The 144,179-nt window shown below is 41.8% G+C and overlaps 11 protein-coding genes across 11 annotated transcripts in view; 5 read left to right on the forward strand and 6 right to left on the reverse strand.

Annotated features, from left to right (window-relative positions):
• Positions 1-13,889: 13,889 nt before the first annotated feature.
• Positions 13,890-57,311, reverse strand: LOC119658695. The gene is made up of 11 exons (XM_038066283.1): positions 56,856-57,311; positions 54,416-56,793; positions 36,618-37,995; positions 36,276-36,559; positions 35,085-35,688; positions 29,550-29,738; positions 29,254-29,448; positions 21,459-21,542; positions 14,414-14,465; positions 14,238-14,347; positions 13,890-14,170 (listed from the first exon to the last, which is right to left on the reverse strand). Exons 1-11 carry the CDS (start codon positions 57,150-57,152, stop codon positions 14,012-14,014), a joined length of 5,730 nt encoding a protein of 1,909 aa, XP_037922211.1. The 5' UTR covers positions 57,153-57,311; the 3' UTR covers positions 13,890-14,011.
• A 230-nt stretch (positions 57,312-57,541) lies between these two features.
• Positions 57,542-65,725, forward strand: LOC119658698 (pre-rRNA-processing protein TSR2 homolog). The gene is made up of 3 exons (XM_038066288.1): positions 57,542-57,760; positions 65,182-65,320; positions 65,386-65,725. Exons 1-3 carry the CDS (start codon positions 57,659-57,661, stop codon positions 65,682-65,684), a joined length of 540 nt encoding a protein of 179 aa, XP_037922216.1. The 5' UTR covers positions 57,542-57,658; the 3' UTR covers positions 65,685-65,725.
• A 4,177-nt stretch (positions 65,726-69,902) lies between these two features.
• Positions 69,903-77,289, forward strand: LOC119660406 (zinc finger protein DZIP1L). Its single transcript, XM_038068942.1, has 4 exons — positions 69,903-70,079; positions 70,135-71,647; positions 76,268-76,427; positions 76,495-77,289. The coding sequence occupies exons 1-4, from the start codon at positions 69,980-69,982 to the stop codon at positions 77,140-77,142; spliced, it is 2,421 nt and encodes an 806-aa protein (XP_037924870.1). The 5' UTR covers positions 69,903-69,979; the 3' UTR covers positions 77,143-77,289.
• LOC119660407 (DNA replication complex GINS protein SLD5) lies at positions 77,140-78,041 on the reverse strand. The gene is made up of 3 exons (XM_038068943.1): positions 77,905-78,041; positions 77,402-77,855; positions 77,140-77,340 (listed from the first exon to the last, which is right to left on the reverse strand). Exons 1-3 carry the CDS (start codon positions 77,971-77,973, stop codon positions 77,219-77,221), a joined length of 645 nt encoding a protein of 214 aa, XP_037924871.1. The 5' UTR covers positions 77,974-78,041; the 3' UTR covers positions 77,140-77,218.
• A 9,202-nt stretch (positions 78,042-87,243) lies between these two features.
• On the forward strand, positions 87,244-88,903 carry LOC119658668 (rhodopsin-like). Its single transcript, XM_038066221.1, has 3 exons — positions 87,244-88,160; positions 88,221-88,498; positions 88,621-88,903. The coding sequence occupies exons 1-3, from the start codon at positions 87,450-87,452 to the stop codon at positions 88,751-88,753; spliced, it is 1,122 nt and encodes a 373-aa protein (XP_037922149.1). The 5' UTR covers positions 87,244-87,449; the 3' UTR covers positions 88,754-88,903.
• A 6,160-nt stretch (positions 88,904-95,063) lies between these two features.
• LOC119658631 (opsin Rh1-like) lies at positions 95,064-96,955 on the forward strand. Its single transcript, XM_038066145.1, has 5 exons — positions 95,064-95,279; positions 95,340-95,409; positions 95,595-96,085; positions 96,141-96,288; positions 96,348-96,955. Exons 1-5 carry the CDS (start codon positions 95,272-95,274, stop codon positions 96,747-96,749), a joined length of 1,119 nt encoding a protein of 372 aa, XP_037922073.1. The 5' UTR covers positions 95,064-95,271; the 3' UTR covers positions 96,750-96,955.
• Positions 96,956-109,750: 12,795 nt separating this feature from the next.
• On the reverse strand, positions 109,751-111,279 carry LOC119658840 (opsin-1-like). Its single transcript, XM_038066585.1, has 2 exons — positions 111,136-111,279; positions 109,751-111,058 (listed from the first exon to the last, which is right to left on the reverse strand). Exon 2 carries the CDS (start codon positions 111,017-111,019, stop codon positions 109,910-109,912), a length of 1,110 nt encoding a protein of 369 aa, XP_037922513.1. The 5' UTR covers positions 111,020-111,058; positions 111,136-111,279; the 3' UTR covers positions 109,751-109,909.
• Positions 111,280-115,114: 3,835 nt separating this feature from the next.
• On the reverse strand, positions 115,115-116,660 carry LOC119658714 (opsin-1-like). The gene is made up of 2 exons (XM_038066333.1): positions 116,503-116,660; positions 115,115-116,442 (listed from the first exon to the last, which is right to left on the reverse strand). The coding sequence occupies exon 2, from the start codon at positions 116,371-116,373 to the stop codon at positions 115,264-115,266; it is 1,110 nt and encodes a 369-aa protein (XP_037922261.1). The 5' UTR covers positions 116,374-116,442; positions 116,503-116,660; the 3' UTR covers positions 115,115-115,263.
• A 5,330-nt stretch (positions 116,661-121,990) lies between these two features.
• Positions 121,991-128,172, reverse strand: LOC119660120 (COMM domain-containing protein 2). The gene is made up of 6 exons (XM_038068514.1): positions 128,061-128,172; positions 123,277-123,363; positions 123,116-123,193; positions 122,963-123,045; positions 122,461-122,631; positions 121,991-122,344 (listed from the first exon to the last, which is right to left on the reverse strand). The coding sequence occupies exons 2-6, from the start codon at positions 123,338-123,340 to the stop codon at positions 122,084-122,086; spliced, it is 657 nt and encodes a 218-aa protein (XP_037924442.1). The 5' UTR covers positions 123,341-123,363; positions 128,061-128,172; the 3' UTR covers positions 121,991-122,083.
• A 40-nt stretch (positions 128,173-128,212) lies between these two features.
• LOC119660119 lies at positions 128,213-133,494 on the forward strand. Its single transcript, XM_038068513.1, has 3 exons — positions 128,213-128,410; positions 132,780-133,204; positions 133,268-133,494. The coding sequence occupies exons 1-3, from the start codon at positions 128,322-128,324 to the stop codon at positions 133,444-133,446; spliced, it is 693 nt and encodes a 230-aa protein (XP_037924441.1). The 5' UTR covers positions 128,213-128,321; the 3' UTR covers positions 133,447-133,494.
• Positions 133,495-138,631: 5,137 nt separating this feature from the next.
• Positions 138,632-144,179, reverse strand: part of LOC119660000 (cullin-5) — a 9,560-nt gene continuing 4,012 nt past the window's right edge. Inside the window, exons 5-8 of the mRNA XM_038068378.1 lie at positions 140,237-140,594; positions 139,968-140,143; positions 139,758-139,907; positions 138,632-139,684 (exon numbers count right to left, since the gene is read on the reverse strand). Of these exons, the coding sequence (XP_037924306.1) occupies positions 139,547-139,684; positions 139,758-139,907; positions 139,968-140,143; positions 140,237-140,594 (822 nt within the window). The 3' untranslated portion in view covers positions 138,632-139,546. The remainder of the gene's footprint in view (positions 139,685-139,757; positions 139,908-139,967; positions 140,144-140,236; positions 140,595-144,179) is intronic.

Here is a 144,179-nt window from a genome sequence, read left to right on the forward strand (position 1 = left end):
TCTGTACTATTGATTACGTGGCAAAGTTCCTTCTTCACGACCCTTCGCGCACTAAGTCACCCGCCCTAACATAAAGTAATTCCTTCATAATTTGGCAATTTCAATTGCGCACTAACATACAAAGGACGTTCTGTGACGAGGTCCCCTTTTTGGCGCTGAAGCATCACAAACTGCTATCATAAGGCTCATGCTCATCTGTCTACTAGTGATTTAGTGACGCCTATTTTATTTGTGTCCAGGTATTGTGGTTCATTTACCCCTTTACCGCCCGATGTCAGAACATTGAGGAAGCTGTTTACTACTTTGAAGAAAATGCCCTGTCATCACTAGCTGAATCAAGATCGTTCCAAGAAGTCTATTGCAAACGCTATGTCGGCAATAGTATACTCATAGCCATAGTGTCAAAGTATAAGAATGATACCGATATGTAAGATGATGGGTCCCATCGTAGTGGCTACCTCTAGGACACGCATTCCACGAAATTGGTTGAACGATGCCCCACTCGAGAGCACTAACACTGAATTCTTCTTCAACTAGCATTTTCCTTTCGTATTTGGAATCGCATTTTTCAATGCGCAGAGTTTCTCTCCGAAAAAATATCCGGTGTTTCATAAACGTCAAAAAAGTTACCCCTGAACAACGAACGCAGACTGCATCATGTCCCCAGTCTTGATCCCCATTGGTCAGTTTTCCATATCTTAAACCCGCGCACCACTAGATATATCGAAATACCACAATTGTGGACCTACATCCCGATACTGCTCAGTGAGGAACTGTAAGTCAGGTCTTCGGTTCGTGAGCAATCAAGAGGAATGAGAAAGTTAGTGTTGTTTTATTTGGAGAGGCTCTCAGAGAAAAAAATTCAATTCTGGGATGTTCACTTTTTCCTAAAAAAAAATCTGGGAAACAAAGACGTAGACAAAAAAAGTTCTACCACGCGCATGGAACCAGAAAACTTAAGCAACAGAAGTTTCGATCGATAGAGAAAAATCCACAACCAATGGCATCCTCGACCTCATTTCCCTTCCAGTATCATCTGATTTTCAGGCGTATTGAGGGATATCCCAAACTCAAAAAACAATATAGATTACGAATGGAGAGAAATCCACGGCCGATGTCAACCTCGACCTCATTTCTGATTCTCAACTGAGACCTATTGGACTTCGTTCACTTGGTCGCTGTTTTAAACAAAATGGGTTCCGGTAAAAGACCAAAAATGACGTGCAGGGTCTGTTATAATGCGTAAGAAACCCAAATCTCCAAAACCACCACAAATCCATGAGCCTAGAGACATGCAAGCGCGTGTGGACGGAGCTTCACTTAGATGCAGACGAACCTATACGGTTCGCTACCTTTTTCACTTAGATGTACACGCTGCACAAGCTCTGTCCTTGAGGTTGACCATAGATAACCAGGCTGATTATTCTGGACTTGCCAACATCGAGAATACTGCACCTCATCAGAACGGAGAAACCGATCTATTCCTTTCAGTCTTGAAATACGAAGCCCCTTAACCGAACGGTCACAATGCGGAAACTGCTCCTTTACTAGCATCAAAAAGAGAGAAAACAGAGAAGTCAGTGTCGCCTTTCTCATTGATAACATACTCCAACGATATTCAATCGTCTGGAAAGCAATCTGCATCAATGATTAACTTCTGGTACATTCAACATAGAGAATACGTTAAAGGCAAGTCTCCTTCCCACCATTATCCGCTCTTTCCCCTTCTAGATAGACACTCCCTACCTCACAACTCGCCGTCAGGCTTTCTGTCTCATTCCACTCCGATTGCCCCTTACACACTGACCCCTCCTCCAAATGGCGGCTAAGACCCAAAATCCACAGCTCACCTTCACCCCTACAGTCTTTCATTTCTAAGGTTTTTTGATGGAAGCTGAGTCCTACGTAGTTCTCCTCCCTCTGAAATACCATCTCTGACTGGACGCACTGTCGAACAGGCGCAAAGCAGACAGGGGTAAACGGGTAAACGGATGGATGACTACTCATGATTTTGACTTTGTACTGGAGAAAACCGAAGTAGTCATCTTGACCAGAAAAAGAATCCCGACCCTGCGTCCCATATCGATTGGTCAGTTGACTATAAAGTCAAAACCAGCGTTTAAATACCTTGGTTTAATGCTCGACTCGTAGATGAGCTTCTTCTTGAGTCGGCTAATGGCAAATGTTCGGCATCCTACGTCTAACAGGCGACGTCTCCTGATGAGTTCAACACAGTCTGTCCTGCTCTACGGCGCAGAGGTATGGGCTGACGCTCTTGACAAGGAAGTTGCCCATTACATTCGGTTCTTTCTCGTTGCTAAGAAGATAGAGCTCGACCGGTGGAGGAGCCGGATGGCAGGGAGTTCCTTGAACTTACAGTTCCTTTCTTCGTCTCCCCTCCCGTTGATGAAAGGAATTCCCTGATTTGAAGGCTCCGCAAGGCGGAAGAGTTCGGGAACTAGCCCGAAGTAATGTGCCAAACGGTTCCAGGCTAGCTCTCTGACGATGGAGAGGTGTTTAGTTGGTAGTTCGACGACGTACCGAACCGGGAGTCCAACCCTCTATGCATTCACCTGCCCTACTACAAAAAAACACAAGTCAAAAGAGAGAGACTGACAAGACAAGCAAGCAGCTTATACAAACCGACCAGTATATTACAATTTTTAAAATATTCGAGGTAAGACAATAAGAAAGGATCTCCCCCTAGATTGTCGAAGCAGCTCTTATTTCCTCCCACGAGTTCTGTATGGAACACCTGTCCTTTCTCTTAAATAGTTTTGACCCTGTTATAACTTTCATTGTATAAAACTCTTGAAAAATCATTATCCAATCTAGTATCCTTTGACGCACTTCTAGAGAGATGAGCATTCTCGACTTCCCTGCTGCATTTGAAAATTCCAAGAAGGCAATTAGATGCAAGGGTAGGTAGGTAGGTAGGTAGGTATCAGTGGCCGCTCCGAGGAGCCCAATTAGCGCTTTGGTGAGCCGTTTTGATGCCACAAACTCCTAAGACCGTGACTGTTGTTATGGAAGCAGGGAAGCAGAGTCCAGCCGGCTCGAATCTTCAGAGCCAGCCCGTAGCATTCCCGAAGGAAAGCAGCTCTCCCACCCTGCAGCTAGAAATCTCTCTGAGGTCCCCAAAGAATGGTTTACCCAGTGTCCGCAGCCTGACTCTAGCCAGAGCTGGACAATCGCAGAGAAAGTGCATGAGGGTTTCCCCTCCTTCTCCGCAGCTTCGGCAATGCGAGTTGTAGGGTATGCCGAGCCTAGCAGCATGGTCCCCTATGGGCCAGTGCCCCGTGCAGACCGCCGTAATCTTGAATGCATTTGCTGGCACAGGAGCTATGGGGGCAATGGGCCAGATGCAAGGGACTCATCTGAAGTCAGTTTTGCCACGGAGACCCACCTGGGATTACCTGGTACCGTGGGAACCGGGGTAACCATTTAGGCTTCGAAAAAAATCTTTGGGAAATACGCTCCCTACGCTATTATTTGCGGTTAGCTCATACCACGAGGGGGGTTTCTTGTCAAAATGCACTTTAACACTTACAGGCATACGTCGCAAACTCAATTCTTGTCCAACTATAACCATAGGTTTATATTGACGTTAAACCCCCGAACATTCGTCCATTTAAGGGTGTGCAAACTCACTTTTAACCACTTTCATGTGTGAAATTAAACATGATTGACAAAAGTCAACATGGGGATGATCTTTTAACGAGTCAGAACCATTAAAGTCATCCAATTGATGTATCCTTTAACACTTCTTGCTTTAAGCGAGGAACACTTAAGTTAAAATATTTGAAATTGTCTCCGAGCTTAAAATGTTGCTCTTTTATTTCGCTTCCCAATTCCGTCTTCCTTCGCAAAATTAAACACATTTTTGTAATTAAATCTACTCCCTCGCCCACTCCATTATAACGTGCGCCTCCGCTGACTTGAGTTACAAGCAAATAGCTTTCCTACAAATCATCAAGTTAAATACGAATACCTTCCATTCCGACAATGTAGTCTCCCTCCCCAAAAAGCAGCTACGTTGAAATTTATCAGAGGCTCCCATCTAATTTAGAATATGGTCCCAAATATTTATTCAACTTTGCCGCAAGGAGTTTAGCTGCGTTTTGTTATTATCTCAGGAGCGGAATCAAAGGTATTCCCGTTCATATTCGTATCTGAGATCTTCAAATCAGCAGGGAATAAAATATGACTATTTGATTTTGCCAGAAAGTTTCACCAGAGTAGCACGAGTTCAGGGTGAGTTCAGGACTTTTTTTCATCGCATTCCCATTGCTGTTGTGAGCGGGAAATACAGTGGAGCGGAGAGATTTTTGTATAATGGTATCCCTTTGGGGAGGAAATTAGGATTTAGTACACAACAAAAAATAGTTTGAAAATTAGGACAAATTTATTTTTCGTCCCCAATAATTCTTGATATCAGCAGCATCAGGACCATATTGTAATGAACATAGGTAGTTCGGGATGGTCTTTTGACTACCCCAAAACGTTCTACTGTCGTCAGTTTTAAGCAGAAAAGAACCTTAGATACGAGTGAAATTAGCCTGGCACGATCAAAAGTGGTCTTCAATGCTCAAAAAATGAGCCACAATTTTCAAAATAACATCCAAAATAGATAATATCTAATATCTCAATCTCAGGCCCTAATACAAATCTAAGCATCCTTAACTGTATCCACCATACCCAGGAGCCAAATAAACATCAAAAGGGATAAGCAACATGAAAAATTAAACGTGACAGCACAATCTAATTTACAGCGAATTCAATTAACAGTTTGTCTGCCAGTTGCAAGGCCATTTTTAGATTTTCCCCCATTCCAGATATTTAATACTTGATAAAGGTGAAAATACGAGCAAATAAAATAACTTAAAGTGAAATCTTCATGTTATCTTGAAATTTTTAGGCTACTGCCGCCAGGTGGTAATGCTACTTCAAAATTCAGCAGAAGACAACATAAGGTTTTGGTTCATGAAGAATTTGAAAGTTAGGTGCTCGCCTTTTAAAGGATATCTTTCCATGAATCCTTAGTAAGGCTAACAAATAACTTCGGTTTAAAAAAAAAAGTGGAGCGACATTATCCGGCCGACTTGTCTGTTACGCGTGAACAGTCCGCAATTAATCGCTGATCAGAACGTGTGTGGGACCCGCCTGGCCTGTCAGGGTGAACTGTACAATAATCGGGTGCTCTGCAGTTGCTAAAAGGTAGAAGCGGAGCAACCCTGTTGACCAAATGAAGACCAAGTAACTGAGGAATCTTCACTTGGTGATCCCAGAAAGGCTAAGTACAGCCTTTGACTTACTGGTGGTTGTGCAATGAGCGAATGCTCCAAGGGTTAATTAGGACGATCAGACCCGAATTTATACGAGGACGCATCGGAAGTGGCTTCGGCCACGAAACCGAAGTTGTCTGGTACCATTGGAATCGGGATAGCCCTCTTTCAACCCGGTTATTAGTGGGAGCTTCATGGGAGTTGTGGTTACATCCAAACGGATAAAATACCTTCAGACCTCAAACGTGGTAGATAAGTTTTGCATCCACCAGTATGAATCAATGAGCCACACACTCAGTATAGACCGACACCGTTGTTATATAAACTGACACCGGCTCTGATTGTGATCGCAAAATCAATCCGTGTTTTAAGACCATGCGGTTAGGTGAAAACTACGGATAATCACGTTAAACCACCAAACCACCAATGTCAACCAGCGGCCGGTGATTAATTAAAAAACATTACCACCATCCGACTGGCCTGAAAAGGTAGTCGTGAGAAAGAGGCTTTTAAAGGGAGTACTCCACTCCCGAGAACACCCGGGGCAAAAATACACAAAAATACTTCACAGAATGGACATTGGTCAACTCAAAGTAGGGTGACTACACCTGATCAGGAGATGTCGCAGAAAATAGTCCTGGAGCGATTTATAAGAAGCTTGAAAATCCTAGGATCTCCCCCAAAGCCAATGTCGATGAAAGATGGAAATCAGGGATGGCGGGCGTGACGCGCTCAAACTCCGATACAGAACATAATGATATTAGAAATGTATACCCCATCACAGAGGAGCTTCCATGGCGTCACAAATTTTCCGATGGTCCTATGAAGGAGATTAACGGTCGACTTCTCCTCCACGATGATGCAGAACTGAAGAGGTGGAAAGAATACTTCACCGTGATTCTTAACCGCATCACATCCCGAGAGGTTCCTCCTCTTGTAGATAGATGATTTGATGACTAGTCACCATAACATGCGGATACGGACTGTTCCTCCAAGCAAAAGAGATTTCGGCCATCAATGCACTCAAACGGAATAAAGTCACTGGATTTGACGGTCTCCCCGCAGTGTTATTTATCGCTGCACCTGCAGTTACGAAAGATCTACTGCTTCCACGTACAGAAATCTTGGGAATCCGAGAAAGTGGAAAAAGGGGATGATCGTCAAGATCCCCAAGAAGGGGACCCGTTTTAAGTGTGACAACTGGGTGGGTATCTGCGTGCTCCCTATCATCGCAAAGATAATTGCTAAAATAATCCTTCAATGCTACAAAGAACATTTTCAAAACTTGATCGACAAAGAACAAGTTGGTTTCCACTCGGGATCCTCTTGATTGACTACGTCAACACCCTACGGATCATTTTGGAACAGTGCGCGGAGTTTCTAGTTTTCAATAGCGCGAGTAGGGAGTATATCTGGAGTGCTCCACGCAGGAAACTAACTATTAACAGAGCGACATATGATGACGTGAAACGTCACCCGCATTGCGCAACCGGCAATGGAGATGACCCAAGGGCGCTGGGCATAGAACAGTAGAGGACGAGTGCGAGCGCCTCGGGAAGTCGTGGGGGGAGCTGAAGGGCATTTCAGGTAACCGCGAGCGATATACCCACCAAGGGGGGCATTTCAGGTAACCGCGACGCGAAATACCCACCAAGGGGGTGAAGGGCAACCATATACATATATATTTCAAGAGAAGCACATAACAATTGAGCTAGTTAACGGGATCATCTCCATCAGCGGTGTTCAATGTGATATAAGCACAAGGCAAGACACGAAGGACTGATTTTCAGTATGAAAAAGACGCTTCCAATATAATCGCATCAAATTTCGAAATTTTTCTCTTAGTACGCAAATTCCAAGATTAAAAGTTAACGAATACACCTTGGATTGGAGTTCACCAGCTAATCACAAAGGCCTCAAAATTACAACGTGAGAGAAGATCTGATTCCAAACAGCAAAATAAAAGGGAAGACTAGCTCCCAACCCTACCACCTTTGCCAGAAACTTGCTTCAACAGCCTAGTGATAGCCTATTATTCCTGGAAAATAGATGGAAAACTGAAACAAAGCATCTTGTAGGGATAGCATAATTCTACTTTGGAAATAATTCACATATTCTACAACATTGGAGAGGAAGTTGTAAAGTAAATAAATTCATGGTTGCCAATGACGTTGATTGAAACCGCCACCGTCACTATCTTAAAATGGGTTTACTTCTGCAACAAAGAAAAAAATATCCACCATATTATCCCTGTCTCCACTGTCTCCAATTTTCAAACTTCTACGTAACAAACAGAAATTTAATTGAAACGTCCATTGAAGAAAGAGTTCTTCGTCATTATCCACTTTATCAAGGGCCTTCCATTAGCGTCTTCAGTAACAAGAACTACGAATGCAATTCGCTTCCAAGGTTTCCTACTATCTTTAGTTCTGACTAACTAACTAAAGTCATTGAGAACCGCCGTCAGTTAGAGGCTCACCACATAACGATGGGCTTACCATCATATAATTGAAACCCCTCCATATATATTATAATAGGCAAATACCTACATAATACCAACTCCAAGAACTAATTTCCTTCCACTTTTCACCAGTTTAATTAAAGCAGCTGGAAAGCCCTTCTAACTTTCACTCAATTGAATGTTTGATTATTATTCCTTAGGCGTTTGCTGGCCACTTCACCGGTAAAAAATGCAAAAGGAGCACAACGAAAAAAAAAATCAAGGAAATTAAGTAAAAATTATATTCTTTCAGATACTTTCCTAGGAAAAAGGCTTACCGAAGGAGAAGTATCTTTCAAATTTTCGCCTCGTCCATGGTCAGTGAACGCAAAAGAGAATTTATGTTTGCGATGATTTTTTTTCGGATTTTAATTAAAATCAGAGAATTTTGCAGTGTTTCTTCCCTTCGGAGTGAAGTAATAAGATTTTCTCTCTTTTTTAAGTATTCATTCGTGCGTTTTAGTTATGAGAGAATTTTAATTTTGTTTTTATGGAAAATATTAGAGTTTGCTAGGTGGGAAGATATGGAGTGATGGTGGAAGTTTTACGCCTCAAGTTTTTTGCTTCCATTGTCGGAAACTTATAGCTTGAAGTAGTGCTATTGCAAGACAGTATCTTTCCGATGCAATAATGATAATGAAGAATAAATTACAGAATACTTCCGCGAGCGCATCTTACGAAAATTTATAGAAGAAACTAATTAGTTACTGTTAAAAATATAAATCATACTATTTAGTTCGTTTCTCAAAAATTTTGCATCTATTGTGGATATCCTGCGATGTGAAACGACTATAGACGAATGTAGGATTAAAATGCGACCTTTCTTATTTCAGAAAACTAGGCATATATCTGAATGCCAGAGCAGCCTTAAATTGATGTTATCGTTGAAGTAGCTACGTAATACCTGCTTGATAGCAGAAACGCAAATAACCCTCCAGATGTCGCAGACAAGACGGGTGCCCTTTTACCGAAACGGCCATCCGTTCCTTCCATCCATTGAAAAAGACGGATGAGTGGAAGTAGCAATTCTGCGGAGACTACACGGGCTACACGGGAAAGTCACTCAGAAGGCCATCAAGGTCGACGAATTTTCCCCGTTTGAGTGGCCTTGAAGCGAAAGATAATTTCACTTCTGTTTACAGGAGCCGCATTTTAGGATGGCTTGATATATCATCCACAACAAATGTAGGTCCATCAAATGTTATAAGACTTAAAAACATGGTGAAGTGCTCGTCGAACCCCTTCAGCTGCTCACCGTCGTGGATGGGAAGCCTCTCATTAACGTCCTTCTTAGGACCATCGAAAAGGTTATGGACACCTGCAAAGCTCTTTCGTTCGGCATACATAAACGCAATGGTAAAATTCCTTTTGCCACGACATACGTCACGCTCCAGGTAGCGTACTTTTTTACAGAAACGAGACTCCAGTGCATCCAGTTGACCCCACTATAAGCCGTCAGGCTTTTAGTTCCTGACCTTCATCATTTACAATACCCAAAGATCACAGCCGTCAAATCAGAGACGTTGTTATGCTTCGGCAGCGAGCAAATTTGTAGATTGCTGATCCGCATCCTACAAGTGAACATGCACGAATGGCTAGCGCTGTTCGCTATGGAGGTAAAAACTAATCTAGTGCTAAACAACGAACAGTTTCGAAACAAGGACTCAGCTTCAACATTTATCCGGTACGGCTGGCTTCTGGGATTGGGATAGCACCCAGCTTCAAGTTTGGGCCCAAGGCCGAAGAGATGAAAAATGATATCCCTCGATATTAGGGATTTCATTTTTCAGCGTCTGAAATGAGACGATGGCGGATTTTCGACACAGACTAGGTGCTCTGGGGGGTGCTGCTTGCGGCACAGAATTGCGGATCATGGTTAGAGATATCTTTAATACTAGGACGCTTGAATTGGGCATGGTGTCCAGAATTGGAATTGGAATTGGTGTCCAGAATGAGGTTCCTTGTTTTAAACATCAAATCCACGCTAACGTTCCGGTGGCTGGAAAGTGAGCATTCTTGACGTAACTTTCAAGTCAAAATCACTGGTTTTGTCGGTGGAGGGGTGGCGAATTCTGAAAGACTTCTCGATAAGCAACATTAATACATCGCGTTCGAAACAGTCGACGTTATCTCTCGGCGTACACCAGGCCCATTGTCTACCTACGTGAAGAAGATCACGAAGATCAACTTTGGGAGATATCAAAACTCTCTTGGAACAACTAGACCTGTGCTGGAGAGTACTTCAGAAATTGGGGACTGCAGCTCACACTGTCGTAAACTCAGTGATGAATTAATGCCTTGCGACGCTTCCCTGCCCCAGAAGGCACCTAACTGCAGCAAGCCTTCTACGTATTTTCCACAATTCGTGGTAAGCTTCGTCGTGTGGCTCAGCGCTCAAACGACTGGAGGAGGCATGCATCATAACGACAGAGTACGAACTAGAGAACGAGGTGAATGGGGATCCATAGCGACTTATTTATAAACTGGTCACTTGAAACCTTGGGTCGCTGTAGAAATCATGTTCACTTATGTCACCAAGCCAGATAAACGATTCATCAACCTTAGCATTGAAATGATAATGTCCAAATGAAAGTCTGTGGAAACAAACGCCTCTACTATAAATTTCTCGACATAAAAAATGCTGGCCGACTGACAAATTTACAAGGATGCCAACTGGGAAGCAAAGAAAGCGATCGCTGTTACCCCAAGGTATCTTTACGGTAAACTGGATAGCCGACGCCATACATAGGAAATCAAATATTTCTGTTGCGTTCATGATAAGAACTTTGCTTATCGGTCGACGAGCCGCGACCGGTAGATGGCGACAATATTTCGAACAGATTTCCGCGCGAAGAATTTGTTCATCCTCTACTTCCGCAAGCAATACCGACACTTGGACCAATTTCATCTGTCAGACTGATAAGGGGAAGCGACATTACCTGATGACATTGCAGCTGACCCCTGGAAAGCGATGGGCTGGCACCCAACACTGGCTCAGTGACTTCTTTCATCAGGTTATTGAGGAGGGTAGAACACCATCTGACTGGCAAGAAAACAAAACCGTTCCAATATGGAAAAAGCAACGTATTCCGGCAGAGTGTTCGGTCGCTGTCGCATGAACATTTTTGCATGCATTCTGAACAATCGTATTCGCGGGTTCGTTCAAATAACCGTGAATTAAGTCAAGTTTGTCAAGAACTGCGGAACAACTAATTCAATACACGTTGCGGGGTTACTCATGGAGAAATACCGTGAGAAGCACCGCCCTCTTTACACTGCATTTCTGGATCCAGAAAAGGCATTTGACCGTGTGCCACACGAACTCATCTGGTATACTCTACGACAACACTCAGTGCCAAAAGAACTCGTTCGCTGGGTCCAACTGCTCTACCACAATCCGAAAAGTAAAATTCGAAGTGTGGCGGATGTATCAAAACCGCTTCGCGTCTCTGTTTGTGTTCATCAAGGAAGCGCCCTCTCACCACTCCTCTTTGTTCCATCCAAGCTTCGGACGATCTCTCGGCAAGCGGTATCAATACATTGCGTTCGAAATGGTTGGCGATGTCTCTCGGCGTACACCGATGTTCGTCCTGCGCATAGAACATCACGAAATTGTGAATATTGGAAAGCAGATTTGCGCTAGAAGATACTTCAAGAGTTGGGGCTGTAACTGACACTGTCGCAAACTCAGTTATGAACCTGTTCACTATGGCCTATAAAACTACTACGCCCGGTAAGGCACCCAGCCGTGGCAAGCCGGGGTAAATTGCGGAAGCGTGCAAGGAGTGTCATAAGCCCAACCGTTTCGCACAGCGTTCAGATAAATGAAAGAATTCGGATCAACTGAAAGAAGATTCCGCAGCGTCGGTTGGAACACCGACCATTCACCACAGCGGGAACTGCACGAAAAGCTGACCAGGAGTAGACTTGTCGAAACAATGCATCCTGCTGGGGAATTATCTCCAAGGCAATTTAGTTTAAGAACAGGGAGAGCCATAGTGAATGCTGTCGAAAAGATCGTGGATGCGGGTCATAGAGCTCGACGGTTAATGCCCCTTATAACGCTTAATGTGAGAAATGCTTTTGATTCCATACGATTCTTTACATGTACCAGACTATCTCTTGCGGATATTAAGGGATTATCTGACAGATCACTCCCTATTTTCTAGGAACTTAAAGGCCAGACGAGGGGCCAACGAAATACCTTGGATTGACAATCGAATGGAAGATGAGCTTTTTCGAACAAATAAAAGCAGTGGCGGACAAAGTTGCAGCGGAAGTTTCGGCTTTTAGTCGGCTAATGGCAAACATTGGGTGTGCTAGTTTCAACAGGAGATTACATCTCATGAATGCGACGCAGTCTTTTCTGCTCTCCGACGCTTAGATATCGGCTGATGCTCTTAGCAAGGACGTGTTTCGTATTTCGCCGCTTGCACAAGCGCAGAGACAAGGTTTCCAACAGGCGTCCGCCAACCTTATTATTGTATATAAGAGCCGGCTTTGATGATGATTCCGCGAGCATCCCAACTCGCTGAGCCACGTCCTTGCTAAAGAGCGCAAAACCGTATGTAAGCAAAAGGGGGATAATAGCTCGATGAACTCCAACACATACTGAATGACTGGCAACTCTCTTAGCAAAAAAAACTGGATTTCCCATAAAAGCCTGCCTACTGTAAAATTTTGAAAAATTCCTAGTCACTGCAAAGGTCTGCAAATCTGGAGACATAGCCAGGACAATGTCGAGGAAGCCATTATTTCAGCATTTCGTTTTCCCCAACTGTACTCCGTTTATCCATGGAAAATTCACGAAACTAAAATTCCTCATTCCCTCTCTGCGTATAGTTAAAAAATAAACTTTGCGAAATCCCATAATAAATAACTGCAAATAAAAAAATCTACATCCTGAGCCTGACAACAAATTCCAAAGAGACATCATCTTAAAACAAATAAAAAGAAAAGTGTATCAATCACGACTGCGACTCTATTATTCAAGGGAACCACAGACCGGACAAATGGATAGAAGTAACGCATTCACAGATGACACAGAACAGAAAGAGTTAATTAGAGAAACGATAGTCAGCAGATTTTTTTACTCGGACTTGTCAGCATTGCGTAGGAACTTTAGAATTCTTTTACTACTCTAATCAGGTTTGGCCCTTGGTAAATAGAACTCACGTGCATATCTCTAAACTCTCAATATTACCATGAATTGGTTTGACTGGATTACGTAACCCATTAACAAAAACTTTTGAATAACTTTTAATACAACCATTTATTCACACCCAATGAAATTACATTCAATGACCTTGGACTAGTATTTAAAATCCTCGAAAGTAATTCGTTACTGAGAGAAGACCTCGAGCCTTTTACACATAATCGAATGTTCCCGAAAGTCATTTAAATATTTCAATAGAATCAACTTTCAGAACTCCTTAACTTCCTAAAGAATTTATGTGTCCTTGCTTATTCTCTCGTCATTTGAAACGTGAATGCAGCAGATCGCTGTTTTGTAAGCCAAATACTAGAACTAAGTACGAATATCCTTGCCTTTATCCAGTCATGAAACATTCGTTGGGAATTAGGAAGAAAATATGCCATGATTCCGTTGCTTAGATACGTGGATGATTTAATATAAGTGAAAACGAAATTTCAGTCAAACGATGATCAGAATTTTGAAGATAACAAAAGTCGTTTCTGATACAAGGACGATGAATGTGACATCAAGTTTTTCGAATAAGAAATGAAAACACCGAATTCACCATTAATTTGTCCTTATTAGCTTAAAGTCTGAATCTAATTTAAACTTAAAACATTCTCCCTTAACGAGCCTAAACAGCGAAAGTTAATATCCCACTTTTCCGTCCTTCCGTACAACTCTCTGTTGTTTGCCTTCGAACCATTTTAGGAATCCAGTAATCCTTTTAGTTACTTGATTGAATAGCATGGCTCGTGCCATTTCAACCAATTTTCGTCCCTATAATGGCAGTTTCAATACCGCACTCTTAGATAATGAAATACAACAGCTAAAGTGAAAATGTGAGCGGTAAATTTGTCACCAATTCAAACGAAAAGCTAGTGCTGATCTTCAAGAAAAAAGGCAAATGCTAAATTCACAATATCCAATTATATATTTCCACCATATTATAATCGAATAAAGTCAAATAAAATTAATAAAAAAAAACTTCACAACACATTCTGCTAGTCCGTTTTCGCATCAACGCCCGCTTCAATTCTTTTTCACCCTTTCGATATATTTAGTCTTAGTAAGGGCACTCTGTCCCCCAGTCGGATCCATCATACGACTCCAATCTGTATGTCCAACAACAAACCCAATTGCGCGCATTTTATCCTGTTCACGTTTCTCTTCAATGTCAGCCCAACGAACCTTAAAGAAAAATTAAAGTCAAATCAAATTTGAAATCATGCAATTGCTAAAAACTATTGACACTTACTCGTTTCTTGTTATTCGAACTGGATGGTGGTGGTTCCCAACCGTCTATTTGTAAGTAATCTTCCAGAGTAGTGCTTCTATGGAACGGTTTACTCACACCATCCAGACGAGCTACAAGATAAAAGACAGGCATTATTTGTGTGACTAGGTGGATATCCATGATGATTAGTAACTTACCAAGTTTCAATTCAGCTGGATCTGAGTCCCATTTACTCCTAAAAAATCCACACTGAGAAGAAAAAGTAACATTTTTTATACACACATAACCGGTTAAAAACAGCAAACGTTTACGAATAACCAACCCAAACTGAGCAGTAAAAGTGTTTACAACGCCAAAAAAAAATGTTATGAACAAGCCAAAGCAGAATGATACGATGTAAAAAGTTAATAAAACTCTCTCTACTCTATAAATAATTAGATGTTGTAAAATAATTCACTCAAATTGTTAATCTAAATGGTTGCACTCAATCTACAAAACATTTGCGTTAGAAAAACGGCGTGTGCACGGTTATATCTGGATGTCCACCTCAAAACATAAGAGCGCAAGTGGATTTTACTTTCAATAGTCTGTTGTCCTCTCCATCCTTCACACCCTCAACCCATCTATATGAGCCACACTAAACCAAAAATAGAACTGAGTAAAGCTTACAAAAATGCAACACAAAGTGAAGGATGCTGGAAGGAAATAGTAGGAAGAAAACATTACATTTAAATTGTAACAACGTTAACGTGTTGATTTCCCATGACACGTCGCACACGCGGGCGTTCCAGATAATGCGAGTAAAAAACAAAACACCAAAATGGATTTAAATTAGACTAGTCCTTAAAAATCGACGGAGATGGTAGAGATGTGATTAACCATGCAGATCTGCAGTACCTAAGTACAGCTTTAAAAAACTGCACGTCGTTCTGATGTCTGGCTCAGGCAGATTTATCAGGTATTTAACGACTCTTGTCACACGCACAACACCTACCAAAATATCTTAAATCTACTGGCTCTAAATTTTACAGAGGAAAGAGCGTACGTATAACAGGATCAAGGGTACAAGCAAAAGAACCAGTGAACTCAATTCAAACTAGCCTAACTGAAACCACAAAGTAGTATAGATGAAGATCATGAACATTCAGTCACACGCTAAATCATATTCCTAAGTCCGCATCTTCTAGATGTCGGGCCGGACACAATGGAGAGCAACTTACTCCCACTCTTTATGATCTACGGATTCCTCTTGTTGGGTTTAACACCCAAAGTTCAAAAATCAAAAGAGAGACTAAGACGGCTATGGCTTCGTACCAGGGCAGAGGCAACTCATCAGACGAGCAGGCTAGAGCTGCTTTGGCCACGCTTCTCCAAGGGCAAGGTAAAGCAGCGTCTGAATAATTGCCTCTGGCCTGGTACGAAACGGTAGCCGTCTTCGTCCCTCTGTTCATATTTTTCTCTTCCAAACTGCTTAGTGGCTAGATAGCTTACGTCACAATTTATCTTCCCTAGCCAACCAACGGTTCCTGGTTAATTACAGTCCTCATTCTACAATCATTTCAGAAACCCAATTCCAAACAATGACAATGTACAATATAAAAAGGGTAAAGAGATTATAGACAATTAATAATTCGGCATTGCTACCGCATGTTTCCAAAATTATGTGTTCTCATTTTTAAGGTTTTGCGTAAATCAACCTTTCATACCTGAAGCGTTCAGCTTCCGGTTTCCCGGCTTATTTATCGTTATTTTACACACCATTTTAAGATGCCGTTCTATTTGCATTAGGTGATAAGCCTAGAGCAACGGAACAAGCACAAAGTGGAACATAAATATTCATGACGCAACAAAAACAAAAATTCAAACACGAAATGCAGTAATCAATAACATGCCGCTCAACCGCTTACAAGCCATCAGATGTACCCAAAATTTGTTGATTTCTCTCATGTCACGGGGTATATCGAGTGGGTTGGAGCTGTGTTGTGCAGCGTCAAAGTGAAACTGTCCATTTAAACTGTTTGTAAACATGAACAAACTGCCAAATCACTACATTGAGAAACAACCCCAAACGTGCACCGTTCCCGGATGTTTGGCGATCCCCTGCATGACTATATTCTTACGCCTACATGAGGTATGAGTGATGGAAAAACGGGCCCATAAAAAGCCTCATCAGAATAAATTACATTAACACGAGCGCAATTCAAATTTTCCTACCCACCAATGAGTCTTTTTTCAATGTGTTTATTGTGTTATAAAATTTCACTTAATGAGCCAGTAAAGTCTTCTTATAATAGTTAATGAAACTTTTAGATCCTTTCTGCGTAAAATCGCTCGCCCGTCACGTAATTATAGGCGAAAATTCTTTCAGAACACCTACAAAATCCTGTCCTTCTTTTTCGTGATGTTTCGCGTGAAGCCACCAAATCATTGACAGTTTTCACATTACAATAGCGTTGCATTCACTTACTAGCAAATGTCTTTGACTTTATATGTATTTAGCAGCCACTCTGCGGGATATTTTCGACCGATACGAAACAGTTTTTAGGGGTATCGAATTGATACACCTCGGGGTAAAGCCGGGATCTCCGAAATTCCTTACTAAGGCTGGCCTAAATCGGGTAGCGGTTATTGCACCGTTGATGATGATGACTATAGGGAAGGGTGTCGCTACACGCTCATATTTGAGCCACACATGCTCTGGTCACATATACTGTATAAGAAATGCATATGCTTCAGAATAAGCGTTATGTATGAACATTTGTATTTTGATAGAAAGATTAGAACTGCGAACCGCCAAGCATGCTGTGAGTTAATTACATTGTTGTATGTTGAGCTTAAGGGGGTCCATATACTTTTAAAAGAGAGGTGAACATTTTTTTTCATCGAATGTAGTCATGTGAGGTATCAAATAACAGGTTTCTGTTAGCTCCCTAAGAGATTTAATGTAGTTTATGTAGCATCGAATTGAATTTTGGACATGTACCCAAATATTCTTACATAAAAAAATCTGCTTCCGGTTTCCGACTCCTTTTTATTGCCACATCTGTCACTACATAGATCAAGGGCCAGAAGAGTGCAAAAAACCTCACACTCGCCATCAAGCGGAGCAAGAGGTATTGACTTAAGGAGTTCTGCTCGGAAGCGGATGTAAATCCATGGGGGAGCGTCCATAGAATTGTGATGGGACGACTCAGAGGCCGATCATCCCCGCTTGTTCAAAATAATCCAGGGACTATTCCCGTAAATCTTACGGCGATTCCTGCGGTAAGTATAAGCGAACTTTTGAAGAGTTGCAGCAGAATTGGCGACAACAAAGATCCGGAGCTGGACAGTATAGTGAACAGTCATTAAGCTCCCCGTGAAATTCAGACCGGACGCGTTCGTAGAGTTGTTTGGAGCGTCCATATTTGAGGGGATATTTCCAAAAGCATGGACCCATATGTATTCTAGCCATTATGGGGAAAATTTTAAAGTGGGTAATCTACAATAGGTTGCTCCCGCTTATAGAGGGTTTCATAAAGCCAGATCAATCATAGATACCGTTAAATTGGTTACAGGTTTGGCCGACAACACGATGCACGAAAAGGATAATTCAAGCAAAAACTCCGTAGTGATAATGCTGGACGTGAGAAATACGTTCCGTAGCCTACACAATGACGAAATCTATGAGCGATATCATGACCGTCCGGTTGTGGATAAAATCCGGCTCAATAGGTTACGGTGGGCGGGTCACTTAATCCGTATGGATGAAGATGATCCCACCCGGAGAGTCTATAAGGGCAATATCTATGGTAGAAAAAGAAGACGAGGCAGACCCTGCCTAAGATGGAGCGATGGCGTGGGCCAGGACGCCAGACAGCTTTTAGGGATATCGAATTGGTGGATCTCGGCGCAAAACCGGGATGTCTGGAGTTCCTTATTAAGGCAGGCCTAGACCGGATACCGGTTGTTGCGCCATTGATGATGATGAGAAATACGTTCAAATCATCCAATTGGAGGTTTATACGGAAATCCCTAGTAACGATTGGTGTTCCTACTTACCATACTGTAAAAAGAGGGCTCTTGTACATATAACATGAACCGATGACGATCCCCACTACTGTGAAACATTCATTGCACATTTACTTAATCTTTCAAATCCGGAGGAGGCCACCGTGACGTGTAATACCGATTATATAACGTTAGTTGTAATCACAAAACATCTAGAGGATGTTGAGTTATACTCATGCGAAACAATCAATGCTGTGAAATGAGAATATCCGCGATCGTTATAGGGTTGCTCCGATCGTGGAAAAATTGCGAGAGAGGTGTCTTCGATGGTATGGTCACACAATTCGCGCAAACGAGAATTCACTCGCCAGGATTGGTCTGAACATCGAAGTCGATGGTAAACGACCGAAAGACCGAAACAACGATGGCTTGGTACGCTGGATGGGAATTTAAAAGCCTCGAGATTGCATCCAGATCAGGCATTTGATAGAGCCAAATGGCGAAACCAATCACGACGAGCCGACCCCGCTTGTGAACGGGACAAAGGCTGAAATAAAAGAAGAAGAATGCTGTAAAGGCCTGGTTAGAGAGCACTGAAATAACACTTGCGGACGAGAAAACGGTAGCTGTTCCTTTCACCAAATGTCGAAGGCAAAATTGCGCCGGCATTAGAATAGACATCATCACTTCCAAGCCGGCCATCAAATACTTGAAACTAATGATAGACACAAAATTTAGTTTTAAACAACACGTACAGTATGCATGTGTGAAAGAATCCAAGTGAATATTTCCCTAGCAAGAATTATGCCAAACGTGAGAGGGATATCCTTGAAGGCTACTTATTGCCAGGGTTGTGAACTAGATCTTGCTTTATTCCACCCAATTTAGGAAAGGACATTTTGCATATCATGCAATGCTCATAAACTGAGTGCAGTCTATATGACAGCAATCTTTTGGATTGTATTCTGCCTTCAGAGACAGACAGACAGCATCATTCATCTCGGAAATGATGCGATTAACATCTCGGCAAATAGGATGACAATTATATACAATCTGAAGTCAATATCTCATTTATCGCAGAGGAACTCGCCCGAAGCGACCTATGGAAGTTAGAATCGAATAAAAATGTGTGACAAAAAACACAAGCAACGGATCAATGTGAAATTGAACTGAGTGCTATAAGTTGTTGAAAGGAGCTCATGGTGAGCATTCTTTATCTCGCGCGCGTATTCTCGAATGATATATACAGTTATCTCAAGGCCGAGAGAGTACAAAAACTGACCAACGTCTAGGTCGACTTATCTTTGTGTCAATTCCGCAAACAGTGACCAAAATTTATAAAATCGTGCGCGGAGATCGTCGTATGAGCATTCGGTTAATTACTGAGACTATAAACACCAATAAAGAAACTGCCAGAAAAATTAGACATGAAAAAAGTCTGTGCGATTTTAATCCCAAAAATTTTACCGACCAAAAGGTCGTCCGTCAACAAATCTGTTTAGATGTTCCTAAGAGGGCAGCGGAAGAGCCTGAATTGATAGAAAACATCATCACTTGCGATGAAACCTCGATATTCCAAAACGATGTTGCAACTAAGCAGCAATGCATGTACTGGAAAATTCCTGCATTGTCAGGAATGAAAAAAAAAAACAAGGATATCAGTTCCAGTTCGTGAAAAACGGCCGGAGTTATAGAAGAGCAAGTTGCACCAAGACAACGCACCTGCCGGTATTGTACCATCTGCGTTCAAAGGAAACCGATTCAAGTCGATGAACTCCGGCGAGCGGAGAAGCGACTTTACAGACGGAAAAAGGAAGCCTGGGAGAACCAACAGGTCTGTCAACTCGAAAAGTACAGGGAGCAACCGCACTAGGCACACAAGTTTTACCAACAAGTCAGCAGGATACCTCGATACTCATCCTGCCGAGACAAAGAGGGAAATCTGATTTCCGACAGGATGGGCATATTGGAGCGATGAGTTGAGTACTTTAATGAACTATTGGACAACCAGAATATCGACGAGTTGGAGGTCCCGCCAACTGAAAACGACGGACAAATATTGCCACCACCAAGTATAGAAGAAACAATCCGTGCAATTCATTGGCTTAAAAATAAGTCACCAGGAGCCGATGGAATTACAGCCGAATTGGTTAAATATGCAGGCAACCAATTACACGAAGTGGTTCATCAACTTGTGCTCAAGGTGAGGGACAGCGAATCGATGCCAAAATGATACATAAAAATTGAGATATCACACAGGGCAGCAATTATAGAGGTGTCACGTTGTTGAGTATCATCTATAAGATATTCTCCTCTATCTTGATAGGCCGGATAGCCCAATACAACCAGAACATCATTGGCCCATACCAAAGAGGCTTCACTCCAGAAAAATCAGCAACAGATCAGATTTTCTCTCTGCGGCAAGCGATGGAAAAACTGTTGGAATATAGACATCAGTCCCACCATCTTTTCATCGATTTTAAAGCCACCCAGCCAGGGTAAAACTATACACGGCCATGAGAGAATTCGGTATCCCGACGAAATTAGTAAGACTGACTAGGCTAACCCAGACCAATGCGCAAGGCCAGATAAAAGCAGCAGGATCACTCTCAAGACCATTCGACATGAACAACGGTCTACGGCAAGGGGATGCCTTTTTTAGAGCGAATACACTATATTTTTTATCCAAAGTGAATTTAATTTATATGAAACTAACACCTAAGTTGACTGATATCCGATACCTAGCCTGCAATACAGATCTCTTTGCCACCAGCGTGACTTAAACGCCCCCTCTTTTATTGCAACAGCCTAATTCTCTAATTACAAAGCCATCCGGACCTGTAGTAGATCCGTATCTATATATGATTATAAAAATCAAGCAAACATGCAAAATCTTTAATTCTAAGATGTGTTGTGAGATTTAATGAACTCTTGAACTTTAATTATTGTTAAGGCAAAGCACACATTATGAATTATTAGCAATAAATTATACATGTGTACACTTATATAACCAAATGTGATGAAATACGGAATATAGACATTTGTGAAGTATCCGTAACAAGCCAAGATAAAATCAAATTTATTCAAGCAATATTAGTAGCAGTAATTTACTTTTCACGATGAAATGATGTAGATATAACTTTATACAGGAAAAAACCAGCTACAGCTCAATAAAAATGCAAATTTACCAATAAAAATAAGCACATTCTCCACTTATCATATCAAGAAAAATATTCTAAAAAATTCACTCACCGTTTCTGTATCCTGAGTATCTTCATCTTTCACATCGTTGCTATCATCGTCATTATCATTATTCTTCGATTCAGTCTCTTCATCCTAAAATAAATCAAATAAAAGTATGGAAATTAATTCTTAAATGCAAATACTCAGTATTTAGATGCTTTTAAAATGAGAAGAAAAAAATCATATTGAAATATGCATTCTGAGAGCAATTATCGATGCGTATATCTCCTGTACCGACGTATTCGGTACCGGATTCATGTGAGTTGAAGTACAATTGAATAAACATGAAACGAAAGTTAATTGTTTCTCGGTAATAAATATGCAGAGAATAGAATAATTCTTATTTATTCAGTAATATTGACGGAGAACAGTAGTCTGCATAGAGTATCAGATGAACACTATTAAGTAATTGGTTTACCAATAAATATCGTCCGCAATCAACTGAAAGTTTTCACTGTTTGCGAGGATATATAATTAAATATGAAATTGAAGGGGATCAAATAAATGATAAAGAGTCTAGTCGTAGAGTTTCTATAAAAACTCCTTGAAAGGAGAAGACAATTATAAAATAATTGTAGCAGGTTTTTTAATGGGAGTAATTTATCAAACATTTTAAAGCTGTGAAACTTTGAGTTAAGAGTGACTGATTTGATTTATTATTACATTGAATTGAAAGTTGTTTGAGAAAGCCAAAACATACCACACCAAATTATCATTCAGAAATGATTCTTGGCATGAACACCTTAAGTACCTTAGTCCGTTTGATTCACACGGACGTGACAAACTGCCGAATACCTAAGAAAACATGCGGCAATTTAATGCCCTGACTGAATTCGAACCTTATTATTCAAATTATGATTTCCATCGAAGTAATCAAATCAGCCAAACAATAACAAACATTTATTTGCTAAGAAAAAAATTCAATACAATCCATTGATGATAAAGTTTTAATCGGCTGAGAGCAGGGAACGAACCTGGTAAATATATGACGTTTTATTTGGTTTGTCATGAGAACATACCTCTGTGTTAGTAGGCCACATTCATCCTATGGAAATGGGGAAGAAATTCAATACGGCTCGCCATTTGCTGATCGAGTCGTAGAACCACATATTTCCCACAGAAAAAAGCGCTGTCTCAATGATAAGCCTACAACAGCGAGAAAAGCACAATAACGAACAGAAACAATGGAAAACGAGATAATGAACAAAAGGCCAATGCTGAACTTCAATTCGTTAAGCATCATGACAACCATTACTTTCTACTTGCATGGACGCGACCTGTGTCTTATTAAAATATTAAATAAATTCAGCGAAAATTGTGGTTGTAAGGCTAGGGCTTTTCGAGGGGATATCTTTATGTGTTTTCAACCCCTCTAAAACCGCCTACAGCGCTAGATTAGCCGAGCCCGAACCGAAAATTATTGAAAGATACTGTGACTATTTGTGTAGATCAATATCCCAAGAAAGCTTCTGATCCATACAAATTAACACTTATTTGCGTTGAACCAAGTCACCTAAATTTACAACAATCAAAAAATAATGATAAAAAATAAATACACTGTGAATGACCGTCCATGAATCCGAATTTCAGACGTAATCTAATTTGGCAAACTTAGAGCGATGCGCAGATCGCAGTTTACCTCTCACGAAGGCAAAATTTGCGCTAATGACTCGCTGAAGATCGCAATTGCTAAATCTGCGTTATTCTGACTGGAATTGCACTCTTTGTACTCTTTGGGACGACATTAACGATTCGGCATTGAATACGTGCCAAAAGTTACTTCAGTCTTTCACAAGTTTTCTTAGCACCATAAAAAGCTGCATTTTTAGGAAACGTCCCTTTCAAATGCTGTTATTCACTTCTCTTCTTCTATGAAATGCTGATACTTAACACGTGCCCTGTTCACTGCGGAGTATAGTTCATCGATAATATATCTTCTCGTGCTTGACTGTGCTTCAATTTCATTATCATCAGACTTAATGCTATGCAAAAGATATGTTGAACCGGCAGGACATCACAAAGATGAACACAAATAAACATTATAAACCGAGGTATGAACCCGAGATAATGAAATCGAAAGGCTGACGATCAACCAAATTCGGCTAACCCAAACAAGCGAGATATGAAGATTAAATAATGTTTCAATTGATATGACATAACAGGATGCGCACAACTAGAAACCTTTTTTTAATAGGAAATAAATTAAAATGTTTAACTGAAACAATCCGTTACATGTAGGACCTGTCCTGAAAATAGTAGGATTGCTTTTTACTCGGACGAACTAGCAGACGGAGGACGATCTGTGCGCGCCGGGATCGATCGAGGGGGATATTGGGAACGCTGGGAAATCTCGGCAGCCTGCTTTCGGCCCCTGAAGAAAGCAAGTCACTTGTAATATGAACCCGTGTCGAAACTCCTCGTCACGGAGATGCTGATTACTTAAGCTTGCCTCAAACCCAAATTGTTGAGATCGTAACAGACAGCCATAAAAAAGTATTCGCACATACTGGTGTCGCGAAGTGTTGCCAGAGGAGCAAAAGGCTAACCAAAAAGCGATCTGCCAGGATCTTCTTCATCATATTATTGACAGCGCCAAAAATTTGTTCTATTCCCAAGAACAAAATCGACGTTCAAAACGAAACGCCACGATTCCAATTCTATTTCAAGCAGAAAAATCAGCACAGATGAAAAAGATAAATGGATCATTTCTGGTGGAAAGTTGGTCACATTGACTGCGAAAAAATCTACGGTGCACAGGTGGCAAGAAAACTAACAGCGCTGAATTTCTTGGTCAACAATCCGCGGACCGGCAGAAGCTAAAAGGTCATGTGATCGCTGTATCACCCAGCAAGCCATATTCCCGCAAAGGGCTTTATATTAGAGATTGGTGCCGACTAAAAGCATGGAGCGGATCCCTCGCTCCCTGAAGGCTTTGAAGTGTAATTATTCTGAATCACATTTTCTTTTTATGTATTGCAACATGCAATCATAAATGGCTGAATAGTAGCTATCCCGGCGGTCGGAACTCTGTTCTTTTTTTTCTCTTATCTTATTTTTCCCGTAACTTTTAAATCTTATTTTACTTCATTTTATTTTTCAATTTATTTTATTTTCGTTTTGTTCTTCATTTTAATCCTCAAATCGTTGGCTAATTTTCTAATATTTTTTCTTTGGTATTTAATTTATTTTATTTTGATTTTGTTGAATGCTATAAATCAACCTTAAGTGGAAGTTTTTTTCATATAATTTATGGATGTGATTATTTGAGGGCCTTTCGATTTCATCCAGATTAGGCCTATGACCAGGCAAACCGGTCAAGCTTCTAGACTGGACAAATACCGAGAAAGAAGAAAAAAGTCGTCATTATCCCCTAAATAAGGCATAACACTTGAAGCATACCCACACCCATCGTTGTCGGTTTCCTACGATGTGCTTCAACTCCATCCTCTGCTGCTCTACACCACGTGTTCCAAGGGCAACCCATTAGTCAACTACTCTGCCAAGAAACATGAATGAAATTGTAACATTTCCCTATAATGTGAACTATCCACTACCACTTCCGATTTCTCATCAATACATCTGCCGGCACCTAGCCTGGACTACTAATATCGGGATCAAAGAGTGCCAGAGTACATTCCGAGCTCCGTGAAGAGGACGTCCCACGTGTATTGCCGGAATTAATGTGAAATATAATAGCGGAATTAGCAGAGCAGTCCATTATGCAACTACAGAGTTTGAAAAGGGTACACATATTAAGGAAGATGTAGCGTTGTTGCAAAGAAGGGAGATTGAGAATGCGAAACTGGGAAGAATAGTCCACAACGGCAAGGTTCTTTTTGAAAAACAAGGTCCAGATGAATATTCGTTGCACAACTTCAAGAGCGCAACAGTCATAACTACGGAAGCGAAAGGAGTTGGAGAGTGTTAAGGAGAGCTGGATCGAAATAATGTTGGAAGCGGAACATTGGATAAAACCGGACATTTTCTAAACTCTATTCATGATGTCAACGAAGTGGGAATTGAAACGAAGTTTGTCGTCGAATATTACACCTAGGTCTTGGAAGGGGGTCAGTAGTGAAAGGGGTTGTCCACTAAGAGAATAGGAAAAGGATATTGGGGAGGGTTTAGGCGAATAGCACATCCAGTGGCATTTGCTGACATTCAGTGTCAGCTTGTTGACCGAACACCAACAGACCAGAGTATCAAGGTTGTACTGCAAGAGATCACAGTCAAACGGAGAAAGACAAATAATTTAAGGACGGCTGCGTAAAGCAAAGACATGCAGACAGGATCATTAATAAAAAATAGGAATAGTAAGGGGGAAATGTAGAGCCTTGGAGAACATCAGAGGAAAGAATAAGTAACCATTCAAAGAAACTGCATGAACGGTTCGAGAGAGCCATGAGATAAGTGAGGAAGAGAAGTTGAATAGAAAGAGTTTGAAGAGGAGAATATTATGGTAATCGGTATCAAAGGTTTTCAAGATGTTGATATAAATAGCATGTACCTCGTGTCGAGAATTAAGGCATATAACAAAGAAATTAGTAAAAACCGGAAGATTTGAAGCAGTAGACCGATGGTTCACGAAACCGAGCTCTCTTTCACTATGAGGTGACCGAACTGCGTGGTCATCCAGTCGTTAACGTAACTCTTGAGGATTTTGGAGCAAGAGGGGAGAAGAGAGATGAGATGGTAGTTCACAGTTAGAATATTCGCTTTTGAAGATTGTAGCATTCAGTTTTGTTGAAGATTATACACAAAGGGAAAGGAATGTATTTTTTACAGAAAGAGACGCAAGTATAGTTGGACTGAAGATAAACACAAACAAATCGAAGGTTATCAGTCTGACGGGTCATCATACTCTCCCCATATGCATTAATGAGCAGAGAATCGAAGACGTCAATTTACATATCTAGGTAGCGTCGTTTTTGCGACGGTGGCACCGAACTAGATGCCGCTCGATGTATGATATTAACGCCGCTAGACCCACTTTCGCTGCCTTGTCTAAAATTTGAAAATGCAATCATCTCAACATCAAGATCAAGTTGAGACTATTCTCTGCCAGTGTTCTTTCCGTGTTGCTATGGGAGTAGCACATGAAAAGTCACCCCCAATGTTGCGCGAAAGCTACAGGCTTTCATCAACAGCTGTCTACGTCGTATTATCGGAGTATGCTGGAAGTAGCGCATGAAAAATCACCCCCAATGTTGCGTGAAAGCTATAGGCTTTCATCAACACCTGTCTACGTCGTATTATCGGAGTATGCTGGCCTGATCGTTTATTTGTCTCATTTAAATCTTCTTTTTCTTCAACCTTTGTCCCAATCACAAGCGGAGTCGACTCGTCGTGATCGGTTTCGCCATTTGGTTCTATCAAATAGATAATCAAAATGCAATCGCGAAGTTTTCAAATCCCCATCCGGCGTATCAAGCCACCGTTGTGTCGACTGGCCTTTTGGTCGCTTACCATTGACTTCCATGTTCAGACCAATCTTAGCAAATGTATCCTCGTGGACGCAAATTATGTAGCCACACCATCGAAGTCGGCTCCCTCGCAATTTTTTCACGACCGGTGCTACGCCATATCCATCGTGGGTATCCTCATTTCGAATATGATCAAAACCAGTCTGAGGCAACATCTTCGTCTCCATTACTGCAGGAGGCCGAACTATAGTTTGTCTCATTTAAGCGGTTGCCCTTTTATTTCGAACTCGGTTGATGTTTGAATCATGGTGACGATCATCACCCTACTTCCAAATGCGCCAAACTTAACGCATGTATTTTTTGATGATAATTTATTAGAGGCAGAAGTAGCAAGAAGCTGATGCACCTCCATTTGCTTTCTCTTGTAAGGATCCAACAGAATTACAGAAATCAAAATAGTTCATAATCAAATTGAGAAGAATACAGGTACCCAGGGCGTTTTGGCTCATACTAGTCATTAACTGGAATAAGAAAACCAGTCAGTAGAGCGATACTTACACTACGTGAAATATTCACATGAAAAACATTCCTATCAATTCGACAAATTGAATAGAAGGCACGGATTTCAACCGTACAATATTTAATTAATTTAAAGTTGAAACGCAAAACTGTGATATTTATTGGTCGTCAGCTGAAAGGATCACTTGCAAATAGAGCCCACTTGAAAAAAAAGTATATATCATAATCTGTTATTCGATGATAAAAGAAATATCTTCATCCACAAAGCGGATGATAACATCGCCATCCAAAATTTCTTTTGCATTCAAAAGACCTTATTGTTTGGTGTGGATTCTCCTTAAGTAAGATCATCAGAACGTGGGGTTACAAATTAGCTATGATAAAAAAAAAGGAAGTGAATATACAAAGAATATGTTAACTCCATTTTCACACCAACTGAAGGAGATGGAGGGGAAGGGAAAAGGAGATATGGACGCTAGCGACATATGGACTCATTAGGATAGTGCTTCGGAGAAAAGTTGACAATGGTGAATGACTATTTGTTGTGATCTTTTTTGCGCCACGTTTAATATCTGACCTAAACGAAATCGAAAATACATAATTTGAACCAAATCAGAAATTCAGAGCGATTGATTGATGAAAAATTATCGCAAAATGTAACCTCTTGATCAAAGCCTACAAAAAAAATCACGGATATCAAATGAACGAAGAGAGCTGCGATGGTTAATGGCAATCACTAATATTGACTTGGCATATTTTTGTATATTAAAAAATTGGTACCTCTGAAAAGAAACATTACATAGCTAATATCCATGAGCGTTTTATTGTATATAATGAAATAGAACCAGCTCAATATTGAGCACCGTAGTATTCCCTAAAAATAGAACACGAGAGTAGTAAGCTTATTATTTAGCTCTCAAACAAAAAATACATAAAACATCAAATGACAGAAAAACCAAAATTTCACATGATGAAGTTAAATCATAGCTAAAGACTTAAGACAATCCGATACTAGTCCTGATGAAAGGTAGAACATTAGAAATATGTTTAATGATACAATACTCAATGCGTGTTATCCTCAAAGACCAAAACGGCACGATTGTAGCAGAACATTTGCCCGAAGATAGCCCAACTCAAAGAAGAAGGTCCTAAATGTTAACTGCAAGGCAGACATTTAAGTTCATAGATTTCAACTGAAAGGAAATACTTAACACTACCTAAACTAAAAAAAACTGCTGCATATCTAAAATGGGCACATAGACTAGAAACCAATTAAATTCCCCTAAATTATCCAATTTAAAGATGCCCATTTACCAAAAAACTCCACAGCTACATGATATCTCATGATATCACCTCTACAGATTAATTTTGAAATTCCTTCTCAAATTTACTGGGTCAACAGTGCAACTAATAAACCAGTCATTGAGCTCTCTCTCAATCACTGGAATTTCAATTAAAAATGTCAATTTAAATCTGAATCAAAGCTAACAGTATTTATCGTCTTTCTGTAATTGAAAAAAATATCAAAGTGTAACAAGATCTAGACATTCTTGACCTTAAAACGATTTTCAGCAAATCAAGTGTTTGCCTGTAAACATCAAAGTTTGCTTTTCCATCACAAAAAAGTATCCTTCAAAAAAACATCCACAAGTGTTTTGCCTTGAACGCTTGAACGTACATACCTTGTGCCTCACTTAAATCTTGATGACAAACCTTCCACAGACGCTTAACAGCATCAAAATTAATTACACCCAGAAGAAGAATCAAATTTCACTATCTCGGAAACGGGTCATGAACGATATCATGACACTCCTCTCTGTAAGTCCATAGGAATGTTACGAATAAGGATTCATTCTACTTACCATATCGGAAATATCTTCCATTTCAACTTCTGTTATAGCCGCACTCTGTAACAATGATGTTATGTCCAGCTTGATGAAATGATGTGGAGTCGGACTCCAATTTGCTATAATGTTCATAATATCTTGCTTGGATCGATTGTGTATGTTATTACTGAGACATGTCTCTAAATCGCATTTCAATTCGATAACATAGGGCTTAAGTGTCCAAGCACAGGGATATTATCATATGCAAAAGATTAAAAAGGAAAAATATTAATGAAAAAAAACTCCAAGTTATCAACTCAAATTATACTCACCATGAAATGCGAATATTTGGCCACGTTGTAGTATTCCATGAAACTTTGTAATGTATTGTTGATATTATCAACGATAATGAAATTAAAAAGACCACCCTCAATGGTCTTTTTGAATGATTTCAACAAATACTGATTATAAGTTTCCTCCATTTCTTTTTCGTATTCATAGGCCATTTCTTTTTTAGTGATCTGAGGTGAAAAATAAGGATATTAAAATATTTGCCAGGAAATTTATTCAATAGATTCCTTTGAAAATATTCGCTCGTGACAAAAAACAATTTCCCATAAGGTAGATTGAAGGCGATAACGATGGAAATTTTCAAGACAAAAATTATTCAATTATCCTGAAGGACATCAACGCTATTATAAGCTTTATTGTCGAATTTAGTCGAGCATAGCCTTCATAAATTGACAAATGTTGCATCCTATTAACCTCTTAGTAACCAAACTCTTCGGAAGTTTAACTCATTTCGCATGTCGCAATATACAGAGCAGAACATGGACATAGTGAAAGGACAAACTTCTCTCATCAACAAAAGATCTAGCTTCAAGAGCAACGACGCTCAAAATTGGTCGTCTGTACTGCTTTCGCGATCCCCACAAGGGAAAGGTAGACTACTAAAAATTTAGGCAGAAAAATGAAGTACAAACCTCCAAAAACCACCTCGTTCTTTTTAACAAATGCAGGTTCCATTCTGAAGGTAGTAATACTCTCTTTTCCCGGGCAAATCGGACGAACGAGAGACGATCGTACGTAGGATCAGTGGAGGGGGATTTTACTGGAAACCCTTTCGAAACCGCTCGTCAAAGAGAATCATGGAGTGTTTACTGGAGCTACAATACACAAATTTTGTGTAAACCTTCGTAAAACGGGCAAAGAGATACACGACATGATTAAGGAAGCCACCGGTGATGCTGACATGGGTAGATCGAGTGTTTTTGAGTGGCACAAGCTGTTTCGAGAGGATAGAGAAAGAGTGGAAGACGACGACCGCCCCGGCCGTCCTTCGACCAGCAAAACCGACGAAAATCTGTTGCAAGTGAAAAAATCACTGAACAGTATCGATAGGATGAGCAGCAGAATGATTGCTGATGACTTGTGCATCCCTCAAACCCAAATTTTTAAGGTCGTGACAGAAAACCTAGCCAAGAAAAAAGTGACGGCAAAGTTGGTGTCGCAAGTGTTGTCAGAAGAACTAAAAGTCAACCGACAAGGGATCTGCCAGGATCTTTTCATTATATAAATGAGGGTCGCAGCTTTTTGGATTCCGCCAGACTTTTTTCTACTTCCGAGATAGACGCAATTCAACAGGCCGTGACGAGAAAACTAAACAGTATTTCGGGCCAAACGGTCTTGGAGGTGTACGTTGGCAGCAAGATGAAAATGAGGAAGGGTGCGACTTTGAAAAATTTTAATCGTTTGTACTATTCTCGTGGATAAAATACAAAAAAGTGAGTCCTACTTCTTTCAGATCGGACCATGTATAAACCAATGTAAAGTGATTAAAAGTAGATACTCTTAGAATGGCTTTTATAATAATCGTTGGCGCAACAATCCATATTAGATCAGGGCCTTGAAGTGTGTTGGAACACTTCATTCAAGACCATAATGGCTTTTGACCTGGAAAAAAGAGAGAGGCAAAGCAGCAATAAAATCGTTACTGTCATCAAACACAACAGCATAGGAATGATTACTTCAATGAACACCTCCGCGATGGAAAAAAATGAAACTTATAAAAGGATACTGTGTGCATCGGGGATAAGAAAATCTACGTTTACAAGGAAAAAGGGATATTAGAATGGATTTGGATTGAATTTTTAGGCACCTCCAAAATTAAAATTGGCTTACTAAAAAGACAACAACCAAATGCGCTCCGAAAGAATAAATCAAAACAAACAAAAGGAACAAGCAGGTTTGTAGCTGCGATACACCCTTGATCTGAAATCCATAAACTGCAAGTAAATCTTGAATTCTTCCAGTCCATATTAAGTCGAAGGAATTATTAATGTTTTCTACCAAAAAATCTTGTATCTTTGACCATCGCCACCATATGCCTGTTGTTCCTAGTTCGACTACGATCAATATCTTGCATGAAGTCAACAAAAACGATATTATGAGACGCAAATAGTAAATATTTTCAGGACGTCAGCAGGTTTTCGAAAGAAAAACTCACAGCCCAGTGTGACAGAGGGATCTGTATAGTATACTAGATCTGAAATATCAGACCACTCGATTTTGAATGAGTTCCTGCATCAAAACAGGGCAATAATCGCAAAGGAGCATACTGCCGATCGTATTACCCCCTAGCATACCTCTACAATTTCAAAATGAGATAATCTACCACGCTTCCAGGCCTAAATTCAAATTGAACGGTTACGACCTATTTTCTCAACAACATAGTCCTCAGTTGAATATGCGATACCCAGCGACAAATTGTAAAAAAAAATGTGCAGTGTTCAACATCTTTCAAGCTAAAATGAGCTTTTAGAGTTAACCGCCATGATAGAAACCAAAATGCACTCCAAATGAACACTGAGGAATAAAATGTAAAACAAACAGCCCCGCAGAGGTAGAAGCAAACGTTGAGATATCCCATAAGAGACAAGTGGTCAGATGTATCAGGGGCGTGCCAACTGAAGGATGAGATCATTAATACGACCAGATTATAGAAAGAGAGCCCTGCCAGAGGTCAACCCTCGAATCAAACTCCGCAATAGACAAGTTAAATAACTTGCTCTGCGGCAAGTATTATTCTCTTGTATTTCTACAACAGACAATACTTCTCCTACATCGTCATGAGTATTTGAACTCGAACAATAAACAGCAGTACTTACAAGAGACGAAATATCATTCATGTATCTTTTGAGATGGGGAATAGATAGGACTTATAAACAGCCTAGACTGAAAGGCCTTGCAGGTATGGAAAGTATAGAAAAGTGCACGTTTCGTTGGCATCTTCCATAGTTCTGATAATTTCATTGAATTCCTCGTTCAAATTTGAGCTATTGATCAGAGGTGGCGAGGAGGTAGACGGAGCATTATCCCTGTTGGGTGAGTCAACACCAAAGAGAACTTCAAGATGATGGTACCTGGAAGTGGTGTATTCGCATTGACTCGCCGGTGCAATAGGCGAATACTCTGAGGCCTAGTAGACTGATCAGACCAGAGTCTTCACGGGACTCATCTGATCCGGCTCCGGCCACGAAGCCTCGCCGGAAGTTATCTGGTACCATGTGAGCTGCAATAGCCCTTCGAGGTTATATATCTGAGGAGAATTCCTAGGGGATGTATTCTTCGCTTTTTTATTTGCTGTTGGCCTTTCTGTGGGAATTTCATGCTGGCTATGTTTGCGCCCACATTCTTGATAGCTCAAGCAGGGAATTGCGCGGCGATACTCGATCACCGCGCTTTTTAGTTGCGGTAAAGACTTTAGGCAGGCCTCGGGTCGACTGTAAACTGGTACCGCTGGGGGACTCTGATTGTGGTCTCTAAACTAATCCGTGTCTGAAGAGGACCGTGAGGTTGAGCCGAAACGGTGGGTGCTCACGTAAATCCACCAGGACTGAACTGTACTTTTGAACTATAATTTGTAAAAGTTGCGAAGTAACTATTGTACAGTTGCTAAATTCAGGAATGAAGACGGTGGACATCATCCAAACCGCTGATTTATAAAAAAGCTAGAAACAAGCGTGCAAATCTTTACAAGAAGATTAAAGAAACTACGGTAGTCTGGCCGAGACAGGAGTCCGGCACTTTATGCATAAATGCATTTCACCTACCTACACAAAAAAATCACTTAAAACGAAAACGTTAAGATTTCCGATTCCTTGAAACCCCGAAACCCTGCTTTACGACCTGAACGTCGGAATCAACAGAAAGCTTATGTGATCAATTGGATTTTTTTATAAACTGACGAGTAGCTCGTAGACGCTCTGCACGAACATTCATCAATCGCAATGTAAATGCAAAGCCAATGACAATGGACGAAAACCATGAGCCATCTTGTATTTACGTCGTCAGATTCACTCTTCAAAAAACACTTCTCAACCGCCGCCCGCCGAGAAAATCCACCAAGAAGTAACTTATGCCTCGAAACAAGGCCCTGGCAATAAAAACCGAAAAATTAGAAGCACGAGATCAAACCAAATAAGCGGTGATGAAATGGCTAACGAGAATTAACAAACTGTTTGAACGATCTAGGAAGAATGGTCATCGATCGAGGAAGTATGATCATCGATCGAGGAAGAATGGTCATCGATTGAGGAAGAATGGTCATCGATCGAGGAAGAATGGTCATCGATCGACGAAGAATGGTCATCGATCGAGGAAGAATGGTCATCGATCGAGGAAGAATGGTCATCGATCGAGGAAGAATGGTCATCGATCGAGAAAGAAGGGTCATCGATCGAGGAAGAATGGTCATCGATCGAGGAAGAATGGTCATCGATCGAGGAAGAATGGTCATCGATCGAGGAAGAATGGTCATCGATCGAGGAGGAATGATTATAGATCGAAGAAAAATTATTATCGATCAAGGAAGAATGCTTATCTATCAAGAGCAATGTAATGCAAGAGAAACTGAGAAATGATGAATAATAAAAAGCTAAATTTAAAGAAGGTCGTACGAAAACTTTTGATAATAAGCGTCCAGGCGGCACAAGAGTTTTTGTTTGAGATATGAGGAATCCTAAGTCCACATCTACTTGATGTCGGACTGGACTAAATGGAAAGCAACTTACTCTCTTTTCTTATCCGCCTACCCCCGAAAAACTACTAACGGTTTCGTCCAGGACAAAGGTAACTCATTAGGCGCTGCCTCACCTCTTCCCTGCCTTAAGACCGTTAGACGCCTTCAACATTTTTGCGTACTTGAGTGCTAACCCTAAAAGAAGGGTCCGTGGACCAAAAAAAGCAAATCGACCGATGCAATGGCAAAATTTCATGAATGGTGATAGAAATTGATTCTCCGCCCGCCATATGGCTATTTTTATAACCAACTTTGAAAGAATGGCTCAGAGATAAGGAACTTAGGTTGAATATGAAAGCCATCACTGAAGTAATTTGAGCCTACAACACAGAAACAGCCCATAAAATCTCCCCTGCAAAAAAAAATAATTAAGGGTCGTATAGGTAAGTTTGCAGTGGTCAATATAATGAGCTCATGTTCTCTTGTCCTAATTTGACAGGCTAACTTTATATCGTGGGAAAGTAAACTGCAACTGATCAGATCCCACAAGTGCAAAACCATGCTTAGATAGTTCAAAAAGATAAATCCAATGACAAATAAAATTTTGGCTGGATTCTTAACATACCATATATACTTCTTCGATAGTTTCAGACAACAATCGCTTCCATCAAGAAAGTCACCCTCCACACTCAACAGAAGCGATCAATTCGATAGCTTCCCTTGAAACACGATAGTACCGAGGGGGAGGGAGGACTGGGTAAATAACGACTACATTTTACTCAAGTCAGTTCGGCACGAACGCATACTATTTCAAAGGAAAAACAAAACAATTAGAAAGATATCTTACCTTTCGTCCAGTCTTTGGGCATTTCTCCTCCTTATCCACTTCGGTCATGAAATAATCATCAATACTCAATATTCGCGGTGCTGATCCGCCCATTGAAACTTCCTTTTCTTTCATCAATTTTGCCACAAAAGTCTTACCACTACCTGGTGGACCGCGTAAAATTATAACAATCTTTTTCGGACGCGAATCACGACCAGGTTTCGCCAAAATTTCATCAATTGGAATAGTATTATTGTTTTGTGTCGTTGGTAGATTCAATAGAGGCGATAGAGTTTTCTCTGCAGTTTCAAGCACTGAATCAGAACTTTTTGAGAAACAAGGACCGACGAAATCACTATCCGATCGAGTGGATTTCACTCTATCCGAAGGAGAAGACCAACGAGTTGATTTTACACTATCCGACTTGAATCGTTCAGACGTTCCGGAGGAGCTATTGGTATTTTGACCGATGCGAATAAAAGGAGGAGGTGGCGGAACGGGCATTTGATCACTGCAAAAGGATATTGGCGTTCTGGATGCTTCAGGTGCCGTCATGTTCACGAAATTTCTGCTTGCATCACTGCGATTTGCTACGTATTGATTTGCATTCGCAGCAAAATCATTGCTAGAGTTTTTGTATACAAGTTAAAGTGTGAATTTCAATGAGATAAGTAATATAACAAAGCAAATTGTGTTTTATTGTATTTATTTAAATTTATTTATAACGAAGGTATAGTCTAATATGCTTTTACAAGAGGAAAAAATGTTTCACTAGAACAATTCTAGTAGCATAGTGCTATCTTATTCATTCATAAGTTAATCTTTTTTAAATAGAACGATTCATCAATATACTTTTGATGGAGATACATACAAAGACTATAATTATCGATTTTATGACCACAAAAATTCCAAATATCCATTGTGAATCGTGATTTTGTGAAAAAGTCATGAGGAAAAGTATTTCAAACAAAAAGGATCTTAATTCTATTCATTAGACTAAAGACTCCTGAACGTCCGCTTGCTCTCTACACCAAATCTGTTTTCAGCCCAATAGGCATTAACGATAATTCAAAGCCAAAATAAACACCCAAAACACTTCCGTATCTAATACTTTCAGAAACAAAAACAAAAATAACTTCCAGAAAAACGACATGAGAGAGCAATCTTTAATCCAGGAATATTATTCAATATTAATACATAAAAAAAACTTACTTTTCGCTAGAAATCGCATCGAAATTGTTTAGATCAGACAAACGATTCTCTTGGCGGCTATCATAACCGAAATTTTCATTAAATCTTTGGCCTTGATTGTTTATATTACAATCAAAATTGTTTTGTTGTTGATTCATATCGCTCCAGCGCGCAGATTGTTGGAATTGTTGAAAATCCTGATCGTTTGTCTGATTCCAAGGTGCAATGTCGTTATTACTGTTAAAATTAAAATCTTGCTGTTGTTCATGATCCGACAAATATGCATCATCATCTAGATCACCGGTCTAAAATCAAACTGTTGAGATCTACGTCCTATTTTCAAATTCTGTTACCGCGATTTACTTTATTATTATTGCGATTTCGTCTACGATTGCGATTTTTGCCGCCACCGCCTCCCTGAAAATTACCTTTTCCCCCATCATTATCTCCTCCCATTCCCATATTCCCGCCAAATCCGAAATTTCCACCCATCATTGGGCCACCGTTGTTACCACCGAAACCTTGATTTCCGCCGAAACCGAAATCATCACCAAAACCTTGATTTCCTCTAAAACCTTGATTACCACCGAAACCGTGATTTCTACCAAAGCCTTGATTGCCACCAAAACCTTGATTACCTCCAAAACCTTGATTACCACCGAAACCCTGATTTCCTCCGAAACCTTGATTTCCGCCATTGTTGAAACCGAAGCCCTGGTTTCCAGGTCCCCCAAGTTGGAATGGATTGCCACCACGATTATTATTGCGACCAAAATCATTTCGGCCACGATTGAAACCACCACCGCGATTATTATTATTGTTACCTCGACCGTCCTGACGACGGTTCCTGCCAAAACCTGATTTACCTCGGCGACCGGGTTTCTGTTCAGTCTCAAGTTCAATTTCTGCATCTTCGTCGTCCTCGTCGATTGCTTCGCCGTCAGCCTCGTCTTCATCTCCTGCTTCCTCCTCCTCATCGCCCAACTCTTCCTCACAATCATCAACTCCCTCCACACCTTCGGCATCCTCCTCCTCATCCTCCACAATTTCTGCTTCGTCATCGTCATCTTCTATTTCCTCCACCTCTTCCTCCTCATTTTTAGCTTCAGCTTTCTCTTCTTTTTTCGGCTCTGCCTTTTCGGTTTGCTTTTGCTCATCTTTCTTTACTGGTTGTGCTTGCTTCGCCTCAACAGCCTCCTTAGCCGGTTGATTTCGATCACCGCCTTTGTTTCCGCTGTCTGTATTAGTCTTATTTCCGGTCGATGAATGTCCATAATCGATCGTTTTCATAGGCATGAAATCATCCCGCCTGCCAGAAGGTCGATTGCCTCCATGACCATAATCAACAACTTTTGGCGCTGCAAAGTTCCTACCACGCCCTTCATCCCTGTTACTTCCAAGCGAGCGGTTTTGATAATCGATAACTTGTGCCGGCTTGAAATATTCCTCGTCTGCTGGAGCTTCTTGTTTGAATGGATTGCGACGCGTTCCGGGAGTTCCTTGCATATCATTGGGATTGCGATTGAATGGATTACCACCACCACTTCCGCCTCCACGGCGATCATCCTTGTCTCCAGCGAAAGGATTTTCACCCAAACGTGGTACGCTAGCAGGCGGCCCGCTCTCCTTGAATGGGTTGAATCGTTTACGTTCATCAGTGCCGCCACTACGTCCAGAATGTTCTGATCTACGATCGTTACTTTTGCTGCGATCACGATCTCGGGATCCTCCGCTACTATTCCTAAATAAATTGACGGGAAGAGAGAATTTATTGCATGTTCACGAGAAAATAGCTGACGTGGTGTGGTCAGATATCTGAAAAGAGACCTAAAGAAAATTTGGGAAGAAAACTAATATTTAATACAAAAAAAGATTCAAGCTATGTCCTTACCAGTTTTCTTTTTGGAACCATTTATTGATCTAAATCAAGAATTTATTTATTAAGAATATTTAATGCAATGCTTTAAAAATCGTTTAAGCAGAAATAAGCTGTTGGACTTAATATAGATAAACGGATAAATTATCCAGTTTGTAAGGAGTTTCTGTTCACAAAGAACGGCTGGAAGGGAGATGTGATTTCTTTTACAGAGTAGCAGACATGGAGGTTACACAGGTGGATCTCAGAACCAATATTGGGAGATCACAGACATTCGCTTACATATATTCCAGCATCCACAGAAGAGCAAATACTAAGCTCAATCCCGGGAGCTTGTCTGTTTTATGAACAGTCAGCTGAAGCAGATTTAGATAAAGAGCTCGTATCTTTAGCATATGGTAATCATTAATCCATTCGAAGGGAATCAAAAATGACTCAAACCTTCGAAACGTATTTCTTGCATAACAATTGGGCTCTTAACAAAATATTTCGGTTGAGGTATAAGGACGTTACGCAGAGTGAAAAGATTTTAGTCACAGTACATAGAGGAGCATAATAGATTTCATATCGTGATCAATTTTATAAATACGAAACATAGTACTGTTGCAATGTTATGGTCAAAGCTTGCTCTACCAAAGAATCATACAAAGGGAGCAAGCAATGACATTTATAAACATACCAACAAGATTAGATCGCCCTCCCCAATTTAAGGCGAAACTTTTCCTTATTGACATAAATATTACAATTCTGACAAAGCCCCTGACATGTCGCTTGTCACATCAAACAAGAACCGATGTATCTTTTTTGTATCGGCCAAAAAAAGTCGGTAATCCACTTAAACTAACTCAGGACACGCAGCAAGTAGAGATTATTAATCCTCGTTATTATCATTATACTGCACGAGAGCACATAACAATGTTGCTCTACAATTCAAACGACTCCATCAATTCTTACTTGTGATACATTATCGCAGTATACTTGCTTAGCCAGAACTCAACTGAACAACTTCAGGAGTATGCAGGCTACAATGAATGAGTCAATTTGAAAGCCAAAATCAAAACAACCGGGAGAAAACTGTTCGAATTAATCCAGATCAAATCATACTTAAAGAAAATTTAAGAGTCCGCTACCTTTCTCGTAACATCTTTCGACTCAACACCCACGTTTGCAAGATCATCCCCTTGCTATTCTCATAAGCGTCTTTGCAGAAAAGTTGCACCTAATTGTAACGGGGAAACACTTGTTTTTACACACAAAGTCAATCTGATGTAGCCTATTTATCTAAAGCTAAAGGGCTACACCACAGAAAGCTTAAAGTTAAAGTTCCACTTTCAAAAGAATGGTATCAGCAAACATCCAGGGATATAGAGATTCGTACATTTATTTCACAGACCCAACACGAGGTACTGCAAGAAAACACCAATACCAGGGCTTTTTCCAACTTCTCATTCTACAATATTCGGTTATTAGCCTGTGTTCTTAAGAAACTCCGTTCCATCTCCTCTCCATATTAGCCCCTACAAGGCTCCGTCAATTATAAATGTTTTTATTCTGCCTAATATAAGATTCGGAGAGCCCGGCAGCTTTTAACTAGTTTGATCTGAGACCTCGCATCCCCCTCCGGCGTTCGCGGCTGCTCGTAATTTTAATATCACTTAGTCGAGGATATCCTTCTCCTTTCCACCACGTATGAAACTCTCGCAAATAGCAGGTGCTCTGCGGCGAGGAAGACGGGCAGCAATCCTACCGGCCAAACCAAAAGCGAGTGGCCGAGAAGAAGTTCCATGTGGTGGCACCGAGAAACGGTATACTCACTTTGGCTTGCTAGCCGTGATGCAGTAGGTGAATGCTCCAAGGTTTATCTAAGCGATCAGACCCGGACCTAAACGAAGACTCATCTGAAGCTGAAGCCTTACCAGGAGTATACTGGTACAATAGGAACCGGGATATCCCTCCCAATTTACATGTCTCAGGATATTCCTGATAACTGAGCACTTGCAGCCCGGTTATTAGCGGTTGACCTCCTAATGGGAGTTTCATGGGGGTTGTGGTTGCGGTCAAGCGGACAAAGAGATCTTCGGGTCTCAAACGTGGAGTCGCGTTTCAACTTAGTTCGGTAGAGATTTAGATCCGTTGTTGCTTGTCACAACGGCGCTCTGATTGTTGTCACAAAATCAAACCGCGTCTTAAAGACAGTGGGGTTGAGTCAACGACAGATATTCGCGTAAAACCACTAAGCGCGTAAATCACAAGGATATACATTTGATAATCGATGAGGATAGTTTCAATGAAGACCATATTCAATGGGTTCACCATAAAGTAGGAGCTTCAACGTGGGATGAAATGTGTTTCAATACAATGAAGTAAAATTTTATCAACCGCAAAATATGTGAAAAATACTCGTTAATATTATGTTGATGCCAGCTTCCCCTTCACAACCTTCCTGGAAAACCCTACTTAGGGCCATCATTCCTGCATTCAGGAGTTGGTAGTTTGACAATGTATGCCTTAAAACTTGATTTTTTCTGGCAATACTGCTTCTAATTTAAAGTACGGAACATCGTTGGAAAAGTGATATTTCAGAGGCATTTCAAATCGGAAATGTCCATATAAGTTTTCAGTCAATTGAATGCCAAACAGCGACGCAGGTGTACAAGAAAACTTATGAACTTTACAGACAAAATGATCTACAAGTTACTTCAATAGCGAACTTTGATGTCGATCATAAGACGGTTTGGAAATGTTTGTTTATGACTCCATTTATATAGCCAGTGCGCACAGCGGAAAGTGTTCTGAGTTCTGCGCGTTCTTTGTAATATGGACTTCCGGCGCGGCCTGACCGCCAGTAGTGTGCAGGAAATCCATATTACAAAGAACGCAGAACTCCAAACGCCTGACCAAACTCTGTGCGTCGTCGCTAAAAAAAACTCAAGGAATGTGACATGATTTGAGTGCTAAAGGTCCCGCCTCTTCATCCACGCTGCAGTCAACTCCCCTTTAAAAAGTTGTGTCCCCTCAAAAAGTTTTTTATTTTATATTATCATGTTAAAGTTTGAATTTCCAAGAGGAAATGCAGGCGAGGAAGCTCTTTCCTTTCTAAATGCGTTAAAAAATTACGGCAATCAAAAGCCCTTCAAAAGTTATAGCGCCTCAAAATGGGACTAATTTCATGTCAAAACGTTTGAAAAGTCGCCTTAAATTTACACTGATTCAAATAGAGATATTTTGATATCACCATGGTAAATTCTGATTTGTTGAACCCACCCCCTTAAATGTTTGCGGCGCCCCGAAGAGGAGCTATTTTCGTATTGTTAATAAGCTCATTGGTGGGGTAATCATCGTTGCAACATGCAAAAGGGTTACAGAGGGAAGTCGTTCGGGAAGGATTAGACGGGCAATAGGCACCGCTGCAATTCTTTAAGGGAATTAGAAAGAAGAGAGCTTCTTCTTCCGTCTGCATTGCCTCGTTAAAATCTCCCCGCCACGAGTTTTCATCGGAGTTGAAGAGGAAGGACCTAACCCCTCTCCGGAGGGCGTGAGGAGTCTAAGGAGCCCATCAAGGCTGTTTATAAAAAAAAAATACCGTTGCTACCAACGTGCAACAAATCAAGTAATTGCCAAACATTGAGTGATTTTTCTTTCTCTATACACCGGTATATTGCCTCCAAGTTATCTTCCCCTACGAGCAATACAATTCCTGACTGCCTTTTATAGCAAGGAACATAAAATTAAATAGATTACATAGATCACACCTAGAATATCTATGTGGATGGCAAAAATATTCAAGGAAATCCACAATGAGCATTTAGCAAAAACTAAACATTCCAAAATGATAGAAACGAATCCTTATTCTAGCTTAGGACGACATAATTCAAGGGTGGTTTATGGCATGATAAAGTCAAAATAGATAAATTATTTGTAAAGTCAAAGCAAATAAGTTATATCATAAGTTAGATATATGTGAGAATAACATAACGAAATCACGGCAGATTTCCTATTTTTATATTTATATTTAAGGTACTTACCTTATTATGAAGTTTATTTTCAAGCCAATTGTAGGCGTCTCAATTATTTGAACGTGGTAAACAAAGTGTAACATAGATTGGCAAAGGATTGATTTAGCCATCTATAAATACATATAAAAGGCACAGAGCAGATATAATCAAGAAAAGCCTGCTTCTGCTCCCAGAGATGTAAACCAATCGATTGACCAGCGCTGATATGATCTAAAACCATTTTAAAGGAAAGTAGTAGCCTTTCCCTTGGTATAATCTTCAAATGAACCGAACCCAGATTTATTTGGAAGTCTTAACCAAAAATTTATCATGTAGTTTTTAACTGAGTTTCTGAGTTCTTGGTCATTCGAGACCTTTCCCAGAGAGGGGATGAAGATGATAGTTAAGACTCCAAAGGGTACAAGTCTTCAGTGTGATCGATCAATGGGGGAGGTCGCATCCTGGAGCACATTAAGGAACATCTTGAAAGCTCGACAAAGAGCAGGTTGTTTTCCAATCTGGATCTACCTACATTGACCACCTCAACACCCTGCAGATTATTTTGGAACAGTATGCAGAGTTTAGATCTCCGTTTCACTTACTCTTCATCGATTTCGAGAAGTCTCTCACTTTATCATGGACCTTGGGCAACTGCCTCTGCATTTGAAGAAATAGACAAGCAGAGTCATGCTGAAGATAAACACCAAAAAAAACCAAGCTCCTCAGACTGAACGAAGGCGTTGATTAATTTGTTTGCCTAGGAAACATCGTTTCCGCCGGCAGTGACGTCAAACTAAATGTCGCTCGGAGGAAATGCACTTATTGCAAAATCAAGATCAAGTTGACAAGGATCTGTGCTCATGTTCTTTCTTTGTCCTATTTATGGGAGTAGCACATAGAAAATAACCCCCACTGTTACTCGAAAGCTCGAAACAATCAACACCTATTTGCGACGTGTCATCGGGATATACTAACCTGAGACTATTTCGAACAAAGAACTTAGTTGGAGCACAGATCAGTTAGCACAGCCGTGAGCGACGTGATCAGAAATGGCAGTGAATAGATCACACCTTAGAAAGAGATGAAGATTCCATTGCTGATTACACTATGCAGTGGAACTCACTTTCCCAAGATGACCGACGAATGAGTCAACCCAAGAGCATTTGGCGCAAAACAGTACAAAAATATATGGTTTTCGAGAAGTCCTCGAAGGATTTGAAGCCCAACGATACGATAAACGACAAGATGCATTTCAATGGCGATTCGCGCGATTAAATGAATAAATGATTAAATTTTAGCGGAAAAGATATTTTTTCCATTATCCACGCGGGAATTTGACTGCAAGCTTCCCACGTCTAACAAAATATCAACTTCCATAATTATCTAGCTCTTTCTGTGCATTATTCGAAACAATTTCTGATATACAACAAATTGTAAATGTAAGAAACTGCAGACTGAGCATCTATTATCGCTTAAAGTCATGAAATAACTGAAAAGATGCAATCTTCCCAGTTGACAAAGGTTTTCAATGAGTCCTTATAATAATATGACATCGATCTCCTGATTAATTATTGATGAATTTGCCACAGTGGAGCTTGATTCATTACAGCAACAGTACTGTAGGTCCACCTGCCGCATTTGCATTTGCATTTACAGAGTCCTCACAAGATCTTACAAATGAAATATCTTAATTACGATAAATAAAAATTGGCAATTGACGGTATCGGCGCCCTGGAATTTTTAAGATTTCCCTTTTTGGACATTCATACTCCAAAACGCCGGAAAAGCCGCATCATCGGTGAAATGTTCTAAATCTTTGGTCCGGACCTTAGTAGAGATTTAATAGAATTTCGAAGCTGTCTAGGTTGAAAATATTAGAATATTTTCATGCACTGAAATCATCAATTTTATTTTACACTTTTCGGTATTGCGTTGAGTAGGGTTGAAGTGACAATTACAATTTGGCTGTCTCCCTACACTCTGTAGGCGGCTATCGAAATACTTTGTAGATGTCCAACTTCTGCGGCGACCAGAAGGGAGCGATTTTAATAGCGGCACGTATCTTGTTGACTAACGCACCCGTACAGTTGATTCGAACGATATTTGTCAAGCTCTTGACCAGAATACGAAACGACAATAAGTCACACATTCCAGCCGGTCACAAATTACCCCGCAGCTTGATGAGGTGACCTGACGTGATTCACCGTGACTTTTTCTGAAACAACGAAATGAATGCAACAGCGAACGTTCGCACGAAGGGCGATGTGGGGGAGTTTTGATAGCGCCCCTGGACTGCGATGCTTTGCCACACTAGTGACTGCAGCCTGTGTAAGAGTTCTTGAGGAATCCATGTAATTCAAAAAATTTTCATAGATTGATAGTCTTTTTATATTTTTCATCTGATGCTTATAAAAGAGTAACTTTCCCCCAACTAAATTTGTTTGTTCTGAACGTATATATTGTATATATTTCGATAGCGACATACCCCTTTCTTCAGTACAAAGCTACTACAACTCGCTTCCCAAATCTATCAAAAAGGCTAGTGCGGTATTCCCGAACATTGGGCGACTCCGAATGCCAAATCCTACGCTTCCAAGAATCAGATGTCAACCGAAAATCCACAAGGAAGGGGAGGGGATGCGAGAAATCATTGCCGATTCGAACTCATCGACGTTTAACATCACCAAGTGGTTGATCATTGAGGGGGGCCTGGCGCCCTTGGGACGACGAGCAGTAAATAATCAGTGGCTAACTCCCACGAACTAGTAAGAAGCTCCAACGCATTAAGAGGATGGATGAGGACGAGGTGATGGTATCGTTGGACATGAAAAGAGACAATTTTCGGACTCGAAAGATGGTGGAAGAGAAAAGTTTGAATTTATGCAAACCGTGCCAAACTCTGCATGAACTAAAACTATTTTACATTACAAAACCACTTCGGGATGGGGACCCTCTCCCACCGTTACTCACTGAAAGGTTCAGAAACGCAGAGAACGATACCAACATGTGACACCATACATTTCCCCAAAAAAATGGCAGCCTATAATTGCATCATTCACCGACTGATCACATATCCTCTCTCGAAATACGATTTCAAAAAGGAACGACATGACATTATTGATACCGCTGTTAAGAATGGGTATAATCCTTAGGCTATTGGGAAGTTTATCGTAAGGAAATTCAAGCAACACAATAGGCATACCCATACAACATTTTCGCAGCATAAGGAAGCCACCACGAGGCGGTATTCCTACCTATTCAACAACATCAGGAAGTGGATAAAAAAGGTTCAACTAGAAGTTGTAGATTGAAGTCGATCCACCTTGCAAAATTTACTGGGAAGCGTCAAGGATCCTTTAGCAGCGAAGGAAAAAAAACGATATCTACCGAATAACGTGCAGCGATTGCACTAAGATATATTATATATAGGACAGACTAAACAGTTGATAACGATTAGATTCAACGAACACATCAAAGAAACGACAAATAGTGTCCGGAAACAAAAGTCGTGCATAGGACCATCGGTTGCAGTACACATAGTCGAAGGTCACAATATTCAACGGGAAAATCTTGAGCCCTTACATCATGCAAACCGAACAACAACCACATGACGGTGGTTCGAAAAATTACGGTCAGGCGACGTAAACCTTCAAAGTGGGCCACGTGGACATCCAAGACCAACGATGGATAACGACGAGCTGCGTTTGCTAGTCGAATCCGACACACGTCAGTTTGTGAGAGACATTGCAGAGAAACTGGGCGTACACTATTCGACAGTTTCCCGGCACTTGCAACAACTTGGAAAGGTGAAAAGCTCAACAAATGGGTTTTGCAAGCCCTTACGGAGTAAAACATGGTGCTTCGAATGGGAATTTGCAGTTCTTTACTCTCCCGCAACAGAAGCGATCCCTTTTTGCATAGAATAGTGACATGTGATGAAAAGTGGATATTATACGACAATCGTCGCAGATCAGCACAATGGCTAGATGCTGATGAGTCACCGAAGTATATGCCGAAACCGAACCTCACCCCGAAGAAGGTAATGGTGACTGTTTGGTGGTCTACAGCTGGAGTTATACACTATTCTTTTTTGGCACCTGGAGAAACGATAAATACACAGAAATACTGTGCCAAACTCGAAAAAATGCACCAAAAATTGAGTATTCAACGGCCGAGATTAGTCAACAGAGGTGATGTGATACTCCTTCACGACAATGTACGACCTCATGAATCCAGAACAACGGTTCAAAAGTTGAACGAATTGCAGTATGAGACTCTGACTGATCCACCATATTCATCGGATCTTTCGGCAATCGACAACCACTTTTTTAAGCAGTTGGATCATTTTTTGGCGGAATAACAATTGAGGAATGAAGAGGTCATCAAGATTGCCTTCGACGAGTTTATCAACTCTTGAAAATTGGACTTCTCCGAAACTGGCATACATGCTCTTGCATCTCGCTGAGAAAAGTGTTTTGAATCGACTGGCACTTATTTTGATTAACTGAATTTTTATAAGCCTCACAGTCGTTTCAAATTTTAGTACCAAATCGGCCATTTCATGTGCAACAACCTAATATATCTAGAGTCATAGTAACTATTGAGCTCAAATTTCCGTAGTCATATTTATAGTCTAGATAAAATATTTTACAGAAAATTGACCCAAAAAAATGTTTGTCAAATATTTATGAACGAAAATTCATTTTTATCCTTAAATGCCTTTAAACGCTCTACGCTATTTATAATTCTGTACATAATTTTTCACTGTAAATCCATGATTTTTGGATTCAGATTGACTCTGGACAGATTGCAGGTACAATGGTCTATCAGAATACGTAAACCATTTATATTGACAAACCGTGCCTTTGTTTAGAAGTGTTTCTGTTCAGGAGCGAGAAGAATAGGATGGCCACACTTAATACTTACTTCAGTATATTTTATGGCGCAACTTGAGAAAGACGTAACTCGGAGAAGCCTAATATAACCTTTCCTTCGCCATTAATCATAGGCTCGAAAGCGATCAAACAATAAACGACGGCTTACGCAAATGTCTTCTTACAAATATCTTTTATCGAATACTTATGAATGTAAATCACTAAGCCCATTACAAATACAGTACAAAGGTTCCATCCGAGCTGGTTACTCAATTTCAGCTGCTTATTAGGTAAACTAGATTTTGACATACGTCCGGCCGTAATTTTTCATGAAATAATGTAATATTTTATACTAAATGAAAACTCTAATTCTTTCCTTTCATTTGTCTTTGAAAATGTTCTCATACGTTTCACTTTTCAGTTTTTTAGATATATAAGATGGAATGTCAAGTGGAACATAAATCGTAGGTTCGCAGTTTACTACTTTCCACTTTCAATCAATTTTTATCTTGAAGACAGGCCTCGCCATTGCAAACCTGTTAAGTTCGATGAAAATTTAGCGATGGTGATTTCTATAACTACGAATACATGCTGTTACAATGCAGCTTCCGAAAAAAAAACCAATGGGAATGGCTGTCCATTTACAACAACTATTTGAAGCCATTTCAAGGAAAAAGATCAATTCGCAAATGGGATGTTATCTTGCAACTCGATGGTGACAGGCTATACACAGCGCTCTCGTCAAAAAATCCTTTATCAGCACTAAGCGCCTCAGTGAGCGACATAACATTTAGAGAATCGACTAAACGCCAGTATTTTTCATTATGGACTTTAAAAGGCGTCTTTTAAAAAACGACCCACACACTACAGGTTTTCGCTATTCAAATTGATAATTGGTGTGGACTATTGGTGACGTCTGACGCTTGACGCTTGACATTCCGACGTGGGAATTCCTTTCAAAAATGATATTTTTCTTGAATTGAATGAAATCCGTCGGATTAAAAATGTCACTATCGCCATGTAAAGAATGATGATCGCAAGATAATAAATAGTCGTCTCTAGATGAAACCGTCCTCCACTAGGAGGTTCTAGATTGAAGCGCGAGAGGAGTAGCAAAATTCATGTAGCTCCGCCTAAGTCGACTGAGGAGAGTCAGAGCAGCTAAAAGTAGTTCCAGACAACCCCTATTTAAAAAGGGAGAAGCGAAGCAGCTGTAGCCCCACTAATTCAAACTATGGTTTTTAGTCGACTGAGGTGAAACTACAGATTTGTAGCTACTTCGATTGAACATAATCCAAGTCGAAAGATTGAATCCAGTTAATAGCCTAGTGGAGGACGGTTTAATCTAGAGACAACTATTTATTGTCTATCATACCACCATTTTTTATATGGCGCCCGTGACCATCTTTTGTTACATGGCGACCACAGAAAAGTAGCATCTGAAAAGTATACATACTTCCATTGCGGGAGTACCATAAAATGCGGATTCCATTTGGTGGGGCTATCAGGAAATATCAAACGCGAATACACGATAAACTCCAACTGCACACTTACGCAGTGTTCTGTGGTTGTGTTTAATACGTCGAAATTTTCACAAATGAAGAGCATTCGTGGACAATATTTTTTTTTTTCTTGTTTCCATTTGAAGAAAACTGCTTCTGAATCGCAGCGATTACTTCGAAAGATACAAGTTAAGCATGGCTTCCACATTTCCAAAGGGGTGATTTTGACGTTGCAAGTAAGCAACGCCTCATCTCGCAAAAAGGGACCAAGATATGAAATTCCACGCTTATGATGATTCAGAAGCACAAAAAAACTCGCAAAACAATTGAGCGTAAATTAATAAACACGTACGAAAGATTGAGAAAATTGAGAGGATCAGCAGATGCGTGCCATGTGAGTTAGTCGAAAGAAAGGTCGAGATCCGCAAAAGCACCTGTGAAAGTTAGCTTGAACGAATCAAACGAAACGTCGCATTAGATCGTTATTAGGGATGAAAAGTAGATTCTTTTTGAGAATTCCAGACAGAAAAAATCATGGACAGAAACAGGCCCGCCACTCACATCGACCGTAAGACTAAAACGATTTGACAGGAAGACCATAATGTGGTTTTGCTGGGGCCTGTTAAAACTCGGTGGAATGGTTTATACTACCCAACTGCAACAACAATTGAAAGATTTGAATCGCCCACTTCTTGAAAAACGGGCAGAAAATCAAGAAAGGCAACAAAGTTATTTTCTTTTATGACAATGTTCTATCATATACGAGAAAATTGGATCACGTTGGTAGCAGTCAACTGGAAAGTTCTACCCCATGCAGCTCACTTACCAGACTTGACTCCTTTGAATCGCATTCGCTGAGCAGCGCTTTAATTCGTAGAAAGATGTGGAAAGTTAATCAACGGAACACACTTTAAATAAATCTTCTTTTAGCAGAATACGTAACTTTGCAGAAAACAACTCTCATTTCATAGTTGTAGGCTTGTGATACAACTATCAGCTGGCATATTTTTCGCCCCATTCTGATCAAGTTTAAACGCTAGTTTTCTAAGCACAGGAACGAAATATCAGCCTCGGAGCCGATCCTGTAGTAGTTAAGAGGTAGGGGGGCTAGAACTGTTTGGGATTACAAAATTGTTAGAAAACAGCGGAATGGGACGAATGTAGAAAAAGTTGGATGTGTGCCTGACAGAGACAACAACTCTATCGTAGAGACTGTGCTCTAGGTGGGCTTCCTCTTGGCGGGGCATGGTAGCCTGTAGAATGTTTTTTCTTCTCGCGGAACCTTGCCTCCAGTTAGGGTTGTGCTCTATGTGGAGCAGAGTCAGAGGACTGGTTTAATGTTCTCTATATCTATCCAACATACTTCATCTAGATGAAACGGGTATTCAGGTGGTGAAAGATAGCTATGATTTTGGCCTGTGCCTTGCTAACAATGCGCTAATGCATATGCCCATGCTATCTTCCCACGAACGGACGATTTTCTCGACGCTACTCCATCTGTAATATGATGGGCGAATGGCCATAGTGGTCTTGTGGAACTCTGAAGCCTCACCGGAGGTTATCTAATAACATGGGAACCGGGATAGCCTTCCGGGAGCATATTTTCGAGAATTCCTGAGGAATATACTCTCGACCCGATTTAAGCAGAGCAGAAGTATCAGACAGGCTTCACACACACTGCTATGAATGGGAAGCTTCCACTCAGTATAAACCAGTACCGCAGAGCGCTGATTGGGCTGCACTTGAATGTTAGCTGCCTTAGTTTAACAACAGGCGAATATTGCATTTGGCATCACTGCCTGACCAACAAATCTCTTCTCTTCGGCATTACGGCTTCCGGCTTATTACGAGAGTTGCGGATATGTGGCTCTATCTGGTGCGCGAAATTATATCCCGTTTTAGATCATATTCGTTCCCTGTTTTGCTTCCTTTATCCATTTTTTAAAGAATTCCCCGTATCAAAGCATCCATTGACAGGGTAAGGTCAAACTACTTATTAAGATTGCCGAGTATCAGTGAGGTTGCCTTTGAATACAGCCAAATTCCTCCGACTACCGGCTGAACATCGTTAGCTTAACCCCCTCGATTGGATGCCCAATCCGTTTCAAAGGATTTCCTTCACACACACCCACCAGTGGAAGAATCGACCGCATACATAAGCAAATCATAAGCCTTTTATACCGAAGCCGTCAAGTTCAAATTTGTTTCTACGTATTCGAATTCCTGATCGATAATTTGGCGATCTCGTACAGGGGACTAGATGAGTTAGACTTATGGGACATTTGGTTTCAACCAGACAGTGCAACGGCGCACTCTTCAAGAGCATCGATGGCTACTTTGAGAGAACACTTCCCAGAGCGTCCACCTCAATTAGGGGCGGCCCGATCTTTCTATTTGGCTCCTTGTGATTTTTTTCTATGAGGTTTTCCGAAAGTCTGTGTTTATGTGAACAGTACAAGCACAATCTTGCAAGATTTGAAGACCAACATTCAGGAAGAAATTGCCAACATAACGCCTGTTAAGCTGGCAAGAGTTATAACAGACACCAGAAATCGGTTTACTAAGTGTATCGAAAATGGAGGACGTTGCCTAGCTCATTTGATCTTCAACACAGAACACAGAAATTGATTGTGCTCCATAGGTTGTCCGCATGCGGCCTTACCAGTAGCGAACATAATTTTCAATTCAAATAAATTTCAAGATTGGACAAGATATATTAATCAGACATGACTACTTCAGATTACCACTGGGTTCCGTCGAGAGCAGTTGGCGAAGTCATTGGCTGATGAACACTTCAAGAAAATTGATGAAATTCAACGCCTACCTTGCTCGACGCCGTCAATCACGATAAAATCCCCAAATTAGCTGAGATTCCGCCGATGAATATCACAAAAAATAATATCATAATAAAGTTTAAGTTTGGTAAACGTTGTACACTTAATATTAAAATTAAAATATTAAGGATAGCCGCGGAGCCAAAGATCCACTAAGTTCTAGAAGGGCAAATTGCCCAACCTTAAACCAAATGTAAGTTTAAACTCCAATTATTCAACCGAAAGCAAAGAAACAAATGAAAATTCGAAGATCCCAGCCAGATCATAATTACTTCACAATTAACTGGAGGCAATCCAAGCCCACGCAGCTATAGTTGCATTGCTCTTCCTTGCAGCCGCAAAGTATATATATATTAATCACTCGCTATATATCTTCACCATGGTTATCTAAGTGTAATCTCGCGGTGTTTCTAGCGACTAAATGATTTGAAATAATTAAGACTTGCCTTTTCTTGTCGCTAGTAATATTTATTAATCTTGCCAGAACCACTTGTTCTCTTCATCATCATGCTACAAAGTCAGACTTGAAAGGCAAATCTTAATTATTTCAAATATTGGGTCTACCGGAAAGTTCTGTCCGATAATGTCACTTCAAGTTTCAATCCGTATGCACAGGTCTCTCTTTATCATTGCATTTACCCACATGTGCTCTCCTAAATAAACTGAAACAAAGATGTCTCATGTCATGTCATAAGTGAGGCACGATCGTGAAGACAAAATTTGCATGATCGAGTCGTCATATGCACATCTCTGCTTGCTCGGTACAAAAATTAACCTTTCTTGGACCGGATGATAACTGGTGACGAAAAATGGATTGCATACGATACATCGTGAAGAAAAAAGGATATTCCAAGCCCGGACAGCCTTGCCCCTCCACTTCTAAGCCGAACTTGACCCAAAAGAAGGGAATGTTGTTCATAAGGTGGGGCATCCGAGCCCGAACAGCCTTGCCCCTCCACTTCTAAGCCGAACTTGACCCAGAAGATGGGAATGTTGGGTATATGGTGGGGCATCCATAAGTAACGATAGAAAGAAATTGGTTAGTTTATTTACAGGGGGAGCCGCAGCTCCGAGCACTCAGGCCATTGTTAGGCACATTGTACTATCCCCGTAGATCACAATCAGGCTTCCCGCCTAAGGCGTTCGCAAGCTTGTGCAGATTCTTCATTGAAGAAAACCTTGCCAAAGTGTCTTCGTCTGAGATCTGAGGAGACCGGGCAGCAGCATAAAAAGTGCACGGCCATCTCCTCCTCCTCACATTGACTGCCGAACGCACCGCCCAATCTTTTCTATATGGTAATTTAAGCAGCAGTGTCCCGTTAAGAGCCCTACTAGGATTTTCATGCCCCACATCTTAAGGGACAACATAAATGCCACTCTAATCACCCCAGGCTCTTCCACAAGGATTTTCGCCTTCCTCCACTCGGCTGCGTGAATCCTTGAAATTTCACCCTTCAGAGTAGACCTGACAGTGGATGGCCGGATTCCAAAAGCTGGTTCTGGCCCCACCATTGTGGATCCAGACCCTCGGCGAGCCAGTCTGTCAGCCGGCATCCATATCAGGAATGTTTAGATCAGCCGGCCAAGTTTCAGCAGCACCTGATGACAACTCCACACCAACTGGTTTGATATGTCGTTGCCGTTTAGTGCTGATAATGCCGGTAGACCTTACATTTCACCATGACATCTTTTCCAAAGCACCACAACTACAGTGATGACATCCCCTTGTGAGATTGGTGTGAGAGACACCGAGACACAGACCTTTGCCAAATGACTTTTAGTTTGGAGGAAAAAATGAAAATCGGAAAAAACAGACACCTCAACAGCAACATCAAGATGAGGTTGTTCCGCGCTAACTTTCTCTGCGCTGCCATCTGAAAGCAACACACGAAAAGTGACTTATATTACTTGAAAGCTCCAAGCTTTCGTTAATATCTGTCTCCGCTATATGATCGGGATACTCTCACCCGACACTATCTCGAACGAAAGTCGTGGGCGAGTGAATATTTTTTTTAGTATTTCGCTGAGTAATTTCCAAACATGTCCTAAGATTGTTCACCGCAAATTATTCAAGGGACACCTTGCACTGAAGATGGGAACAGGTTGTTCCTGGTATTTGCAAAATAAAAAATATTTTTCTAGCGACGCAAGCGATGTTTACAGTTACATTTAAGGATTTCAATCGTCCAACCATCCATCATAGGCTAGACCCACCAACAACCCATGTGGATCAAAGTTAATTGAAAATTTTCTATTCAAAATATTTTGCAGATTTAATTGCAAGATTGACTAAGGCTTCAGCGTTGCAGCACAATTGGCGAAATTAAAGATTGTGCGCTAAGTTCAAATGATATTGTAAAAGCTGTGCCGTGACCTAAATGTCGATGGGTCGAAAAAATTCAGATTAATTCTCTTTACTTTGTTAGGTCGGCACATGTAGTCATAAAGATTTGAATTCTGCCACCTGACACCGCGCAAAAAATGGCTTTGACGAGCAAAACTTGCTTTTTTATATGATTTGATTGCTCTTATGTCCTTGAATGCGTTTTACTTAGGATTTTTTCAACATAATAGTCCTAAGAAGACTATTCCTAAATACTCTCCAAAAACATCCCAAATTTTGCGAAAAGGGAGCAGAAATCACGCCAAAAACATCACACGAACTCTTTCCGTGGAGATCTAGCGAGAAAAAGTTACTTCTGCAAACTTTCATCCACATCACTAGAGGAATTACTCAAACATTTCTCATCGTAGAGCACAGCCAAGCTCAATACGACGGCTGCCGGCACTGGCTGCCTGCAGACTTTTCAGGATACCATCAACCATTATCAAACCAACAGCATATTTCCTTCCGATCTCACATACAATCAGCAACACAATTTCAAATGTTTCAATTCAATTACCAAAACAGCGCAATTGCGTCTCTCTGTTGAGCGCAACAACAAATCGCGCCACACAAATCAAACTCTCCAAATCTCAACGGAAGGAAAGGAAATCTCTTTTTTGCATCAAATAAACAATTTTTACCTCCAAATTTTCTTCCACCAACAAATTAAAAAAAAAAGGCATGACTCCCTTACCTGAACGGATTCGGTCGCATGTCCACATCATCTTGTCCTCCGCGTCTCGGCTGATCCGATCGACGATTCATTCCGCGACTGTTGCGATTGTTGTCGTCATCAAATCGATTTGCATTGAAATTGGCATCACTTCGATTGTCGGGATCCTTGAATGGATTGTTTGACACGTTGCCACCTTGCCGCTCGTCTAAATCCTGATTAGGGGCATCCTTTGGACCCCAACGGCTGGAACGATCGTTTGCTTGGTTGTCACCCAAATTTCCGCCTTGATTGAACTCATTTGCGCCCGCTTCATCGTTGCCACCCGCAGTTTTCGGTTCGCCCCAACGGCTAGCGCGATTGTGTGACCTTTGGTTGCCGCGATTGCCGCCATCAAAATGATCATTGTTATTACCACCGCCCGGGCCGAAATTCGGTTGATTTTGCCATGGGGCTTGATTGTTGCGGTTGTTTTGATTCCAGTTATTGTCGTTCGACTGATTGCCCCAGCGATTCATACGATTGTTGTTGTTGCCCCACTGCTGGTTCTGATTGAATCTATTCTCCATTTGGTTGTTATTCCCCCAAGGCGACATGCGATTCTGGTTTTGGAAATTGTTGCCCATGTTATTCTGTGGACTGTTATTGAAGTTTCCGAATTTGTTGCGATTTTGGAACTGATCCGACCCCTGCGTCCACGGCGACATTCCTTGCCGGTTGTCTTGAAAACCACCATTTCCACCCTGAAATCCTCCAGGCTCGCCCTGCCCTTGACTCGGAGCCGAATTGTTATTTTTACCGAGTGCAGCCGACAATAATGCAAGAATGTTTTGATTCGCTAATACTGAAGCAAGATTCTGTGGTAGACCAGGTGGACCTTGGTCGTCCGTGCCTTGATCCGAATTTTGTGTCGCATTCAAGGCTCCACCGACATTTGGTGAGTGGGATGGCGGTTCGAATGTCTGCGATAGTAAGGACGGGATTAGTGGCTTTTCCAGCTGCTGGAATTGTAATGGCGGCTGCAAAATCTGTCCGCCTCTGTTCTCGTCGTCGACAAGATTTATAACTTCAGTGACGTCCTCCTCAACAGCGGGTTTCTCGGCCTTGGATTCATCGAGTGAAGGGACCAGATCTAATCCAGGAATTCCCCCCTCAGACTTTGTCTTCAGGAATTCAATCACTCCGTCCTGAGATTGCGAGTCGTCCTGAGACGTGGGGACGTCGACAGTATCGTCATTGTCCAAGTCCATGTCCGGCTGATTTTCATCCTTCGTCTCGTCCTTTGAGGACTCTTTACTTGAGGCTGCACCAGGCTCAGACTTTTCTTCTTTCGCGCCTTCTTTCGGTGCTTGCGAGTCTTCCACGCCGACTAGCACGTCCAGCCCTGGGGGAGGCTGCAATGGCTGCGTGGCGCCTGGCTTTTGTTTCCTTATGCGCATTTGCTCCCTTCTCTCAAGGAGTTTCCGCCTGCAGTCTTCAAACTTCATCTCATACTCGCGGTAAGCCGTGCGATCGGGGTGGTTAGCGTTTTGCTTCTTCCATCGTTCGAACTCTTCTTCCCATTTCCGGAACTGCTCATCAAAGGCGCGCTCTTCTGGGGTCTTGCCATCCTCGGGATCGCCAATGTAGCTTTCAATCGGACGCTGCTGATTGCCTTGTTGCGGGCCAATCTGATTTTGATTCTGTTGCCAAGGATTCGCATTTCCGCGATTGTTGTTGCCTCGGTTGTCGTTGAATCGGCGGTCATTGTAGCTGTTTCTGTCGCCACCTCCGCCATAGTCGCGATCCCGGTCTTTATCGTTTCCGAAGCTTCTGCGATCGTTGTAATTATCGGAATAGCGTCCACGATCGCCTTGTCCTCCGCGACGTCCCTGGTCTTGGTCACGACCACCTCGGCCATAGTTTCCTCCTTGATTTCCTTGACCGCCACGGAAGTCCCGATTATTCCCTTGAAATTGGTTGTTCTGGTTGCCTTGCTGGTTGCCCTGGTTACGCTGCTGTTGCTGTCCTTGATTGTTTCCTCCCCAACCCGGCATGTTTGGCGGTGGCATATCCAACAGACTCGGGACTTTGCCTGGAGGTTGTTGAGCAAAATGTGAAGTTGGAGGCGGCTGGGAGTAGAACGGAGGCAGGGGCTTGTCATCCTCCTTCTCTGGGGGAGGAGGCGGCGGTGGGGGTTGCGAAACTAAACTGCTTAGAGTAGTGTTAACGGCATTTGAGTTGGGTTTGTCCGCTGGTGGAGGCGGCGGTGGAGCGTTATACGAAGGTACCGGCGGAACCGGAGTGGGTGCAGCAACCGGCGCAGGCGGAACTGGTGTCGGATATTGAGTCGCCGGTGGGGGAACGAAAGGCAAAGGCGGTGCCGCCGCTCCCAGTTTCGCCTGCATTTCACGTTGATACTAAAATGATAGAAAACTTAAACTTAAATTCCGCGTCAGAAACTTCCAAACAAAACAATTACCTGCTCGCCATATTGAGCATGCCATTGCGCGTATTGTTGGTGATATGTCTGCCATTGCTGCCAATTCTGCTGCATCGCGTATTGTTGTTCGGGCGACAAAGCGGCATATTGGGCGGCCGTGTAGGTTTGCGGAGCCGCCGTTGGCGGCGGATATGACATTGGGGTCGTAGCACCCGCCACGGGGGCTGCACCGACCGCGGGGACCGGAGTCGGAACGGGCGCCGGGCCCACGGACGGCGGTGGTACTGGTTGAGCAACCGCCGTCGCTGCATTTTGCGGCCAACTTGGCCAAGACATTTTACTTATTCCTTCGAACTGAGCACAAACAAAACAGATTACACTAAAGCGACAACTGTTTGTGGCTTGCAAATGCAAAATTTACGGAGTTAAACAACTAGCGAAATTCCAATCGATCACTTCACTCACTGACATTTGCAAATCTTTTCATTTTCGAAAGCTATCATGGCTGCCATATTTCTTCGTGTTATCAGTTTTCGAAAAAAACCTGGTTGGGCGGGAATTATTTGATTTAAAAAACACATTTACTTGATTTTATGTTATTAACACATTACATGACTCAATATTCATAGCACATGAATTAATAATTCCCAACTTAGTCAAAGCGTCTCCTAGAACTGAATCTCATATTACACCAAACATATATTCCAAGAAAGGTCTGGCAACTCTGTCCTATGCACGTGCTGCTATACTCAGAAACCATCAAATTGCTTCTGACAATTTAGTCTTCTCCTAAAAGGTTTAGTGTTTACAAGAAGTTAGTGATTGAAATAATAGTTTTAATTATGGAAGAAAAGTTTAAGACGATTGTGGAGAGGATTTTCAATAATTGGACCGGTCTGCGGTTGGCTGTCGAACATGGAATGGGAGGCCGGAACAGTCATAAGGTGATTAATTATTAGTACAAATGGGAATGGAATGATTATTTTGAGATTGCATTTGATTGTATGAAATATAGAGGAATATACGCGGAGCTACCTGTCTTGTCAACTAACAGCAAGTCACAATTGTTGTTTGGTATGTGGAGATCAGTTAAAAATTGCCGGTCCCAGTACATACCGTAAACAGAACTATCCAGTTCTGCCTGCGGTTTATACCGATAAACGGAACACATTCCTCTGATTAGCCAACGATTGTATGCCAGGAACACCTTACATACAGTATTATGCCAGTACATGTAATGAATCGGCGTTATGACAGTGCAGGCAAAAATGAGATGGCCCAACGTCTTTAATGCCGAACCACATATGCTGCACTTCATTCTAAGCTTTTTACTAGGTTGGGTGGCGACCACACAGTCCTGAATGATACACATGAGTCCCCCTCTCAGCAAAGAACTCCGCACACAGTCATCTGTTCGATAAATGACTGCCAAAGACAATTCACGGGCTTACCGTGCATTGCCTTCGACTTCCATTCATTGATCAACCCTTGGTCCGACTTCACCCCACTCAGAGGATTAAAAGCTCGAGCTAGATGCCATGGACCTACTCTTTGCTATAAAAATAAGCGTAATTCTGTGTCGCCACTTCAACTACGCACCCGCCTCCGATTTCACGAGGCAGGTTCATCCGCTCCACGGCAGAGTTTGGATGATGCATTCAGAATTTGGACGTAGTAGTCCATATCCGCCGCTGGACGTTTTCCAGATCGGTCTTCGTTCACGGCAATATTCCGAATGCATAAACCAGTGAAGGGGTAGCGGATACATTCAATGCGCTTATTTTATTCTTCCCAGAGGAATGCGATTTCAGTATCAGCTTTACACATCGCAGGAATTCGGACAGCAGTGCATCCTTCAGATCACCAAATCGAGCATGGGTTCCTTGCTGAATTCCTAGGTAATTGTAGAAGTCTTCTCGATCGGTCGGTATTCGTAGCAGATTTTTAAGGTGGTCGTCAGTACCAGCATGCAACTTGATGTCATCTAAGCACATCAAGTGTATCAGCTCGCACACGTAGGCCATACTTTATTGCGGAACCATGTCCTCTAGCATCATTCAGTAGCTATGAAAGCGGGTTCAGTGCCACGCAAAACCAAAGAGGACTCAGCGAATCCCCCTGGAAGATGCCCCTACGTATACAGACTCTGAGGTATTGGTACCCTCAGATGAATATACTGATAAAGTGGGGTGCCACTTTCCCATGACTGTCGCCAAAAACTAGTTTGGGATCAATGAGATACGAACGTGGGGAATGCTGTCAAAAGCCTTGGCATAATCGATATAGCAACTAAGAGGATTCTTTAGCTTCTAATTGGTCGTCCTACAACTACTGAGCCGATAATAAGTTACTCTTTGCAACCCCTTGACTCGGCAGCCCTTCTGTTCCTCGAACAGAATGTTATGGATCCTGAGGTGCGCATTGGTCTTCTACTAATAACGTACGTTATGAATTTGTTGATGGTTGGTAAGCAAATAATCGGTCTTGCGTCTGCCAAGTCCCGTACCATGTCCTTCTTAGGAACAAGTTAGGTAATCCCCGCAGTGAGGAACGGTAGAAATTCCTCCGGCCGACTCATGACCTGATTTATGTTATGTGCCAACCGACCATGTATACTGGTGAAATTTTTGTACCAGAAGTTCTACACCCGATCCAGACCTGGGTCCCTCGAGTTCTTCGAGCTGTTTACAGCTCGTCGGATCTCCTCTTCGGTAACATCCACAAAATTCATGCCCGTCAAAATGGCATGGCAGATCCACTCAGCATGCTGAGCGGGTAACCCCCAAAGTCCACCCCAATATTCTTTCGCTTCCGTTACCGAAAACTGTACTGTCTGAACGCTCTGTTGGGATCCTCGCGTACGCTGCGTTCTGCACACGTCTGGAGTAACTTTCGCCATACCGTCGCAACCGACTGCATACGACAGAAAGTTTCTGCTTTGGCATGTCCACAATTTCAACTATGGATGTCTTACTGGGGATGGCATAGTTCCGTTAAACCCTTTGCACTTTATCTCTTCGGTCACTCAAACCAATAACGCGAAAACGAATCTTCTGACCGTGCCATCTGACAACCGCAACTGCACGAGAATACACAAATGATTGCAGTTGCAGCAGCGATAATCAGCACACAGTCGAGATTTAATCTCATCATTGATTTGAGATAGAATTCTCAGAGTTATTGGAGATGCATAGAACCTGGGAACACTTGGTTTATGGAAAAGATCCATTTCCGACAATACTATACACGCTTTTTGGAATTCGTTCCAAACCTTAGCAAGTCTGCTGGACGATAAAGGAGAGTGATTCGACAAGTATTAAAAATTGTTGCCTGCAGTGCGGCGTGGCGTTATTGATTCCGCCACCTATACCCCCATCAACTCTTGGTCATCAGTTTCCGCGACGACACCGAGTCGAACACGCTCCCAGATCGTAGCCGGGATTGTATCGCTGCGAGTAATAAAGCTGTACTGGTCTGCGACTAGCTGCACAGTCACGTGCGCATATTGTGTGAAGCGATCGACGAATCTCTGGTGCAACAAGAGGCGGTAAGATGTACCTGCCCCGTCATTATTTCATACTGGGAACAGATGATAAAGAGGTTCATTTCCTCAGTCCCCTTCAGAAATAGTCAGCGCAGATTGTGTGGAAACAGCTGAAGCAAGCGGAACCATGCTCCTGGTCATCGTCGCGTCTAGACGTTGAACCGCCCTACGATTATCAGTTTCGACGCCATGCTGGCCCAGTGACCAAGTCAGTCGACTCCCGCCGGTTATCCATATCGGGCCTCAAATTTCTCTTTCTCCTCATTCGATGACTTTACATTTTATCACTAACTGCCAGGTGTGGTGATAGCTTCCTCAGTGAGTCATCTGCAAGCCTATAAAGTTCCTGCACTTTCCTCATCTACTCTCTGAGACGCTGCGGTGCCATTCAGACTGAAGGTATCACTCTTCCTTTCACAACCGGGCTTGAGACCAGCTACGGTGGAGTTATTTTCTACCTAAATCAAAGGGAATTATGAAGAGGAATAGGCGAGAGAAAAACATAGACGACTGTACGGTCTTAAAGAGTACTGGAATTTTGGGGACAGATTAACCAACTGAAAACTGTCTGTTTTGTTTTTGTTGTTTCCACGAGGTCTTGGGAAGCTAACAATGCAAAGAGCGAAGTCACAACAGTCCGGCTTACGATGACTCCCGATAGGAGCGGAAATGGCAAGTTGTTGCATATATTTGCTGAAGATAGCAGGAGATAAGGTATTGGAAGTGACATTATTGTCTCTAATGAGTGCCTAGAGGGACGGATTGAAAACATTAGCGTTCAGACCTTCTTCAGCAGTTAGTAGCGTTTTTTCTGAAAGAGGGCGGGGGCTCGTTTGCTAGGGCAAAGACGACATCGATTAAATCTTGTCGAAGTTCTTGGGCTTGAAAATTAAAGAAGAGGCGTAGCCCAGCAGCCGTCTAACAATCCCTCTAAATAATTTGGGGGACTCTCTCGGATAAAAACCTCAGCTGGCCTCTGTAGCAAAATTAATGACGCTGGCCGCTTTTTTGGCTTTGATAGCGATGAAGTCAATATGAGAGAAAGGCCGTTATAATTCTTCCCACAAAGGTGATGGATTTCTTATGTTCAAGGAGGACGTTATTAATTACAATCGTTGAGCCTGAAAGTGTATTAGAGCACTTCATTCAGTGAAATTTGAACCGTGACCTTCCGGTGAGGCAGCTCAGCGCTCTAAAGACTTAATCCACCCGGACACTGAATGAAGAAATACAAAGACAAAATTTTGCTATTTTGAGTGAAAAATAAGATTTTCACGAAAATCATCATTTACTATGCTACGGAATCGAGTTTTTCTCTTCTGAAATAAAACGAAAAAAAAGCTCGTAAAAACGAAAAATTTGTTGAAATTCGAAAGAGTCTTGATTACATGATACCTTTGAGATTCCAATAGAATCACCGAGGCCAGAAAGGCTGATAACCCTCAATGTCAACGAAAGAAAGATGATTTTGAAATGGGAATGTGATGGCTCTCAGCAAATGAAACAACGATTTGATGATAATGGCTGCCCTGATGGAAACTTTTCTTGAGTTCTCTTGCCGCGGTGGCCGTCAGACGAACATACAGAAAACAGACAAACAATGAGCCAATTTAAATAAGGTTTTGTTTTACATAAACCATCAGGGGACTGCCTGCCAGTTGGATCCCAGAGAGAAAATACTTTTCAGCACTTGCAAAACCTATCTATTAGAATTATCTACCGCAAACCATCTCTGCGAAAAGTACGGCCAATGTCCATTGTTTAGAATGCGGTAAGTTTCACCACACTTGTCCTACACTACAAAGAGGATAAAAATGCCAATACCACGAGTATGCGGCAAGCACCTGATGTGTTATTAACAACAGCATTAGTGAAGCAAGATATCGGATGAATTCGTAGAGCGATTGCATTTCTTGCTTTAATCCACCTTAGACAATAAGAGTCGTTAGTTTCCTCAAAAGCAAAAAATAAATTGAGCTGGATTAAATCAACACACCAGCGATTATATTGGGAATTTCCGGTCTACATGCAATTACTCTTCGTAATGTAGTCATCATAATGGTTATTCCTAAGCCAATCGGCATAATATCTAAATGTGGAGGCCTACGTTATGGATCCACCAGCGAGAATTTTACCCAATGCGGAATATAAAATCGGCAAGATTAAACAGACAAAAGTTAAGACTGGTCGATCCTACGTTCAACCTAGGAGCAAGGGTTGATTTAATTCTGGGCGCCGAAACAGAATCCTTTCTTAGCCCAGGAAACAAAGCTAACAGCGCCAGACAAGGTAAGTTCGTTAATCCGCGTAGTAGACGGAAGATACGCGGTGAATATACCTTTTAAAGGCTAAACATCGATGGTACCATTGGGAGATTTCAGACACTGGGCATTTGTCTACTTAAAACAATTGGAGAAACACTTGAAAAATGACTCTGAAATAAACAAGGCATATCATAAAGCAGTGTAAGGATACATAGAGTTGTGGTATATGAAACGAGCAGCCCCTTTCATTGCAGAGAATAGAGACGTTTTCTCCGTTCCGCATCATCCAATCATAATGCGGGAGAGCTTTTCAACAAAAGTGCGCCTAATTTTTTATACTTCTGCCAAGATAACAATCGTTGTAAGCCTTAATGACAAACAAAATGCTTCTTAATCTAGACAAAATTTGAACCCGCGTACGAACTAAAAACGCAAGCAGCACGATCATCATTCCATGAGGGAATGGAAAATTCTGCGTGGCGTTTATCTTGAAATTCTAGAATGATTTTTGCTTAGAAATGAACGATTCCTATATGTTGATTGTATTCAAATTAAGCGAGCATCAGGGACTGATTTTAAGGATTCTCTCCAACAAAATTTATCCTTTTAATTGTCGAATAAGAAGACTCCCATTGTGTCGGTCAGTCAAACCATCGCCCAGATCCAAAGCGTGAAGGACATAGTTCATCAGTTTGATGATTCTCTCAGACTAGTATTTTTTAATTGAAAAATATCAGGCTTAAACAATAGCGTATAGATTGAATTCTAAGTTTTGCATGCTTAGTGTTAAAATGGACTTTTTTAATAATATTTTTTGTTGAGGATGCTGGGAGTCCTAGGTCCGTACCGCAGCGTCTGATGAGTTGCCTCTGCCCTGGACGAAACCGTCTGTCAACTTTTTGTCTTTTTTTGTGGACTTTTTTATTCATGCGAATGCCATGTTACTAAGTTATTCGTGGCGAAATCAAGAAAGCTAACGTAATTCTAATCTGGGATTGCAGATTTGTTGCCTAATAGACTGGCGTTTGAAGTATGGCCCAGGTTCCCTTTTAAATTGTAGGAGTTCATCTTTGGTAGCATCGGCGAAGCGCTCCACTTATTCATACAATTGAGGGCCATTTTTACTTTTCCAGGGCCTAGAAAGGTGTACCATAAAGCCTTTTATACTACCCCATATTCTTCACTTTCAGCAACTCTTATATCATATTCAATCTCTTTTTACAATCCGGAGTTTTTTCAAAACTTTGATACATTTATTGCGCCGCCGTATCTCTCTAGGAGCAAACTTTCAGAAAGTTCCCTCCCATTGATTGTAAATGTTTAGAACCAGTATCAAGCAGAGTAGAAAGGATATCAAGAATTTAAGACAAATGTGGAGAAAGAGAGAATAGAAGAGAGAGCTTCCTCTATCACTTTAGGAAGTCAGTAAGCGGGCTCCTGAGAAAAATGTCGGCCTATGAATTCAATGGGCTATCAAAACTATCAAGACTTTTTGGAAACAGTAGTTAAAATCAAGAAGACAGAACAGACACACCCGTTGAGCAAAGCACACATTTCCGGGAGAGCTTCCCTCCATTGCCGCTCTGACAATAACTAGTGTTGGTTCCCAAGAGTGAGTATTCTTTTTGTGCGGAAATTGTTGAAGTTGGTATAATAGATTGCGGGTGAAGCTTTTGTACAATGCTAGTAAACCTCTCAAAGTTCTCTCGCTGTGTGCTGTGTTCCAATATTTTAGTTTGCCAGGCCTCCCAGGCTTTTCTGTACGTATTCGAAGTCTTTGAAATATTGCGGCGAATCCTGACTCTTATATTATTTTTCACAACGTAAGACGATTGTTCTCGATTTTAAACGATTCAAGGCCTATCCTCGATAGGCCGAGCCAGTATACCCTACATGGAAAGTACGAAACAACTATTAAAAAACCGAATTGCTGGACATATTAATCTCAAAAATGAGAACAAGACTGGATTAGCACAGCACTGCGTACATACTAACCACACACCGCGGTTCGTCGAGATCAAAATATTGGCCGGAGAAAACCAGTATAAGTGACGGATGGTCCTGGAAGCCTTCAACATATACTAAACCAAAAACATGGAGAGCAAAAAGCAGCTATGAAAGGTATCAGTGAAATCTACTACGTTATACTGAACAGTGTGGTATCAAGTAGGTATGGGAGCAGATAACCAGTTATTCATCCGCCTAATTGCCTTATTGGGCGACGGAAACCGACTAAATTACTTGCCTGCTAGAAGTGTTTACCTAGACGGCAAGGACGTAATTCATGCTAGTTATCCTGGAGACATCAGACGAAAAGTTGGTTTAAAAAAATTAAATTGAAAATAAAACAATTTTTGGTCAAAACTCCAGTTATTACTATTTTGTTAAGTCAACATCCGATATTCAATCCGCAGATGCTAAACTGTGAAATTAGGCGTATCTTTCCAAAATCCTGCAAAAACATAAATAATGTCTCTTCGAATATAGTGACTCTCTTTCTCCTCCTTGATTCAATCCTAGCCTGAAACTTACATATCCGCTCTTCTTACTTTTCCAGACTGCCATTGAAATAATGGACTACATGTACGAATATTGCATTCGTAATGCCAACCCCACACAATCCGAACTCCAGGAAGTTCTAGAAGACCTTATGGACCAAGAATTCAACACAGTCTGTGAGGACAATTCCATCTCCGGTAATTCAAATATGATCGCAAATAATACCTTTCAATATCTTAACATTCAATGTTTCTTTCTTCAGAGATCTGTCTTCATCTGCTCAAATTCGTTACCCTTTGTCAAGCGAACAAATCAGATGAAATCGAAGTTGAACTCAATAAACTACCAAATGTCACACCATGGCTAAGACCTGGTGTTCAAATCACTTATAAACGAGTGGAAGGCGATAGTTCAAGTTCAGAAGATGACGATGATGATGATGAAGACGAAGATATGGAGGTAGATGAAAGCCCCGCGACGACATCTAGAGCAAGCAAGCCAAAAGAAGAACAAGTTGATGCTGACCCCGGTTGGACGGTTGTAACGAAGAAGAGAAAATGAAGATTGTTTTTTATAATAAGAAATAAATGTTGTAATATTAACGTCTTGCATTTTTTATTGCGAATAAAATAAATAAGTTGAGAAGTCGTGAAAATGCGCCACTTCGATGGCCATATATTTTTTCCACAGACATTTTATTTACATTTATTATGCTAGCACCATTCCTGATACTGAGTGGTTTTTGATTGAGGCACTATGGAACATCGCTCACGAATAGTGTGGCCTAGATGAGCCTGAATAAGGCACACCCCATGACTTTACCAATGAACGTACCTTCCAAAAGACGTACACCAACCAATGGATGAGACTTGTGTGCGTTCTGATATTCCTCCACATTGGAAGGTTTGTACCATGAAAGATGGGACCATAGGCTTTTCAACGAGATCAACAAGCACAGGTGACGAATGATTTTTTTCGCACTAAAGCACGCGCCGATAGCTCGTCATAACAAACCTTGGAACACCTAACATACATAAAAGAGGCTTCACTGACTATTCCGCACGCATCGTCCAGGACTAGAATGTGAAGTTTACTGGACAAGGGATTTTTTTTGCTAGTAAAATGCTTTTTGTTCTGGGATGAAATCCATACACCTATTTTTCGGCCACAAGTCCACTGACTTAATGCTAGAATCCAATCTGAGAGCATCATAGGTTCAGAGGCTTCGAAACATGCCTTCCGGGCATATTTCCGAAGCCAAGTGTTTGCTACGGATCTCGGAAACCTGATCAGATATGCCGAAATCCTAAAAGATTTCGATGAATTTTATCGGGGGATCCAGCGGACCATGGAACGACAATTCATCAAAAATCGCGGTAACGAGAAAAAACTGCTGGAAATTTATAGTAGGACCAACTTCATTAAAGAGTCACGTGCGAACAGTGTAGTGAATATGGCTACGATTGAATTTAAGCGGGACATGTTCGTGGAATTGTTCAAAACAAGCTTCATAGAGAGCGTCATAGAAATACCAGGGGCTAGTGTTCTCATTTAAGGCTGGCAAAGATCTAGGTAGACCCATACATCTTTTCAGCACTGGAGAAACTGGGACCTGTAGTCAGACTACTGGTGTAGTCAAAACCAGGTTGTTCTCTATTTTAGTCAACTGAGATAATGATCCCTGAATCAAATATTTGAATCCACTGGAATTGTGAACTTCTGTTAGATTCAAAGAACATTTAATTAGATTTCACATCCTTACGCGTTTTTGGATATTTTTATCATTTTGATGAACAACTTTAGGTGATTTATTTTTTTAGGTTCTCTAGTCTAGATCGGTTTCACTTCATCCAGGTTGCACTGAAGCGGGAAACAATTTAAAAGCGCACTTTACTGTTAACGGAGATAACAAATCCGAGGCGCTTAAAACGCAGCTCCATGCATAAAACAAAATTATACGCCTGATAAAAGCGGTGCAAATTCACATGGATTTCTCCCGGACACTTTTTAGCACGGTTGACGAACAATTTTTCGTGCAAAGGATGAAAACTTGAAAGAATTGAGCTTGTTTCAGATAAATCATTTTCCTACGAGCCACCCTTTCCAGCGTAGGGAAAGGAAAGGAATCTTAAACAGCAAGGTCGGAGGAACACCGTCAATGGTGTAGAATTTCGTATTGTAATTCGCACAGAGACTCAGAATGATTGAACTGGTATACCATAGACCTCCGAAAATTCCGAAATAATCGTGTCCAGGACATTGTTAACTGATGGAGCCAGGTTTTCAGCCGAAGCGACCCAATTATCAAAGTAGTCACCCGGGTCCATTAGTTGTAATCGCTCCTATTTAATAAAGGCCTCATGGAGAAGGAAGCATTTTCGTTGCTAACTTACCATCTCATTTTGAAAATGTACTGTTTTCTTCAATGAAATTTTGAAGACATATTTTCTGGTAAATAGATTACTCCCACCTATGTGCGCAGCAAGCGAAGCACATTAACACAACTCGTACCCCGAAATGGGCCACCAACCAGACCATTGCCCCTCTTCTTGTTGCATGTATGTAAAACATCTAATAACTGAAATTATAAGTCTACGAAGGAACTGGGTGAGATTTTGGCGGATTGGGGGTAACCATTAGATCCACAGAATACAAAAGAGCGAAAAAGGAACTTCACCATCTTCACAATCAACAGGTAAAAAGCACGCTGCAGACAGAAGGTAATCAACGACGTTATGGGGCCTTGGGTATAAGTTGGTTACCAAAAAAATTGGTGGCCATCGATCACCTGGTTCCATAGAAGCAGAGAAGATAGAAAAACTCGTGCAGGCATTTTTTCGTGTCCATCCTATGCGAGCTGATGTTGTCGATTAGAAGGGGAGAACTGAGGAAGGCCAGTCTACACTGTAAAGGAATCAGAAGAGGCAGTCTCGTTCATAAGGGGCAAAAAAGCACCAGGATCGGATGGTATTCCCAGCAAAGCCCTGAAACTTGTAATCAATTATAAGCTGGACTTGCTACTCGACGCAATCAACGCCTGTTTGATAGCGGGTGTTTTTTATCGTGCTGATAAAAAAGGGCACAGGCTATACTGAGGCGCCGTCAGCATAGTACTGTTGATGAGTGGTGCTCCTTGTGACGCTAGATGTAAAAAAAAAACGCCTTCAATTCTGCGAAATGATGCCACATATATATTCCAAACTACTTTTGCAGGTAGTGAGAAACTATTCAAAAGACTGCACCCTTCACTACGACACCCGGAAAGGATAGCGCAGAATAAAGGTCACATCGATGGCAGTTCAGGGATCCATCCTCAGACCTTTAGAACGTCTCATGCAATAGTCTGCTCCGACTCGAAATGCCTGATGAATCGCATCTGGATGGATACCCGGATGATGTTTGGACACTGGTTTCCAGACGCACAATTGAACAAACTGCGCCGAGTCAGCAAATAGATGATTGAATATGGACCTAGCTTCGTCTTGACCAAGAAGAGGGTCCTCACAGTCCTGCCTATTCAGGCTGATGAAACAAAGGCTTTGTCGAAGCCAATGGTGAAATATTTCGGCATCATGGATGCCCGAAGATGAGCTCTTACGAGAAGGTTCGCAACATCACGGACAAAGCTTTTTTGTACTTTTCTAGGCGAAGTCCAATGCCGTAGAGCGCTTATCTAGTAGGCGTCGTTTGTTGACGAGTGCGCTTCAGTCCTTCCCTCTTTACAGTTCCGAAATATGAACATACAAATATATACCGCAAGAGCCTAGCGCAAGTACAACCGCGAAGGGCTTATCAGTTGTAACCGCCAATCGTACCGTCTTGGAGCCAGCATTTTGAACCCTCTTCATGTTACTGAACAGAGATCTATATGCCTTAATGAAGAAGAGGAAAATAAGGAAGCCGGAAGCCCCACTCTCAGTACATGACAATCATGGGAAAGAGAATAGAGGACTAGTGCGGCCGTAGTTCAATCGAAAGCACAAGGTTGAATATTAACTAACCCAGTTGCTCAGCGGAAACTGATATTTTCAGTTTTACCTGTATACAATCGCCAGACCACATTTACTGCAAGGATATAGTGGATAATATCTGCAACTTCTTTCTACAGAAGGTAGAAGCGCCATCGCCAATCGACGAAAGGGTTGTCAAGTGCCAAGTCAAGGCCATGCTGTAGAAGGAGGACAAACGAAACAGAGTGGTACGTTGCATTTGATGCTTTTTGAAGGCGAAAAAGTGAGAGATGGATAGGAGAGACGCCAGGTTAGCTGAGACTCCATGCACCACAGGGTTGTGCTCCAGTATGAATAGCCCTGGGTTGAGGGGTAAGTATCGTAGGGGTAACAGCGGGTGTTTTAGCTGTCCTATATACAATCCACTTCGCCAATGAAGCATACCACGTCCAGGGCCACAACATCAAAGTATTTAACTAGGCATGCATTGTCAGACACCATTGCTTGAGAAATTCCATAAATTTGAATATTCGTCATTAAAAAAATAATGAAACGGAAAAAAATTGGATGGATGGCGATACTACATATAAATTCAACTATTATCATTTAATCCTGAATATGACTTTCTAATATGCATTTTCTTGTTTGAGTATAAATAAAACGTTTCAGACTGAACTAAATTATTCGATGGTAACCTAATTCATACACCAATCACTCTAATTAGGATATAGGAGAATAACAAGCAACAATTTCAGGACCCACATCCATAGCCTACACATATTTTTCCCAGTTACTTAGCAACCAAAAAATACAAACACAAAACAACTTTTGAGCACCAGCTTGAAGTCCTCTGACATTCCGTTCGCGCCTCTTTGCTTCCCGTGACCATAAGTTAAATATTTAATAATGGACTACAGTTGGAAGCATGACTATCCCCAAATTGCACGTGATGCAGGATTTAAACTGAAGCAAATCAAAGAGGGCGAGTTAGATTGGAGGCTTCTTGGTAGGTTGATAGTATCGATTTCGCATTTTTACCAACAATTTATCTTTCGCTATAGGAACTATTGATGTAGATAATCTGGTGCGCAATCAACGCCTGGAACGCCTGGACACACTTATACACCATGTTGCAAACGCTCCACTAGCGAAAATCCTAGACAGTAACGTATTGGACAGTGGAGTCGTGAAATATTTCCACTTGGCACAGCTAAGTGTTCAGTATTTATTGTTTTGCAAAGGGTTTCTGGATGAAACCTTAACTGGGGTGAGAAGCACACTACGTACATTGCGTACGGAAAATATTGAACTAAAAGAATTGAATAAGGAGACTAACGATGAATTGCTCAAACTGCATAAGAAATTACAGAAAATTGAGGACATTAATCAAATTGTCTACCCGTGCTCGCTGTGTCCGAAAAACTTCATTAGTAATGAAATGTTGGATACTCATATCAAAAGGAAGCATGCAAAGGGTGCTGGGAAAACAGCAGTCGAAAATGATACCAATTTAATAAACACTATTAAATTGGAACTGGAAATCAAGCACCTCAAAGAGAGGTTGAACATTGCTGAGCGTGAAATTCGTGAGAAACAGAACTCCAATCGAAAGGACATAATTGTAACTAAAGAAATGAAAATTGACTCCAGCACAATAACAAGCATCGAGCATCAAACATGTACGGTTGCAACCCAGACCGACATTAGCACTCGTAATATCGGAATTCAGAGTAATTTAGAGGAACCGAAAGAACTGGATGAATCCGACGATTCCAATAAGCATTTCCGGCAAGAAATCATCTCGGAATTGCACGAGAAACTTGCAGGATTTGAGGAATGGAAAAAGAAGGAGGCATTAGATAGTGAACAATCGATTAATTTAATTAAAACAAAAGTAAATGATATGCTGAACGCAGTGGATCAGAAACTCAAAGAAATTCAGGAGAGTGGAAAAGTATCTGACGAAAATATACAGACTGGAATCACGGAAGCTGATTTGAAGGAAATGCAAAGAATGTTCAGTGAAAATCTTACAAAAATTTGCAAGGAAAGTGAGCTCAAGTTAAATAACGCGATTAAAACATTTGAAATTGGATACAAAAGTAAATTAGAAGGTTTAGAAAGTCTCATTGAGAGATATGAAGGCTCGCTCCAAATGGCGGCTGAAAAAGTTAAGAAAAGAGATGAAATTGTGATACCAGTTGAAAAATACGATAGAAATATAGAAAGTAGCAAGCCTGCTAGTATTATGGATGTAAGAAGTAGTAAACCTGTTAGTATTCAGAGCGTTACCCAAGTGAGAGAAGTGACAGCATATAAAGGAACCGACAGTGAAGAGGAGCCTTCAGAAAAGATGTCACCCCAAGTACCATCCACGAGGACGGTATTTCAGGAAGAAAGTTTACAACTTTCTAGCTTAGAGGAGAACTCAGAAGAAAGTGAATCGAAAAGTAGTGAAGATTTAAAACAAAGTATGAGAGTTTCAAATGAGGATGCGAGCCGAAGTATCCCCAGATCAAAAACTGCAGCAAAACCCAGTAAACGAAAGGAAAGTGAAGAAAAAGTTGTTAAAAGGTACGTACATTAGCTGATTCTTTTATGTTTCGCTTTTGAATGCTCCGCACCTTAATTGAGCTTTTATTTTAAATTTATCAAGCGATCGTATTTGATCAGAAGGTTTTGGCCTTGATTTTAACAATTTCGATACGACTTATCATAATATTGGTTATCGTCGCTACGGGGTTTCCTCTAAACCCAAAGTGAGGTATCTTTGTTGCTGGGGCATAATGGCATCGTATGTTTCCGTTACCCACTGATTAGTCTCTATCTTAAATGCCACCACAATGACCACAATAAGGTTGACAAATAGCAATGGCTAAGGTTGACTTGAACCAGAATCATTTGCGATTTGCGTTGAGGGCTTCTCAGTGTTCGGAGCACCTGCTGCTACTTGCGATGTGTGAATGGAAAACACACTCCTTCCGTTTGTACAGCATGCAATTCGGAACAGGATCCTTGTGTCTATTGCACCTGCCTTGAAAATGCCTAAGCATTTCGACCAAACTTCCCCTCCGAAAAGACGGCAATTTTTTTGGCAAGCCAAATGGAAGATTTCTCGAAGAGTGCGCCCTTGCGAGACCCTCACCGGAGATGCAACTCTAGCAGGTTGACTTATTTAACGCCGGAACTACCTCGAGACCAACTCCACCATTGGCCACATATCCAGCATTCCTGGACCATTATTCAATCCCGAGGCAGGTATTCACTAAAGATAAGCCGGTGCAATCGTCTGTTCAATTCCTTTAAGGATCTGTTGGATTCGAAGCGCACTCCAAGCTCCACCAGCTTATGCCGGCTCCGATAAACCGGTGAAATGTTCTCCAATAACTAGAGGTCGTTTTCGCATGCTTCGATACCGCACATGTTATTGTGGTTACACATTGCGATACCAAACACTTGTCAAAACCCACCTGCCTACCTCGAACCCTCATATATCCCTCAGTTAAATCGCACTATTGGTCCATCATGTTCGTATCAATACTTGATTTGTGGCCACCGAACTATAATAAATGAACCCAATATGTCAAGCGTAATAGTACGTTAATCTAGCACTTGACGACTTTATCAACAACCTTGTGCCGGGCTGCTGTTAGCCATTGTACGAGACTTCAGGATCTGCCTACTGCATCACGGCCAGCAAACCATAATGAATACAGCGTTTCCCTGTGCCAAAGCGGGGACGTTTCCCTTTGTCTATTTTGGTGCTAACGCAGTTGACAGGATTGCTGCCCCTTCTGCCTCCTTGCCACCTTAGAGCATTTGAGACAGCGCCGCAACCCTTGCTGATGTTGCCCTCCGCTTCTCATTTTTTGCATTGCTTGGTCCTGCCATTCACATTGTATGGCATGTCCGCCTTCACTGTAAGACCAACCAACCAATCAAGGCACCTGAAGCAAAAAATTGCTTGCAAGGATAACGACATAAATATTTCGAATGAGTCTTGCGGAATGGTAATGAAAAGGCTGCGAGAACAACACAGCTGATTTCCCCGCACTTTCTCAAAGAAGTTGTTACCACTCCATTTCCTCACTACAAAAACAGTGGAAGGCGAACAATAATCCAGTTCAACGAGTACGTGACATATCCATTTACCGAGGAACCGTGAGAGATATATGGGAGGATCGCCCTCAAGTATGAATAGCATTCCCAACAAACCTTTGAAGTTGTTAGTGGAGCCATCCTATCCACCAGAGAGAGTTTTAACTAGGTTGATTGCGCATTTTCGGAGGAAGCTTGGTTAATTTTAACCCCGGGCCCGAATTCTCTCCCTACAACTCTACCGGCCCGGAAAAACAAACAAAAGTGGGAGCTGCTTTCCAAATTCCATAAGTCACTTGGGCAACCTAGCATCATAAAGGGGGAGATGATGAAGAGAGTCATCTACAAGAAACTGTTACTCATCACCGAAAGCGACCATGGCCATTCGGAGCACCATTATGGGCTCCAGCACTGTGGTGAATTCAGTAAGAGACGCGTGGAATTCCCGCGGGTAGTGCACCCTGAACGTTGAATGTCAAAAAAACGCATTCAACTCCGCCAAATGGAACAATGCATTGGCTCAAGTAGGCCCTCCAGCATACTTGACGAGTAAGAGAGTAAGAGAGATTTGGATAATACGGGTGCAGTTGCTGCAGTAAAGCCCCGGGAGAATATGAGAATGTGACAAAAACAGTGAGAGCAGTCCTGAATAGAGAAGACCGGGCTGACCGTGGCTAGTAAGAATACGGAAGCAATCTTGGTAACTAGCCGTAGGAGAAACACTATACACGTCTAGTAGCCAACGTTGAGGAATGCAAATTCTTAAAATAGCAGGTGAAATTTCTCGGCGATAACCTCTGACGGCATCCAAACCAAAACGCAAGCGATTTCGAGCTTCACGCTTCCGAAGACAGTTAAGGATCTGAGGGGTTTTCGGGCTTCTTGTCCAAGGCTTGTTTAAATCGAAGACAAATACTTCCGTCAGATTGCGTGGTCTCCAGGGGCTGTCCAAGCATTTGAGACCACAAGTAACAGTTGGTGAAAAGCCGCACTTTTGGCATTCCCTCTGCATTCGTCGGTGCTTCAGGCATCGCCTTATGTGCTGTTCTTCACCAAAAGATGAACAATGAGATTCCTTTCCAAGCAGATGAATCGCAATCAAGCACCTACGATCGTGAGTTATTAGCCACGTAACTCGCAATAAAAAACTTCCGGTATTCACTTGAAAGCAGCCCGTTCACAGTATTGACCGAACATAAGCCACTCACCTTTGCTTTGAAAAGGAAACCCGACAAAGCGTCCCTTCGCCAGCATCGGTACCTGAGCTGGATCAGCCAGTACATTTCCAAAATTCAATACATGTCTGGGGAGGATAACGTAGTTTTGGACACTTTGTAATGTGTTGCAGAACCCTGCCACTGTCGATTTTCCGGCAATCACCGAGGCGCAAAAGAATGACACAGTTGCTCTGAGTCTCAAGACTAACCAAATACATATTTAGGGAATTTCCTGTCATGGTCTCAACGTTCAATATATACTGCGAGACCTCAGGCAAGGGACCAAACGAACCCCATATATTCCAGTCATTTTCCGTAAAAAATCGGTTAGTCACTGCAAAGTATTTTTGGTCGCCCAGGGCATGGAAGTCTCACATGTCGTCATTATCAGGTTCATTACTGAATTTACGACGGTATCAGCTGCGAACCTACCACCCCCCGGGACCGCCCTCTAGCGCGGCTCTGCCTGCTCCAAGAACTTCGACGAAATTCCCGATGTTCATCCTCGCAACATTCCACAGGCAGAGGGAGCGTCGCGTTGGGGCTCGCTGGCAAGTAGCGTCAACCAATTCGAACGTAATGTACTGGTGACCACATCTCGACTCGTCATCAGATTCTGACAACCAAAAGTGATGTCAGGAATGCTTCCTTCACAGCCTGGCCCCGAAACGTTGGCGTGGATCCGGTGTTTAAAACTACGAGCCCGGTTCTCGCCGTCATTTCCAGAATCCGTTTCCCTCTGGAGTCTGACTGAGGCATGCCCCATTCAAGGGCCCTGGCATTAAAATCACCGCCTACCAGGATTCATCCCTGCGTACTCCAGAGCATCACTCTGACGCCGAAAGTCCGGCATCGTCTAGTTTGGCGTCAGGTAAACGCTAAAAAACATTATTCCTAAACATCGGATCCATACAATCCCATTCCCTCGGCCTTCGGCAAGAACACAAAGTCGAACGTCGTTCTGAACCCAGATGGCAGCGGTGCCCGATAAATCGAGATTCCATCAGGCCGGGTACCTGTTTCGGTATTGCTCGCTAATTAGCACTAGATCAGCATTTACGTCCGCAACGAACTGTGCTAGCAAATGATGAGCGTTTGCACTCCGGTGTAAAACGCGGATCACGCCATTCGCATCCTAGCCCTTTCCAATTCCACACTGAAGATTGGACACCGTCCCGAGCTCGCAGTGTGTGCGACGCTCTCACCAAACGCGTCCATGGACTATGGCATTGATTCTTCGGTCAGACGGTGTTTCGCTTGCCAGAAGTGCAAAACTACAAAACATGTGAGGAAAGAGGTAGTCGTGTTCCCTCGGTCCGCCAAACACTTCCACACAACCTAGACCCTCGGTCGAAAATTGATTCTACACTTCAGTGGGACAACAATTATAATTACCGACCAGGTTCAAGTCCTCCCTTGTCTCTGATTTTCTTGACTTCAAACGGTACCGGACAACCACGTAGCACCCCCTGGGACCCTTGAAAGATGGCGGAGGACGCTGAAGACCGCTATAATGGGCGCTACATTCTGCCACTCACCCGACTACGCCTCAAGGCAGCCAATGGAAGAGAAGGATTTGCTGTAAATGGGCGGGCATATAGGAAGAACCTGAGATTTCCCAGCGACCCTGTACTCGACATTAGGTCGAGCCTCAATACCAACGGATTGTTGTGCCTGCTCAAGAATCCATTGCGAAAAATGTGGCCGACCTGATCAGGGATCTCGACGACTTGAACGTCTTAATTAGAACCGCTTCAAGGCCCTTGAGTAAGGTCACGCTGAAGGTCTGCCTTTCTTCCGGAAAGGAAGTGCAACGCATATATTCAACAATATCTTTCGATTCCTTCCTAACATGACTAAATTCTTTTCCCATTTCCAGAGACAAACCTGATCCACAAACAATACGTCAATCTGCAATAAAGCTATTCCGTAAACGCCTCAGGATATTCGGTATTGGTTCCAACACGAAAACTATATCGAAGCACTCGAAGGACGAGGTCACAGAAATGCTCATCGAGAGGAGGAACACATTTAGAAAGGTAACGATCTTCAATTTCTTTTTACAACAGAAAATATTAATCCAAGCCATTCCTTCCATTTCCACAGAAACACCCCAATTACTTTGCAACCCGAAATAAACTGAAAGAAACAGTCAACAAACTTGCCAAGGAACGCATACAATGTACACAACAAGTGCCGAGCCCGAAGTTCACCATGAGAACGTCAGCCATCTCAAAACGTGACGAATCGCATCCTCATAATAGAAAGGACCTGACAGTTCTGGCAAACGTTCATTCCATTCAATCGTCTGGAAGTGAAAGAGACGACTTACCGGAGAAAGGCAGCATCAAAGGAAAGGAGGACGGACAGGAGCCTTCAACTCCAAAATCAGAAAAGAAGGATATGGACCAATTCAAAGCTCGATTGGAAAGAATCCTGGCATCACCTATCAGAAAGCCTATAGTGCACGTACGGACATCAACACCATCTCAAATTTTAACCACACCGGCCCCAGTTGAAGCCCAATCAAATAGCAGCCTCAAGAAGCCCATCCCCACTCCACGAAAGAAAGTTATGTTCGATATTAACAGCAGCGACAATGGGAGCAACCATGACAAAGCCGAAAAACTTCCAGCAACCGTCCTGGAAGCAAAGGAGAGTGAAAGTGATCAAAGCGACTCAGAGCTTATGTCGATAGCGCTTAAAAGGAAAGACAGCTCAGAAGCGAGTAGTCTTAGTAGTTTGTTGAAATAGATAGAAAATATATATATTATAAGCAACTTCTCGGTATTTACATTAAATTTCATCCAATTCTCCAGATTTTCTCTAACTAAATGAGCTGAACGCTTCCCTTCAGAACCAGATCGGAAATCAACTGGTACGGGATTATGTGCTGCGACCCGGCCACCAGGTCCACTTCCTCGTCCTCAACGCCGACAACAACAGCAGGAACTGTAAGGCGAAATTCACTATTAGAATCGGGAGTCAAGTTATCGACCCAAAGACAGCTCACCGGTTTCCTTCGCTTTAACAAAAACGTGGCTCATCATATTCGGCCTCACTATCCTTTGGTCCGCGTCCGACCGCTGCAAAGTCGGCATGTACTGCAGTGCAACTGTCTTAAAGTAGTTCTCCATATTCTCATGGTATTCTGTTGCGAATTTAGTCTCCTCCACGGACATTCGTTTCTCCTCGTCCGCCCGGGACTCTTCCTCTTGCAAAATGAGCTTCGTGAAAGTCTCAATTTTCTCCAGGCGGCACCGCAGGTAGCTAGCAATTATGTATCGTATCCGTTCCAACTCCATTCGATGCGCAATCGATCGGAAATCATTTTTATCCAACTCTTTGATGTTTTCTTCCATGTGAGCCACTTGACCGAGCATCAATTCCAGCATTTCCGTTTGCTGAGGGAGAAGTTCGGGGGCGAATTTTTCATTGAGCCAGGCATTTTCGAGGTTTTCAAGTACCTAGAAGAGGTTTGTTAATACCTTTATGATTTGGTAAGGAAATTCCCACCTTCTGAGCGGTAATTAGTTCCTCGTCATCACTCAATTCGAGATCCTCTTCCCTCACATTCTGTTCCATGTTCAACTGATGGAAATTTGTTTATTTACGCGGGAGAATTTTGACAGGTCACGGTCGGGACAATACCATGGAATCGTATGGAGAATTGCTTCGATTCCGCAATTGTGGTTATGTGAAGCTTACACTGTTAAATTCGTGACATTCATATGGGAAGCGAAATTCCGGAAATTTGAAATATATTTATCATGTTTATTCAGAATATCAACTTGCGTCCATTAATCATTCGTTTATCATGCTTTCATGTTGGATGAGAAAAGCGAAAATTCCGAAATTTGCAGGGATTTAGTCCAAATATTTGTCTTTTAGGCATCTTACTTATGATAAACAGGAAATAATACTATAATCAATTGCGACAACTATTAATAGTAAGGTTTCTTTCGCCCGCCCCTTGAAACTCATAAACATTCACCCCTTTAGTGGTTCTAAGGCAATTTTATCAAGTAATGCCTGAATATGGTCAAGCTCGTCCAATCCTTACTCTTTCGAAACCTCAGGATTCCAATGGCCCCGGCCGATGAGCTGAATCCAGTGGACGCCGCCAACGGGAGGAACACATCGACCTTGCACTAAGACAGGACCCCTGGATCAAAGGAAGCACAACTAACAAGGACTCGAAAGCAAATATTACATACTTATATATATCATTAAATCGGAACATGCATCCCCAGTAAAGAGAACTTGCACACTTTTCCGTGTCCGGACCTGGCTTACAGCGAGCTAACCATGGTCAAACTGGAGCAGGCGGAAACCAGAACATGTAAATCTCCTCGGCTTACATCGCTTACAACTGATCAGCTCCAGAACTTCAATGTTTGACGTCCACCATAGCAGCAAAGAAGGCCAACCTATAAATAGACTGCGACGCCAATGCAAGGCCGCTTTGAGCAGCTCAGAAATTAACAAAAATGATGAGTTTCTCTCTGATTTTATTATTAACACAACTGGGACAGTTCACCAACCTTCCACTTCACCAACTTAGAGCACTGTGACGGTTGGGAAGAGGTCACTCTAATAACCGACAATGAGATTTTTATGGTGATTTATTGAACAGTGTGTGACCAGAAATCCTTCTTAAATCACAGTTGGATACTTTTCAGTCTGTAGAGGTCTCCAACCCTTTCGGAAACCCCGGGAGGATCGAGGAAGGAGGAGGAAGTTTGGTCAATTTACCAAGAGCAAATTCTCCGGTACGCAAATTTGGGCTCTGGAAAAGACTTTCGAAACCGCTTTCAAAGTCCTTCGTATCCTGCTAAATACAGCAAGAAGTTATTGTAACCCTGATGGAATGAAGGTCTGTTCGGGCTCAGAAAGTTGACCAGAACCAGAGGTGTTCAACATCTGCTGCAGGCACTAATAATAGCAACCATAGAAGATCTGCCTGAATAGCTACAAGTTGGCCATCAAGAATATTCAGAAGCGGTACTCCTTGGACTATCGTCATAACATTGAAAACACCAATGTATCTGCGAGACTCAGTAAAATTCTGGCCAAGGAAGTTAGGAGACCATCCTTTCTTAAAAAGTCGAAAGGCTCCTGGACGAAATCTTTTGGTGGGACCCTAGCCCCAGTCGTATGATCAAATTGGTAATAACCGAGCATAAAATCGGTTGGCTATAAACAGCTTTTCCGCATATAAATCACCGGGCCCAGGTGGTTTAATGCAAGGCATGCTACAGAAACAGCAAAAAAGGGTTTTTCTGTAGCTTGGCGTGATTTACCCGAGCTGCATCTCTTTGGGATACGTACCATACTCTTAAAGATGCATGCGCGAGTTTTTCACACTGAAAGCAAGCAGGCGAATCCATAAGTCCGCGACCAATTCAACCAATCAGCCTCACCTCTTTTGTGTTGAAGACTCTAGAGCGCGTCTTTGGCATCCATTTGAGGAAGATTATGGAGAGAACGCCCTTCTCCAAGTCTCGGCACGGCTCAGGCAAATCCACAGAAACCGCACTGCACGGGATAATTACCGCGGTTGAGCGGTCGCTACAGTACAAACAATATACTCTAGCTGCTTTCCTGGATATAGGAGCATTCAACAACGTTAGCACCAACGCCATCAAGGAAGCCTTAACCAGTTTAAGATTGCAGGGGTATCTTACGCATTGGATAATATCCCTGCTAAGAATTAGAATAATCTAGTCTGACCTGGGGGGCAGCCACTTACCCAGAGCTTTAACCAGAAGTGCTCTGTAGGGTGACGCCATTCCTTCAGAGCGCTGATTGATAGTGATTAACAAAATTCTATGCATATTAGACAGGAACGGATACACACAGCGTAGCTGAGTCGTATGGTCTCTCAGAATTCGCAATTGCATTTAAAGTACTGGTGATATTTGAAGCCACATGTGCAGGTGCTACCGCGATTCTGCAGTCCTGCCCGGTATGTGCTCTCAATATACTCCTCCACCTCCCCCTTTGGGGGGTAGTGCTATCAGACTACTGAACTTCGGATGTTGGGAGCGGAGCCCTCCGGCCATAGTAACGTCCTAGATAGAGTAGCTCGACTGCCAAGCGGCCATTAAGGTTTTATACTTATGGTCGACATCGTCCAGGCTGGTGGCGCAATACAAAGACGTGCTGAACAATCTGTGCGACACGCTCAAAGTCACCTTCCTCTAGGTTCCCGGGGATAGGAACAATACAATGAACTCTGCCTCCTTGCTCTTACCACAGCAGTCATGAGTTTGGGAGTTTGCGACATCAGAACGGGGCTCATTGAGCTTCTCGGTGCGGCCACTGATACCTACATACCATGCCTACCTTGACGAAAATGAGCGAAATGCCTGTTCTTTGCTTTAGGAGAAAATATCTGCAAAAGAACAATGGGTCAAGGAAACCGGAGAATAAGCTATCTAGATTGAGGGGTCGTGAAACTAGGAAGGGGTAAATGACTCCCCCAGAGAATACAAAAGAGGAATAAAAGAAAGGTATTATCTAAATCAAACGGCATTTTAATTTGGGGATATTCACAATCGATGAAAGTGAATTTTTTAGAGAGCCCTCAATTGAGAATCAATTAGAATCTGTTGATGGACGACTTTCTGAGGAGCCTACCTGAGCTTAGTAGATATGCGCGTGGATTGGTAATTTAATTAATGCGTCGAGCGACATAAAGTTCGATACCATCGTTAGCATAAACAACACTACGTGAGTGTGCAAATCAACCGAACACTACCCCTACGAATGACCCGACTATAGGCGCATCAGGCATCAAATTTTTAGTGGTCATATATATTACTCCAGTTCCGATAAAAACATCGCATTCCTTAACGGAAATCCTGCAGTTTGTAACCAAATTTGGGATAATCTATTAGACGAGGGTGGTCTGAGTTTCAGAAGTTGAGCGTTTCGCTACTCCAACGCACAAACCGTGTCAATCAGGCCAGGAAGGGTAAGGTAACTCCTTCGACACTTGTATGAATTCGGAGGTGAGAGAAGAACGCCCACCCATGGACAAAAATGGCCATAATAAGGACACCCAGAAAAAAAACCAAAAAGTCGTTGGTACCTCCTAAGGACCATAGGAATAGGGGAAGGGAAGAACAAAAACACGGCGTAAAGCTTCCAACACCGAAAAAGTACAGAAGTTCCAAAGAACCAGCAGCGAAGCGGTGCAGGTCTGAATTTTAAATTGGGTTCACAAATGAAATGATGGGAGCAGATGTCTGGACCAATATGAAACCATGAGAAGAACAGAGAAGGGAGGTCTCCCTTGGAGCTACGGAACACGCAGGAAGAAAGGATGCCTAACTACTAGAACTTGGTAGGTACATATGCCCTTAGGTAAAGTGGTTACGGCGAGGCAATTGACTCATGAGATAGCTGTGAAGTGCCCCCCACAAAATGGGAAGGGTTGCCTGTAGGGTTCTGGAGAAAATATCTCATATAGCGAGATGTTACGAGAAAGTCCCTGAATCCCTGAATTCCGAAGAATTATTAGGGTTGTTTCAACATCTTACTTTCACTACAATTGATTTGTTTGCGAGACCAAAAGGGCATCGTGGAAATCATTAAACTCAGAAAGCAACCGCCTAGTTTATAAATTCATACCTGAACGCGTGTAACTCAATTTACCATGATATATCGCACCCGGCAAAGCAAGCAGCCTACATGTGTAGCTTAATTGATATTACAGCATTATTTGGAATTCATTCTACACCGCATTATTATAAATGGCCACAAATTCACTGGTCTTAGGCTGAAACATGGAATTATTTGGAATATTATTCTATTACCTTTCATGTTCGATTTTGCCATTGTCATTGACGCAGCATTCTGTTGGCTTCCGTTTATGCCTGCTGTGCTGACCAATCGATGTCCAATAAATGCATTATACTTTTAGCTGGATGAAACGAACATGAACGTGGTTTGTCGTATTTATGTATATTATGAAACGCATCAATGAGTTATTGAGTTTTTTGCTAGAACTTAACTACCTAGGCTTTACCGGCTACAGGCTTGAAAATGCTATTACCACATTACCACATGCTAAAATCGACCCCTGTCAATCCTAAGCTGAATTAGAGAATAAAAAGGTTACTATCTTCTGAGAGTGAGAAAGGTCTGGGAGTCTTGGTCTATTTTACTATCCGAAGTTCTGCATTTTCCGAATCCACTCAGCCATCAAATCCTGGCACCTTGTTCTAGACTATTATCTTCACAGTGGCTAGTGTTCCTGGACAGCTGGAAGGTTGGCGCCACTCGTAGATATTTTGTGGACGAATGCATAGAAATAGTGTAGATTTTCAATGGCGAGTATTCTCCCTTGATAGACTGGTGCTCTAAGGTGGTCGAGGAGAACCTCCACGACTATGCACGGGGACTTATCTGAAATGACTTCGGCTACGAAACCTCACCAGAGATATACTGGTATCATGGGAAACAGGATAGCCCTATGAATTTACATATCCCAGTAGTATTCCTCCTACTATTAACAAAATGCAACTCAAGAGTCGAAAAACAACACCCGCCCCCCCCCCCCCCCCCCCCCCCCCCCCCTTCTCTTAAATCCAGGGTGTTGTGCGAACCGTACCTATAGGATAGTTTGTCGCGGGTAACTGACTGTATTTGGATGGTGTCTCGCTGATACCTGATTGTCTCTGGAGTAAGCTTAATCTTACTGTTCTACGGGAGACTATGACACGGCGGACCGCCATACTCGGAGAAACTAAAAAAAAAACTAAAAGCAAAAGCACATCTCCGCAATACTGAGAACCGGATGACTACCTCCAAGCTCAATATTAGCCTACTGAGAAGATCGAAAACGTCTAAACTCAGAAAGCCGGAACCAGCAAAAGTACATCAGAGGTCAGGAAAGAGACAGGCCTTAGTGGAGCAGGTGCCAAATGATATCTGTACTATCTGGCCTTGAAGCAAAATAGACCCTTATGAAGGTCCACGATGGACCTAGACGGCGGAACTATGAAAGAGGAGAGCAGCGGAGCTCAGCCCGCAAGAGGAGAATGATTCCAAGAACCTCAAATCCGAGCACAAGAGAGAGGAAATCCCTGGAAAGTCAAGATTGAAGTGTTTAGCTACGAGGCGTGCCGTTAAATATGCTAGTGCCGTAAAGGAAATTTGATTGACTATACTACCGAAATTATTTCCAGAGCAAACACTCATTCGTGAGAAGTTGGAAATCATCGAAGACCCTGTCGTCATGTAGATGTGCAGAAGATGGAGTGCGGAGCTCGTGTTCACCAGCATACGCTTTCGACTAGACTTTATACTTGTAGGCTATTTTAGTACTATCACTAAATTTCCAAGCTGGGAGGATGAACTGTGGACATCTGCTGAGAACGATACACCCGAAGCACACATGGTGATAATCTACCTTCCCAAAGTCGCAGTAATGGAGACGCAGGACTTTCTGAGAATCTTAGTTGCTCAGAATAAAGCCTTTCACACCCTACTGTGGCCAGTCTTTAGCAGCAAAGTGGAGGGTAGCAATAAACTCCTCATGATCGGGGCAGGTGGAGACAATTAAACGGCAAATTGCCTCATCAATTACAGGTTTAGCATCATTCCATAGACGCACACAGAAGAAGACCGAGTGAAAGTATTTTGGAGACCCATCGGATGGAATACCTACCGAAATCCCCGAGGCCTTAGAGGCCGAAAGGGTCCACTGAGGAGGATGATCTAAACCTAAATTTTCTAGGATTCAAAGCGGAAAATGATACGTAGAGAAGTACCATGTTGCAGCAGAAGGATGATACTCCGACATTGAAGAAGAGGTCGAAGCATTAATGGCGCCAATGGTCACCACTAAGAAAGTCCAGCTAAGACTTCATCATGCAAAAGCGGCATTTGCAGTAATTTCAAGGGCAATTTCCAAAGATAACATTGGAATACTCTTCAACCGGGCGAAACGAACAGAGGACTGGCTGAGTACAAAATGCACACAGGTTGAGAGAATCCTGGGAATCGACACAAAAAATCACATTATGCTCATCAAGGCTATACAATGATATAGCCAAAGACAGGGAAATATTTTCTGTCTGTCTTAAGAAGGAAGATACGATATTTACCGGGTATGAGGAGCACAACTCATTGCTCTAGGTCCTAGCCCTCAGCGGAAACCTTTAAACCACTGAAATGACGCGATTGAATGGCATTTTCTTAGCGCTACTTCAGAAGGGCCTGGAAAAGGATGTTCTTCTAAGGGCGGTAAGGAGTTTCATAGCCTTGGAATATATTCTGAAAGCGTAAAGGCAACTAAAGTGGTCTTTATTCCTTTGATATTTAAAACAGTGGAGAAGGTCACAGACAATTTGATTAGAACTAACGTTCTAATGCGTAACCCCGCACTTCCAACACGCAGGATGGGCAACCGCACTGCCCTATATCAGCACTGCCCTACTATTCCATTGTCATGAACACTACTCAAAGCTGACAAATACTGGAATACAGGTATCAGAGAGGCGGGAAGCTGCTGAAATCGCAGAAAGATTGACAGATTAGGTATATCCAGAATTATTGATACCATGACAATGAGGGTGCATTGCGACAACTAATTTGAAATATATTTGAATAACAGATGTAATAACAAAATGAAATGAAGAATTACAGGACGACAATCCTAAGTGGCCGAAGACGACCAAGAGGGGAGAGCTATCCAAAAAACCTTAAAAGGTGGCGAAATTGACTGTGAAAGTTCACCCGCAAATATTGAAGCTCCATGAAAGTGTTGCGCACACCCCACACGCTTGACGCCTTTAAAGAGGTCTATTAATGCTTTGTTCTGTAGGTCCACCAGCAGTCCATAGTGACACAGGAAGTCTCCTCCTAAAATGGGGGTGCTAATGTCAGCCAGAACGAATCGCCACGAAAACGTTCGATGCAGTCCGAGTAAGTGCGGATGGGAAAGGAGTTCGCGGCAGCCAGTCGCAATTTCTGCGGTATCAACGTGTTTAGACGGGGTACGGGAAAAACCGACACCTCAGCGCCCGTGTCGACCACGAAACAACGTCTACTCAGAGGGTCGAAAATTGTAAGTTGACGTGGTACTGCGCTTCGCGTAGCCTAGTTTTTTTTTTTGTTGCGTTGAAATTGCATCCGGTAGTACGTTTAGTCGCTTGAGCTCCGAATTTACGGTAGTGTCAGCAAATCGTCGGGACCGATGAAGGTCCTGGCGTGCGAACGCCCTCTTCGGAAAGTAGACCTCGATCGTAACTGCGAGCGAGATCTACCTTCCGAAAGTAAAGTACCTACAGTCATCGTAAGCTTCGAAACTGTGTTCGCAGGTGTCGTCGCCATTGTCTTTAGCTTTACAATTTCCCGATTTGCGTCTCAAGAAACTTTCGCGACCACAGAGCGTGCGTTCACCTCGTGGATTTTATCGGCCGTGGAAGACTACCCTTCCAGCGATCTCGAGTTCGCGCGCGCCAAGATGGGCACCCTGACGGCAACCGCTGCTACAGGGACATTGCGCCTCCCACGGGTTTGTCTTGCTTTGACATGTTGGCTAGTGCAAACCCTGCGAACCCTCCAGCACATGCCTTTTTCCCTAGAATCAAGTGTACCTACGCCTTTATTTTCCCAATCCACTCTCTAGAGTAGAGTTTCCCACATACATATATATAGATACAAAAAGAAAATTTTGAAGTTAAGATGGGAGTTTTGGGGGAAATTATACAAGAGGTTTAAAATTTTAGGGAAAGAACAGAAGGAGATGTCTGGATTCCTTGGGTTCTAGGCCACATTGGGTTAGATGGCAATGAGACAGCGGATGAGCTCGGTAGGAAAAGAACAGTGACGCTGCTATACGCATCAGGACGCTTTTGTGGAATTGGATAGAACTGCTCGACTACGTCGCTAAGGAAGCAAGAGAAACGGGTGAGAGCAATATAGGCTAACAGACCCTAGCGTTCAAAACATTGTTTAAACCTTACCAAGAAGAGTCTTAGGTTCAAGATAGGAATACTATATTCACTAGTCATTGCAGGCAAAATTCTAACCTGGGAAGGTTGGGGACATCTACGGACACTTTCTGCAGATTCTATGAGGAGAATGGTGAAACCTTCATACATATTCTGACTCATCTGGGAGAATACTGAATGCTGGATGCCAGGTTGAAACACTTGGAAGTAGGAAAGATAGTATAGATCCTGTTCAAATACTTTTACATGAAAAATAAGCAAAACCTTTAACGGTTTTAAATAATCAGACAATCTAACCGACAAGTATAACAACAAATGGTTTACCATCATATCTCTTTGCTACATCTTGAATTCCTTACTATATCTTACCTTCTAGATACGCTGAATTCCCTATAAACTCCACTTTCATCAAAAAATAATTTAGGGAAGGGGAAATCCAGTAAAAACAGCTTAAATTTGCCACATGCAACTATGTATGTGTAAAACTACCCTTGAACTTGGACCCCAACCACAAATGCCCTACGGTATAGCAAAAACACTCTCAGTAACGTAAAACCTATGAAATGCCTACTCTCAGATCAATACTCCAGACGTCCTTCCCCCCTAGTCGGATTAGCATTGATTCATTCCTTTTTCGTTATGTTTCCAGGTTAATATTCAAAGTCCCAAAGACGCATATGTGTCCTTTCCTTTGGATGTCTGATGCCCATCGATTATATTCACAAAACGTGCGCTTATCAAATTTATGTGAATTCGGAAGTGGCGAAAATAAAGACTAACACCTCGAGGACCTTTCAGGAGTGGGGCCCTAATTGGATTTGAATTATCCACAGTTTAAGGAAATATATAAAAACACGATTAGTCGAGGATTTCTGTTGAGAATTAGTTCGACGCTTGTTCTTGTTCGGTCCTCAGAGTATGCACCACTCCAGTGAATATTAGTTTGTGACTACACGGCTATTTTTGCGAAAGTGAAATTGGCCGTTGTTTTGTTTTTGGAGGAAAAAAATCGATAAATTCCTCGAAAAGGCATCGCTACAAACGAATATTTTCCTTTAACTCAAAGTGAAAAAATAGGATTTAAATTTTAAAATGGTATTTTCGCGGGTTAGCGACGCCTTCACCGGTCCCCTGGGCAGTGGCAATGCATCGGTGGTGGATATGGTTCCACAGGACATGCTGTACTTGGTAGATGATTATTGGTACCAATTTCCTCCGATGAACCCTCTCTGGCACGGCATCCTGGGCTTCGCTATCACAATTACCGGAATCCTTTCGATGGTCGGGAATTTTGTCGTCATTTTCATCTTTACTACGACGAAAGCCTTGCGGACACCTTCCAATCTCTTCGTAGTGAACTTGGCAGTTTCTGACTTCTTGATGATGTTGACTATGTTCCCACCAATGGTCATGAATTGCTACTACGAGACGTGGGTCCTTGGACCCCTAATGTGCGAGATTTACGGGATGTGTGGATCGTTGTTTGGATGTGTTTCGATTTGGTCGATGACTATGATCGCCTTCGATCGATACAATGTCATTGTCAAGGGTCTGGCAGGAAAACCTTTGACCACTAGTGGAGCTTGCGCAAGGCTGGCTTTCGTTTGGACCGCATGCTTCATATGGACACTGATGCCATTGTTTGGATGGAATCGTTACGTGCCTGAGGGTAATATGAGCGTGTGTGGAACTGATTATTTGACCAAGGACTGGACTAGCCGATCATACATTTTGGTTTATTCATGCTTTGTGTATTTCACTCCATTACTTTTGATTATCTATTCATACTACTTTATTGTTAAGGTAAGTCCATAGAGGTTCAATTAGTAAACTTCATTGACTCACTGCATCCTATCATTCCAGGCTGTTTCTCAGCATGAAAAAATCATGCGTGAGCAAGCGAAAAAGATGAACGTCGCCTCATTGCGATCAACTGAGGAAGCTAGCAAGAGCATCGAAGCAAGGTTGGCGAAAATTGCCTTGTTTACCATTTCGTTATGGTTCTTTGCATGGACTCCTTATTTGATCATCAATTACACTGGCATCTTCGAAACAATGAAGATTTCACCATTGAATACCGTATGGGGATCTCTGTTTGCCAAGTGTAATGCAGTCTATAATCCAATTGTTTACGGAATTAGGTAAGAAACTGAGATAATTAGAGGGTCCTTTGTCCATATCCTCCAATCAAAGATGCCTCCTCTGCATATCCTGTATCTTGCTGACTTTTTAATAATACAATCTAAATCCTTTTTCTTCCCAGTCATCCAAAATATCGACAAGCTCTCTTCAAGAGGTTCCCGTGCCTCTCTTGTGGTGCAGACGAAGACCAATCAGACATACCCTCTCAAGCTACAACGCAAGAAAAGCAATCAATTGCCCCGTCGAATGCATAATTTCATACCTTTGGATAAGTTTAAGGAGACAATGGGTTATGGCGGATCTTTTGTTTTTTAATTTGTAATTTTGTTATTGCGACCTTACGATGAAAATTTGGACAGAGAAACCTAATGGAAATGAATAAATGTTAGCATGCCTCTAGATGATCGAGGACATAAGGGTTTGTGTATTATTTCTCAAAAATAAGGTCTAGTTTAGGGGTAATAATTTTCAGCGTCTATCTAGCACGCAATGAGAAGATGCCGGACTTTCAACGCAGGGGCTTGTTACTTTGGAGGATGCTGTCTTCGGTACGGAGAGGCAGATCCTGGTTGGGGGTCACTTCAATGCCAGGGCACTTGAATTAGGTTAGCATCACCCAGACTCCAGGCGGAAACGGATCCTCGAAACGGCAGTGAGGACAGGGTTCGTAGATTTGAACACCGAATCCACTCTAACTTTGCATCACCTAGGCTGCGAAGGAAGCGTTTCCAATGTAAAATGCACGTCAGAATCAGTGGTTTCGCTGATGGACGAGAGCGAGTTGTAAAAGAGCCCGGTTGACGCCATCTTTCGGTACGCACCAGCCCGGCGCTCTTCCTGTGCAGTGAAGATGACCACCGGAACATTAAATAAAGCTCTTGAAACTGGTGGAGTCCCACTGGGCTCACGAGGAGAATGGCGACTCGTGGAGACTCGGTTATAAATTGGTAACCCGAAAAATTGAAGCTCTGCGTAAGTGCTGTCCACTTAAAGCCGAGCAGCTGGACCGTGTTGTAGGGCCACTATTTCCTGCATATCCCCTACGGGTTGATGACAGCAGCCTGAAACGCGCCGAAAAATACCCACTTTCTCTATAAAAGAATAGGTAGTCCTCTCTACGAAAAGCAAAAAGGTGCCAGCACCGGAAGCGAAGATGTACACACCGGTGTTCAAACATTGGCTAGGCCTACCGTTCGGCATATTCAACGCTATTGAGGAATTGATGGATTATCTGGCAAAACGCGTATTGTTCTGCAAGATATTAGAGGGCCAGATGGGGATGGAGATCACTTCGGGAGTAGTACAGGGATCCATCCTAAGGCTGGACCTCTAGAACTATTCTTTCGATAGTCTGCTAAGAACGGCGCCTAGTCGGTGATACAGATCATCTTGCAACAAGTAGTTGCTGGATGTCCTGTTGAACAGGCTCAAAGATGACTTGGCATATTGATGCGACGAGTAAGCGGATGGATGACTGCCCATGTTTTCAACCTGGAAAAAACGAAAGTAATCATTCTGATTATAAAAGGAATCCCAACCTTGCATCCCATCCCCATGGGCGAGTCGATATTGGAGCCGAAACCAATGGTTAAATATCTTAGATTGACGCTCGGCATAACGATGAGCTTTTTAGAGCAAATCAACGCAGCAGGAGACAAGGTTCTCGCTGGAGTTTCCGCTTTAGGTCGGTTAATGGCAAACATTGCGGGTCCTACGTTCAGCAGACGACGGATTCTAATGAGTGCAACGCAATCTGTTCTGCTCTATGGCGCGGTGGTATGCACTGATGCTTTTGGCAAGTACAGCGACGGGGAGCTTTGTGGGTGTCGCCTGCATATCGCGTCTCAGAACCGGCTATGATGGTGATCGCGGGAATGATTCCCGTTGCCTTTCATGCGAAGGAGCGTTAATGCATCTACAAGAGCAAGGAAGAGGACTCGAGGGAAGTCTTTGCTCATGAAGAACGGCAACATACACTAAATGAGTGACAACACTCTTGGCAAAATAAGACAAGAGGTAAATGGACTCAACAGCTCGTCTCTAAACTGGATCTGTGATTGAATCGAGAGCATGGTGAGTCTGACTGTTTCCTTACCCACCTCCTAGGTGGGCACGGAAGTTTTCAGTCTTACCTGAACAAGATTGGGAAGGCACGAACTTCTCACTGTGTATTTTACAATGGGGCTGATGACGCCGAACACACTTTTTTTCTTATAGATAGCAGGTTTGATGGAATTCGTCAACAACTTTATTTAAACATAAGGGAGCTTCCTCCAGAAAACATTGTTGGAGAGATGCCGAGGAGCACTGACACTATTTTCGCACGTTGCATGAATACGGTAAGCGGTCCTGGTTCGAAACGGTATCAGCTCTTCAAAAAAAAAACCTACAGAAAATAAAAAGGCAGACACCATGATCCACATGTTGTTCCTCAGTGAACAGTATATAGACGCCCACCATTATGGTATGCCACCATCTGGGTTCGAGAGTTCCACCAGCTTGCGATGCAGGTCCGCAGAATACAGAAGGAATTCCGCTGGGCAGGAACTAGTGCATAATATCAACAGTAACCCATGAGCCCCGGGAATAAGTTGGTCACTAAAAACTCGAAGTTCATTGATAATCTTTTTCCATAGAGGCTGGTAAAAAAATTGTGCTGACAATTTTCCTGTCCACCCTATGCGAGAAGAAACTGTCCACTGTAAACGAATTGGAAGAAAGGATCAAGTCCATGAAAAATAAACAAGTTCTTGGACCGGAGGAGATCTACAATGTACTAAAGTTTGTATTTAGGAATAAGTTGGACTTGCAGCAGGTGTCCTTCCCTTCCGCTGGAAAATTGCGGGACACTTGCTGATAAGCAAAGGTAGACGTGGCACTGAGCTGCCATCAACCTACTGTTCTCTCGTTATGTTCGCGTGCGATAACTGGACAGTGATTATAACTGCCGGTACACTGAAATGGGAGTCCATTCTCAACAGAGAGTCTCAGCACAAGATTGTGTGAAAATGTCGTTAAGAGGTATCGTCTCAGGTCATTGAGTCAACCTATCGATTATTGTAAGGAAATACCTGAAACAGTGAAAAATTTCAGAAAGTGTCGATTATGTAAAAATTGATTCTATGGAAGCGCTTGGCAGACCGAGGGAACATCCTTTCCTCTTTTCTTATATATTTTGTGGTGTTGCGATGCTGACATGCGATGCACTGTATCACCCAAGAATTTATATCCTTTTTGAGCATAGACTAATACGGAATTCAGAAGTGTAGGCTCCACCAGCTGTTCCTTGGTGGTCTCAAACGCTTGGACAGCCTCTGTAGCTCACGCAATCAGGCGGTCTTTGGTCTTCGGTCCAAACAAGTAGACGTTTAGAATCGATTGACGGCGGGTGGACGTTGGCAAGAAACGATGGTTGGAGTTTAACAACACTAAGAACCTTCTAAGATCGGCAATCGCATTGGAAGCCGAAAACTCGAAATCACTTGCACTTTGATTGGATCCTATTATCAGGTGGCCGAGAAATTTCACTTGCGATTGGAAGAATTTGCATTTCTAAGCTTTGAGTACTAGACCGGCTTCAGAGAGACGTTAAAAAATGCACTTGAGGTGCTCTAAATGTTTGGACTCAGATGAAGACGCGACCAAAACAACATCCAAATAAAAGGAACAAAAGTGCATTTAATGTAATAATTTACTACTGCACTAAAACTAAAAACATGAATATGGAAGCTACGAATCTGTTCAGTGGTATCCACTCACGATCATGAGCAATCAGCGGCCGAGTTGCGGATTTTGGAGACGGAGAAATCTGTAGGAGACATGATTTCCAACTCAATGGAAACTTGCGTTTAGTGCCTACAGCGTAGCCAGCCAGAAAGGAAAATACAGCAACTCGTGGGAGAAACTGGAAATCCAACTTCGGCCAGTGCGTCCGCGTTACTACTGCAAAAATCTACCCTTGAGCGGAAGAGGAAGGCTCGGCAAAAGGACACTTCAGCCACTAAGGAAGGGAACTGCGAAAAAAGGTGAAGCACCTTGGAAATGAGGACATGGACTTGCGAAGGTGCTGAAATGTCCAGAGAAATCGGACGCAAGGAGGCAGAATCTTCAGCGAAAGGTGGGAACAAACTGGCGACCTCGGTGAGAACCACACATGACTTACCAGACTCCTCTGCCAGCGCTAATGCACGCAAGAAACGTAAGGCGAACACATCCTTCGGTGCCAACACTATATTGTGCTTCGCGCATCCCTCGAGGGTTAGGGCCGCAGTCCCGGGAGGTGATCAAAAAAGCGAGAGAGATCACAGCAAAGCTGGTCCTTCCCATAGGAATACAAGCATGAAGATGGGAAAGAAGAGTCTGAGTGGGAGTTTCCTCCAAGGATGGCAAAATATCAGAAGGACAATTTACCATCCTCCGGGAGAGTCTGTAGAACAAAGTACTGAAGCCTGGAAAGAAGCCAGACGTTACAAATTAAGGTTTTTGCGATGGACTCCTCCATTTATAATCCACTGGTGAGACTGCCTTAATGTGGCTTCATTAGATAACCCCAGCTTGGAGTTCTAGCGCACAGCTCAAGTTCACTATTACGAATACCGAGCTGCGCAGGACAGAACGTGTCGGATGTTGGATACCTTGCCCTCGAAGAAAGACAGGGGATATCATCTACATGAGGAGTCAACAGAACTCAGGCATGGACTTCGGACTCTGGAGGGTAAAGTTCATGAATACCAGGAATGACCAATCTACAAATGGGAAGGGTTTTTGCTTGGTATACGAACTGGACCAAAAGAATTAAAAGATGCCACGCGATAGTCATCATATGGTGCCTCCTTTGCGCCGTTCCAAAAACTTTTTGATGCTGCCAGAGTACATAGTGTCGGTGATACTTTAATTAAGTGTATCTATGCTATGCTAAACAAGAGATTGCTATATGCTGAAGTGGGTGTCGATCACTACCAAAAAATAGAACCAACAGAAGGCTGCCGCAACGAGGGGTACTATCACCACTCCTGTGGAGTATACTAATCGACTGCGAACTGCAAGCTTATGCTGAGGACGTGGATGTCCTTGCTGTTGATCTGAATCTCGGAACGGTGTGGAGAAACATGCAGCATGCCGTTTATTTGACTAATAGTTAGTGCCTGGGGCAGGTCATTCTAGATAAAAAGCTTCTTGGGAATGAAGATGTAGAGGTAAAGATGAAACGAGCTCTCACAGACCTCATGTGGTAATGTGGATATACGCTGCTATCATTAGTCCGTTATTCCCATATGCATCCGTAGTGTACTGGGTTAAGGTGTTGACTGTAAACTAGCCGCCATGCAAAGAACTGTCTATGTGGGTACATCCGGGACGGTTCTAAATGCAATACTCAATTGGCAATCCTTGGATATGTTTATTCAAAGCACTGCAACGAGAGCAAACTTTTAGACGAACTCGCTTAGATCTTAGGTCACTGCTTTGTAGTGGGAAATGAAATCTCGAGTGCCTTAGCATCCCACGACGGGTCCGGGAGCAGCAATTGGAGTATCAGTAGTATTAGCTAAGGCTATCTTCCAAAACTGGAAACAAGCTTCCCATAATGATTGGTCACAGAGCCTAAACGTGCTAGAGACCCCAAGCTTTTCCTGTCACAACTTAACAGGCATACTGTAAAGTTCATCCTGTCGAATAGCAGGAAGGCGTGCAAACGTATTGAGGTCATTATGACTGGCCATAATTCACTAGCTGGACATAATGGATCCACGGAATAATTTCTAAGTGAATGTTCCGTCTATGGACGCACCAGGAATCAGATCTTTGCTCCAGTTGCAACGGATAGCATCACATCACATCTAACGGAAATCCTGCGATATATAAACAAATCCGGGATATTCCATTTGAGAGGGGGTCGAGTACAATGGACCATTACGGTTTCAGTGCTCAAAGTGCGGTCCCCCACCTCAAACATACACAGACACAGAATCATTCAATCCAAGGATCCCAATATAAAAAAGGACGAAAGGATTTACGTTCAAAATTCTCTCTAAGCGAATTCGTTTGCAACATTAATTCCTTTGTGGATTGTTCTGAATTTTTTATGTATCTAAGAGTACCTTCATCCATCCAAGTGTTACTTTTGCCGATTCAAGATATCAAATTCGATCTGGCAGAGCTTTTCGGGCTTTCCGATGGAGATAACATCCCACTTTCTATCTTGGGAGGCTATAGGGGCTTCTCTCAACCCCAACATTCTTAGTAGCTGCAAAACGATGCCCTCAAGCTGAGACAATAGATAAGCCTTCTCCTGCTTTACCATGTTCCTAAATTCATAAAATTGCAAGGTCATTTTGGGCATATCAAGAGCAAAATACTTCCATCCCTGCCAACCCCTTTTCGTGCCCCAGGCAATCTGATGTACTATTCAATACAAAAGTGCGCAAAACAATATAATAATGAGTGCAAACGATAAGTGAAATAAGAGAAAATCCATAAGCAAACATATAACTCATTTGAAGAAGAGAAATCCAATTAGAGATTATGCATTTTTAAAGAACTATAAAAGGCCGAAACGCACCATTCACATTTGAACTGGTTCACAGGTGCCATTGTTCGAACGAACCCTATATAGTAGTAAGTGCTATGCTCGAGACAGTTTAAAATATAAAAATAAAACCTTAAAAAATAATTTAAAAATATTAATAAAACCGCGAGAGGATTACATGTAATACTTTGAATGCTAAACGTTATTGACTGTGCTAACTTAAAAATAAATATATAATTGTGAACAATGGCAAGGTATGGAGTATGACTCAAGTGAAGTTTATTATTCATTAATTGAACGTTTTGAAAATTCAGCTTCGCAATGGACCCTGCTTCAGGACCCCGGTTCGCAGCCCTAGGAGGAAACTCGTCCGTGGTTGACAAGGTAACATTTCGACCCTTCCTTCGTAGATCCAGTGTCTACCAAATAGTTTGAAAAATGTGATTTTTTAGTGTTGTCTAGTTCATCTAGGATTGTCTAGTTCATCTAGTGCCTGCATACTTTCTTTCTATCAGTTCCATACGCAGCAACATCCTAGTTAACACTCTTGAAAATGGGTAACATTCCAGGTCACCCCGGACATGATTCACCTAGTCGACCCCTACTGGTACCAATGGCCACCCATGGACCCAATGTGGAATATGATTTTCGGATTGCTTCTCACGATCATTGGAATCATCGCTGTGATTGGCAATGGCGTAGTACTCTATATTTTCTCTACAACAAAATCACTCAGGACGCCGGCCAATCTCCTGGTCATGAACTTAGCCTTCTGCGATATGTGCATCATGTTGACCAATAATCCAATGATGATAATCAATTTATTCTATGAAACGTGGGTTTTAGGGCCGATGATGTGTGACGTCTACGCACTGTGCGGGTCAATATTTGGAGCCGGTTCAATTTGGTCAATGAGCATGATTGCATTGGATAGATACAATGTAATCGTGAAGGGTATCAATGGACGACCAATGACAATAAAACTGGCTTTACTGAAAATTTTGTTCATCTGGTGCATTGGTGCTTTCTGGACGATAATGCCAATGATCGGCTGGAACAGGTAGGGTCAGACCAATCGTTTGACCAATAGTCCTAGTCATGGTATTTGATTGCAGATACATCCCGGAAGGAAACATGACTGCCTGCGGAATCGACTACCTCGGAAGGGACTGGAGCACTAGGCTATACGTAATCTGCTACCCATTGTGCGTATACTACACTCCTCTGTTCCTCATTTGCTATTCCTACTGGTTCATCCTTCAGGTAACTTCAAATACCCTTCATTTTTAGCCACCCTTTCCTAAAGTAATGTCTGCCAACAGGCTGTATCTGCGCACGAAAAAGCCATGCGAGAACAAGCCAAGAAAATGAATGTTAAATCCCTCCGATCATCTGAAGATGCAGAGAAGAGTGCTGAAGCCAAATTAGCTAAAGTTGCCTTAACTACCATCTCGCTGTGGTTCTTCGCCTGGACACCATACCTAATCATCAACTATTGTGGCTTATTCAAATACTCGAAAATATCTCCACTGACCACCATCTTGGGTGGAATTTTCGCAAAAACGAGTGCAGTATACAATCCAATTGTATACGGTATCAGCCACCCGAAATATCGGCTTGCACTGAAGGAGAAGTGTCCTTGCTGCGTATTCGGAAAAGTTGAAAAAGACCAACCAGCTGACAATCAATCACAAGCTACAGCCGCTGAAGCTGAGAAGGCTTAAATCTTTTGTTTTAATGTATTAACACTAAATAAAGCACTATTAGGAGTAACAACAGCAAAATGAATAATTTTTACTAAAAAATGTGAGACATTTTGTTTGAAATGTGTTAATATTTTTTAATTATTTGAAAAAAGAATGTAAAAAAATCGCAATGTCTATGATAAAAGACAACAAATATAAAAAAATAAAAAAAAATCAGCATGATGAAAAAAATGTCTTATCTACTCTATTAATAGTTCGATAATTAAGGAACAAAATAGCATAACTACCCGAAGCAATCCAATTTGTTGAGTGAAGGGTGCTTCCTTCACAAAGGAAGGTCGGATAAAGTCAAGTGAAAAACTCATTGGGAGATCAATGGTAAGCGTGCAGTAGCTTAAAGCATAACGACTAGTGTCATAACAACCACCACAACCTAATTGACTTAGCTTTGAGGACGCGATAGGAGTAGAGAACCTACACACTAACTTCGATGACCAGTCAAAATATTAAAGAATCCGGCCCAGCTTGCATCGAAAACATCACAAAAGGAGCAGCAGCAGAAAATGCCCTTAATAGCAGCCCTTCTCGCTCAAGAAGAAAATTACCTCGAAAACACAATCCTCACATCTTTTATGCCTTGTTGTTAACATTTTTATTTGAGAAGATACATTGCATTATCATGTCTCCTCCTCTCCCTCTGTCTATCCTGAAGCATCAACTATATCGGTCATTCCATCATACACTGAAGCACTCTGAAGAAGCCACGATCTTTTTTCAATAGATAGATAGATACCATAATCTTCAAGAAAGACAGAAAGATGTTGACAATGGACCGACAAAAAGATTTCGAAACCTCACTGGGGGCAGAATGGTATGCGAAAATGACAAATCTAAATCTTGGCTCTCTCCAATAAAAACATGGAATTTCAATCATCATCGATGAAGCGACTCTTCACCCTCTTTGACCTACCCGAGTTTCGCCTACTTGATTTTAATTTCTCCTATTAATAGACTCTAATGTGTCTTTGGTGTAAACGTCGGCGGAGTTTTCCCAAAGTTTCCAGCATTCTTTTGGTGGAAGCTGACCTTCTCCCATAATATTGAGGTATATTATTAGGCTCCATACGAGAAATATCTCCGACTCGTTAGGACTTTTTGAGTTGATGACTATGGGGTTTGAACAGTAGTGTGTCTCGGGGGTTTGTAGATTCAACACCACAATCCTTAAGAGATACCTAGGTAGTGCAACTACAGTTCTATTGCCAAATCATACTATCACCTCCACATTACTACTCCTTGGGCAATGTAAAGCAGTAGACGGTGGAGGGTGAACGACAAGTTCTTTCCGCCGTAGGTTGAGGGCCGTTCAACTAATTGGCAACCTCGTCACTGTATATATCGGAAATACAAAAATGACTGCCTCGACTGAAAGAGGACTACAAGTTTGGAACCTGGAAGGTGCGCTTCTTCTTCAGAACTGGGGCTCTTGGTGCACTTATTAAGTAGGTCGAAAAGCACAGAATAAATGTCTTGGCGGCCCAGAAAACGAAATTTTATGCATTAAAGTGTTTGACTCACGAACGTACACTATTTTTAAAAGCGGAGTAAAGCCTAGAACGTGAGATTGAGATGGTCCGCCTTGGAACTACTGCGGACCATAGTTTCCACAATATAACTAACCAGGACGGAGACAGCCTCAATCTCATCGATTTACTGCCCTCACAAGACCCACAGAAGAATATGGACCTTTCCGTTCAAACAAATTGACCATGTCTTCGTTGAGAGGCGAGCGAGATCTAGTATCCTTGACATACGTTCATGTGAGGCAAACTACGATACCAACCACTGTGTTGTGTAAATACAGGATAGGCAGTAAGAGAATCATCAGCTTCGATATTAAAAATTTGCAGAGCGAGAAAACGGCATCAAAATTCGTCGGAGCGTTAGAACACCGGGAAGTCAATAGTATTAAAATGAAGTCAGCTAAAAGACGCAATCAAGACGGCTGCAGAGGAAGCTATACACGAAAAGCATATACAATATCAGGAGAGACCCATAAGAACCAAACGAGATAAATACGTAGAATTAATGCAAATGCCTGACAAAATCAGACCCAATATTTCGGAGAGCTATTCAATGCTACAATTTAATCTTAGCAGGAGGAATATCCTTTACGCTCGAGAAGCCAAGAATGCACTAAAACGTGAATTTTTGCAGATTTTTCAGTTGGATAGGTTCTGAGAACGAGACCTGTTACACGTTTCGGGGCATATATTTTCAAATCAGAAATAAAATCGAACGGTTCGAAAAATACTAATCAAGTCATTTCATTTCATTTATGTTCATCATTTCATTTTCTGTGTAAAAAAAATTTACACATCCCTTTCGCATGAATGGGGATCCCCCTTTAAACTCAACAAAAAATGGCACCACTTGCCATATGAAAAGGGATTCACAGATCACATGTTCTCATTAAATTTGCTGACAATAGTCTGAACCACTTCGGGCGTGACAGACAGACAGAGAGATATTGAATTAGTATTCAAACGACTACCAGAACGGCATTGATCAGGAAGGTATGCAATAGGAATCCCAAATACCTATTGAGTTTGATGACTTGTTGGACAACCTTGTTCACGACGCAAGAGTACGAAGCCCAAAGGTGCTTGCGGGTGATTTAATGCGTGGACCCTGGAATGGAAAAGCCGAGAAAATAAAGCAAAGGGCCGTCAAGTTGTCAAGTTAAATATTTTTCTGGCCTGCCACCGAGCCAGAAGAACGCATCCAGCGGAGCAAAGGGGAATATTTTAAGGAGCTCTACTCTCAGGCGAATGTAAAGTTATGATGGGCGCCTATAAAGTTATGATGGGATGATTCACAAGTCATCTCCGCAGATCACGTATCCTACTCTAGTATTGAATGCCATCCAGAAGTTATTTTCTAAGTCAGAGAGGAATGCTGATACCATTCAGTTTTATTTTACAAACAAACCTTAATAAGGTTTTGTGTTTACACAAAACCTTAAAAATGAGAACCGCCTATTCGCAACCCTCATTCAAGTACATCACAAACACTCTATAGTATATATTTATTAGGAGCACTAAAGGACATCCCCACAGGAAATGCTCTCGTTCTACACGCTCATCATATATCGAGTTAGCAGAGGTAAGAGGCAAATCAAGGATGTAGATCCCACAATGTTACTACAACAAGTGACGTTTGCAAGCTTATGGAAATATTTTTTTTTATAAGTACAGGTGAAAATTTTAGAAGAACGCTGCTGTAGCAAGTTGTGAATTGTGATTCTCACCCATTAAGCCATTTCCGCTTTTCCGACCATATTGTCGATCCTTTAGGAAGTTGTGGCGCTCCGCTCCGAGTCGCTGGATATAGCGCTAGAAGATCTAAAGGGATTAATTCCGCGATGACTCAGATTATCAGCTCCGAAACTGTTCTACAATCGCTTCAAACCCTCACCACGGTTAACCACTATGCCAGATCTCTTCTCCCCCTCTTGCGATGATATTTTGGTCCTTCCATATTAGGCATCAGCCTTGCTATACATGAAGTAGCCTGCGTTTTCTCGCGAAGCTCAACTTGGTATTGATTATTACTCCCTGGTATCTAATGATCGATTTTTGGTGGATCCAGTTATCACTAATTCGGATATTGACTCTGAATTTTCACCCGAATGGTCCAGCTTTACCATTCACAAAAATTATTTGATGACATGTATGGTTTCACTTCCATATAGTCCCCGTGGTGTTTCATAACTATAAGTATCGCAAGGACGCCTCTGGCACACGAAGGTCGAGCACTACGTCAATACATAATGTTCTACAACAAGGGACCCAATATGGCATTTTGTGGAACGCGTGCTTTCACAATGTACTTTTTTGCCGTTGTGTCTCCCATCAGAGAAGCCTATCTCAGAGGAAGCTTTCGATTAAATACAAGTTAAGCCAAACGTTTGTGTGTGTGTATGTGTTTACCAGTTATCAAATGTCTTCTAGAAGTCCCTTGCCGGAATGTTGACAATCCTTGTTACAGTGGCCTCAACGTGTTCTCCGCAACTCAAATCGTTGCCCTTTCAGAGAAGGGAAGACGAAAACGACCGGTAGGGCCATATTAGGACTGTATGAGGAGTTGAGGTAACCGACGATACCACACCAAACTAACCGCTCTTGTATGAACATGGCGACACGGCGTATTTTCGTGGTGAGGCTTCTACAAGTTGAAGAGGTCTGGTGGCAGACGGTTGACTCGTTTTCCTAACTGACCAAGCACTGTACATTCACGGTTTGCTCAGCAGGTGAATACTCCTTATGAATAGCACCAAGATGAACCAAAAAGACCAAAGACATGAAATTCATCTTGTGCTTGCGGAGGAGAGTTAATTGTGTGCCATCCCGCACTTTGGCGTTTCGTCTCCTTGTCACACTGGAAACACCAGGTGTCGTGTCTGATAACCAAATTCCAGAAAATGTTGGGTTTAGTCTAACGCATTTTTGTTAACACTCAAAATCATCATCAGCATTGCCAAATTTTCTGCGTTGAAGGTTTGAATGATGTCGATAGGGTTAACTCCTCACTAATCAGACAAATCGATAACCGAAGACTAGAGTCCACAAGTTGTTTCACTTCCATCATATTTTCGAAAACCCTTGATGACGAGCCACCTTCACATACTCGTTCCCCTTTGTTATGATAGCATCTCCTTAGGCATGCTTAATCACATTGAACTACCAAAGAAAGCTGTTTTCAAAGTTTGAAGCAAAACTTAACGCTATAGCCCTGCTCGAGATTCCTTTGCATCGTGATCTTGACAACACTGCTAAGCAGTTGTTCACAGGAAACAGTGTGATCCACAAAGGCGCACAAATTGCTGTGGAGGTCATATTCCCTTCATGAAGACAGAGGACAGACTTCCCTTTATCACTTTGTCTCGCCGACAGAAAATCCATCCATCCATACTACTTATTGATCTTACCATATATAATCGCCGATGGAATTACAGCCGAATTGGTTAAATATGGAGGCGTTCAGTTACACCAAGTGATTCATCAACTTGTGCTCAAGGTATGGGACAGTAAATCAATGCCCGACAATTGGCAACGAGGGATTATCTGTCTCATACATAAAAAGGGAGATCTCACACAGTGCAGCAATTATAGAGGTATCAAGTTGTTGAGTACCATCTATAAGATATTCTCCGCTATTTTCCTAGGCTGGATAGCCCCATACGCCCACAACATCATTGGCCCATACCAAACAGGCTTCACTCCACGCAAATCAGCAACAGATCAGATTTCTCTCTGCGGCAATCGATGGAAAAACTCTTGGAATATGGACAACAGTTGTACCATCTATTCATCGAATTTAAAGCCGCCTATGATAGCATAGCCAGGGTAAAACTGTACTCGGCCATGAGAGAATTCGGTATCCCGACGAAATTGATAAGACTGACTAGGCTGACCCTGACCAATGTGCGAGGCCAGATACAAGCAGCAGGATCACTCTCAAGACCATTCTACATCAACAACGGCCTACGACAAGAGGATGCCCTATCATGTGTCCTCTTTAACCTGGCCCTCGAGAAAGTGATCCGTGATGCTGAGGTAAATGCAAGAAGTACGATCCTCTTTAAGTCCACCCAACTACTGGCTTATGCTGACGATATCGACATCATGGGAAGAACCACCCGAGACATACAAACTGCCTTCATCCATATCGTGCAGGCGGCGCGAGATCTTGGGCTGCGCATCAATGAAGGCAAGACAAAGTATATGGTGGCAACGTCAGCACCAAAAACCAACCAACCAACAACATCAAACCGCACTGGTCAAACGGAAAGAATAAAGATAGGAGAATACAACATTGAGACAATTGATAATTTCTCCTATCTAGGGTCGAAAATCACAACCGATAATAGCTACGATGATGAAATCCGCAGGTTGTGGATAAAATCCGACTCAATAAGTTACGGTGGGCGGGTCACTTAATACGTATGGATGAGGATGATCCAACCCAGAAAGTCTATAAGGGCAATATCTATGGTAGAAAAAGAAGACGAGGCAGACCCTGCATAAGATGGAGCGATGGCGTAGGCCAGGACGCCAGACAGCTTTTAGGGATATCTAATTGGTGGACCTCGGCCCAAAACCGGGATGCCTGGAGTTCCTTATTAACGCAGACCTAGATCGAATACCAGTTCTTGCGCCGCTGATAATGATGATGATAATAAATCTATTTTTATTTTTCCCTGAGCGAAATGCTATCTTTCTGTCAGGGAAAAATTAGCCTATTAGACTACCGTCGATAGATTTGGAAATTTCTTTGACTGGAATCGTTAACACATTAAAATCTACATATCTTGATTCATATCTAACAAGCCATACTTAGTCAAATTTGTCTTTTGTAACGTGTTGAAAAATCGACTGATTCTTTTTCTGAAAGGCTATAACTCGGACCTTAAATAGATATCGTTTCATTAGTAATTGTAGTTGCCCTACTCGCGATAACAAGGACTACCGATGAGTTCCCCGTCAAGATTTATGAACACTAGGCTATATAGCATTTATAAAAACAAGCTTCCTTCTGTTAACTGTTTTATCTTAAATACCAAAGGGGGGATGATTTTTGTAAAACATTACAACTGCAAAAATAATAACTCTATTCTATTTTGACATGTATATCGACAATAATAAAACATATCATCCAAAGTCACTTATTAAATCCTTGTAGTCAATACACCATCCATTATTTGATGATTCGTTGCTCCCGATTTTGCATTGAAAAGAAAAAAAAACTCTGAAAGAATCCATAACCAATAACAACAAAGAAACTCAACTAACATCCCTCTGATACGTTGTATCCACCACCTTGAGATGATCGATAAGCTAGTTGTTCCGTAGAAAATATTTATCCTAAAAATATAGATTAAGGAAACAGATCAATAAAGTGCATGTGCGATAACTCCACTAAGCTAAATCATACCTGACTTCTCCTGGAAATGGGTCCTATAACTGGTCGACCAAAGTTTAATGTTGGTAATCAATGGTTAACCCACTTAATATGCATGAGTGTCCACAAGAGTTGGCCTCGATTTTGCAGAGAAATAAACAATGGCTTTTGATGTCAGGACGACTTCAGGATGTAAGTAAATTATTCCAAACCATGAGAGCCCGAATCCATGTCGAAAAACTCAACATCAGCACACTCACCGGAGAGACCAAATAACTTGCCGTAAAAGATGTATCCATATTTACGTTTTTCAAGAAACTGCTCTACTATGGTAACTGACGTGCTCAATATTGTGTCGGCATTCATGGCATGTTTGGAATTTTCTGCAGCACAGTATAAAATGTTGAACGATGAAAGTCACTGTTGTTTCAGCTGATGACGCCATCCATTTCATTACTCCCTTTGTGCCACGATGTCTCAAGAAAGGGACGAAATGCGGAATCGATCCAATTACATAATCCACAAAGCGACCTGTGCAGCTCCTGGATTCAATACCAACCACAACTCCTGGCTCAGAAACCACGATGTCCAAATGAACGTCGATGGGTAGAAGCGCCTCTACCATCAGCTCCTAGATAGTAAAATGCTAGCCAATAGGCAACCAATGCTAATCGTGAAGCAAACTAAACAGTCCTACTCGAGCAGCGTACAATAATCTACATTACATCAAACTGGACGCTCATAATGGCGAGCGAAATCTGGATCGACTAGTCGAAAACCAATGCAGCTAGGATATCGAGCACTTTTGCTGTGTTAATGACAGGGACGGTAACTTTCCTATCAATCGAATAGCCGCAGCTTAAAAATATCTTAAGTATAAAGGATGCGACAACTTATGCAAAGGACGAAATGAAGTTATCGGTCCTGAAGCAAGCGCTCGAAGAAAATTTTCTTAACTGATATGAACCTCCAGAAAATCCGCGATCCGTGAGTCCGTATCTTATACTACCCAGCGCATTATCTACCTTTTTGAGGAGCAATATCTGCTTTTATCGTGAAGAGCTAGCTGTCCAGAAGATAAAACCGATAATAAATGTTGCAACGGTCCGTTAGGAGGTTCGAGGTTATGGTGACGCGAAGATAGACAACTTAGTTCACTCTGAAGGATAAGAGACGACTTGCAAGGTTGAGGTTTACTCCACAATTGCGTAGGTGCAACTGTGGAAAAGAGATAAAAAAATAAAAAGATAAAGATACTCCAAGATATTTCATACAGAGAGTCTGGACTCGGAAAGTCAAAAGACGAACGCAGGACATTTTAGATGCATCACTGATGACTTCGTTAGAGTTCTTGTGAAAATTGGGCTCATCGTCAAAGTTTACACCAATGTTAGATAGAAGAGAGGCTGTCAACCAAGAGAATAAGAGAATGAAGTTAAAAAGGATGGTATTTGCTGATGTTTAGTTCCAATTGGTTTTCAGAATGGCGGTGCAACAAGATGTCAATGCTAGCTTGGAGAAAATCACAGGATTTGAGGACGAGGCAGAGGAAAATTATTGAGGGTCATCATCGAAGAGAGAGCATTGATAGGGAATAACAATAATAGGGGTTCTAGACTGGAACCTTGCGGTAAATCGGAGAGTAAGGGTAGGTGAGAGAGAATATTGTGCAGTTATCAAAAGATATTTTGTAGAAGCGGTGTGGCGATCGAAGGAGAAAAGTATGTTGTACTTTGTTGAGTAAAAGGCTTTAGAAAAGTTGTTGCAAATAACGTCCACTTCCTTTCTTATAATATTTCAATAAAGAAAAGCTCTTGAAATTCATAAAATTTTCTCGGTTATAAGTACTGAGTCAAATCAGATCCTACTTTTGGCTTTTTCTTCAGGTTCCGTCCCGAGCAGATCGCGGAAACTAGTGGTTTCAATTCAGTGAAACCAATTAAATTGCTGGTCGCAACACAAAGAGTCCTTTGGCTTCATGAAAAGTCGATTTCAGATCTAAATCGCAATATCTACAATCAGCGCATATAAATCTTACACTTGATTTCAATTTTTTCGCTTACTTTCTACAGGCTTACTCTTATTTCTAGCAATATTGATAAAGATACAATTAGCCTATAGTTAGCAAAACGAAATTATGAGAAAAGCACTGGATTTGATACTTCCAATAACTCATCCATAAGTTCGAACTGTAAACTTGTGTTTTCGCACAAAAAGAAAAAGATAATTCCACAAAACTATGTAAATACCACAAGATTCAAATAGGACACCTTTGGATTCCAGATGCGACTCCTTTGACTTCCCGTTGACTACTGAATACTTGGACTTTAAAAAATGAATAGTGTCGAATCCAAAGGAATCACTTCAACTGATTACACCAGCTCACTTTTACCGAGGTCGAAATGTATGAGGGGGTTGCATAGGTGAGTGTGAAATCTAAAATATGGTTGGAACGACCTTTCCCAACAGATAAAGCAAGTGAAAAGAAATAGCGATGAAATCCTCTGAAGAACTTGTTAGAACTAATATGCATAATTGAATTTATGAAGACTTTCTTCATAGACACCTAAGGGTGAGAAAACTGACATTGAACGGGAGAAATTACGTAAGTTAAATACATGGAAATATTTAATGTCAATGTTGGGATATTTAATTGGATTAAAACAAATATTGGAATATAAAATAAAGAGGCGTTAAGTAGTGAAGTCGATTAACGCTGCCAATAAGCTGCTGATATTTAGAGATGAATCAATGGATTCTATGTAAATTAAGATAAAAACTGTACGAGCCACATTGGTTCATTTCTCTCAAATTTTTTTCCGGAGTTTCGTTCCTCTCTTGTAATCTGGTCCGCCTGGTCTATTGATGCCTTAAAAGAAGCCTCTTTTCAGCCAACGGTGGTTTGATTTAGGTGCAACTGTCGTTGCAAATCTGCAAAGGTGGTCAAAGGGTAGTATAGGTCCCAGGGCGAAACGTGGATTGCTACCCACGATGGAAAATAAGACCTGCGAAACGCCTGCTGAACCAACACCAACAGCTCTACCAGCAAACCCTATCTCCACCTCCACGTGGTGATCGCTGGGAGCTCTTTCTTAACGAAAAGCTGCAGACGGGGAAGAATGAAGGCGAGCCTCCTGCACCTAAAAACGGGACAAATTGTACCAACTGGTCTTCCAGGTTGGGTAGGGCTGACAACCGGATGTAACAGCGTTACAGGAGATGCATTGGGCAGGGACTGGTTTCCTGGAGAAGAGTCTCTATACCATATATTAAAGCGGCCATCCAGTAAACCATGTGCTCGGAGTAGGTTTCTTAGTTAGCCAAAAAATGAAACCAAGCCAAACCGATTTGCGCGGAAAGCAGTCCACGAACAAACGTGGGCCTCTCCAAAAGTGACCACTTTCAACCAAATTGACCACGTGTTGATTGAATGCCGCCCTCTCTCAGCCTTGATGAATGTCAAAACATATAGGGGGGCCAATATAGACCCGGATCACTATCTCGTTGGCATAGTGCTCCGAGCTCGAATAACAACACCACCCTGAATGCCCTCTGACAATCACGTGAGAGTTAACACTGAAGCCATTCACAATACAGCCCTCCGCAACATCTATAAGAGGGAAATGGATGCCGCAATAACCGCAGTCAACAGAGATCCTGGAGATGAAGCATCAACCAATGGTCTTCACAACCACCTGAAGAACGTTATCATAAATACGGCCACAAACACACTTGGCCCCAGCCGCAAAAAGAGTCGGAACGGCTGGTTTGACGATGAATGTAAGCTCACAATGGAACAGAAGAATGTTGCACACCGAGTAATGTTGTATTCTCAAAAGGACGTGGGCACACGCAGACACTTATCACGAACTCCGGCGAGCGGAGAGGCCACTTCACAGACGGGAAAAGGAAGCCTGGGAGAACCAACAGGTCTGTGAAAAGTACAGGCAACAACCGCACCAGGCCCGCAAGTTTTACCAAAAAGTCAGCAGGATCCAGCCTTACATACTTCAATGCTGATCCTGGCAAGACAAAGAGGCAAATCTAATTTCCGACTGAATGGGCATATTGGAGCGATGGGATGAGTACTTTGATGAGCTACTGAACAACCAGAACATCCGCCAGTTGGAGGTCCTGCCAACTGAAGAAAACGGACAAATACTGCCACCACCAATTATAGAAGAAACAGTCCGTGCAACTCATCGACTTAAAAATCATAAGTCACCAGGAGCCGATGGAATTACAGCCGACTTGGTTAAATATGGAGGCGACCAATTACACCAAGTGGTTCATCAACTTGCGCTCAAGGTGTGGGACACTGAATCAATGCCTGACGACTAGCAAAGAGGGGTTATCTGTCTCATACAGAAAAAATCACACAGTGCAGCAATTATAGAAGTATCACGTTGCTAAGTACCATCTATAAGATATTCTCCGCTATTTCCCTAGGCCGGATAGCCCCATACGCCCACAACATCATTGGCCCATACCAAAGAGGCTTCACTCCAGGCAAATCAGCAACAGATCAGATTTTCTCTCTGCGGCAAGCGATGGAAAAACTGTTGGAATATGGATACCAGTTGCCCCATCACTTCATCGATTCTAAAGCCGCCTATGATAGCATAGTCAGGGTAAAACTGTACACGGCCATGAGAGGATTTGGTATCCCGACGAAATTAATAAGACTGACTAGGCATGACGTAGATCAGGATGCCAGACAGCTTACTGGCATCCCCATGAGAGACAGCCTGAGATAATATGGATTTTAGAACATCTTCTCTTTCTCCGTAGGTCTTCCATGCCATATTCCGTTTATTGCATACACCTTTGCCTGAAAAACAGTGGTACGCTGACCAAGGCGAAAGCAAGTGTGCTCTTCATGGAACCCTTAAAGATAAGGCGGGTAAACTTTAGAGTGAGGATAATTTTTTTTTAGCTAGATGGTAGACATTACTCTTCCTTAATAGAAAAAATAATCAAAATTAAGAGCTAGGAAATTTTGAAAAGAGCTTCCTACACTTTAGTCAAAATGTGTGGTTCTAACACCCTTAAAGGCTACTAAAGTCTAACTACAGCTAGATTTGCCTTTACAGGATGTGCCACCAAAATAAAAAGTGGTGTCACATGATTCATAGAGCATCCATAATAGATAATTGTTATGCGATGTAACCGCCATCAGCTGCAATGACAGCCTCTATCCTTGGTTGGAATGCCAAGACTTGTTAATGTCCTTTTCAACTACGCTCCAAACCTAAAAGTCCGAGGGATTTAAATCAGGACTATTGAAAGGCTAGAATTCCTTGGACCAATACATGGTCAACTTAATCTGAAAGCGAATTCTGGGGTCCGTGTGGATCAGAGTACCTTATTGTTGGAAAACATATGGCCGTCCGGATGCAATATCTTCCATCCACGGCTTGACAACATTTTCTAGAACTTTCAAAAAAACTTCAACACAGTTTCGCCTTTTTGGAAAAAAATGTGGTAGCATGACATCACCCTTACAGGACACAACACTTAGTATGTGACCAGAAATTCTGTTCTAGCTACGACAGAAACATCCTTGGAGTCGCGAGAAAGCCACCGGTCATTTCTTCGTATCAACAGTGAACATTTTTTCATCAGAAAAAACCATCTAAGGAAGAGACAAGCAGGTGGCAGCGAGCCACTCGTTTCTTCTAGCATCTTCAGACAACATCTACGTTATCTTCATCGTGAAGGAATGATATTGGAAGTCTTCTTTGACAATTCTACGCATTGGCGTTCTACTGACACCCACAATTGTCCCCATTTTCTAAACAGAACACTCTCGATCACTTAAAATCAGTTCCAGAGTCCCTTTTATGGCTTCCAGGGTGCCGAAATGTATGAACCTTCTTTGCACTGTTCTTGATCCTTGTACTTTGATAGCATTCATTGTAGTCAGTTGATTACTCACAGGGCAAAGACGACCTGTCCAGGGAACTTACTATCATGGGAAATGCAAATTTAATTGTCCAGATTTTGATGGCGCCCTCTGTATAACTTCTGGAGTTTACCCAATAAAAGATCGAAAATTTTTGCTATGCTCAAGATATATAATCGTCGTTTTTTTTTATTATTAACAAATAGAACTTAGAATGAAGTCATGAGGTAACACATACTACAATCTATGTGCGAGCTTGTACATTCGTAAAGTTAAATATGTTCATCGTTTGTCTGTTAGTTACATTACATTAAGCACCCGTTTTCTCCTGTGTTGCCTGTGATTGGTTATCCGATACATTTGGCTGTGGATCATCTCCGCACTTCAAACATGGGAACCTCTCAAACAATGCAGCTCGGTATTTTGGATGGCTGATGCCGTACACGATTGGATTGTAGACTGCATTGCACTTAGCGAACACTGATCCCCAGATGGTACTCAGTGGTGAAAGCTTCATTGTCTGGAACACCCCGGCATAGTTGATGATGAGATATGGAGTCCAGGCCATAAACCATAGGGAGATGGTGACTAGAGCAACTTTTGCTAATTTCGCTTCAGCACTCTTGTTGGCATCCTCAGCAGATCGAAGGGATGCAACGTTCATCTTCTTGGCTTGTTCTCGCATGGCTTTCTCATGCTCAGATACAGCTTTGATGATGTAGTAATAAGAGTAGATGATAAGGAAGAGTGGAGCGTAGTAAACGAAAATAGCATAAACAAGGATGTATGATCGGCTCAACCATTCTTGGTTGATGTAGTCGGTTCCGCATGCGGTCATGTTGCCTTCTGGTACATATCGATTCCATCCGAACAATGGTGCGACTGTCCAGACGGTGGCGAAGAGCCAAATTCCAGCAACACGAGCCAAAGCTCCTCCATTGGTAAGTGGTTTTCCGGCGATACCCTTTACGATGACATTGTAACGGTCGAAGGCGATCATTGTCATGGTCCAGATTGATGCACATCCGAACAAGGATCCAAACATGGCATAGAGTTGGCACATGAGTGGTCCAAGAACCCAGGTTTCGTAATAGCAATTAATGACCATAGCTGGGGACATGCAGCACATCATCAAGAAATCGGAAATTGCCAAGTTTACAACGAATAAGTTTGATGGTGTCCGGAGCGATTTCGTTGTCGAAAAAATGTAGATTACAACAAAGTTGCCACTGATCGACATAATGCCAAGTACAGTCATGAAGAATCCCAGAATCCCGTGCCAGAGCGGATTCATAGGAGGGAATTGATTCCAGTAGGGGTCGACCAAATGTTGCATGTCAGGTGTGATCATATCAACAACGGTTAAATTTCCAACTCCATAGGCTTGGAAAGAAGGTTCGTTAATGCGTTGCAGCGCCATCTTAGCGGCGTGTAGTTTCGATTATCACTTGAGTATAGTCTGTTGAATTTGAATCAAAAAGGTATGTTTAAGGACCTTCCATCCTTCTGAGTAGAATTCACAGGATTTTAACTTACCTCAGTCGAAAAATGAAGGTATGAGATATGTACAGCTACAGCACTTGTCTGTCTGTGCCTTCCGAATAGTATTCGGTTTCTTCTTTTATACTCTATTGTGTTTGTATTAAACACTTTTAAATCCAATTTTACCTCTTTTAATTTCATAAATATTAACACCATTTAAACTTATTAAAGGGTCGAATACCGAATCGATTCAACACATAAGGTGAGAACAGCATGTCTTAAATTGTAAAAAGTTACAAAGTATTGATTCTACTCGTATGAACTTTAGCACATATGGAAGAGAATGCAAAAAGAAGTGGATAGGAAACTACTATCGAAATAGTGGCTACTTGGATAATTTTTTTCCCCAATTGCGATTGCTCTTTATGATCCGCTTCAAATCTACATTCAGCTGGACCATGAACCCACCTTTGATGCACTTCGTTTTCATAACCCGCAGTTTTCAGGACTAAAAGTAGATATTACTTTTCCAATAGTGTAGCCACAGATATCCTTGGTGTCATAGAATAAGTTTTATCTATTATTCAAAGTCCACAAACGGCATAGACATTAGTTTTACCAATGTAGTCCTAGGCAGAGTGGGGAACTTCACTTCCAGCACAGTCGAGCCATTTACTATCATAAATAGACAGATTTTTGATTGAAAAGGGCCCTTCTAAAAAATCTTGGTCTTAAATCTGCAGAAAACGGGTAGTTGCATACGATATACAGGGCGGCCCTTTCTTTCTCATCATATTGAATACAGATTGCCTGTACCTCCCTGATTCTGTCAAGATGATAGCTTGAAAAGCATCGCTCTGTTAAAAGTCCTATTAGCATCATTATACTCCCCTTTTAAAGGAGAATGCGAATATCATCATACCGCCTCAGGTTCCTTCACAAAGATTTTCGTTTGTCGAGAAAAATGCAAATCTCCTATTCCATTGCAAAAATTTTCAGGACATCAGACATGCTACGGCGCCACATTCAGGCTCTTTTCCCCATTATTGTGACGTTGGAACTTCGATAAGTAAATCTATTAGCCTCTCCTTTACCAATGAGACTTGAGCTGCCTTATTTGGAGATTTTTGGTACTCGAAGAGAACCAGAGGCCGGTTACGCAACGACCGCCCCCTTCCTTTAATGGAATTCGCGGGAAGCAGCCAGAACGAAACCTTTCTAGAACGGCATTTCTTGAAATTGCGATGTAACAGCGAGCATTAATGTTTACGACTCGATAAGAACGAGCGATTTCTAATGAAGTTGATCCTTTCAAATAGGTCCTCGTACACAAGTCATTGAAGAAGAAGCCAATGTTCTCGAGAATGTGTCTAAATACTGGCACATCCTACAATAAAGCATTTCTTCTGAAGATGCCTAAAGCTAGAGCTGTTTTGTACGCATGGTCCATTTTGCAGCCTTACTATTCCTAGGATGGGTCCTGAAAATTTCAAAATACTTAGCTAACTCGGAAAACAGAGCAGATTCGAACCGGAGGCTCCAACCTATCGTAATGGTTGAAGGAATGTCGTACAGGCTTGCGGTAAGGACCCTGGTGACTGTGATTCCTTGTTATCCCAGTGAGGGTATTGGTTTTAGTCAGACCATGTGGTGAATTTGACCACTACTACGACGCAGTGCTTGAATCCTTGGTATGGGGGAAGCTTGGTGAGATCAGTTTGCAGATGCTCGAATTATTTCTTTTGCATAGTGAAATTGCCCAAAATCAAGAGGTTGTGCCGATGGGTTTTAGCATGTGGGTGGCTCTCGAACGAACGGTCATCGATTTAAATCATTGGACATTCTGGTTCAGACGAACTTGCCAGTAATGAGGGGTGTGGCTGCATTTACGCTTAGGTATGAAAAATTATGAAAATTTTCGAAAGCCGTGCGTTGTAAAGACGATGATAGGCAGTGCCTAAATGTTCCCGCTGAGAGTTCGCAGGAGATGAAAGAAACGTGGACTATTAACATTAGAAGATCCAGACTCGAGGTGTTGCGGATATGGTGAAATACTTGGTAATCGCTTTAGGCTAAGGAAATGTACTGTTGATTGCGACCTGAGAGTATGGTGAAGTGGCAATGCGATAGCGTCTTGTCTCCTTATACGCTTAATGGTGAATTGGAAAATGGACTAAAGTTGCTACCGTTGCTTAGGCAAGGTCTTACAGAGCATTGGAATGCGTTCTGCTGCGGAAATGAGGGCTTGTAATCTATGTAAATCTTAAATGATCTCTCTATGCAAACGCAAACCAGTTAAGTGGATTCGTGATTGTGATCTTTGGAATGTCTACTTCTTTAACTGAAATCAAATAGAGCGTCCTCTTCAAGTGGAGCAGACTTGTTTACTGACATCTTGGAGCAGACAATCGGGGGAGAATACCTGTCAGCCATTTAAGTCACATGTGACTCATTAGGTCTGCAGTTTGACAGCCAAGTCGTTTGCCTAAGGAAAGTCGACGAATTACTGTAAAATACTATGACACCCCAGTCCTCTGGAAACGAATCAGCGTGGCTCGCAACGGAAACGCTATGAATCGTCATCAGAACTATCGAAACTTTTGATGTTAGGCAACGATGGATCTTGAAACATAAGATGTTCAAATTTCATTTAGGTAACGCAATTATAGACACGTCTCGGGCTTCTCCTTCTGTGGCTCTTGATGAATAATAACAGTTGCTGGCAAGATAACCACTTGTCTGACCACTATCCAGAAGAGAATCCCAAATGCAGGTGTGGAAGAATTCGCGATGCCATGGAAAATCGCTCCAGATGAGGAGCGGACGAATTGTGAAAAATGAGGGGTTGGTGGAACAAAAAAAGAAGGAGTAAGTTGCTCCCCATTTGGTCCGGTCCGACATCAAGTGGATGTGGACTTAGGACCCCGCAATCCTCAAAAAAAAATATGTTTAGCCCTGACCAAGCTTTGGTCCAAAGTGTGGGCGGATTTACGCTCAATATAATTCGTAGTTATGTTGTGTTCTGCGAATTATATAAAGGAACACTTAACATCTGCGAGCCGCTTTGGTCACGCTGCTCCCAGGGCAGAGGTGAGGCAGCGTCTGACGATTTGCCTCTGCCTTAGTAAGAAACCGTAAAGCCGTCTTCGCTTAATACACTATACGTGGTTTATGTTCCAACAAAAAATAATTTAAACTTGTGCCTGCGGGGAAAGTCTATGATGGAATTGATGTTTAATTTGATGGTCCTAATATTTGTAACTAGATGTTAAGATTCCCACCATGGCGCTAAAAATCGGTAAATCTTCTTATGATATCAAGTCAAATAACAGAATGAGTAAGATTACTCATTAGCCTATTTGAGTCTACTCCAGTCCATATGACAATATTTGGCGAAAAAATGTACGCCTCTTTTTCGCATGTATGAGGACCCCTTCTTGAGCTCAACGTAGAATGATGCTACTCACTACGAGCAAGGGATCGGCGCTACTCACCATTCCGCCAAATCGTATCAATAGGAACAACCGTTTCTAAGAAAATGCATGCGACAGACAGACCGACATTAAACCGAATTTAGTAAGGGTTTGTTTCACATAAAACCTTAAAAAAGATGACTGACGGTTCCGTCCAGTATAGATGTAACAACTTTCCGTAACGCTGGCCCCAAAGCAGAGGTGAGGCAGCATCTGATAAGTTGCCTCTGCACTGGACCAAACCGTCAGTCGCCCTTCTGTAGGATTCATTCGCAGATCAGAAAAACATTTTCAGTACGAGATATATACTGGGGTGTTATGTTGCAAGCAATAGAAAGTGTTGTATGAAGTTTATGAGGAACCGCCAGTCGTCCCTGTTTAAGAACTTCAGATGCATAGCCCAAAAAGTTGGTCCAAAACTCTTTCAGGAGCCAATTCCATACCCTGCCACCGAAGATACGAAATAGCAGCAACCCTATCGCAGTAGGCTAATCTTGCGAGAAAATTCTACTCAAGGCTAATGCAAGGCTAGTTCTACTCCATTTGGATACTAAAAAATCTTTGTTTTTAATACACGATTTATTCGCAATGCGCATTGAAATTTCAAAATAAAATTAAAATTATTCACAATAAACAGGAGAACAAACTTGATCAAATATTGTCATTGTAAACTTTTCACATCTGCATCATATGACCAGGTTCAATTCTTTTATGCTGCCGATTTTTCTTGTGTGGTTTGTGATTGAGTTTCCTGCACATTTGTCTGTGGATCACTTCCACATTCCAAGCATGGGAATTTCTGGAACAATGCAGCTCGGTATTTTGGATGGCTGATACCATACACAATTGGATTGTAGACTGCGTTGCACTTAGCGAATACTGATCCCCAGATTGTGCTCAATGGTGATAGTTTCATTGTATGGAAGACACCGGCATAGTTGATAATGAGGTATGGAGTCCAGGCCATGAACCATAGGGAGATGGTGACTAGAGCGACCTTTGCTAATTTCGCTTCAGCACTCTTGTTAGCATCCTCAGCAGATCGGAGAGAAGCTACGTTCATCTTCTTGGCTTGTTCTCGCATGGCTTTCTCGTGCTCAGATACAGCTTTGATGATATAGTAGTAAGAGTAGATGATGAGGAAGAGCGGCATATAGTAAACGAAGATAGCATAGATGAGGATGTATGATCGGCTCAACCATTCGCGGGTGATGTAGTCAGTTCCACATGCGGTCATGTTGCCTTCTGGTACATATCGATTCCATCCGAACAATGGTGCGACTGTCCAGAGGGTGGCGAAAAGCCAAATTCCAGCAACACGAGCCAATGCTCCCCCGTTAGTCAGTGGTTTTCCGGCGATACCCTTCACGATGACATTGTATCGGTCGAAGGCGATCATTGTCATGGTCCAGATTGATGCACATCCGAATAAAGATCCAAACATGGCATAGAGTTGGCACATGAGTGGTCCAAGAACCCAGGTTTCGTAATAGCAATTAATGACCATAGCTGGTGACATGCAACACATCATCAGAAAGTCAGAAATTGCTAAATTCACTACGAACAAATTGGATGGTGTTCGAAGCGATTTCGTTGTCGAAAAAATGTAGATAACTACAAAGTTGCCGCTGATGGACATAACGCCAAGTACGGTCATGAAGAAACCAAGAATTCCATGCCAAAGTGGGTTCATCGGAGGGAATTGATTCCAATATGGATTCACCAAATGTTGCATATCCGGTGTGACCATGTCGACAACGGTTAAGTTTCCGCTTCCATAAGCTTGAAACGAAGGCTCACCAATGTGCTGCAATACCATTTTGATGGTGCAAACTTTTCAACCGTTTAAGCAAAATAAAAGCTAGACGGCGGGTTAGTTGCAATAATACTAGAAATACATAATCAAAAATTACTTTAAATTCAATTCAAATGTGATTAATAATTTTACCTTTGACTACTGAAGAAAAGCGATTCAAGATCGAACTACTTCAGTCTTATTTTTTAGGAAAATTGAACGAATGCACCAGGACAAGGCGTAGTCACTTCCAGCAAGCAACTGTGGCCGATATAAACTTTCTCACCGCATTTATACTCATTTTCTATTAGACGGGGTTAATCCAATTTGCCAATTATGATTTCTATTCATATTCTTGCGAAGACAATCAATAATTCTCAAAGTATGGCCAAGGTGTTAAGTTTAACTCTTTCAGACTAAGTGACCATATTTTATTCGCGGGTATTGATTTTACATATCCACTTCTACTCACATTCGCACTTCATTGCACTGATATTATTTTAAAATGAAAATAGCAAACTAAATATGGAGCTTAAGAATTATATCATTTGTAAAGCTTCCTGAAAAGTGACAAACAATTCATCTAACATTCCTTTCTTCTTATCATCACATATCATTTCAAAATAAACTTTTTTTTTCATCTGGTAGTTTGCATCAGGAGCTCTATTAGTAACCCCGAAATCTTTGCAAGTAGTCTAATGTTTTTCTTACTTCTTTTCAATTAGGGCCAAATAGCAATAGTAGGAGAGTTGAATTTCAAACCATCTAGGATCCTTCTCCTAGTACACAATTAACCAAACTACCCTGTGAGAGGAAGATGAACAAGTCAGAAAAAGTTTCTACCAATTTTTGGTGGAAAAGGGAAGTAAAACTTCCCAAATAACACAAAAACTATATATTATTCTTCACAGTTTATTTCATCTCCTTCAAAGGACTCCATTCAAGTGCCGGGGCACTTGATGATATTCTAGTAGTCCGAAATCAAGTTTTCATACGACGAGCCGACCCCGCTTGTGAACGGGACAAAGGCTGAAGAAGAAAAAGAAGATTAACACGACGCACAACCAACGGAGCTGATTTGGCGTCAAACGAAATGCAACGCATCTGAAGCCCAAATGACCTTTTAAAATCGATGGTATAGACTCAAATGAAATATAGACATCTACTTTCAAATATGAAGGCAGGCTCAATCCGTCTATTTCATATACAGATCAATTGAACTAAGACCAAATATTGGTTTTTATTTGTCTCCTTACAACGTCCCTTGCTGCTATTACGACTTATTATCCCAGGATAGTTGGCGAATTAGTTGAGTTAGAAAGACGTGTCGTAGAACAGTAGAGAAGAAGAGTAAGCTTCTAGGAAAATCCTGGAGAAAGCTGGAACTCATTGACAGGTACTATAACAATGGCGCACTATGCACCACGTAGGGATCAATGGCAACCATCTAGTGTTGCAAAATCATGTCGATATAACCAAAAAATCTGTCTATGGTAGTTGAATAAAGTTACTTCACACACTTGCCCGTACGCAAGTACTACTTGTCCGTAGGCAAGCGATCCGTATTCACATCCTTAGACGAGTAGTGAACATAACTACATTCTGAGAAAATAGTTCACAGCTTATTTTAAACGTACCGTGCTATAGTAACGGAAAACATTTGATTTACTGCATGCCTCACGTTTTATCACATTTTCACTCAATTCCCTGTTAGACCGATTAAATATTGACAAATGAAATCCTGCCGTAGACATACGAACGGCCACACTATTGTCCGCATGTGAAAAAGTTACCAAAACTTGCAGTGGGCGTATTAATTGACAATGAGTTGATGATATACATCATCATCAGTAATAATGAAGGAATTGATAAAAGCTTTCTTATGACTGATGTCTTGGTATCTGAGAAAGAATCACTACAGGAAAAAAACGGTGGAATTGAAAACACTTCAATTGTGATTAAGAGAGTTTCTCCGTGCCAGAAATCAACTCAACCAACCGTTTCTGGGAGTAATAAATCCCAGGTTGAGGATGAACACAAGCAGAACTATCCTAAAATCAGAATAATAGCGAAAGTTGGCTACGTCAGTTTGCTGGCATCTAACTTCAGTGCCATTGACATGTCTATACTAGATATGCTTGGAAAAATGGGTCTAGTTCTTTGAATATTTGAGTCCTCACAAATCATGTACAAAATCATATGTACTAAAGTCATGGTGCGTTTACGATTCGCACCAAAATATGTTATCCATTTATGTCGAAGGAAGTCGTGAAGCCATCTAAACGGACACTGAAAAATTAGAACCAATTTAACTCGACCATGTGTGCGGAGCCAAACACTCGCGAACTCGGTTGGCGCGACCGAGGTAGGGAAATTTACGAGAGATTCCATCCTCTAAGCCGTTCCTTTTTATTCTACAGGACTGCAAGACAGATTGTATGTACTGCTTTCACTATTTGATGGGATATTGCGCATCGCGCTATCGTTCGCGGTTTGCTAAAGTATGTTTCAGCTCCCGCCCAAGAGTTCACGAGATGCCCGTGCTGCTCCTATACTGTTCTTCGCTAAGTGCCCTTGAGTCACTTCCGCCTTCTGATCACATCGCTCAACGGATTGGAAGAATACGACGGTCTGTCAGATTAGAAACCGTGACATTGAATTCCTCCTAGTTCCCTAAAAAAGGCAGCACGAAGAATGTCACCGATAACAAGAAGAAATAATATCGGTGACAAGATGTATCCCTGGCGTACTTCGCTTTGAACCTCAAATTCCTCTGAAATGTTACCTCGATCCAACCCGTAACATTTTGCGCTCTGATACTAGCTATTAGTTTCTGCGGACTGGACCTTATTCGTAGAGTACACCAAATACCCCCTCTGTTCACCTTGTCGAAAGCTTTCTCAAAATCATTAAGAGCAAGTCGCCAAGTTTCGAAACTTGTATGTTGCTAGCCCACAGGTTCCTATTCCTTTAGTCGCCCTTTACGACAAGCAAGGAAAACTTTGAGCGTATTCTTAAGCCTCAACTCACAGGGCACGGGATCTACCTCCAGCAACTCCAATTCGGGATTCACGAGAGGCAAATCGGGCAACATACAAACTAGAACTGTTACGATTCCCAGGGATATGCTTCAAATGCATTTCCGGAATTGAGAAAACAATTCAGACGTCACAAGTATCATGAGAAGCGTTTTTGAGGAGAGCTGTCCACTTGGTACTCCAAAAAAAAGGTTATACACCATAGTGGAACTTGGATTTGCCGAAACAAAGTAGAATGACAAGGGCACTCCTCAAACAAGCTCTAAAATCTGATTCATCTGTTGTGTGAAATGGGTTCAAACGAGCTCAAAAACATATGCGGGAGAGCATAAGATCCGACAAAGGATGTAACCTTTTGAAAGCAACTCTGAACTTTGACTTATGGTGAACACTAGGAAAACTAATCTGTTTACTAGGATCGTTAGACATAGCAGCTCCCCGTTACCCACCTCATTAGTGGTGGAATTCCATCTGGTACAAACAGTCAAGTATTTAGGAGTGCATCTCAACTCCAAGAAACGTGGAAACATATCCAGGAACATTATCAGAGATCTTGTATATTGCTCCGGTGCTGTAGAAAGACTTTAAGACGTGGGGCTTTCACCACACCGGGTTTACTGAACGTACACATCCATAATAAGGATTATTTTGATTTACATAATTTGGCAACTGAGACTGAACTTTGCTAATAACAGGAAGCTTCTTAGTGAGATCCAAAAGCTCGGTTGCCTAATTAATACTATAGCAACGGATTCTATGCCGACCGCAGCTGTCCTAAGTCTAACGACATCCGCCTGACGACGTATCCATACCATTTTAGTCTCTCGACTACATCCAGAACAAGCCTATGACCGAGCAAAATGGAGCAACTGTTCCAGGAGTGTCAAGCCCGCTGAACGAAAGAAAGGCTGAGGAAGAAGTACAAACAAGTTGATCAATCATACGTTCCTCCGTTCAACTGGAAATCCCCGAGTAAGCATCAGGTGGCCTTGATACCTGAAGATCATATGCTTTCCAACTTATCTTTGAAGAGACATACTGTAAAAGTCAACAAACGCAGAATCGGCCCGACCTCTCCAAAGAAGAACGACCAAACCTAGCATTTGGCGTCCACTGGCGTCTGCTCTGAAGGATGAAGTTTCATAGGCTCACGCAGTCCAATGGAGAAATTTGATTTCCTGCAGAAAAGAAGGAAGGGGAAAATGAAGCAAGATTCCCTTGCCCGTCTCAATCAGATAGAAAAACTTTTTTTTGACGACAATTACTTTCAATTTCGGAGATTCGATAATTCACCTTAATACATCGAAGAAATTGTTTTTTCGCGAAGACAACGATAGCATTAAGTTCCTCGAATTCTAGTTTCTTTTCACATAAGCGTACGGTTAACAGGGCCATGTCACAGCAGAGCAAAAATGGAAAAGAAAGACAGACAACGTACTAATATTTCAGTATGCATCCCAGTTGAAATAAATGAAATAAATGCCTTAAAGTTATAAATGAAATAAAAATTTAAAAAAAAAATGATCAAAAGTAGAAACGTAAAAAAACTATACGCCAAGCCCTAAATATGAGAAACTAAAATTTTGAGAGAATGGTCCCGTTGGATTGCTGTAGAGACTATGCTATCAACTTAGTTGGTTCGGAAAACTTTATTTTCGCTATTTATTCTTAGGATTATATAAAAAAAAAAAGTAACAAAGGCCGTGTAAGTGGCCGAGCTGATTTGCTTAATAATTTGAACACATAATCCAACTGGCGACAATAATTTTTTGCCAATTTTTTTCTTCGCAAAAGAAAGTTAACATTTGTGTTTGACGGGGGCCTACTCCTTTCGGGGGAAAAGTGGCTTTCGGAATTAAACTTCGGGAAGTAGTTTTGGACGGAATGGGAGACAGACACCGGATTCAAGGCTGCAAACACTGAGATGCTTTCAGGGAAGTAAGGAATGAAGGAGAAGCATATGGCCACGGTATGATTTCCAGGTGGTTCAATGAGGCTCGGGAGCAAGGTGATTGGTTGCAACAATCAAGATTGGCCCTCGCTCCTCAACCATTCCATGAGGACAAAGACCAACCGACGTTAGTCAAATAAGTCATCTCTCTTCTGTAGCGGGAATTTTTGTGGAGACTATTGCCTCACGTACGTCCATTGCATCTGCTGGCATCGGGTGCAGTTGAAGATAACCATGTTGATTTTCGTCCAGATATCGTATTGTTGCAAGTGCGTCTAGCTTTAATTTGTGAACATAGAAACTCAAGGACGCCGTGAAACCACTCATCATCGCTGAAATTGCTTTGTTTGCCCGCGACTCACAATTCAATCACAGGGAAGTAATCGATCAAAACGTCGTTCCAATGGAAGAGTTAGTTGATCGTCAGTTCCTCGATTTCGTTGAGTTATGGATGTTTGAGTTCCTCCTTGTTTTGCTGTAGGGTAATCTTTTGCACAGGGTTGTCTGATGACAATGAACCTGAACCACAACCTCATTGAAAAGTGAATAGAAAAAGAAAATAACAGAAAAGAAAAGGAGGCGATGTGGATGTTCACAAAGAAGTGAATAGACAACAGGAGAAAATCCCGAAAAAGAACAATAACGTTTCTTACTTCAAGTAATATTATTCATCTTCTATTTACTGTATTTTGGCGCGTCTTCCACGTACCGTACAGAATCATCATAATCAACTACATTAATAAATTCACACATGTAGTGCCTTTAACATATCTCGCATTCGATGTGTTTTCGATTCCAACAATGCCCGTTCCAAAACATCAATAATGTGGACTAAATTATTTGGATCAGTTTGTAGAAGAAATTGTTTGGCCGTTTCATATTTCTTTTTTGATTCATCACGTTTTGCTCCTAAAACACTACGATGTTCACTTACTTGTTCAGTATCCAAATGAAGTTTTATAATGATGATGGGATTCGCCTGGTACAAAAGACTTCGGGAAGCAATCTGTAAAAAGAAAGGAAAAGTAGATAAAAATTAACGACGAAAAGATATAATATGAAGGGGAATAGTTTATTTAATTTTCCTTAAATGAAGACTTATGTATTTGAAATTTGTTTTACCTTTCCATCAAGCCTCCATTCCAGATCACGAAATCGAAACTCTCTTGGACTTGTTGCTCTCAATATGTTTTCGACAAATATTCGCTTACTGGATACAAATTGCCATAGAATAGATATTTGGTCTAAAGAGAAGCCAGATGTCTTCAAATTTTCAAAATCTGCTTCGCTTACCTAATAATGGAAAGTCAGAAGTTCTTATTATAAAACTTCCTAGTTACAGAATATTTGTAGTGCATCGCCAAAACCATGAACAAGCTTTTTATCAATTTCACTTATATGAATTAATTCACTTCCTATTGATCCCCTTTAATCAGAGTTTAGTGAATATTCATCTTATCTTCTGCTTAGGAATCAAATACTGTGCCGTTTTCAAAAATCTTTAAAATTAGCTGATCTTAAACACTAAATCATGAAAGGATACCTTCACAGTTTAGTCATTTTAACAGGTTCATAATTTCGGCTTAGTGCTGACAATATTATGTACATGTATATATGTACTTACACTAGACTTTGTTGCATCTATTAGCAAACAAACTAAGGCTTCAATTGTTGGTTGCACCAAATCTTGAGATGTATTCAGCTTTTCTAGCAAAGGAAACAGTGATGGTTTGAATATCTCAAAAGTTATAAATGAAAAATTATGTATACTACTTACTAGCGACGGCAGAATATTTCTTTTCGTTTGGCCCATTGTTCAGATAGTCAATAGCTAGCTTGCATAAATCAACCACAGCTGAATGGAGAAATACATTAATAAGATTCAGACTTAATCAAAGCGGGGATAATAATTTAAGGGACATTGGACAGGAATATTACCTTCTGGCGATTTTTCTCTTAGAATTTTTAGATGCTCACGTTGCTCGTTTCGTAGTACCGCCATGGCAGCTTCCTAATTACTGAAAACTAAAGCATATTTAAAGATAATTAACTTAACAAAGTTGTGATTCAATATTTAATTTAATATTTTCACTCAAAAGTATGAGGAATGCACTCGCTTTATTGAGGTTATTGCTACATGAAATAAACTTGAAATTGTGCCATAACAGCCTAATACCTATGTCCTAACTAGGGATGGACAACTCATGAGTGAGTCTACTCAATCCATTGATGTAAGTGAGTCGACTCAGCACAAAAGAGGCGAGTCGACTGGTTATTTCCTATCAACTTTGATATTCAGACCAATCTGAGTTTTCGTCAGCACGAATTACATGACCATACCTTGCAATTTTTCCATAGTGGGCGCAACCGCATATTACGGAGCTCCTCATTTCGGATGCAACTGATCCAATGCAATAGTTTTACCGCAAGGTGACGTTCATTGACTTTGGTAATCATTAGGCACTCAGTACCATAGAGAGAAACAGGGTAAATGATACTGCGGTAGATTTTGAATTTGGGACTTTCGTTGATGGGTCGATCATAAAGAATGCCAATTGTGGAACGCCTTTTCATTTAACTTAACTTAACATTTAACGCATGAACCAATCATGAAACAATGCAGGCCATCGTTGGCTAATAGCATTGGTGCGAGTTGCAGGTTGTCACCTTTGACAGGATGAGGGATGAGTGGTTGTTTCATTGAGGTCGCCCCTTAAAAGTCTGCTTTATTCAGATTCATCAGCAGATCATACTTCATGAAGAGCGGTGATTCAACTTTTCAACAAGTTGCTCTACATCCGCATACATCAGTGTGTAGGTGCAACAATACCCATAACAAGAACAATGGGAAACTTCATCCATCAGATCACGGTGTAGCAATTTAGATCAGCGAACGAATGAGGGTGAAGTTTCTGGCTCACTAGTTACCGAATCGAACGTTAATTTTAACATCCTGCCTATCTTTTTCCACGATGTACTGTCTTGCTAATCAAATCCACACAAAAACGCGATTAAAGAACCCACTGGGCCAAAATGCTCGGTTCCAGCTTTTGGACATTCTGAACCTAAGCAAAGGAAGATAGAGAGACTCTGAATAGTACTCATCTACCTCGCGCGGCAATGTCCTGCGAATCCAATGTTGGATTATTATTCACAACTACCGCAAGGTAGTCTGGAAGTCGGTTTTTGACATGATTTTGACTGTAAGATCCCGATCCAAGTTAAGGAGCATCACGATTGTACTGTGCTATGCCCCGACGGAGATTTTCAAAGAACAATTACACGTAGTTCAGGAGAGGCTTTCTGAAGGTGTCATTGTGATGGTGATGGGTGAACTGAACGTCAAGGTGGGCTCTGACAACACCTTGCGCAGCCATGTGATGAAGAAGCACGGTGACCGTAATGATAATGGTTGAAGGTTTGTGGATTTCCACGGCTTCCACTGCCACGTCATTGATGGTATATTGTTCAAACATGCATTTACCACAAGACCAGTGGGATTTCAACTGACCGACACCGAGTGAGCAATCAAATTAACCACTTTGCGACCAACAGCAAATTAAGCAGTTTTTTTCTGGTTGTGCTTAGCACGAAAGGCGCTGACAACGACCTCGTAAAGGATCACAATCTAATGTTTGTACATTTTCGCTTGCGTGTTGCGTCCGCTGTTTCACGCAAAGTTGGAGAGCTTTGATCCCACAAGGTCAACATTGACCACTTATATGATATATGGAAGAACTATCTTGCTGATTGGATGGCAGATACCCTGAGCAACTCTCTAAAAATATCGATGGGCATTGGGATGCCATCAAAAATGATCTTTTCTCGAATGCTACGCAGGGCCCTAAGAGGTGTTACAATATCTGCAATAGTTGAAGATTCGCGTAGCCGATCGATGAATGGAAAAGATTGAAGGCTTTATTCACCGCTACAAGTAATAGCGAGCCTGACGCGCTCGAGCTCAGGAAGTTCAATGCAGTTCAATGCAGTGTGCACCTCGTGACAATTCTTCTCTCCTTGTCGTAAGGAGGCGACTAAAAAGGGTAGAAATTTGTGAGCCAGTAATTTGCTAATTTTAAAATTTTATTATTACCGAAACATCAACAACGCCTCGGATAAAGACTGACCTGACGGCAACGACCTTTGGCTATTAAAAACGGATTATGATTGGTGGTAGGCATTCTGGGCCTAAGCGATAGATATAGTGGGACTCTGAAGAGTACTCCTCTTGCTCCTTCCTGGAAAACCAAGTGGTAGCAGACGCGAATCCGGTGTCGGATTGCTTCTGACTTCTACCGCAAGGCGCGCTGTCTTGACCTGGAAGCTGTTCTCTGACAGATTTCTAACTGCCAGATTCCGGTTCAGGTTAAGGAGCATCACAATTGTACAATTCTACACACCAGCGGAGGCTTCCGATATAGTAGAGAAGGATGCTTTCTACGAGCAATTCAACGCAGTTCAGGGAGGCTTCCTAAAGGTGACATTGTCATTGTGATCGGATCTGATAACACTTTGCTCGGACATGTGATGATGAAACACGGTGGTAACCGCTACGATAATGGGGGGAGGTTCTTGAATTTCTACAACTTTCACCGCCTCATCATTGGTGGTATTCGAGTACAGACCTTGCCATAAGATCAGTTGAGTTTCAACTAGTCGACACCGCATGAACAATAAGATTGACCACAGCGTTCAACAGTAGAAGTAGTAGTTTTCTTCTGGTTGTGCTTAACAATAGAGTCGCTGATACCAAGCTCGAAAGGAATCACCATCTAATGTTTGTTTTCGCTTGCGTGTTGCGTCCGCCATTTCACGCAGAGTTGGAGAGCTTCGATCCCACAAGTTCAACCACAACCGCTTCTATGATATATGGGAGAGCTATCTTACTGGTCGGATGGCAGACACCCTCTGAAAATATTGATGAGCATTGGGCCGCCATCAAACATGGTCTTTTATCACCTTAACATAATTATACCGATTTTTCCAGAAGAGAAATCACCTCGGCTATCAGTGCAGTCTCCCCGCGGAGTAACTCATCGCTACTACGGCAGTTTCTGCAGATTTGCTAACTCTACTCATACGAGAGATCTTTCCCAGAGAGTACTAGAAGGAAGTAATCGTTAAAATTCCAAAGAAAGGTTTTGAGTGCGATAGTTGAAGGGGTATCTGCGCGCTCCTTGTGGACGCAAATATAATGCCGAAAATAGTCATTGTTCGACAGAAAGCAGGCTTGTTTCCGCTCTGCATTGTCCACATCAACACCCTAGGGATGATTTTGCAATTACGGGGAGTTCTTATTTTCGCTTGGTTAGCAATGCATCGATTTCGACAATGTGAGCAGATAGTATATCTGGCGTGCTCTACATACCTATGATGGCACAAAATGTCACGTGCTGCACCGAGGTAACTGCTCAGAGGAATTTTAGAATCACCAGGTTCCACCGATATTACTTCTTCTTGTTATTGATAAAGTTCTTCATATTTTTTTTTGTCTGGAGGACATGAAGGAATTCAATGGACTACGACCTTTTAATCAAGCACCTCAACTACGCTGATAATATCATTTTGCTCTCTCACCGAGTCGTGAGTCAAGAGAGGCAATTATAACAAGTATAGTCGAAGTGAAGATAAATGCCACCAAAACCAAGGTTCTCACTCGAACGAGTCATCGCACTCTCCCTATCTGCATTTGGGCAGAACATGAAGGCATGGATAAATTTGTATATCTAGGAATCGTGGTTTCTGCCGAACTTGAAGTCATTCGATCTTTAAACAGTGTTAGATCCGCCATCGCTGCCTTGCCTAAAATGTGCAAATGCAGTTATATTAACACCAAGATCAAGTGTGACTGTTCTGTGCTAATATTCTTTCTGATATGATTCTTGGTATATGGGAGTAGTACATGCTAGTCAAAACCTCCAAATCTTCAAACACTTGTCATCGGTGTACGCTCATTGACGCACAGGTCAGTTACCAGTGGGCGATGCGATCAGAAGGTGGGAATAGCAATGAGTAGGTTACACATTAAAAAAGGGTTACAGTTCATGACGGAGGATCAAACTCTCCAGAGATTGGTGACGAGCGAGTTCCCCAAGAGCATTTGGCACAGAACAGTAGAAAGGTGCAAGCATCTAGAGAAGTCCTTGATATCACGTAGGCATAATTAACGCACTATGCCCCGCATATAATAGTTTCAGTCAAACTAGTAAAATTGATAAAGCCATAATGGAACAATGGCTAAATGGGAATCTAAAGCAAACAATCATATAATCAGACTCAAAAGAACAAGTGATTTAACCTGGTGTTCAAGCACACCATCAGGAAATTGACCTTGGTGGTCATCAGAGGTACTTTGCTTTAAAATCTACACAAGCTGGCATACACAGGTTTGGCGAATACTATGGCTAGAAGAATACTCCATAAGAAAGGTTGAAAACCAAAAACCTGGACCACACGCGAAAAATTACCTTCATAAATTAAGACTGCTACGGAGGTCCACCAGACATTAATAGACCCCGCCATTTGAAGACAGCTAGACATACATATTTGAGCGGGAAATTCCCTGGAGGATATACAAATCAATCAAGCAGGCGGACATAGCAAGCTCAATATAACCATGAATTATTTCAATTATTAGGCGGCCTAATAATATTCTGCTTAATCAAATTCCGCAATGTGTGTGTAGAAATTATAAAAGTTTACAATTTAACAAAGTTCAATACCTATTTTCTCCTTAAGAGTCCCAAGAAATGTTTATAAACAAACCACCGACATCACAATGACTCAACTCAATATTTTGACATTCACAACATATGCCCAACTAAGCGCAATTTATTCAGCGGCATTTATTATAGCTGAATATCGCGTAAACAACCAAAGTTGACAGCTAAGATATCGACCTAAATGTCAACTGTCATCTAACCAAGCAACATTTTGGCCGGTATTTGTTGATTTTTCGCCAGTCACTGCTAGAAAGATTTAGAATGGATTTCGGTGAAATTCTTGAGCCAACGTCTCGCGCTTTCTGGGATGGACTATCGGAATTGGAGGAAGAACCAAGACCAGCTCCTACGTGAGTTTTTCATATAAAGTGTCCTATTTTTCTCAAATAAGTGCAACATAAGTTGTTTACATGAAAATCCAACCTTGCAAGTGCTTCGCTGTTCATCTGCCTAATCCTTCATAGTGTTTATCACTGTGACAATACTTTCTTTATGAATAGTAACCAGAAAATCGTTTCGATGAATCCCAAGTCATAGTGGTTCGCTGGAGTGAATATAATATGTAATCACGCCACGGACTTCACAAAATGTTTCAATTGCCAACAATTTGGCCATGTCTCTTCACACTGCGGATACGATCCCAGATGCGTGAAGTGCGCGGGCCCACACGCCTTCAGTGACTGCCCTCGTTCGAATGTAGAAGACAACGTCGAAAAGGAGTCGGCGGCGCCCCTCAAATGTGCAAACTGTGGCCAACTAGGTCACCCTGCCAACTTCTCTAAGTGCCCCCGTAGGCTGAAATCAATCCAGCGCGAAGAGAGGCCCAAAAGCATCTGGCACCCCCGATCTGCTCCTTTCTTCCCTAACGTTGATAGACCCTCGTCTGTTAGTGTCTCTCAACCTGACCCTGTCTTTTGCCGCGGTGGCCAGTGGTCGAGCAACACCTGAAATCTTTAGCTCTTTATCAACTCCACATTCTTTCATTCCCAGGGGCTTCTTCATGGAAGCCAGGTCTCTATTCAATATGTCATTCTCCTCTCTGTGGAACACAATCTTTGACTTCTATCACACTGAAGACAAACCCGAAGCGTACTTACAATTCCTCTTCAAATTGCTAGACAGAGGGTACTCACACTTAGCACTAATTCGTTCATTCGTAAAGACAAACGTTTCGCTCTCCACAATCTCCTCGAGGATTCGGATCCTAACCTCGCTCTCCTAAACGAAACCAGGCTGGGGAAAGCCCCCAACGTAAAACTATATGCTCCCGGTTACATTACCTTTCACAACAACGCGGGCAGAGGCAGGGCCATACTAGTCAAAGCGGGACTTAGGGCAAACAGCATCCCATCGGCTGCACTGGCATCAAACTGCCTATTAGCAGTACTCAGATCTCAATTTAGGGGTGGAAGCGTCCTCCAAGAGTCCTAATCGGCTCTCTCTGCTTCCTGGGCGGCACAGGCCGTCACACCACTCCCATTCTGGCCGAACTCTGGGCAATCGCGGCCAGTTTCGATGCCTTCATCCTCGGCGGTTACCTCAACGCGAGGCATGTATCTTGGAGCTACTCAGTTAACAACGGAAACGGCAAGTGCTCTTCGATTGGTTTCAGTCAGGCCCATTCCTTAGCGCGGACATCATTAACGCTGGAGTGTCATCTTTTCCTCGTGGGTCTTCTTTCCTAGACGGCTTTATAATCTCGTCCATTCTCTCAGCATGTGTTACTAGCTGTCCTCAGTCTCTCTCTGCGTCTACAGTAAATTCTCCCTTCACTCCACCATCCGCATAAATGCAGATCCTTCAATCTGACAAATTGGGACGATTTCCAACGCGACTTAGCCAGTGCAAATCGCGGATCCACTGTAATGCTGAGCTAGATTCATACATCCGGAAAGTCAACTCTGCCCTCGAAACTACAATTGACAAACACATTCCAGTTAAAGAACTTGGTAACTACAAATACGGGGGCCTTTCCTCCTCAACCCTCCACTTAGTTCGCAATAAAAACAGATTACTACAGCTACAGCGCAGGAAACGATTATTTCACCGGTTACAGAACAGATGCAACGCTGACTACCGTCTCCTCTCCGAGATTATCAAAGCCTGACTACCGTCTCCTCTCTGAGATTATCAAAGGCCTCTTCAGCAAAATCAATGGAACTATTCGGTCCGAACTGAATGCATCTTACAAAAAACTCCTCAAATCCCTCAAACCTGTTTTCTCAATAATTAATCGGTTGGTTGGAAGAAAAAAATCTTCTCTTAACGTCAACTACAACCCGATACAAATAAGTAATCTCCAGTGCCACTCCCCTGAGGAAAAAATATCTGCTTGCGTAGACTACTTTAGCCACTTATTCAGAGCCAAATCGCCAACGGACCCCACCTCGGTGGTCGCTACTACTGTCAACGATAAAAGGTGGAGCTTGGAACGACCTTTGCCCCTTTTCGCCCAGCTACCCGGATGATATAGTCAGAACAGGCCCGTTCGCCTAAGTCACCTCAATAGACACTACTTCCTCTTAATCAATTCGGCTTCGAAAACCTCAGATCCAACGAGCAGGCAATCCTGCATTTGCAAGACCATATCCTCAATCACTTGGAAAATAGGCATTGCACCGTAGCCTACGCATTAGACCTCGAAAAGGCATTTGATTCAGTTTGGAAATATGGCTTGCTCTACAAAGTAATTCAGTCCAATTTCTCCCTCCTCTTATTCAGAATCCTCGGAGACTTCATCTCCAAGAGAACTTCCACGTGCGTTCCGATGGACTTCGCTCCATCGCCCCTGACCCGCCCTTTTCCCCCAACGACAATGGTTCCCCCGCATCAGGAGGGATCCTCTTCGCTGATGTCTCAGGCCCTCACTAGCTTCTCTCCCTCTCGAACTCCTAACCAATAGGGTCATCGCTTATTTCAACCGGTGGGCCCTCACCTTTAATTTCCTTAAGTCTGAGGTTATTTGCTTTAGAAACCCCAGCGGGAAGTGTCACTGGCGCACAGTGCCAGAATGTAAAGACCTGCATTTACGCATTACCAACCACACGCTCAAGCCGAAACCAAAAATTAAATACCAGGGAATCCCTCTCAACAACAAGCTTAAATCCAACCTTCACGTCAGATCTGTTACAGCCAATGCTTGTAAGACCTCAGCTGCCTTAAGAAACCTCCTCTCATCTCGAGCCCTGTTCTCTGCCACCAAACCCTTTTATACAAAACTCTTATTCGTCCAATCCTGACCTATGGTTTTGCCAGCAGTTAGCAACTGCACAAATCCCAAAAAAACATCGATCGTAATGGTAACTACTTCCATAATTATGATTGCGGTGATTATGATTTCATGATTATATGATTGCAAACGTAATCATGGCCTGTGATTATGATTACAATCATGTAATCACAAAATCACGCTCATTTCTGATTATAATCGCAATCATAATCATAATTTTTATTTTGCCCAACTCTTAGCCAGGCTTACCTGTCAACCTAATCTCCCTCGTTGAAAAGTTACGGCGCCCGGATAGGGACTATTTTCTTATTATTGATAAGCTTACTGGTAGAGCAATGATCATCACGATGCGCAAGGAGGGTTATAGAAAGGGCCGCCCTTGCAAATCGTGACGACGGTTGCTCTACCAACAAGACTAAAAATGTGAGGCATTCCCTTCCTCTAACAAGCTCTCTTTATCCCCTCTTTCAGGGGCGGGGCTGGTAAATCAAATTTTACCATTAAGCGGGGTTACTGCCCCGATTTCTTAACGGGTTTTTGAGAAGACCTCCTGCTTCTCCCTTCATACCTTTCTTTACTCCTGCAGGGCTGGGGTTCGAAGTTAAGCCCAAACGTTTTAACATGAAAATAGCCCCACATTGAAAGGTCATCATTTTTTAAGGAGGGAGTCCCGCGCCTACTTTTTAATCCTCCTCTCCCCCTTTCTGGCAAGGGTTAAACTTTCAAACTACCTTGCTGATATCGAAAAAAACCACTTTGATGATCCATAGTTTTTTAAGGGGACCAAAGTAATGAATTTTCATCTGATTTGAAAAGGGGAGACCCCTCTCCATAAACTTTAAACCCCTCGGAGGGGTCGTGGTTTGAAAATTCAACCTTTATCCAATCGCTCATCACACGATCTTCACTCGTCAAGATCTTAAGTTGCATGGTATGTTGTATACCCACCAATTTTTGCCGCAAACATTCTCCTGTTGCAATAAAATGACGTATATCTTCACCTGGAATATTGTTGTCATTTTCCCATGAAATCGGACCAGTTTCACAGTCGGATTGAGCCCTGAACCCGATTCGAACTTCAAGACTGCAGAAGGCAAGAGCTATTGGCAATGATGGTGCTCCACATAGGGATCTATTAGACAATTACTGTCTCTCCATCTTCTCCATTGCACAATATACCAATAATTACTAGTCCGGTAACCCCTTTAATAATTAAAAATATAATCTTCAAAGAAACAGGATAAAAGTATCTGTCATTTGTTTGCTTGAAGTATTCTTCTATTTTACAAATTCTCTTAGAATAGTTCACTCAATTGTTTCTGTTGTTGTCTAAAAGCTGTGATTCATTTAGGGCTGATCTCTGCTTATAAATTCGGTAATTGTTCAGGACGATTCTGATCCTTTGAAATGGGTCAATATTACTGTAATATTATCTCCTTATGCATGAATCTTGTGTATTTTAAAATCTGAACATTGTTTATTCTCCTTAGTCTGGAATGGCATTGGCTTACTGAAGACGGCAAAGAATCCTATCCAAAAGAAATTGAACTATTCGTTGTCATCGAGGGATCACGCATTTCTGAATTTGTAAACACAGCAATATTAAAAGATAAAACTCCAATCTGTAAACTAGTCGGAGGATCTGGCGCAGTTTACCTTCTCACAGATACAAAAGTTGTTTATATTTCTGAAGAGAACGATCTAAATTTGAGTGGATTGACAACAGAATTACTCCAAAATTGGCTTCAAATAGCCAAACGTGTGATAACCATCTCAATACAGCCACAAGTACTGTACAAAGGAATAGATTGGAGTGATGTTAAAAGTTTCGTTTTTATCCGTGGAATCAATTCCGAAATGGAGGATATCAAAGAGTTGGAAGCACCAAATTTTATCACTGGAGTGAGTGCAGGAGGTAAGACATGATGAATTATAAATTTTACATTTCATTCCAATGAAAATGAACGATAAATTTTAGCTGCTTATTGGAGATACCATAAAAATTTGTCGATATCATCGTATGTCGCGTATATTGACTCGGAGGATCTTGACGCCGTTTCAACAGAACCAATTTTGAAATTACTACATGGCATCGATTTGCCATGTGACCGGAAGTTTGTGGCAAGAGCTAAGGAACAATCACATTTGTATATGTAATTTGTCTGTTTTTGGTCAAATATATTTGTCTGTTCAGGAATTAAACAAGTTTTCATATCTGAAAAGTGTCCAGTATATAAATTTCAGCGTGCTCTCAAATCTCTTATCGTTTCCATTAAGTAAAATAAAAATAACAATCTATAGTATACCTTGATGCGTGAAAGTGATTCGGCCAAGGCAATCGAGAAGAACGAAAAAGTATCTACGGTCGATATTGACTTATCCTTCTAGTCCCCAGCGTCATCAGAGGCGGCTTTGGAGCTTGTATTGTAGCTTCCATTTCTAGGCCTAACTGATGTTGAAAATGCTTTGAATTGAAAGGAAAATTTAAAAGCCAAAACCAAACCAATTTGCTTTCGAACTGCAACGTGCGGAATGCGTGGCATGAGCCTCCTCTAACAAAGCAGCAATCAGTAAAAATCAGTCGCGAAAATTACTTTCCATGGACATGAATTGGCCTTTTGGCAAATCAGAGCTCTACAAGCGCAAATTTATTCGTTCTGAACAGGCATGTCGAATACTGCCACTGATCCTTCTTTTTATCTTGGGGAAAATCGGGACATACCAGCTGTTTTGTTCATATGTGGCTCCTTTATTGCCATTTTCGTGTCTATGGATGATATCTGGTATGAGCATTGAGGGATAAATGTTAATTCGAATCAGAGAATCAAATATTGTCAAACATCGTTGCAATCAAGGAAACGATATAATTTGGTTATGATACTTGCAATGAGAAGTTTGTAAATACTTCTGACCGCTGGACATTGGATTGTGGATTTGTGGACATTGTAACAAAAAACTTCGCATATTCGCTTTGAAACCTGGAGGTGAATGCCATGCCTGCCCATATGACTGATCGGTAGAACACTAAAGGTTGGAGGAGGTACTTTTTAGCAAATGACTAATATTTTTTTGGGAATTGTGGGGTCTTAAGTGCTCATCAACTTAATGCCGGACCGGACCAAATGGAGAGCGACTTACTCCCTCTTTTTTTGGTCCACGGACCCTCGTTTAGGGCTTCGTACCCAAACTTTTCAAAAAAATGTCAGGCGATGATAGCTTTACGGTTTCTTAGCACCACATAACATCTGCGTGCCGCTTCGGTCACGCCGCTCCCAGGGCAGAGGTGAGGCAGCGTCTGACGATTTGCCTCTGCCTTGGTAAGAAACCGTAGAGCCGTCATCGCCTGACATTTTTTTAAATGACTAATGTTTCTGCCGACTATGCGGAGAGATGTAAATTTTATTCAGATCTATCTCCTATAGGACTTATCATTATGCATAGTATCTGTGTGAAAAACTTTCCATGAGTTGTAGCCGATTCTGTTCTGAACTATGCCGCGTTGGTCAATGGATTTCTTTGTGATTTGCAGGCGTCCCACTGTTCTAGCAGTGTGAGCTATTTCGGCCTGTTACATATTTTCTATCTATTTCCGAGTTTTTCGACAAAAATTATAGATAAGGAAAGTTGGTTCTCAAGCAAAGAGTCGGAAAACTGATTTTTTTCACGAATTCTATCTGAGTCTCCCTCCTAACCTGCACGCACAAGTGACATAAAAGTTTTTCTGAAGGACGCTTAATGGTGAAAAATTACAGACGAAAACTACCGTGCAGTTAGGGATCTTTTAAAAGAAAACCAGCGCCTCATCGTCGACAAAATTGTTTATTCAGTAGGTCTAAGTCACGGGAGTGTTCATTCCATAATCAGAGAGGAACTTGGATTCTCAAAGATTCAACACAATGGGTTCCTCGGCTTTTTTCTCCTGATCATAAAAAAGCTCGTTTGGAAATTTGCCAGAGGCTATTGGTCTGTTATACTGACGAAGAAAAAGGCTTTCTCAGGCATATAATCATCTGTGATGAGACACGCCTGAATCAAAACAAGCAAACAAAAGGTGGCGATGAAGAAGTTCAACTCGTTGTGGCTATCGTTAACGACACAGTCTTCAACTTTCTATGACAACGGAATCAGAAATTAATAATCGATTTCCTCAAGTATCCTCTTGTTCAAGGAAAGCTCAAACAGATAAATTCATCGGAAAAGTCTAACCGCACAGACTAGATTTTGGATTTACATTTTCAAACCAACCCCTTAAATATCATTCGGCGGCCTATTCTCAGGATACAAGTTGTAATGACAAAACCATATAGCGCCCAACAGGTTTACGGCTTAAAGTTCGTCTGATTCGAACAAATAAACCAGTGGAAGGTAGTCTATTGTGGCTCAAAACTTCGTCTTGTCGGATAGAGATACAATAGTTACTCATCATTGTTCCCGGCTAGGCTCCACGTGCACTTGACTTCAACTTTCAAGTTTTAGGTTTGACGCCTATTTCTCCAGAAGAAAGTGCCTCATTTTCTCTTCCCATCTTGAAGAGTATGTAGATCTTCCTATGTTGGCCTCGGTAATATGTCTCGAAAGCTGGTCGTTCCTTGTGTTTGTCTTTGGGACTTGGTGGTAATTGCTTTCCAGGAGTCTCTGGATCTCTGGCCTTTTACGGCTATATGCTGAAGGGTATTGCCGTCCGAGCTTCTGAGGAGAGTCTTTTCCTACCTTTATGTGAAACTCTTCGCTCATTTAATCGAAAGCTTGAATATTTTTTCTTCATCGTGGGAATGAAGTGACGGGTGAAACATGGAGGCAGTCAGCTAAATACTGTGCTGTTCCGTGCTCAGTGATTCATCCTCACTTGTTCTCGGATTCTTTTTTATTTTGTCTTGATTACCTAATACTCTACGACGAAGAGCAACTCGATTGATGTTTCTTCGTTAATAAGCACTGTGGCCAGCAGTTTTTCTGCGCACAAGATGCAACAAAGTTTTAACGTTAAGATTTTGGCCATCCGTGAGTTTTGCGAAGGCTATTTGAATGAGAGTTAAAAAAAAAATAAGGGTGACAGGAAGCCTTTTTTGCCTGTTGACAAGTAGATTTCTGGAGGTTAAAGTGGATCGAAGGGCTTCGATTCTGTAATGCTTGGAGTAGGTTTCTTAGTTAGCCAAAAGATGAAATCTGCTGTTATCGGCTTTAAAATCATAAACGAACGGTTATGCACTCTGCGCTTGCGAGGCAAATTTAGAAATATAAACCTCATTAACGTTCACGCCCCTACAGAGGAGATTGCAGAGTCGGAGAAGCATACCTTCTATGAGGCAGTAGAACGAACCCTCGAAGCCTGTCCCAGATATTATATCAAAATCATACTTGGGGAGTTTAACAGCCAAGTAGGGAAAGAGCCCGTATTCAGGCGATACGTTGGCTCCCATAGGTTACACAAAAATACAAATGATAACGGACTGCGGATTATTCAATTAGCAGGGTCACACGAAATGGTTGTTGGAAGTACCTGGTTTGCGCGGAAAGCGGTCCACAAACATACATGGGCCTCTCCGGACGGGACTACTTTCAACCAAATTGACCACGTCTTGATCGAACGCCGCCACCTCACAGCCTTGATGAATCTCAGAACATATATCAGAACAACACAGCTTTCCGCAATATCTATAGAAGGGAAATGGATGCCGCAATAACCGCAGTCAACAAAGATCTTGGAGATGAAGCATTAACAAATGATCTTCACAACCACCTGAAGAACGTTATCATAAATACGGCCACAAACACACTTGGCCCTAGCCGCAAAAAGAGTCGGAACGGCTGGTTTGACGATGAACGTAAGCTAGCAATGGAACGGAAGAATGCTGCATACCGAGTAATGTTGCATTCTCAAAGGACGCGGGCATGCGCGGACACTTATGACGAACTCCGGCAAGCGGAGAAGCGACTTCACAGACGAAAAAGGAAACCTGGGAGAATCAACAGGTCTGTGAAAAGTACAGGGAGCAACCGCACCAGGCGCAGAAGTTCTACCAACAAGACAGCAGGATAAAGCCTTACACATCCCGATGTTCATCCTGCCGAGACAGACAGGTATCTATACCACCAAGTATAGAAGAAAGAGTCCATGCAGTTCATCGGCTTAAAAATCATAAGTTGCCAGGAGCGGATGAAATTACAGCCGCATTGGTTAAATGCAGAGGCGACCAAGTACACCAAGTGGTTCATTAACTTGTACTCAAGGTGTGGGGCAGCGAATCAATGCCTTGCTGTACAAGACAATGATCTTGCCAGTCCTCATGTACTCCTCGGAAATTTGGGTTCTTAGCAAGAAAAATTGCGAACTCTTGGCTGCGTTCGAGAGAAGAATCCTCTGAAGAATTTTTGGCCCCCTACATGAGGATGGATGATTCCTTAGCCTACATAACGACGAAATCTATGAGCGATATCATGATTATCAGGTTGCGGATAAAATCCTGCTCAATAGGTTGCGGTGTGCGAGTCACTTAATCCGTATAGATGAGGATGATCCCACCCGAAAAGTCTGGTAGAAAAAGAAGACGAGGCAAACCCTGACTGAGATAGAGGGATAACGTGGGCCAGGACGCTTTTAGGAATATGGAATTGGTGGACCTCGGCGCAAAACCGGGATATCAGGAGTTCCTTATTAAGGCAGGCCTAGACCGGATACCGGTCGTTGCGCCGTTGATGATGATGATCAGACACTGGTTGTCGCCAGTAACACTAATAAGGGAAATTGGTGGTGTCTATTTCTCCTGCGATTCGTCTATAATCATTATTTATAAACGGAATTGAAACCAAAGACTGGTTTACGAATTTACTTTTCTATATTCAGATTGCAATTTCTTTTTGAGAATCTGATTCTCGCTTTCCTTTTCTGAATCCTAGAAAACTGTCAAATATTATTTACGTACAGAGAATTGGCGAAGAAGCGGGCGTGTAAAGTGGTGGTATTTGAGCGGATCATGTAAGCGTCTTCCTTATTCCATAGAACAAAGTGCTTACTTTTCGTGTTCAATATTTACGTTCCCGGCGAGGGAGTAACGTGGTCGTTGCAGTTCTGTTATTCTAGTTCTAGTTTATATCCGAACTGTCTTGTTCCAACTGACTTCCTTTTGATTTTTAATGATTTCTAAAGTTTTAGTGAAAAAGTCTGCCTTTAAGTGAAGCTCGAGAATCTTATATAAAAACTTCCAAGTGGCTAACCTTATGGTGACCATTTTTTCATCGGAATTATCCATTTTCCATGACAACTCCAAATTCTATTTAATATTCTCCACTCTTCCTTTCGCTTTCCGAAATTATCGATTGCAAGCTTTGAAAATTAGCAGCATTAATCTCATAATGACTCAGTATTTTATTTGGGTCTTTTTCATCCTTTTTTTTTGTAATATTTTTTACAATGTTTACATATCTGAGATTCGACCGAAGTCCAAACAACGTCTAAATAATTTCTATTTATATAATTTCTCTTTCACAACTTCATTTTTCGGTCAACTTATATTCAATCAACAATAGCAATATCATTACACTTTAAGTTCATCCAAAGAGTTTGCCTTGCTGTCCAAGACACGAAGAAAGGAAAACAAAAAACAAAAAATCCTTCATCGAACTTTTTCCTTAAAAATGTTTTTTTTTTCTTTCAATAGCATCACACTGTTGTTGACGAAAATGGTTGTATATAAGTGTCTTAAATATAAAGTTCCCGAAAATATCAACTAAGAAAAATCACTTTTTGACCAGGTTTTGTTCTTGATATAAGTTTCAAAAATGTAGGCGGCGAATGCGCTTAATGAGCGAGCAGGCCTAAATTGAATATCGCATTGACACGTGCACATAGGCTAAGCAACAGAATGCATGCAAACAAAAATAATATGATAGGAGCTAGAGTTTACACTTGAGTTTAACAATTTACCATTGTATTTCATCCTTTTATAGTACAATATAAATCTTCATTTTGTTTTTCTTTTTTTTTTTTGGTCTTTGCTAAAGCAGGAGCTTAAAAATATGCCGACTTTTTACACTTTAACTAACTTCAGTTTCCGATTTGAGAACAAAATGAAATCAACAGCAACATGGCGTTGTGACTTCTGAGTTTGCATTTTGCTATGATGCCAATGTGCTTTCATTTTATGTATATTACCGCAATCAAGCCTGTTCTTTTCTGTGTAGATAATTTATGGTAGTATAATATGTCTTCAATTTACAAACGAAACAATTCGCCGATAGAAAAGGATATCTCAGAAGATTAAGCCATGTATATGAAAGTGTTGATATCATCATCATCGCGGCGCATGTATTTATGCTCGATAAGCCATTCTAGTTGCTCTTTGATCATTTTCTTCGATGGTAGGAACATGTTTTTTAGAATATCAATGAGTTCAGCCTGTCAGGGATACAAATTTAGGAATGCGTCAATTTCTCGTACTTTAAATATTCCGAAAAAAGTCAAGACTCACCTGTAAAGCAGCATTATTCAAACGTTTCCTCATCTTCATTATCTTAATTATGGCCTCTTGAGTTCGCAATATTCTCAACTGGACGATGGATTGGTTATCTTCCTGCTGAGATCGTTCAGTGCTTAATTGCAAACGACCGATAAGATTGAACTGTAAAACAAGATATTTCCGTAAATTCCGTAATAAGAAGAGATGGGCTCGCAAAACTACCTTCCCTCTGCGTTGAGGCTTCCCATTCTTAATAATAGCAAATTCTTGATTAATCCAGAATAAACTGTTTTCGGCAAAGTCTTTCGGCGCTTGACACACTGGATCCATTAAAAGTAGTTGTCGTTTTAATTTAGGAAATGCAACTAATGACCACAGAGTCCGCCTAAGTTCAGGGTCTGTTCAGTAGAAAGAATAATCGAGTTAGACATAATAAAACCAAATTAACTAATGCAATAAGATGAGATACATCCGTTTCGCAAACTCTTTACCTGGTAATTCAGTTGCCAAGCGTAAATTTTCATAGGATACTTTCTCCATTGGCCTCTGATTCCATGCAAACAGTACGGCCATTTGAAATGTTGTCACGTCCAAATCAAAACGTCCAACATTATTAACAAATGTTATGGTTCCATTGCTCATATGATGATACCATTGCAGTTTTCGTCCGGAATGTTTTTTCTTATAAAACTCCTCGACGTCGGGAATATAATCTTCTAATTCTAATGGTAAACTAACTGATACACGTTCCGAGCATCGAGCCCAAGCACCAGCATTTAAAATTTTTATGTTGATTGCATCATGACGTGATGTGGACGATCGGAATTGAGCATTTAGATCTTCACTTACCTAATGGGTAGTAATAAAATTTATTAGAAAATAATAAATTCAGTTTAACAATAGAATGAATGTAAATATAAGTAGTTGCCCTCGTTCCCGACAGCCCGTATTGATCTTGATGTATAATAGAAATACCATTATCTTCATTGTTTCAGCCAGGATCTAACCACTAGTAACCACCGACTATCTCGACCATATATAGAAAACCTGAACATATAAAGAGTTGTGCAGTCGGAATGAGGTTATAGACAGTCATGTACACTATGACCGCCCTGGAGCCTCAGTAGCGACTGACAAGCTAGGTACGAGGTTAGACAATTAAGTAATGAGACTGATTCCATAAAAACCGTATATACCTTCAAAGTAGTCCCCTTGGGCAGACGATTATTTTGTTTATTCACGTAATCACTAAAATGGAAATGAGCCTCATCGCTCATGATAATTTTCGATGAAAAATCGTCTCCTCTTGAGATTCAGGCTGGCTTGACCGTAGGTTAGACGCGTTTGGCGGTCAACAGCTAACAGGTAACTGCGTACACTTTGTAAGGAAAAATCTTCAAATCTTCCATCAAAATTCTGCGTAGGGACCGCCGGCTCAAGCCCAATTGCGTGGCACGTTGTCTGGTCGATGTGCCGAGCTCCTCTTCGACTTCTTGGGCAACAGCAGCGATATTCTCAGCAGAACGGCTGCTCCGGGGCCGGCCAGCCTCGGGAACATCTCGTGTTGTCCCAGCCTCTTCAAAGCGAGTGGCCAAACACCGCAGTGTTTGTCCAGTTGGTGCCAGACGGCAGTGAAATCTGCGACAAAATTCAGACTGCGCCAACACAACTGACGAATTATTGCGCAAAAAAATGGAAACACTTATATCGCGTTCTTGCGAAATAAACCGATTCATGGCTTGTAGATTTGTATTCTGCGTTTGTTTACTTTACAAATGTGAAAACCGTATTGAGCATTGGCACCATTTGCAAAAGTTATAGCGTTTTACAATAGATTGGTTACTTTTGCTCCACTTTGTATAATCAGTCTAGACTTCGTAGGATGAAACAGGATATCCCGGAAGGAGGGGTTCTATCCTTGATACTATTCAACTTATTTTTATCAGAGCTTTCTACACCATCCGAAGATCATCAGTTACTGTTCGAAGTGACATCCAATGGACGAGCATTCCGCTTCTATAATAAACTCCTCCCTAAACCATATTTGGTAGGATATACCGACATTACCACCTCAGAAAATGGGGAGCTTCGAAATGAATGTCCAAAGATTTAAGAAAGAATCTTTCGACAATGCGGCTTACTTCATGTTATTGCTCATCCACACCATGACGAAATCCTGAAGCTGCTTATAAAATCCAAGCCCGCCATATCACGAGCCGGGGAAACTCTTCCCCGATCAGTGGGTATTACACTTCACTTATCACCTAAGTATTATAGATACACTGCAACGCAGTGGCTACTTTTTTGGCTTCGGAGTGCACTGATGAGGCTGCCTTAAAGTGGCTCTCCAGCTTTGAATTCTGACGGTCGGCCCAAGTTCACTATTATGAATACTGAGCTGCGCAGGACAGAACCTGTCGGATGTTATTTACCGGGCCCTCGACGGAAAGCAGATGACATCATCCGCATGCTAGATGAACAGAACCCGAGCATGAGCTTTGGACACTGAAGGATAAAGTTCATGAATGCCAGGAAGGACAAATCTACAAACGTGAGGGTTTCAACTTGGTATTCGAACTAAACCAAAAGAGTCTGAATGTGCTCAGAGGAAGTCTTCGACCCACACAATATAGAGCAAATTTCAGCATCTTCGGTGCACTCTCCCACAATGAAGCTGCGCGCGGAGGATAGTGCATACCGTCGCGGTACCCCCGTATGGGGGCTCGCACTGGTGAAAGGACTACAGAGTGAATCCTACCTGCTAGTAACGTCTCCTACACCTTACAAGGAACAGACACAAGAAAAGGAAGCCAGAGACGCTAACGAAACTGACTTGAGTTCGAGTGATCGAATCTATGCAAACCGGACACCGCAAACCAGTCAAGGTGCTAAGTGGAAAACAGACTAATTCTCTGCGGGATGAGATGAGATTTGTCATGGATAATGACATGGGAACTGCTGCACCTCCAAGTGTGGTTTTTCTCAGAGAAATAAAACACGAGGGGATCGAGTCTCTGGTGGTACGGTGTAGGGGAAACCCCGTCACACGCGAACTGCGGCATACGCTTCTAACTGTTTTCCATAACACATTAGACTAAGTTTATTTCGAAAAACATAAAGATTGGTCAAATTAACTTGCAGCATGACAAAACCTCCTCCTATCTGTTGGCAGCGAGGCCGATAAAGTTGCAGGACTGCTCCTAAATTTTTAGGTGCAAGAGCCATGGGTTCGATTTAATAAAATCGGTGACATTCGATCAGTAAAGTGGGCTAGGATCTTCTACAATGAAAGAACCATAAGACCGAGAGCTTGTGTCCTGATGTCAAGACGGTTAGAGGCAACCATGCTGAGAAAGTTCTGTTCCCAGGACTTAGCTACGGTCATTGTACAATATCAGATTAATAGCGAAAGGAAAACATAGTTGCCCCCGCTTATTTACCCTATGATTCTTTGTATCCTCCACCAATTCAAGAACTTAGGAACTGGCAAGTGTATGCAGAATTAAGTGGTCTCGAACTCTTAATAGGTTGCGATGCGAATTCTCAACATATTTGTTGGGGCAGTAGCAAATGGAATCCAAGAGGAGAGAAGCTATTTGATTTCATCACTTTAGCTGGTCTCATAATTGCAAACGTAGGGTGCGTCCGTACGTTCGTGGGACCGAGAAGAAGCAAAGTGATTGACCTAACAATCTGTACCTCAAAACTGTTAAGAATTGATTACGCGGGTGCTAGACGAGGTTTCACTGCAAGATCACCAATACCTAGAATTCAATCTGACTAATGCGGTCGAAGAGAACTGTCTATCAGAGTTGGTGCTTCAGGCATGATCTTTCAATTAATCCAAATAAAACCGCAATGATATTATTCACAAAAAGGAGAAAAGTGGATGGGCTTTGCCTCCCTGAGATGAAGGGTACTACCCTTCAACTCTCCGAAGAAGTGAAAGTTATTCTAGATAAAAAGCTTCTCTGGAAACATTTAGAGGTAAAGATGAAACGAGCTCTCACAGCGTATGGGCTGTGCAGACGGACCTTTGCCTCGACATGGGGACTCAGGCCTCATGTGGTGATGAGGATATACGTTGCTATCATTAGGCCGATGTTCGCTTATGCATCCGTAGTGTGGTGGGTTAAGGTGAGACAAAAAGGTTTTCACCATAAACTAGCCGCACTGCAAAGAACTGTGCATGACATCCGGCGCAACTGTGACTGCATTACTCAATTTGCAGCGCCTGGATATATTTATTCAAAGCACTGCAATGAGAGCAGCTCATAGACTAATTCGATTAGATTTATGGGGAAACAACGAATGTAAGGGCACCGAGCATTGGAAGAGTTCCGATTCTCGTGTCCCCATACATCTGTTTGGTAGAAGATATGAAGTTACCCTCAAGCGTAGAGAGAACTCGAATATACCAGAGGAATGCGTGGC

The sequence above is a fragment of the Hermetia illucens genome, chromosome 6 (genome assembly GCF_905115235.1).
Source record: "Hermetia illucens chromosome 6, iHerIll2.2.curated.20191125, whole genome shotgun sequence".
In the NCBI taxonomy this organism is placed as follows: domain Eukaryota; kingdom Metazoa; phylum Arthropoda; class Insecta; order Diptera; family Stratiomyidae; genus Hermetia; species Hermetia illucens.

Excerpts from the sequence above, each read along its gene's own strand:
- LOC119658695 (XM_038066283.1), bottom strand. The coding sequence starts at position 57,152 with ATGTCTTGGCCAAGTTGGCCGCAAAATGCAGCGACGGCGGTTGCTCAA. Across the intron at positions 29,739-35,084 it reads GCCCAAAGACTGGACGAAAG|ATCACTAAAAAAGAAATGGC; the intron begins GTAAGATATCTT and ends TTTTCACCTCAG. Across the intron at positions 29,449-29,549 it reads CCAAATATTCGCATTTCATG|CCCTATGTTATCGAATTGAA; the intron begins GTGAGTATAATT and ends TGGACACTTAAG.
- LOC119658698 (XM_038066288.1), top strand. The coding sequence starts at position 57,659 with ATGGAAGAAAAGTTTAAGACGATTGTGGAGAGGATTTTCAATAATTGG. Across the intron at positions 57,761-65,181 it reads GAGGCCGGAACAGTCATAAG|ACTGCCATTGAAATAATGGA; the intron begins GTGATTAATTAT and ends TTACTTTTCCAG. Across the intron at positions 65,321-65,385 it reads TGAGGACAATTCCATCTCCG|AGATCTGTCTTCATCTGCTC; the intron begins GTAATTCAAATA and ends TTCTTTCTTCAG.
- LOC119660406 (XM_038068942.1), top strand. The coding sequence starts at position 69,980 with ATGGACTACAGTTGGAAGCATGACTATCCCCAAATTGCACGTGATGCA. Across the intron at positions 71,648-76,267 it reads GAAGAAAAAGTTGTTAAAAG|AGACAAACCTGATCCACAAA; the intron begins GTACGTACATTA and ends TCCCATTTCCAG. Across the intron at positions 76,428-76,494 it reads GGAGGAACACATTTAGAAAG|AAACACCCCAATTACTTTGC; the intron begins GTAACGATCTTC and ends CCATTTCCACAG.
- LOC119660407 (XM_038068943.1), bottom strand. The coding sequence starts at position 77,973 with ATGGAACAGAATGTGAGGGAAGAGGATCTCGAATTGAGTGATGACGAG. Across the intron at positions 77,856-77,904 it reads AACTAATTACCGCTCAGAAG|GTACTTGAAAACCTCGAAAA; the intron begins GTGGGAATTTCC and ends AACCTCTTCTAG. Across the intron at positions 77,341-77,401 it reads TGTTAAAGCGAAGGAAACCG|TTCCTGCTGTTGTTGTCGGC; the intron begins GTGAGCTGTCTT and ends TTCGCCTTACAG.
- LOC119658668 (XM_038066221.1), top strand. The coding sequence starts at position 87,450 with ATGGTATTTTCGCGGGTTAGCGACGCCTTCACCGGTCCCCTGGGCAGT. Across the intron at positions 88,161-88,220 it reads CATACTACTTTATTGTTAAG|GCTGTTTCTCAGCATGAAAA; the intron begins GTAAGTCCATAG and ends CTATCATTCCAG. Across the intron at positions 88,499-88,620 it reads CCAATTGTTTACGGAATTAG|TCATCCAAAATATCGACAAG; the intron begins GTAAGAAACTGA and ends TTTTCTTCCCAG.
- LOC119658631 (XM_038066145.1), top strand. Across the intron at positions 95,410-95,594 it reads ACTCGTCCGTGGTTGACAAG|GTCACCCCGGACATGATTCA; the intron begins GTAACATTTCGA and ends GTAACATTCCAG. Across the intron at positions 96,086-96,140 it reads CCAATGATCGGCTGGAACAG|ATACATCCCGGAAGGAAACA; the intron begins GTAGGGTCAGAC and ends ATTTGATTGCAG.
- LOC119658840 (XM_038066585.1), bottom strand. The coding sequence starts at position 111,019 with ATGGCGCTGCAACGCATTAACGAACCTTCTTTCCAAGCCTATGGAGTT.
- LOC119658714 (XM_038066333.1), bottom strand. The coding sequence starts at position 116,373 with ATGGTATTGCAGCACATTGGTGAGCCTTCGTTTCAAGCTTATGGAAGC.
- LOC119660120 (XM_038068514.1), bottom strand. The coding sequence starts at position 123,340 with ATGGCGGTACTACGAAACGAGCAACGTGAGCATCTAAAAATTCTAAGA. Across the intron at positions 122,632-122,962 it reads TAGATGCAACAAAGTCTAGT|GTAAGCGAAGCAGATTTTGA; the intron begins GTAAGTACATAT and ends TTCCATTATTAG. Across the intron at positions 122,345-122,460 it reads AATGGAGGCTTGATGGAAAG|ATTGCTTCCCGAAGTCTTTT; the intron begins GTAAAACAAATT and ends TTCTTTTTACAG.
- LOC119660119 (XM_038068513.1), top strand. The coding sequence starts at position 128,322 with ATGGATTTCGGTGAAATTCTTGAGCCAACGTCTCGCGCTTTCTGGGAT. Across the intron at positions 128,411-132,779 it reads GAACCAAGACCAGCTCCTAC|TCTGGAATGGCATTGGCTTA; the intron begins GTGAGTTTTTCA and ends TATTCTCCTTAG. Across the intron at positions 133,205-133,267 it reads CACTGGAGTGAGTGCAGGAG|CTGCTTATTGGAGATACCAT; the intron begins GTAAGACATGAT and ends GATAAATTTTAG.